The 144,179-nt window shown below is 38.1% G+C and overlaps 7 protein-coding genes, 1 long non-coding RNA gene and 3 other non-coding genes across 17 annotated transcripts; 4 read left to right on the forward strand and 7 right to left on the reverse strand.

Annotated features, from left to right (window-relative positions):
- Positions 1-11,937: 11,937 nt before the first annotated feature.
- Positions 11,938-15,254, forward strand: pole3 (polymerase (DNA directed), epsilon 3 (p17 subunit)). Its single transcript, XM_036562918.1, has 4 exons — positions 11,938-12,500; positions 12,844-12,929; positions 13,038-13,156; positions 14,116-15,254. Exons 1-4 carry the CDS (start codon positions 12,435-12,437, stop codon positions 14,292-14,294), a joined length of 450 nt encoding a protein of 149 aa, XP_036418811.1. The 5' UTR covers positions 11,938-12,434; the 3' UTR covers positions 14,295-15,254.
- Positions 15,255-17,031: 1,777 nt separating this feature from the next.
- rpl12 (ribosomal protein L12) lies at positions 17,032-21,610 on the reverse strand. The gene is made up of 7 exons (XM_036562920.1): positions 21,424-21,610; positions 19,633-19,706; positions 18,685-18,783; positions 18,215-18,296; positions 17,708-17,794; positions 17,165-17,277; positions 17,032-17,080 (listed from the first exon to the last, which is right to left on the reverse strand). The coding sequence occupies exons 1-7, from the start codon at positions 21,458-21,460 to the stop codon at positions 17,075-17,077; spliced, it is 498 nt and encodes a 165-aa protein (XP_036418813.1). The 5' UTR covers positions 21,461-21,610; the 3' UTR covers positions 17,032-17,074.
- On the reverse strand, positions 17,414-17,541 carry LOC118802471. Its single transcript, XR_005006681.1, has one exon. It is a non-coding gene; the product is annotated as a small nucleolar RNA SNORA65 (small nucleolar RNA).
- On the reverse strand, positions 19,021-19,149 carry LOC118802473. The gene has a single exon (XR_005006683.1). It is a non-coding gene; the product is annotated as a small nucleolar RNA SNORA65 (small nucleolar RNA).
- On the reverse strand, positions 19,802-19,929 carry LOC118802472. The gene has a single exon (XR_005006682.1). It is a non-coding gene; the product is annotated as a small nucleolar RNA SNORA65 (small nucleolar RNA).
- A 575-nt stretch (positions 21,611-22,185) lies between the features above and the next one.
- On the forward strand, positions 22,186-42,844 carry lrsam1 (leucine rich repeat and sterile alpha motif containing 1). Its single transcript, XM_036562919.1, has 25 exons — positions 22,186-22,310; positions 22,754-22,894; positions 23,049-23,105; positions 24,112-24,156; positions 24,506-24,583; positions 24,675-24,743; positions 24,839-24,923; positions 26,452-26,573; positions 28,309-28,399; positions 29,132-29,241; positions 30,974-31,003; positions 31,099-31,221; positions 31,610-31,749; positions 32,597-32,641; positions 32,884-32,954; positions 33,287-33,386; positions 33,477-33,564; positions 33,707-33,781; positions 34,519-34,599; positions 36,634-36,729; positions 37,479-37,577; positions 37,680-37,811; positions 38,302-38,362; positions 38,742-38,932; positions 40,203-42,844. Exons 2-25 carry the CDS (start codon positions 22,823-22,825, stop codon positions 40,323-40,325), a joined length of 2,184 nt encoding a protein of 727 aa, XP_036418812.1. The 5' UTR covers positions 22,186-22,310; positions 22,754-22,822; the 3' UTR covers positions 40,326-42,844.
- Positions 42,845-43,031: 187 nt separating this feature from the next.
- Positions 43,032-61,673, reverse strand: fkbp15a (FKBP prolyl isomerase family member 15a). The gene is made up of 26 exons (XM_036562977.1): positions 61,263-61,673; positions 58,408-58,514; positions 57,181-57,259; positions 57,011-57,080; positions 56,818-56,892; positions 56,163-56,261; positions 55,418-55,567; positions 54,903-54,971; positions 53,590-53,730; positions 53,265-53,392; positions 53,030-53,078; positions 52,485-52,604; positions 51,697-51,808; positions 51,528-51,619; positions 50,967-51,033; positions 50,338-50,444; positions 50,086-50,184; positions 49,909-50,003; positions 49,124-49,226; positions 47,791-47,962; positions 47,080-47,216; positions 46,771-46,926; positions 45,376-45,471; positions 45,203-45,268; positions 44,870-44,977; positions 43,032-43,661 (listed from the first exon to the last, which is right to left on the reverse strand). Exons 1-26 carry the CDS (start codon positions 61,307-61,309, stop codon positions 43,359-43,361), a joined length of 2,847 nt encoding a protein of 948 aa, XP_036418870.1. The 5' UTR covers positions 61,310-61,673; the 3' UTR covers positions 43,032-43,358.
- A 2,395-nt stretch (positions 61,674-64,068) lies between these two features.
- On the reverse strand, positions 64,069-83,969 carry crata (carnitine O-acetyltransferase a). Of its 7 annotated transcripts, none has more exons than XM_036562935.1 (15): positions 83,355-83,543; positions 83,051-83,104; positions 82,673-82,951; positions 81,998-82,116; positions 81,133-81,186; positions 78,113-78,281; positions 76,464-76,638; positions 72,809-72,987; positions 70,076-70,176; positions 69,823-69,942; positions 69,559-69,681; positions 69,201-69,336; positions 67,272-67,334; positions 66,691-66,828; positions 64,069-65,153 (listed from the first exon to the last, which is right to left on the reverse strand). In XM_036562935.1, the coding sequence occupies exons 2-15, from the start codon at positions 83,051-83,053 to the stop codon at positions 64,938-64,940; spliced, it is 1,875 nt and encodes a 624-aa protein (XP_036418828.1). In that variant the 5' UTR covers positions 83,054-83,104; positions 83,355-83,543; the 3' UTR covers positions 64,069-64,937. The 7 variants fall into 7 exon arrangements, with proteins under 7 accessions (XP_036418828.1, XP_036418829.1, XP_036418826.1 ...); XM_036562936.1 differs by having other exon boundaries at positions 83,051-83,110; positions 83,355-83,527; XM_036562933.1 differs by lacking the exons at positions 83,051-83,104; positions 83,355-83,543 and adding an exon at positions 83,831-83,969.
- A 590-nt stretch (positions 83,970-84,559) lies between these two features.
- ptpa (protein phosphatase 2 phosphatase activator) lies at positions 84,560-107,665 on the forward strand. Its single transcript, XM_036562988.1, has 10 exons — positions 84,560-84,608; positions 87,276-87,385; positions 90,698-90,784; positions 90,928-91,053; positions 92,475-92,592; positions 93,853-93,952; positions 94,248-94,372; positions 95,767-95,867; positions 100,560-100,667; positions 107,342-107,665. The coding sequence occupies exons 1-10, from the start codon at positions 84,584-84,586 to the stop codon at positions 107,414-107,416; spliced, it is 975 nt and encodes a 324-aa protein (XP_036418881.1). The 5' UTR covers positions 84,560-84,583; the 3' UTR covers positions 107,417-107,665.
- A 4,586-nt stretch (positions 107,666-112,251) lies between these two features.
- ier5l (immediate early response 5-like) lies at positions 112,252-114,648 on the reverse strand. The gene has a single exon (XM_036563005.1). The coding sequence runs from the start codon at positions 114,474-114,476 to the stop codon at positions 113,607-113,609; it is 870 nt and encodes a 289-aa protein (XP_036418898.1). The 5' UTR covers positions 114,477-114,648; the 3' UTR covers positions 112,252-113,606.
- A 6,812-nt stretch (positions 114,649-121,460) lies between these two features.
- Positions 121,461-129,665, forward strand: LOC118802454. Its single transcript, XR_005006673.1, has 4 exons — positions 121,461-121,554; positions 121,656-121,712; positions 123,111-123,196; positions 129,266-129,665. It is a non-coding gene; the product is annotated as an uncharacterized LOC118802454 (long non-coding RNA).
- The last annotated feature ends 14,514 nt before the right edge of the window (positions 129,666-144,179 follow it).

Raw genomic sequence — 144,179 nt, forward strand, 5'->3', positions numbered from 1 at the left:
TGGCATACGATTTTCAGGCGACAGTGTGAATCTGGTACTGGCTGACACAATAGGCAGTGCTATACAGAGTCCATTACATTTTTGCATTACTGATGTTGTAGTTTTCATACATAAATGCGAAGATGAACAGCAACGGCTAGAACTGCAAAAAAATAAGGTGGTCTGAAAAGACAAGAATGAAAAAGCTACTTAAGGAGGATGAGGACATATCCGAGCAGGTGGACAGTAAGAAATGCTGACCTTATCTTACTTAGCTAGCATTAGTTTGTAGCACATTGAATGCCATGATTATGTCACATTTAAGATAAAAGCTTTTCATCTTATCACTAGCTAGCCACCATGGTTGTCTCAGTGTAGCATATCAATAATACATAAGAGAAAGAAGAGAGCCCTCAACTTTGTAGTAGTACTAACTTATGCATGTTCTTAACTAAAAGAATACACCAGTGTTTTTCAACCCAATCTCTATCTGCCACATCTGTAGCATGCAGTCGATTAGTACGGACAATAAGTTTGACACCCTGTACTTAGTAAAAGAATAGAAAACCTTATTCATCAAAGTTGCATTAAATCTGAGCGTAAAATGAGCATGCACAAATTTTATCAACACATTTGTAATTCATCAATTTCATGTTTGGCGAATGGTCAAAATCACATATGGTAGGAAAATGCTTAAATTTGAGCACAATAGTTTAACAACCTGAAAAAATGCTTAATTTGCAGTTAGTTAACCAAAACTATTATCAGTATCACCTATAACATCAGTAATAAGAATGAACCTAAAAAAATAATAGTATATATGTAATATAGTATATAATAAACTGTAGTACTATAAATTTGTGCACATTGGAATCCAGTACAAAAGTGGATGTACGTTTTGCACATTGATTTAAACAAATGCTACAACTATTTCATATTTCATTTAGAGACACATTACACTGTGCTTTTGTTTTATACCGACAGTGCTAAAAAAATATACAAAAAAAAAACACAGTTACAGCAGAAGCCATATCATACATTACAATAATGCAGCATTTAAATATATTAGTTTCAAAAAATAATCACACTACACAATCACATCATTCTATCTTTAAAAAAAAGACGTTTTGTTTATTTCACATTTTATTCTTTCCAGTCTTTGTCATTTGAATACTATGAAGTTTGGTCACTAGGCAGCAGTGCACTCACTGCCCAAACTCAACTTCCTCCTACAAACCTTATGAAAATTAACCATGGTTTTACTATAGTAGTTCATAGTCACTATGGTTAGAGCTTAGTGAACCATGGATCTACCATGAACCACCATGGTGCTATATGGTAACTATGTTTATACTATGATTCTACCATGGTTTTACATGGTGGTTTATAGTAACTATCATTACTATATGGTTAACCATGAATCTACCATGAACTACTGTGGTTTTACTATGGTAATATCACTACTATGGTAGAGGTACCACATAACCATATCACAGTTTTCCTTCAAAAACCATGGATATCATGCCATGATAAAACCATGGTAAAACCATAGTTAATTTTCATAAGGGAAGCACAACCATTGGCTCACAAGCTGCTGAATGCTATTGTTTTATTTGCTCCCTACTGAAACATCTGCATGAATTAGGGCATAATGTAAATGTGATTCATCATACGCACTCAAATTTCTGCTTGCTTCCGTATTGTACAAAAGTTTCAGACGCAGAGTAGTTCATACGTAATTAAACGAGATCTAATTTGCACTCTTTTTTACTCAACTTTGATGAATGAGGGCCAGTGACTCAAACGTTATAGTAGAAGTCAACGGGCAGGTGCTTCAGATACATGCTACAGATATGGCAGATGGAGATTAGTTTAAAAAAATCTGGATTCATCCTTGAAACCACCTTTAGAACACCCTAAAAAGCTATAAAAAAGGTATAAAAATTTCTGCCTCCAGTGCAGGTGTTTGTTAATACTTGCAAATACAAATGAAGTATTTTGGTTGATTTTTCTGCAGGCCCTCCACCAGCAAAATGAAAATTGACACAGATTTTTTAAAATTCATTTAATTACATAAAATATTTACCCCACAGCTCATGTTAAAATATTATATTATTGGCTCTCTTTGTGTGAAATATTGTGACTCTGTGTTGAGCTGCTAGCAAACAGTGAGGAACTTCTGTATTTGACGCAGTGGTGATCATCATAGTAAGGAAAACGAAATGTATGCAAAGTCCTCATATGTTCCTATGTAAGCTAACCGACATGGCAATGTGTAATTACTTTAGTGTTTGAGCAGCAATTTCACTAACGGTACACGACTGTTTTTTTATTTGAATATCCGGTTCCACCTTAAACAGTGCAGCAGTTACATTCTGTTGCATTTAGGCCACTTGCCACTCACCCATCCATCCAGCACTGAAGCAGTAGTCTACTTTTAGTGCAGACCTTGTCAAACCTGTCTCTGAAAATGAAAACTGCTCTATCAAACGAATCACGTCTTTCGTGGAAAAATTTGGTAAAGTCCTTAATAAGAATGTAAAAATGTGTAAGTCCTCTTCATTCTTATTCGTAAACGCCGCTGCTGCTGCTGCTGCTGCTGTAATGTTTTCCCTACTATGACGATTGCACTGCATCAGAAGTGTGACTGGTTTAAACTGGTTTATGCTGGTCTGGTGCTGGTTTAGCTGGTCACCCTGCAGGGCATTCAAAACACAACATATGCTGGTTTTGCTAGTGACCAGCATATTAACGTCATACGCGACATATAGGATCTCTGATCCACGACAAGGTGGATCAGAGATCGTAATCTGTATCTGCCACATCTGTAGCATGTAGTCAATTTCCTGCAAACATTCACAGCCCATTATCCTCCCAACCTTTTGTATACATTTTCAAACCAGTGAATACTACTGCAGAAACCTTTGGCTGTCTTCAGTTAAACTCACCCATGAAGTGTAAGTACATATATGTAGTACTCTCTATAGGTGCTGTAACAGTCTTCTCCCTCTGTTTTTCATGTGCAAACCTTTCAATGCCAACTCAAACAAGCATAACCTACGTTTGCCTATATATTTAATGATTTAATGGCAATAACATGGAAAGGGTCTCCAAAGTGACACAATCATGAGTTCAGTTGACTTAAATGAATCACTCAGAGGAGTCGTAATGTGTGTTGTTGGTTTGTTTGCGAACCTCCGGGGTTGATGAGGACCGTTGCTATGGAGGTCACACGCTGACTCCACGCAAACGGCCACAGAGGAAAAGCGAGCTGAGAGAAACGACTGAACACTCAGACACAGCCGTTTCTTCTCAAATTCCGAGGGGCCAAGCAGTGCAAGGATTTCGGTCTGGTACAGTTGAAAAAACCTGAGTGCAACATAAAGTCGTATGCAAAAGTTTGGGTGCCCTTGGTTAAATGACATGTTTTGTTGATTTTCTATATGAAAATAAGTACAAATCTGATGCAGAAAACACACTTATGCACATTTTAATACACATTTACTGTTCATTTTGCTGAATTTAACATATTGAAATACATTTTTATAAAAAACATTAAATGTGGCTTGTGTAAATGTCATGGAACAGTTTATATTTTATGTTGTTTTTTTCTCAATATGTTAAATTCAGCAAATAAATAGAAATCAGGCACTAAAATTAGCAGAAAATGTCGCATTTAAAGGGGAATTCCACTGATTTTTTTAAATTGTCTGCAAAAGTAGAAGGATAAGATGTAACAAAGTCATTTAGAGTGGGTAGATGTGCAATGCTCCATTCTAGAGAAACTTCAGTCAGAGCTGTTCACATTGCGATTGTGACAGGTACCAGACATCTGAGGAGTTTAATGTCTCTAAAAGCTAGCCTACAGTGAATTATTACATGACACTGACTGATGCCCAAGACATTGGTTTACAACAGTTTAAGAAAAAGATTCTGCTTAAAATGTACAAACATAATTTCTAGAAAAGTTGGGATATGTGTAAAATGCAATAAAAACAAGAATATGTGATTTATTAATTCTCTTGAACCTGTATTTAATTGACAAAAGTACAAAGAAAAGATATCCAATATTTTCACCAATCAACTTAATTGTATTTTGTGAATATAAACAAATGTAGCATTTGATGCCTGCAACACACTCAAAAAAAGTTGAGACAGAGGCATGTTTACCACTGTGTTACACTTTTTTTAATCATTTGGGATCTGAGGATACTAATTGGTACAGTTTTGCAATTGGAATTTTTGCCCATTCTTGCTTAATACAAGACTTTAACTGCTCAACAGTCTGTGGTTGTTGTTGTCTGATTCTCCTCTTCATGACCAGTAATGATGCAGGCAGGCCAGTCAAGCACACACACTCTGTGTCTCCAAAGCCATGCTGTTGTAGCACATGCAGAATAAGGCCTAGCATTGTCTTGCTGAAATAAGCAGGGACTTTCTAGGAGAAGACATGTTGATGGCGGTTAATGTCTGTCTAAAATTCCAATATTGCCCTCTGCATCAATGGTATCTGTGACGGAGCTGCCCTCCGCCACAATATATGCAAGAACTTTCTATGTAATGGGGACATTTCATATTCAAACCGACAGACACATGCTGTTTTTAATAGCCTATATTAATTGATAGTGTTTAAGCTGGAAAGTTGAGGTTGAACTGTCAACAAGAGCAAACCTGCAGGGAGCAAAAAAAAAAAAGAAAAAAGAAACTTAATGTTGAATATAAAATGTTTTATTTAAAAATGTTAAGAGGTAATGTTGCTTGCGTTAGCAATGTAATTAAACAGTTTAATCACTGTTATATTTCCGAACAGTAATGGAGGAAGTCCAAAAAAGGTTTCATTGAGTAAATAAATTAAATAAGAAGGGAAAAAGTACTTACCTGTGAATAGATTCCAGAGAAAAAATAGCTATGTCTTCATGTCTTCATTCAGGGAGGAATACAGTAGCCTTTGTCTGGTGAGATTTTATAGTGAACCATTGTGTTTTTTGTCTTGTTCACTGATCCAGTGAAATCAAAGGTTTGAAAGTATGTCATTCAACATGATCATGTGCTGTTTCGACTGTTTCATGAAACTTGTTCCATGAAGTTGGGACACTTGCAACTTTTGCAGTCTAGTTTTAAAATGAGCTGCAGGGTGCTTTACGTTATGAAACTGCATGAAAATTTCACTATGTAATGCAAGCCCTAAGTTAAGTGGGAAATTTATATAGGGGTAACTTTCTGTGAATTTTTTTTTATGCAACTTTAGTTGCATAATGTAAAGCATCCTGCAACATCAGTTTTTAAACATTTCTTTGTTTATGCTTATGAATACATACATTTTCGTTCAAAGTCAAAAGACACTATGTGTGTAAATTTGAAGTGGATACATGCACTGGAAGTATACCAAATAACAAAAACAAAAGTGTCTGAATATGAATTTCCCCGCATTATAGAACTGTGATTTATGTGCCAGAGTGCTGGACATTCTAGCACCTTTGTCTGACTTTGGCAAGCATGCCATTGACAGAAGGAGTGGTGCTGATTTGTCGCTGAACAGTGACCAAATTACAGTATTTGTCCAAAAATTTGTAGATATCTGCTCATGAAACTTTATTAATAAATGATGAATTAATGAAGATTGCCACCCTTGGCTGCCCTAACAGCCTCTACCGCTTTGAAAAGTCTGCACACTAGATGTTGGAACGTTGCTGTGAGAATTTGATTGCATTTGATTTATTATACAATCTGTGTGTGCACAATTGAATGCATGTGTCAAAAATGGGTGCGTCTTAAAGTAGCTGAATTCACTAATTAGCACTGTCTGTATCATTTTGGACATAACTGTGTATTAGAAACCAATATACAAAGTAACTAAAACATTTTATAGTAAGGATCAAGCAGCTGGCAGGCATGCAGTTGGGTAAGTTAACCCCTTAAATGGCCAGGGCCTGCCGGTGGGCCCAATTACACACTTCTATAACCTAAGAATAGCTCAGCCAGTTTACATTAAAGTCCCTGTAGTTACTGAATAATAAGCCTTAGTATGTAATAATGCTGGGATATTAAAGGACAGAAGTCAGATTATCAGCTAGGAGCCTAGCTAGCTAGTTAAATTCTGTGCTGAAAAAAAAAAATGGTTTATGTTCATCTAGTGCTGGTCTAGCAGATCACCCACCATCGGCATGCTGGTTGGCCAGCATATCAGTGTCCAAAACACCACATATGCTGGTTTTGGTGGTGATCAGCATAACAGTTTTCATTGCTGCAGACCAGCATAGCAACATCCACAACAAAACATATGCTGGTTTTGCTGGTTACAGCCATGCTAGTCTATGCTGTTTTTTCAAGCAGCGTTAATCAGTTGAATGCTTTGTGGTGGGAAAATAGCTAGCTAACACATACTTATCAACATTTTTTTTTTTACAAAAATAGCTTTTGTTCTAATCTTTTGTTGCTGTACTTTCATTTACAATTTTATTTTATTTGTAATTGGTTACTGTAGAGTTTACCCAATATCTGTTGCTTGCACCCATATACTGAAAATATAAGCTCAATCCTTGGTGTTATGTACTGTAACTAGTTATGTACTGTAACAAGGAACTAAAGCTCTTAGGGCATGGAACTAAAGCTCTAACTTGTAATTTTCCAGCATCTAACTAGAAAAAACAGAACGCCTCCTCAACTTAGAATTCCTCCTTGGAAAATTGTAAGGTTCAGCATATGAAATCATTTCAACATGGCTGCTCAACCACTGTGAAGATTAATAATAATTACTTTGTAAAATAATAATTACTTCTCTACTTTTGAATGAGTTCATAGTAGTATTTGCTTTCTTTTAATTAAAATATAGACACAGTAGTCAGCCAAATCTATGACCTTGACCTTATTGTTCACTGTTTTGAGAAGGTATACCTCATGAACGATATCACTCATATCACTAATGCTAGCTGGCTAGCTTGTTGCCCTCATGGAAGCATCCATAATTTTTCTCCCAGTTCGTAGGTCGCACTTCGAGCTTTAACTTCCAAGTCAAACATAGCATTACTGCAGCTAGATTTTTTTTGATGAAAATAAGAGATATTATATAGTGTTACTGACTGAAGCTAGTGTTTTTAAAGAAAGTAAGAGGTTGTATATAGCGTTACCTAATACTACAAAGTCTATTAGATGACAATAACATGAAAATAACTTGAAACTTTTTCTGTGTGGAGAGTTCACCCTTTTGAAGCCAGCTGTGTGCCGCTTTTCCCACCTAAATCCTCACTTGTAACCATTATAAAAACCATATAATCATAAAACGCAGCTTCTACCATTATCATGTCTTAGATCATGTTAATATTTTAAGGGCATGCCTCAACTCCTCAGTGCAACTTATGCGGCCTTTTAATTAAACCACCCTGAAAAGAGTGGAAAAATGAATGAAACAAATTGCAATAAAAGACGGCACGCTGTTAAAACGTGTTAATTGCCCTGTGAGTTAATATATCAAACCAACCTCAACACATTTTGATGAGGGGCATTGCAACAAAGGGAAAATGGCAGATAAAAAAGTCATGGAAATTCTTTGCCGTTAGCCACAATCAACTATGACTCAATTGTATGACTAGAAGGTTATTTTAGAGTGTTGATGGAATGAGACAGCCACTCCCTTTGTGAAAATTCCAAATGTAAAATGTTAGAACTTTATGCTGAGCAAGACCACACATGTAACATGGGTTGCATAAATTATACTGGATCTGTGTGCTTGCAGAGAGATGCTTCATGAACACATTAAAAAAAATAGAAATACACTAGGGTCCAACTGTAAGCCCACTACCAAGAGCTAAAACTAATGCAAAATGTTACTTAATTATTATTATTTTATATGTTACTTAATTAATTCATTATTTATTGATTCATTGATTTTTCATGTATTCATGCATTTTTTGCAATCAAGACATGATGATAGACATCAGCACATTGTTCTTGCAGGACTACAACTGTAAATATAAATTTGCTTGTAATTAAATTGGCTTGTCTGGCTAAATAAATGAAATATGTGATGTTTCATCCTTTATCAAAAACTAATATACTCTTTTACTCACTTGTTTGAGTGAAGTGTTTGAAAAAGCCTGCACTAATCATCACTGGAAACATTTGAAAAGGGGAACAGAGAAAACAGACCGCAATCTCAGCTCTAAATGAAGCTGGAATAACGTAAAAAGCTTGTAACTGTGAAGGCCATAGCATATGATTTACGTCATTTACGTCATTTCCACACTCATTAAACCATTTAGTGACCCTTTGTGCACTGTAGATGGGGGCATTTTCATCCTAGGAGAGAGCACTCCCATTAGGATAACTTTGTATTGATTTGCAGTGACTCTTTCCTCTTAAGTGGACAAGTGGACCCAAACACGTTCCCACATGCTTTAAAATTTTAACCATCATTCTAGTCCCAAAATTACAGGACTAAATGACTACAGACCGGTAGCCCTGACCTCTGAAGTCAAGAAGGTCTTTGAATGCCTGGTCCTAGCCCATCTGAAAGCCATTACAAACCCTCTGCTGGATCCCCTGCAGTTTGTGTACAGAGCTAGCAGGTCTGTTCTCTGCGTTCATCTTGGCCTCACATTTCATGCTACAGCATCTAGACAGTCCTCGGACCTACATTACACTTCTGTTTATAGTCTTCAGCTCAGCTTTCAACACATAGTGCCAGAGCCACAGTTCAAACTATCCCAGCTGTCTGTGCCAGATCCAATCTGCCAGGGGATTATGGGTTTCCTCACAAACAGGAGACACCAGGTGCGGGTTGGGAAACACACGTCAGACCCCCGGACACACAAGGTTGTGTGCTCTCAGTCCTTCTCTTCAGACTCTACACCAATGACTGCGTCTCTAAGGAACCAGCTGTGAAGTTTGCAGATGACACTACTGTGGTGGGCCTCAAAGCCAAAAGGGATGAGGCCGCCTACAGAAAGGAAGTCAAGCAGCTGGTGTGCTGGTGCAGCAGCAACCACCTGCTGCTGAACACATGCTGCTGTACACTGTAGAGATGATGGTGGACTTCGTCACCCTCCTCCCCTACCCCCATCAACATCAATGGCTCTGTGGTTTCCACTGTGGAGTCACTTAAGTTCCTGGGCACCATCATATCCAGGGACCTGAAGTGGGAGAGGAACACAGTCTCCCTTGACAAGAAAGCACAGCAGAGCATGGTCTTCCTAAGCCAGCTGAGGAAATTTAACTTGCCACAGAACTTGATGATGCAGTTCTACACAATGATCATCAGGTCCATCCTCACATCATCCATAACCATCACAGAAATGAGCTAAATTCCAGTGCATAATCAGAACACCGGAGAGGATCATGGGATGTCGTCTATCAACGTTTCAGGACATCTACAGCAGCAGGGTGATGAAGTGCATTGGCAAAATTACAGCTTACCCCTCTCATCCTGGACATCAACACTTTCAGCCACTTCCCTGTGGTAGAAGATTTAGGTCCATCAAAACAGGCACAACCAGATATGCTAAGAGCTTTTTCCCCAGAGCTGTACCGGCTCATTACAATCGACACCTATCGAAACCAATAAACCTCCATTACTGTGTAACAACGTAACTCCTCTGAAAGATTATGTTTATTTGTACAACTGTACAGATGTTATTTTTTTTTAATTTTCATATCATCCTGTAAAATTCTGTCAATTAATTATTACAAGGCCTCCCAAGACCAACATTTTGATAGATATTCACATCTGCACGTGTACAGATGTTCACACATCTCTTTAAGCTCCTCTCACATTGGCTCTTCAGTATTTTTCTCATTCTCTGATCTATTTATTCTATTCTTATTTTATTTCTCCTTTAGTTAAACATTTATTAATTGCCTATGTGTTTGTCTGGTCTGTTCGGTATGTTACATGTTCATACATGTGTGTGCTCACCAAGACAAATTCCTTGTATGTGTAACATACGTGGTGAAATTAAGTGAAAAACCTGCCAGCAAAATGCAGCCCTACAACATTGTGTAGTTGCGATACCAAATGGCAGTGTCATTACATTTATTTTTTGTATTACTTGATTACTATTCTGTAAACAAATGCCCTTGTGCAGCATCCATACCGAGCTGCCCATGCTTGTACAACAAGGCCTCGAGTCAAAGCAGTGCAATTTTCCTCACATTCATTCTCACGAAAGCACACACACATGTCCATCTGGGAAAAGTCTTGGAAACAACCGTAGAGCCTCAGCATAGTCTTAAATAATCATTCCTTATGTTCATTTAGCCATGCGAGCATAAAATTGTTGAACCCAACTGGAATTCAGTGTTGACCTTTGAGTTAATGACTATTAAAATGCTACGTGACCATCATATACACTCAGCATGCCTTGCCAATACTAAAACAACCACAGTACAGGTTTTCGTGCAACCATGATAAAACAGTAAGGGGGAGCTGACATCACAGAAAACACATTAGACACTGCTTTCAAGGCCTTTGCCCATTTTCAACTAATGCCGTTTCACACGATCTGAGTTTGAGATAAACAGACCGATCACCAGCTCTGAACTGCAAATGGCTCAAACTGGGCAAAACTATAAAGTCCCAAAGAAAACCCTGTAGACTGTTAATGAGTTCAGCAAAAATCTCAGCATACAGTGACATTCATTTTTCATAACTGTCTCTAACTTAATTAATATAACTGTACATAACAATGTTCTATTGTGCATATCAATGCATATCAAGCTTAAATGTGTGTGTGTGTATATATATATACACACACACACACACACACACATTTAAGCTTGATATGTATATATATCAATGATATATATATATATATATATATATATATATATATATATATATATATGGAGAGCTTAATTCCAAATGTATTTTGATATATTTTAATGTAAAATGCACAGTTCAGTCAATTTACCCTTTAATGATGCATTCTTTTTGTCATAAATTTATTTATTTTTTAATTTACATTTAACATGACTGTATTTATTAAAGAAATTCAATTTGAATAATCATGTTAACAAAGGTCATTGATACACACGCACAAAACCCCCTACCTTTTATATATTTTAACATACTTCCGTATACTGATTAAAAAAAAGTTTAAAAACATAGTGCAAAAAACATGGAAACTGAACTACTGAGATAAAAATCCGGGCAAAATTAATTATCCAATTAATTCATTTAAGATACTCTTAATATTCCAGGATACTGGACATTGAATATTATTTGCTTAGCAGTAAACAAAAAATGTATTATGTTGCTTAGTAGGCAACAGAGAACATGTTTCATAACAAAACATTTGTTTTTAAACTATCCAGTCTCAGGACTGAGAACGGCATGTCTCTTGTTTTTTGCCAAGTAAGCAGCCCTATCTCAATCTCTACAGTGCCTATAAAGCCTTTGACTCTGATATAAATGATTTATGGCATTATTTTGACAAGATTTCTATTACTCCACCATTAGAGCACATAACAACAAAATCTGTGACAAATGTAATTTTTAAATAAAATACATTTTGTATTGTAGTATAATGTTAATGATGTATATAGTACATGTACAATTTCCTAAGTTAAACTAAACTTCCTAAGTTATTTCCTAAGGAACTTTTAAAAATATTGTTTTATATCACAAGTGATTTCTCACATGTTAAAAATTGGTTGTGAGCTGTTTCCCATATGTAGAGCGAATATGAAACATAATTAAAAAAAAGGAAAAATTAAAGAAATCAGAAGGGAAATGTGTTATTTAATCTTAGGTCAGCTGTGTAAATGCACTTACTGACCTTTGTGACATGGTTTCCTATTTCAAATGGAGAATATATATATATATATATATATATACAGCATGCAATTATACTATTTTACTAATGTATAAACTAATTGTTACTGTTAGAATAAATAAATAAAATAAAATACAAATAAAATAAGACTTTTAATAAATCTCGCTTGCCCTCTATTGGTTGTGTTGTGTGACGTCGCGTGTGAGAGTGCAAAGGTGGAAGGTTGAACTCTCAGGTTTGGATGTTCTAGCGGGACAGAACACGAACAAGCGAGTTTCTTTCACTTTAACGTTAGTCCACTCAGAACTACGAATATACTCTAATCTGAAGAGAACAAAATCATTATTAACACTGTACAGCTGTGGAGCTATACGATACATTAGCTATCAGACTGCAGTCGTTTTTTATTCGGTATAGTTACCGCTGCTGTGTGGCGTGTACCAATACATTCCAACCAGACAGTAAGCTAATTGGCTAACTTAGTTCGCTAACTTGGCTAATAGTTTTGGCGGACTGTTTTGATGTATCCTTTCAAAAGGACCTTAATATTTCATTGACTTTGCAGCGTTCGGAAACACTCCCCTATTTCTTCAAACACAAATTTAGGTTTAGTTTTGTACAATTAAACAAGTTAACAGAAAGCTAGCCCCACGTTAATTTAGCTAAACTGGTTAGCTCCCGTTGAGTATGGCCGAGAGACCGGAGGACCTGAACCTTCCCAACGCCGTTATCACCCGCATCATCAAAGAGGCTGTAAGTAAAATTATCAGAAAGCTGATGTGCCTTTAAATTTACGATTTATCGGGGTTTTGTGATGAAGTGGTCTTTCATTACCCTTCACATGCGCTCATTTATATGGCACAACGCCAGTGAGACGTGACACCTGTTCAATTCACCATTTTTTTTTTGCGAGGTTAAATTTCCAAATCCGTAGGCTTGGATTTATAGGAGGGCGAAAATGTAAAACAGAGCTGGCAAAGTTCAATTTTATGTAGTAACAAAGTTAGACATAGGCGGACTGTGTGGTTGGCTTTGTAACTTGTAATCAGAGCATGTAGCTATAGTAACTGTAATTTTCTCGTATTTGTTCTTTCAGTTGCCAGACGGGGTAAACGTGTCCAAAGAGGCGAGAAGGGCAATATCACAGGCTGCCAGTGTATTTGTCCTCTACGCAACATCATGGTATGTCTGAAGATCATAGTTCAATGTGTAACTCTCTTGCATAATGCAGTAGTCAACAATTCAAATACAAAAATAAATGTGTGACTTGTGATTTTATTTAATCACCAGTGCGAATAGTTTTGCCATGAAGGCCAAAAGGAAGACGCTCAATGCTGGGGACGTGATGGCAGCTATGGAAGAGATGGAATTTGAGCGTTTCTTACCACCCCTGCGGGAGGCTCTTGAAGGTAGCCACTGGGAGTCCAAACACTTTTGGCTGCTTTCACATAGGCCCAGTGTTTGTGTGTAGGCAAATAGTCTTCAGTCATGGAGGTCCCAGGTAGTGCCTACAGGGGGTGCACAGGTTTAAAATTACAGACTGTAGCCCACCTATTGATAAATTTATCACCCCCCAGCTGCCTGGTATGTCAAAAGGTTGGGGGGTGCAGGGGTACCTGATACTCTTTGGACGGTGGACGTCAGATTAATGGTCAAATGGTTGTTGCACCTTAGTTTGTGTTGCACCTGTACAAGTTTATCAGACACTGCAAGCCACTTTATTAGACACAATACCATGTCAGTATTTCTGCTGAGAGTAGTCCACCAAACAAATAATATCTGGTCAGTGGTGGTCGTGTGATGGTCCTTTCTGTTGCTGGATGGATGGGGTCTAGGAGGCCTGATAAATTGTGCAGCAACAGATGGGCTACAGTCAGTAATTGTACATCTACAAAGTAACTGATGAGACTTCAGAGTGCGCCTGTGTGGTAGGTATTTCTGATAAAATGGCCAGTGAGTATGAGTATTTCATGTGGTGTTTCTTTTATTTTGTGCACCTCTTGTAGCTGTAGTGTCCATGTCTATACTTGTGTTTGTACTACATATTTAGACAGAACTGTGCAGTGACAGGGGCCTCCAGTTGAGGAATTCTGCTTTAGACATGTGACAGTTGTGTAGTGGACACAGTGTATTGTGAACTTGCAAAGTCTGCAAAATATTCTGACAGACCACATTCCCCCTGCTGACTATTCAAATTCATGCTTTTGTAACATAATTGAGGTTCAGTTAACTAAATAATGCAATCACACAATCAGTATCATTTTAAAATCTGCAGTTTTAGCAGTATGATTATCATATTTATTGTTGCTAGGTGTATTTCACTGTTTTTTAAGCCCTAACATCTAAACTGCTCTCCTTCACTCAACAGCCTATAAGAAAGGACAGAAAGGCAAAAAAGAGGCATCAGAACAGAAAAGGAAGGACAAAGAGAAGAAAAATGGTACAGAGGAGAATGACAAGAGCAGAGAGGAAGAGGAGGACGAAGAGGAGCACATGGAAGATGATGACGGAGAGAATGAAGGCGAGGAGGATGATGTAGAAAACTGAGGGGAACAGCAGAAGTTCAGCAACGTTTCTATCCGGCCTTGTTCTTAAGGAACTCTATTTTTGATGGTAGTGTCCACTTTATGGAGAAAACAGGAGGAGGAGGAAACAAGCAGCCAGCACATGGTCTTTATAATAAAATAAGGTCATTTCATACAAATCTCAGAGAATTTAAAAAGTAACAAGGACTTGAATGCTAGCAACAGTTTGCTTTAACATGGCCCTGATCGAGTGTGTTGATAGTGATCCTGTTTATACCTTCTTTGACTGTTTCTGTTAAGTAGAGTCTGTGTTGCAGGGCTGCAGGTTCTCTGATCTGCAACTATATTTTATATATTCACTGTATGATAGCTGTAGTGTCTATGTATTTTCCAGTAAGAGTGGAAAATAGGGAATAGCTTGGTAACGCTTGCTAACATGACTAAGAAGTGACTAAGGCAATGGGTACCAATTAGCATCATGTCATTGACAATGTTAATTAGTAGCCATAACCTTTTTTTGAATATCAACAGCTTCAGTCTTTGTTGTCTTGCAACATAGACTCATAAATGCAGCTACAAGGACAGCCTAAGGTTGAGACTCTAGATGTCTTTGGTTAAGATGGATCTCCCCCCCCCCCTTTTGGTATGGTGATGTTCTTGGTTCATTGCTCTGAAGCTCTACTATTCAGAAAAAGAAAATATCATCCACTTATGGTGCTTCGTGTTCTTACAGAAAAAATGAACAGAATCACAAGATTGAAAATCTGGCAGTACCTCCTGGAACAAAAATGCATCCAACAATTCAGGGAATGCAGAAAATGCACATTATTGCAACCAAGGCAGGGCTGTTTTGATACTTTTCCCTTTGTAAAATTTTTCATCTGAAGTAGGTAGGGGCACATTGGTGGAATTGATGTCGGTTTAGGGTCTATCCAGCCCTGACATGCTTTTGTATGTTGAAATAAATTTGTACTTTTGTAGAACTTAGCCCATACTTGGCTGCATTTTATATTAAAGTTTTTTATAATGGATGTGCTTACATTGTGCATAGATTTGAATATTGCTAATTAGAGAAAATACATAATTTAAAAAAAATCAGTGGTCATAGATACCTTTCACAGGGGATATCCAACACTTGCTCAACAGACACATTAGGGATATTTTTCTTAGGAGTTTCACAGAATTGAACGTTAAGCAAAATCATCTCACTCACTTGACCTTAAGTCAGGAGTGTCCGATCAGGACCTCCCAAGATTTAGAAGGACTTGCACTATATTGCCAAAAGTATTTGCTCGTCTGCCTTCACATGTATGAACTTGAGTTACATCCCATTCTTAATCCATAGGATAAGATATGATGTTGAAGCTATAATAGCTTCAACTCTTCTGGGAAGGTTTTCCACAAGGTTTAGGAGTGTGTTTATGGGAATTTTTGACCATTCTTCCAAAAGTGACACTGATGTTGGACGAGAAGGCCTGGCTCACAGTCTCTGCTCTAATTCATCCCGGTGTTATCGGTTTGAGGTCAGGTCTCTGTGCAGGCCAGTCAAGTTCTTCCACACCAAACTCACTCTTCCATGTCTTTATGGACCTTGCTTTGTGCACTGGTGTGCAGTCATGTTGGAACAGGAAGGAGCCATCCCCCAAACTGTTCCCACAAAGTTGGGAGCATGAAATTGTCCAAATCTCTTGGTCTGCTGAAGCATTAAGAGTTCCTTTCACTGGAACTAAGGGGCCGAGCCCAACTCCTGAAAAACAACCCCACACCATCATCCCCCCTCCACCAAACTTTACACTTGGCACAATGCAGTCAGACAAGTACCGTTCTCCTGGCAACCGCCAACCCAGACTCATCCATCGGATTGCCAGACAGAGAAGCATGGTTTGTCACTCCAGAGAACATGTCTCCACTGCTCTAGAGTCCAGCGGTGGCACTTTATACCACTGCATTCGACGCTTTGCATTGCGCTTGGTGATGTAAGGCTTGGATGCAGCTGCTCGGCCATGGAAACCCATTCCATGAAGCTCTCTACGCACTGTTCTTGAGCTAATCTCAAGGCCACATGAAGTTTGGAGGTCTGCAGTGATTGACTCTGCAGAAAATTGGCGACCTCTGCGCACTATGCGCCTCAGCATCCGCTGACCCAGCTCTGTCATTTTACGTGGCCTACCACTTCGTGGCTGAGTTGCTGTCGTTCCCAATCGCTTCCACTTTGTTATAATACCACGGGCAGTTGACTGTGGAATATTTAGTAGCGAGGAAATTTCATAACTGGACTTGTTGCACAGGTGGCATCCTATCATAGTACCACACTGGAATTCACTGAGCTCCTGAGAGCGACCCATTCTTTCACAAATGTTTGTAGAAGCAGTCTGCATGCCTAGGTGCTTGGTTTTCTACATCTGTGGCCATGGAAGTGATTGGAACACCTGAAGTCAATAATTTGAATGGGTGAGTGAATACTTGTGGCAATATAGGATATCTAGCATAGACAGTTTAAGATACTCAAAACAGCTCAGAAATTAGATTGTCATTTACCACAATTCTACAAATATTTTTAAATAATTAGCTTAATCAGACTTGCTCACAAATGCACTCAGCCAAACAAGAAACCCCAACCCTTATACAGAAACATAATTGCCGGAAGTAAGAGTAGGATGAGGTGTTGAGTTTCAAATTTGAAAACTAAACTTAAAATATATATAATACTGTGCAAAATACCTGGTAATTTTTATAGAATTGATGACCAACACCACAAGTATTTATTTAACAATTTTATTGTCTTTACTCCTTGTCAACCTTTTATTCCTGCAAGAGAAAGGACAGTTTAGAAACAGAATCGCCTTTAGGAAAAGCATGATCCACAGACCAACACACTTGTCCAGTACTTACAGATGGACATTCCACTTTGCCACTATTGATGTCATCAATGACATCGTGGGGTAGGCGGCCATCAATGGTGCAGCCCACAGACTGAGCTGTGCCCAGAATCTCCTTGATGGTTCCTTAGGAGAGGGCAAACCATGTGAATTAAATTTCACTGAACTTTCAACCTGAAGACACACAACTGGCTACATATTTAAGAAATATTTAAGTTGTAAGTATTAAGGCAGTAAACATTTAAAATACAATCTGCAGACATATTGTTCCAGGCCTTTCGGCACAGAGTTACCCACCAGACTGGGCAGCCCTGCTTCCTAGAGCTGGATTTGATCTTAGCCTCCACTGGACTATACAAAGTCACTCCAACAGACTAGCACAGTGGCGGGAGGCTGGCCATTAAGGCAATATGCCAGTATTTTCCTCAAGCTGCACACTTAAGTCAACTGGCTTCTAAGAAGTTTCATTTTCACATAGTACAGATCCAAGTATGGCAGAAGATTAGACTGAAATACACTTAAGTATTCCTTTAAATTGCACAAATTCACCATGTACCTGAGAGCTCCCTGGCAATGGAACGTGGCCTCATAATACGGGCAATGTTGATGATCTCATCGAAGGGAACACTGCCAGAATGCTTAACTGCAAGAAGAAGTGTGCAACAGTTAAGTTTGCAGTCTGTATTCCTGGGCTATACAGTTAACTTGGGGGCAGAAGTCAAGTGACTTGTTCTGCTATACTATGAAAATGTAATTATGTAATTACAGTTATACACTGAATTGCATTTATTCAATTTACATTCTGTTCTGACAGGTTTTGCTGGAAGTACACACTTAAATTTAAATAGTAAAACAAACATAGTAAACGGCTTGTTCCAAGCCTTTTGGCACAGAGTTACCCATTAAACTAGGCAGCCCTGCTTCCTGGAGCTGGGTCACACCTCCACTGGATTATACCAAGTCACTCCTAAAGACTAGCATAGAGGCGGGAGGCTGCCATCCAGTGTGTTGTTTAAGACATAAATGGATAACAGGGCTTCCGAACCATAAAAAGGCAACTTACTGTTCTTGACCTTCTTCCTGTCACGGGGAGGCTCTTTCAGGGCCTTGATGATGAGAGCAGAGGCGGAGGGCACCACCTCAATCTGGAAGAAGAAAAACTGAAAAGGCCTCTGCTGGACAATTTTGCAGTGTTCATGCTGTTTCACTGACCTTCAAGCTAGATTAGTTTTACCTTTACCATAATGTAAGTGAACACATCTAACTTTAATCCAGAACTACCTTGCAATTATATGTTTTACTGTCTAACAGTAATAACTGGGGTGAGTGGCCTTGTGTAGCTGCCTGAACCTAGAGCTCCCTCAGTAATAGTAGTCCTGTTTATACCTGAACAAAATTTCATATAGACATGCCCATGCATAGACACCTTACCCTGTACAAAGTGGCCAGTCAAATATTTTACAAACTACATTATAGACTGTTCCCTGGTAAAACTAATTCAGCTCAAATTGTGCTTGAGATGGCAAGTCTTACTGCTGCTTGTCTGTTCTGGATGGTAAGCTTGACAGTGATCCTCAGGCCCTTCCAGTCACCGGTTGCCTTGGCAATGTCATCACCCACTTTCTTGGGGGACTAAAAATTGATAGCAAAGAATAAGCAAGAAGACACTGTTACAGAAAGGTTTTCCCTCTGATAGATTACACCTAATCTTGAACTAAACCGATGCTCTCCATTAAATACTTTAGTTTCACACATTAACCCCTTAAACTCTACACAAGAGTTGCAATAGTCCTTTCCTTGTGATCCAAGTTCAGTTCTCACCCTTAACACACATACAATTAATCAAGCATCTAAATACTGTAGCAAACTGTTTATTCCAGGCCTTTTGGCACAGAGTTACCCATTAGATAGGGCAGCCCTGCTTCCTAGAGCTGGGGTTTGATTTTAGCCTCCACTGGAATATGCCAAGTCACTCATACAGACTAGCATAGTGGCGGGAAGCTGCTCCTCAAGTGTTAAACCAAACAATTAACCTTCATGCCAAGACCAAAATACCCTCAACTTACAAAAATACACCAGAAAAGTAGTGCGATTAATCCCATTTAAAACATTTGTCTACACAAAAAAAAGCCAACTGAGCAAAAACCACCATAAACATGCAATACAGCTTCAACTTTCAGCAAGGACCAAAGTCAGTCATGAAGATTCCTTTTCCAGGTTAGCAACTATTATGAAAGAATCAGTAACTACTGTAAAACTAATCTGTAGATTTCATGTGTATGCATGTATGCAGCTCAAACTTGAGCAGTTAAGTCTTATGTATACTGAAAAATAGCCCCTCATGTTCTGTAATGGTTGGTACAAACTTATCCATACGACTCAGGAGTCCTGCTAAATATGGCTATATCATGTACAATAGAATCACAGAAAGCAGTTGGTCAACAAGTGATAAGAACACAGTATATGAAAAATAAAACTTACCAGACCCAGAGGTCCGATTTTGGGGGCCAGAGAGGAAGTGGCACCAACCTCCCCTCCTGTGCATCTCATGTACACTGTAAAACAGATAATGAAATACAGGTAATTAATAGCACGCACCCTGTCTGATGAACTACGCTCAACTGGGGAAAAGAAAAACACTAGTACCACAGTTTATCCCAGGCCTTTCGGCACAGAGCTACCCATTACAGAGGGCAGTCCTGCTTCCTAGAGCTGGGTTTGGTCTTAGCCTCCACTGGACTATACCAAGTCACTTGTACAGACCAGCACAGTGGCGGGAGGCTGCTCTTCAGACGTTATACTAGTCCTTCAAACCCAGACCTTCAGTCCGGCTTCTGATCCTGGATTTTGTAGTTACTGACAGGAATGACATTAGATGGCCAATCAGCTACATCAATAGTCTGATTAACTGCAAAATCAGAAACTGGATTCAAGGCCCAGATTTGAAGACCTCTACACAGACCTTTCATGCCAAACCAAAAATTCCCAATACAGCCAAACTTTACATTTGTCTATATAGAAAGGAAAAAAGCCTCTAAAAATTCAAGGGGCACGTTAATTTCTGACAAACGAGAGCAAGAACCAATATCAGTTACACAGATCCACCTGCATAACAATCGTTTAGTAAACTAGTTATATAATATTTAAATCATCTTATGCCTAATTTGTTTGGTATCAGTGCATCTGCTTAAAGCTTCTTAATTGATTCAACATAACCCTAGTTTCTACTCTTTCCATTGCAATTCCATATAATTTCCAGAAAGTAGTCTCAAAACATCCACACCACACTCCCTAAAAGCCATCAATCCACACCTTAATATAAATTTTAATCCCCATCTTCAACAACACTTGCACAAACCCTGTTATATTCTGAAGTCAATCCATGTATACTGACCCTACCTGACTAAGCCTTTCTTTTTGTGTAATGCAGCAAGTGGCAGACTGGTGCTCATACAGATTTTGCACCACTACCAGCCTAGAGTTTTTTTTCCTGCCATTCTTTATTGTTCAGAAAGGAAACACTCGTTTTAGACGGTCGCCACTTCTATGAAATGTCACCACTCGATTATGCTGATCAGTAACTTGCTCGGGTTTACAATCCGAACCACCACAAGTTTCAAACTGCTTTCTATAAAAGCCTTGTGTACAGCCCTGCTTCCTAACAGCACTATAGATCGCGTGCCTTTACTACACAGCTCGGGGTTTTCCTGTTTTAACACCTGATTTGGCTCAAGAAAGATTTGATCATTTGCTAATCACTCGAATGGAACGCAATTTTAAGTCCGCGGGGTCTCGGTGGAGACACAAGCAGCGGTATCTCGTGTCTTCACGTGCAAATATGTTTCAGACTCACTGTACTTTTCACGTGCTAGCTAACTTAAACCCACTGCACTGACCACGTGTTTAGTAGTTTCTAACATCTAATAACCCGCGGACACACCCCAAGTCCTATCAAAATAAACTAACGATTCTCCAAGGTCACTAAAACTAACTAACGTTCGTTATAAAACACACGATGCAAGTTAAAGCATAGGCTAAAATAACGTTAAACATATTTAGCCGGCTAGTCTGCTAACTCGCTCACTCGGACCGTAACCTACAGCTCATCCAAAACCTCATCTGAGGCTGTTAGTCAGTTCATAATCCATAATTAACCCGTTTCTAAGCTTTTTTAAGACTAGAAAATGAAGGAATCCATCATGAGGCCTTGAAACCGACGAGGCCTCTGCAGGCTGGGAAACCCACCGACACGTCGGCGTTTTTAAAACATACCGATTTTAATCTCGTTGGGGTCGAATTTAGGAGGCATGGTGTTGCTGTTGAAGCTGAGCTCAGTTCGGCTTGAGTTGGTGAGGGTGTCGGATGAACCCGGATTCGGGACGACCGATCACTGTTGCACCTTCACCACCTAAGTGAAAAAGGAAAGGACGACACGCTCTCGGAGCGGGATATTATAGGTTACAACATATCGCGAGACTGTAGAAGACCTCGAGGCCAACATCGCTGTAGTACGCCACAGATGGGCTAGAGTGCGCGCGTGAGCGAGTCCAAAATGAATAGGTTTGAATGGAACTAAACAACTAAAATTATTATCATTAATTAAACACGTTTATGGTCAGAAACATACCAACTTGATTATATTTCGGGAAAATACCAGGATAGATCACATCAAAACATCAATTAAACATATTGTTTTATGTAGAACGTATGTGGTTTAATGAAATATGTTTAATTAAATATGTTTTAATTAATGTTTTGATATGTTTTTTTGTTTTTTTTTTACTTTATTTTTACTTTACTTTAAATGAAAACAAGTGAGTGAACTGCAGTGAACTGAAACGGACTAATTTATGATTTAAGCCTTTAGCTCCTTTCATTTCCGTTCATTTTGAGCTCATAAGTGTGCCCCTAATATTCTGAGAGTGTGAGATCTCCTTAGTCCAGGTACTCTCTGGCAATGCACAAAATGTCGCGAGACTGTATCATCTAATACCACTACTGTTTTGTAGGCCTCAAAATCTCGCGAGACTGGTCTATCTAATACGCAACCATACGTCAGTCAAAACATTGTGGTCACTAATGTCAGGAAATGCTAGGAGGACAGGAAGGTTTCTTCTCAATAGAAATTGAAAATATCCGATTGAAGAGTTCGCAGTAAGGTACTGTATATATAGGAAAAATATTTTCAAAGGTCATATTTTCTGTTCGGTTTATTTAAAGGAGTATAGAACAAAACAGTCATCTGGCTAGTTCTATATAACTTAGCCAGCTAGCTAACCCTAACTACCTATCTCTAGGCAATCTGGTTAACTCAAAGGCAGCTGAAGTGGCTAACGTGTCATCCAACTATTTGTAATTTTAAGGCTTAGGCTGAGATTTTTTAAACTTCGGACGGGTTTTTAATTCTGCGGATAGACAGAAAGTGGCTAATCAGCATGTAATAGCTGGTTATGTTGTGTGTGTTCGTACATTGCTACAGTCCAGTTTAACTACTCAAAACAGACAGATACGATATCAATAGCAATACACAACTGACAGGTGTTGTATGCTTGTATGAAGGTTTCACTCTTATTTATCCTGTTTCCTTGGAATTCCGCTTTAGCTCCACCACAAGAAGCAAAGCTTCATACAGAAAAGGCTTTTCAGGCTAAAGAGGGTCTGTGACTTCAGAATGCCTCTGTTCTATAAGAAGAAAAAGCCAAGCGAGGATTCCAAGAAACGACTAGAGTATCAGCTGTGTCTGGTGAGTATGTGTGTGTATTTATTTTTATAGCATTTCGATCTTCTCAGCAAAATGTTAGCAAATGGTAGTTGCCCACCTCATTTTTTTATAGCTTTCCTGAATGTGAATGATGCTGCACTGAACAACATAACTTACCTTTATGTTTCTTTTGTAGTCTAAAGAGGCTGGAGCAGATGATATACTGGACATTTCAAGCTGTGAGCTTTCTGAGGTGATTGACAATCAGAGACTCTTAGTTCTGCATTGTGAGTCAGTATCTTGTATCTTACACTGCTAGGACAGCCGATCACTTTCCATTAGTCAGCTAGGCCCAACAAAAACTTGGGTTCTCATTGTCTACTGTATTTTGCTTTAATTGTTCACCATGCACTATATAATAATAACATTGAGCTGAAGCTGAAATGGGTTTTACAGCAAGACAATGATCCAAAAAAATGCAAACCAACATCTGAATGGCTAAAAAAAAAACAAATTAAATGTTTTGGAGTGGTCTTGGCAGAGTCCTAACCTGAACCAAGCAGAGATGCAGTAGCAGGACCTAAAACAAGCAGCGATGTTGTATGCAAAAGTTTTAACACCCCTGGTCAAATAACATTTTTTTGTTGATTTTGTATGTGAAAATGAGGTAACATATTCTCTACAGGGGACTAACTCAAATATGACATTTTCTGCAAATTGTATTGCATATTTTTAACATGTTAGAACATAAAATATAAAATACAAAATACAAAAAAACATTTTTCACTAAATGTCGAATTCTGCAAATAAACAGTAATGGGGCATTAAAATGTGTAGAAATGCAAACTCTGTAGAGGATGTGTTAACTTATTTACTTTAAATTAACAAAATATGTAGTTCGTCCAGGGGTGCTCAAACTTTTGCACACAACTTTGTCTGAATTAAAGCAATTCTGAAAATATGAGCGGGCTCAAATTGCTCCAGAACAATGTGAAAGGCTTATATCTTATGAATTGTTGGTTGCAGTCATTTGCTGCTAAAGGTCATGAAACAGGTTATTTATTTTAAAGGGAAATTAACTTTCCACATGCCTGATTCACATGTTTGATATCTTTATCTTTTTCGTCCAGTATTGCTTTGTGTTTAAAAACCTAATCCAGTATTAACTGCAACAAAAAATAGAGAAAAATCAAGAAGTGGGCAAATATTTTTTTCACAGCACTGTATATGTATATGATGATAATGGATATTGCCTATAGGTGCCCTCCAGTGCCTTCTCCATCTGCAAGGTGCTCCAGAAAAAGGTCAGGTTCTACTTTTCAATCTACTTAAACAGAAATGCGGTCATATGCAAAGTTTGAGTGTCCCTGGTCAAATAAATGTTTAATTGATTTTCCGCTTCATATTGGAAAAAATAATGCAAAATTAATAAAATGTGGCCTGTGCACAAAAGTTATTGCACATTTGATATTTTTCCCAATATGTTGAACTCAGCAAAAATATATAAATTGTGCAGTAAAGTGTATTCCCTGTAGAAGAGGTGTTAACTTATTTTAACTTTTTACTTATAAAACTTGTAATTTGACCACGGGTTCATAAATATTTGCCTATTCCTGTAGACGTAGATTACAGCATTTTCCACTCACACTGCAGGTGTTCATTCTCCATGGAAACGAGCTGAGGTCACTGTTACCCAAAGGTTGCAGCATCAGTGCCCTAGCAACTATAAAGGTGTGAAATTCAAGCTTGTGACAAAGATTTGAAAAAATCTTCATATCACAGTTAACCCCAATGTAAATGCCCCACTTTGTCTATTCCTAAGGTATTGGACCTGCATGAAAACAAGCTCACCTCACTACCAGATGATATTGGGCAGCTGTCTGCCCTGCAGGTAAGATTGTTCTTTTTTTTTACTGTATATCACTGCATTTGTATGGTCAAATTGTCATTGGGTTGTTTATAGTGATTGTTGATATCGTTCTCCAGGTATTGAATGCAGAAAATAACCAAATCAAGACGCTTCCAGAGTCTATAGGCGATCTTCGGAATCTGCAGACTCTTAATGTAAAAGGTGTGGCTTTAAGTTAGAGTCAGGTTTAGCTATGCCCTAAAAAACAAAGGAGCCAAAGAAAAGTTCTTTGGAGCGATGCCACAGAATAGCCACTTTTGGTTCCCTAAAAAAGCTTCCAATAAATGTTCCTTTAAAGAACTTCATAAAGAATCATTCTTTAGGGAACCGAAAGTGATCCTTCTGTGGCATTGCTCTGAAGTGCCATGTTTAGCACCTTTGTTTTATATTTTAAATTCAACCTAAAATCAAAATCAACTTTTCATTTCATGTCTCTGGTCATATTAAGCACAATTCACCATATCATATCATATCATTTAAAAAGCCAAATTCTTATTTTCACATGATATTTGATCAAAGTGTTTTGACTAATGTCTGCCCTAAAAAGTCTTCTGTGTTTTGATTATGTCACTGTGCACCAGTGGGAGAGAAAATAATTAACCAATAATATCATGTTTAACCTCCCCTTCTTCCCTACCCACCTATTATTAAGTGAAACGCTCAGGTAGCTGCCTGATACCATGTTTCACTCAAGTAATGCCACGGTACGGAAAAAAACATGCTATAATTTTTGATTCATATTGACTTTAAAAAGTAGAACCTTTGCAGATACTGCTAATGTGCATCCTTGTGACCCATTAAGGAATTCTGATTTTTCACCGATTTCTCCTCTAATTCCACCCACTAGTTAGGACTCCCCCAATCACATGATACTACCAGCCGAACGCGGTCGGAGGATAGCGCCAACCGTCAGATCTGTTACATCAGCTAACAGACGCCTGCGCTGACTAGCATCGTGTTGGGTGACAGGGGGAGAAGGGGGTGCCATCCTACCCACCCAGAGAGAGCAAGGCCAATTGTACTTTCTTGGACTCCTGGCCACAGATGGCTGTAGCATCACCAGGGATTAGACTCACGATCTTCTGATAATAGGGCCAATGCTTAGACGATTGCACCACTCGGGAGCCCCCCAGTAATGAATTCTGAATGTGTGAATTATTATTTAGTTGGGTTTTTGTCAAATTATGATTTCACAAACATTAAGACCACTTGCTGAATGTGCTGTTGGTCCTGTGTGTGCCACCAAAGCATGGACTCTGCAAGATCTCGTAAGGTGATCTGGCACCAGGACATTAGCAGAAAACCCTTTCCTGTAAGCTGCGAGGAGCAGCTGTCACAGATTGGACTTCTTGTTGCAGCTCATCCCACAGATCATTGCTTTTATTGAGATCTGGGCAGTTTGGTGGTCAGGGCAACACCTTGAACTCTTTGTCATGTTCCTCAAACAATATTTGAAGACATTTTCATGAGAGTGAAGTTTGCAAATGAGCAATCACACCAAAAAAAAGTACACTTAAACATGGCTATGAAAAACTAAATGATTAAATAATGTTTTTCTAATTTTATGTTTAAGAAAGATCAGCGTTATCATGATGTAATTTTTCACAGTACAGCATATTGTCATATTACCCATTTCTGTTGGCTAAATTAAGTCAGAAAGTAAATGATGGTGAAATTGTGTTATCTGAAGGGAACTGCCTGAGTGAGCTGCCCTTGTCTGTGGGGTGCATGAGCAGTCTACGCACGCTGGACTTGAGTGAGAACAACATCAGAGAGCTGCCCAAAGAACTGGCCAATGTCCGCACACTGGAGGTAAAACTGAAGCTATGCTCACATTATAATCCTTATTGCTCAGTTCCCATTTTTCACAGCAGATCCTTCTTAGAATTGACCTATGTCTGCTATTAGTATAAACAAAACTCTGCCCTGAAAGGACCTGGATGAACGTCTGAATCTCTAGTGTCACGTGAATAATCCAAATGTGCCAAGAACAATAACAACAATTCAGTGAATTACTAGCCAAGTTTGCTAAATGACAATCTGGCAGTGATTATTTGTTCAGAACAGTTCAGCTATTCAGTCGGACCACATATGAATGGCTGCCTTTATGATTGCTAGGTTCAAATGGCACAAACACATTTTTTTTGTCCTAGTGTGACACAGATTTTTCAGAGCTGTGTGAACACAAAAATCTGATCTTTTCAAATCAGATTTGATTGACTTTTGTATTGGGTCCTAGTTCGGTTATAGATTAATATGTGGAGGTTGTTGGATGTCCTATTCCATAACCATGATCATTTATAAGGAGTTGCCACTTCCCCATTTTGCAGTTATTACAGTCTTCACCCTTCTGGGAAGGCTTTGGAGATTTTGGAATGTGAATCCGACGCATTTTTGTGCTGATATGCTGATAGCAGTTGAGAATGTTTCCCCCGACTCTGCATGCAGTCATTACATTGTCATATCCAGTGTGATCCACATTGCAGTAGTGGCTCAATTGAAGTTAGTAGCAGTAATACTGTAGTTTAAAACCATTAATGCATGTGGCCCTTTTCACCTTCTGTACCTAATCATGAACAGCTGATGAGCCGATCAGAGCTAAGAGTATTTGTGGTGAAGGCTTTGATGCTATTTTGTTCCTTTGTTGTTGATGATGCTTGTGGACCATTCGCATGATGGTAGTGATTTGGATTTTTTCATGCTTGTCCATATAACTAAATCCTTATCTATTAAAATAAATCTCTTATCTCTTGAACTGGTATATATTGTTGTCTTGGCACTTAATTTGGTTCCCTTTGCTGGCATACTTATACACAGCGGTTAAACGAAAGTTATTGAGTTATTGATCCATACTCTGTTTGAGGGACTTTCATAATTCATGCAAAGCACAGAAATTCATTTTTAAAAAAAACTCTTTTCTGTAAACTGTTAAGTGCTGCTGTTTTGGTGTCTACTGATTGCTCTCCAGGTTTGGCATCATATGAAAGAAGTCTATACATCTTTGGGAAAGATGAATTACAGCTGTGTTTGCTGTGTTTGTTGAATAAGTGTGCTGGTTGGATCAGTGTTCTTTTGCGCGTGAACGTGATTTGTTCAGACTAATGTCAGATACATGCCACATTAAAAAGATAATGTGAACAACCAAACTGAAAATGGAATTGCACCGTTTTTACTTGCAGTCTGAAAGTAGCTTTACACACACAAATGTGAAATGTGTGGCGAAAATTGGATCTGAGAGAAAAATAGGAATTGTGCTATAAGGCCTGTAATGTAATTGTAGCCAAATTGGGTCAGATCTGAATTGAAAATATTTGATCTATGTTACATTAAGGCAAAAAGTTGTACTTCAACCTGATAATTTGACCTTAGCCTAAGACCTGTTTGAGCACAGGCATGCCTTTGGTCTATGTGCTGGATGTATTTGGTCCGGGATATTTGTAATGAAGTGTTATTGTTAAAGCTAGGCTAAGCTCAAGGTCTCTTTAGTTAAGAGACAGCCAAAACATACCAGTGAAGAATCTTTCTGTCGGTTTGTGTCTATGTGTAGAGCCTGACTCTGGATGCATGTATTATGAACTACCCACCTGCCTCAGTCTGTACAGTGGGCACAGAAGAGATCCAGCGCTACCTGTGCTCAGGTAAGGATGCCATTTTAATATCCAGACACACCTTGTAATTACTGAATCAGTTACATTAATGTGCACCCATTGCTGACACAGGCATTCAGTTGCACAGAACAGCTTGTATAATCTCCAAAAAAGCATTTCCAATAGATTGAGACACTCTAGAGGAGCTGCAAGGTCACCATGCTGAGAAGCAAGCGTCAGTAAGGGGGGTATAAAGCTCTCCAGCCTTGGGCTGTGGAGCAGTGGAACTGTGTTCTCTGGAGTGATAGGCACTATTCAGTATCGTTGCGATGAGTTGGAGTGGGGTTTGTGGTCCAGAACTAATCATATCACTACATGACTTCACCAAGGATCTTTTGCCTGAATGCAATTAAATTTTCACAGCAAAGTTTCAACATCTAGTGTAAATCCTTTTCAGTAGAGTCTTATTGCTGCAGTAAAGGGAGATAAACTCCCTATTAAAGCCCTCAATTTCAGAAGAACCATTGATGAGCAGGTGTCTACAAATTTTCAGACATATTTGTATATGAAAGTAGATAAATATTTTGTATTTCTATTTTAAATTTCAAAATGGTTATGAACAACATACATTCGATGGTATGCGTTCAGCATACAGATGACCAAACTTTTATCTGGTACTGGAGCATCTTTTGCACTGTTGTTCTGACTTTTTATTTAATTGCAAACACACTGTAGAGGTGAGAGGTGCAGTCAGTATGACTAATTAGTAATGTGGTTTTGTAGAGTTGGGTGTGGAGTACTGTCCTCCCTCTCAGTACCTGCTGCCTGTACTGGAGAACGATGGCAGCAAGCAGAATGTTGACTGTGTGGATGGCGAGGATGTAGCCTGGCAGGTAAGAGTCCAGCAAATGTTTTTTTTAGTTTCAATACATTTAATACTTTATTTAAAACCTTTGCATTCTGTTCTTCAAAAGATTTCTCAAGAATCTCTTTCCGGCACTCCCGAGTGGCGCAACCGTCTAAGCTTTGGCCCTATCATCAGGAGATCGCGAGTTCGATCCCTGGTGATGCTACAGCCATCCGTAGCCAGGAGTCCGAGAGAGCACAATTGGCCTCGCTCTCTCTGGGTGGGTAGGATGGCCCCTCCTTCTCCCCCCATCACTCAACGCGATGCTAGTCAGCGAAGGCGTCTGTTAGCTGACGTAACAGATCTGGCGGTTGGCGCTTTCCTCCGAGCGCGTTCGGCTGTCCAGTGACTTTGCGTGAGCGGCAGTTCGAAAAGAAGCGGTGGCTGGCTTCACAGGTCTCGGAGGAAGCCTGTGTTAGCCCTCACCCTCCTAGCGTTGATAGCATCGTGTGACTGGGGGAGTCCTAACTAGCGGGTGGAATTGGAAACGACTAAATTGGGGAGATAATTGGGTAAAAATCAAAATCTCTTTCCATTAAAATTTATTTTGAAAGAATTCACCACTAAAAGGTTCTTTAGGGCAGCAGTTGTCTTTTTTTTTTAATTTTTTTTTTTTTGCATAAGGCGTTTTTGCACATCCGTTTGTGGATAGTAAGTGCCACTGCGACCCTCCTTGGTACCACTTTTTTCTGGAAACACCCTCCTTGGTACCACTTTTTTCTGGAAACACAGCCAGTAACCATTTAGGAGCCTTGATTTTTGAGAGTCTATAGGCAAATCAGATTGAGTGTTCTAATTTGGATGGGCATTTTCATTTACATATCTAACACAAACAAGTAAAGAGATTTATCCAAGAGTGTGACATTATGCTCTTTATTAACATAAAATACAACCCATTTTCTGTTGGTTTTAAACACAGTGTGATGAAGGTCAGGTTATATTGCTTTGCTTTATCTCACTGTTAATCTTCCCATCTGAACATGTTAAATGAGATCTTGACATGTAAATATTTTCCTGTGTATATTTTTCTGTTTTTAAAATTTTGTTGTAGTATTGTTTGGTGTCAAGCATTGTGATACGGCATTGGGTATCTGTATTAAATCTTTATTAAAATTTTAGCAACATCTATTTTTACTGCCTTGTTTGTTACACCTGTGTATTTCTTATATTTTTAAAAATATTGGATAGACATCACTAGCATGTGAAATAAGGTTTTATGTCCAAGATCCAAGATGTTCGAACACAGTAAATTTCAAATAGACTTGCTTATATAGTTTCTGACACACTGGTGTCTATAAAAATGGACAAAAGTACATTATATAGGTAGAAAAAGTAGGAGCAGCTGTCTTGAAGCCTGAGTTTTGCCCTTACTTTTGTCAGTTTTTATCACTAACAGCATAAATAATATCAGAAACCACATAACCAATTCTGTATGAGATTGCTTAACAGTTTAACTGGTTTGAGGCGAGTATGTGATGATTTAGGCATGTGTAATTGGCAGACTATATGTTTCCATTGTTGTTTAGCCACATTAGCATTGTAGCTCAAGCACCAAACTAAAGAAGCAAAATTCACACACCAAACTTGGCTGTCTTGGCTGTTCGACTAGATTTGGGGTAAGGAGGAAAATTGGGGGAAAAATATAAGAGACAGGGAATTGCTTTGTATATGGTACGATTTTTGGCAACTGGTTTGATACTAAGTCTTTCATTTTGCAGAGCAAATTCATGGATTATGAGAAGAGAAAGGTATGTTGGATTAGTCTTAAATGATTCATTGTTAAGTGTTGGAGTGCTTTGACTCTTTAGATCTCTCTCTCTGTCTATCTTGCTGGCTGTATCAGGAGCAGAAGCAGTTGGAGAAGCTGAACTTTGAGAAAGAACTGGAAGAAAAGCAGAGAGAACAAGCGCAGCTCCTCGTCCTCAGCAACTCCCGCAAAGAGGGCATGCTGCTGTCCGTCAAACTGGTATCCACAGTAACTGCTGATCCGTACACCATTAAAAGTTTTGGATCACCTAGTTTTTCCACAATGCTTTAAATACAAATGAGCATTATCAGTTTGCAGTAATTTAATATAGTACAGATGATTCATGTTTACTGCTATTAAACTGCTTTAAATGTGCAAAAGAAAACATTATTTAGGCAAAACTTATTCTCCATACCAAGGAAGACACTTAAACATATGTTTTATCTTGACTAAACTTTTGCAGCATTTTTTTTTTACTTAATTGAAAAAAAAAACAGTAGGGTTTCAGCATGTCATGTTTGGATCCCTAATAAGACACACTTTTGATTGGTAGTTCATATAAAATTGTTAGCTATATAATCACTTTAGAGCTGTGTGTGTGTCTCAGGAGCAGGAGCGTTTGGAGAAGGACATGTGTCAGCAGCAGAAAGCCCAGGAGGCTGAGAGGCAGAGGGTGCTGGAGAAAGTCCGGCAGGCGGAGACCAGCCTAGCTACCCGCATTGCCAACCTGCTGCTGGACAACAAACGGTGAGAGAATGGTGTGGTTGGATGAGAATGAGGAATATCTTTTTAAATTTCAGTTTGATTTGCTAATTCTAAAAATGTTGAGCAACATTACAAGTGCTGTCTTGTGAAACTGAGCTGATTATAAACAACCTTAGGCTTAGTATTAGGTTTAGGTCTTGGATTAAGGTTAAGTTTAGGTTGAGGCTTAGGGGAGAGGTATTCAAATCCACACTTTGAATTGCTGATAGGTATAACGCTAGATGCCCAGTTGCTTATATAACAGTTCAGTTAACTACCAGTGATTTCAAAATCTGAAACCAGAAACTGTATTTAAAGAAATGTTAAGTTAGTTAATGTTAGTGAAAGACAAAGTGAGCATTTACAAAGCATATATACTGAATAATCAAAGTAAAGTGTTACTTATAAGAATTGCAGAATTTCAGTGATCTACTCAGTGTTCCCTTAGGGACTGAACAATATTGTTTGGGAGTCATTTCGATATTTTAGGTTCTTGTGACAAGTACTGCAAAAAAAATGTATTAAAAATTGAAAATGAATCTAATTGTTTGTAGTTCAATAATCCAGTTAGGGCTGTATGATAAGTACAAAATACCATATTGCAATTGCAATATACTGTAGCTTTCAAAATATTGAAAACACGTTAGTAAACCTATGATGTGATGTAATCAAGGATTGGCCTTCAAGATTTCTGACCAAAAGGATTGGCCAGTATGCTCACAGCACACAGTAAAACATATTGCACATTTCTGTGATATAATTACTGCATTATATTATACGGCATTGTCATGCAATATATTGTGCAGCACTAGATGTGAATCTCACAATGCATGCATACTTATGTTTTCAGCCAAGCAAAGAGTGCTGAGTTTCTGCAGGCTCTGGAAGAAGACCAGTGAGTACAGACTGCAGCCTATGCGCACACATGCACACACATATTGCATGAATAAGTAGATGTACAGGTGTTATATAATAAAGTGTTGATAGAGTGTATACTTCTTATAAATCAGTTTAAACTATTTTTAATGTTTGGCCATTTTTTAAACCTCTGATTACTCACTTAATTGACAAAATAGTCACTAGATCACTCAATTACTACTTTAAGTAATTATAAAAATAACTTTTGTCTGTCTAAAGAATTCGCATGGAACACCTTACTGCCATCACACAGGAAGAAGCAAACTCTCTGAGGAAGAGAGAAGTAGCAGGTGAGCATGGGATATGTAGTTTATTTATTATTTTATGTTATTATTTTAAAAATAATCCCAAAATTCTATTGATCTCACGGCATGAAACAATGGAAACAAAATTTTGTTCAATTAGAAAGAAAGGACAAAAATATTATCTTAAAGCGATGATTCAGCCAAATGTGGTTAATCAGCTAAAATGTTTTTGGTATTCAAGTTCATTTCTGTAGTTTTGCTGTGGAGCCACAAGGCTAATGTAGCTATAAAGCAATGGAAACTTATAGCCACTTCCAGACATAAAACACTACTATGATGTGTCTACCTCACAATAATAACTCATGCTGTGTCTGTAGTTGCCATGCAGACCATGTTGTCTGAGAGCTACTCAATGAGGTTGCTCCAGGAGGCTAGTGAGACCAGGAGGCAGAGCATGCTGTCTGAAGCCTGCAAAAGGTACAATACAAGCAAATTTCACTGTCAGATTTATACAAAAATAGCATGTTTTTAAAATGTCCAACTCTGGTTATATCTCTTTCTCTCTAGCATGGAGACCTTGGACAAGAGGTTTGAGCATGTGCTGGCCCTGCAGCAGCTAGATAAAAGCAAAGCCATTAGCCAGATCCTTCAGGAGGTAAAGAACCTTCCAGTAAAGTAATGTATTTAGAGAGGGTGCTCTAGTATTTCTTTTAATTTTCCTTTTTTACCAAATTGTTGCTTTCTTTCATAAAGGACAGTATGACCCTGTGGAACTTGATCTTTGCTTTGTCCTACAGGAGGAGATGCAGAAGGCAGCCTTTGAAGCCCTGCAGCTCCAAAAAGACAGTGTGCATGGCTACATCCGCAATCAGGTAGATACAACTGGATATAACCATAAAGCAAAAGTTTGCCAAAACTGAATAAATACAGTTTCCCCCCTTAGCCCAAATATAGTTGATCAGCCAAGACATATTTGGTGACTGAAATTTGAAATTTGCTTCTTTCATTTTGCACTGTAACTACAAGGCTATTGTAGCTGAAGAGTAATAAAAGCTTGCCACTGAAATAAATATTTCAATCTATAAAAACGGTTGAAAAAAAAAAAACTGCTACTAAAGTAGCAGACTTTGGGCAGTTAGATTTTTTGCTAAACCATTGTTTTAAGGTTTAAGACCAGATGTCATCTCACAGAGGGTTTTAAACCTGCTTTACTTGATTTTGCCTGATCATGGCCTCTTAATATACATAGGCAGAGCTGACTAGAATGGGATTCACATGGCTACAAAATAGTGAAAACACAACCTGGCTAGAATGACTACGTTATCCTAGACATTTAAACATATTCACATCCATTGGCTTACAGTGTTGAGGTAGATATAAACAAGGGCTTTAGAAATTAAATGCTCAGAGATCATTTCCATTACAAATATTCTGTTTCTTCTTTTTCTTCTTTTGATTTGGCTAGCTTTTTCAGTCCACCCCTTCTGCTTACTGCCGCCAGTCCAATGCTCATATTGCTCAGACATTACTGGTGGCTGTGTTTTCTCATTTGTTCTGTTTTTTGGCTCCATTGGGCCCATTCACCCTCCCTGTGTCTCCATGTCTCTAGATTAAGCTAATTGAGGCAGAATTAATGCAGCTGACAAAGCTGGAGGTTAAAAGGAGGAATCTGGATTCAGAGAACATGCAGGTATGTTTGGAAAGTAGGTGCTGTGGTGGCTTCATCTAAGGATGTGGGAAGGTGTTCTGAGTTGGGGTTCTGAAATTTTAAGCAGCATATGTACAGCATATACACACCCTCCTGAAAAATATATGCTTTTTTTTCTTTTTTGGATAATTTACATGAAATAGGTGAGATGCGACAATGCACATATAATTGACACATCAAACCACGATTGCACACACTGCTCACGCTGGAAAAACTGTATGCAAATGATCTGAGTGGTGACCAATTAGACTGTTGAACCGTGAACCACAGAAACTGTGTAACACCCAAGGTTAAACTGCACACTGAAAATTAAATACCTGAATGCATATGAGCGGGACATATAATGGTTGGAAAATAAGTATATTCAAGATGTGGCAAATAGTTGTTGAATTTTTTACATTTAAAAAACAATGTTAGGCTGCTTTGGGTCACAGGACTAGTCTGCAACTCTGCATACTGCATACTCTTACTTGCTTGTGTTTTAGGAACACATGCCCAAAGCAGCCAACAGTTGGTGAGGGAAACGTTTTGGCTCTCTAGAATGAAAATGCACAGCTACTACATGTTTTGAAAGTATATAAAAAAATCATAAAATGAAAATAATTTAAACTCTGGCCTAAAACAAGCAAACACAGGTCGTTACTGTGATCAGATTGTTATCTGTTAATTATTTTTAGAGGCTGCAGTTAAACAGTCCTGAAATTTGGGAGTGGCGCAGCCCTCTAAGGCACCCCAACGTCTTCCCATGTCCCTGGCTTCATCTGTAGACCAGTGTTTTTTTGTGTGTGTAGAATAGCACTTATGTTGTTCAGTAAGGGATGTAGAGGCCTATATAACTGTTTTACTTTTCAGTTGTTTTGTTTCAATGAAAATTAGGGGTGTAAATCTTAAATTCAGTTGTGATTCAGGAAATGATTCAATATTATCACAAAATCTCAAACTCCGTCATGATTTGATTTGATATAAATAAACATATTGTAACAAAACATATTGTTGTTATTATTATACTATTATAATAACATTAAATAATGTATTAAAATGGGTTATTAATATATTCAATGTATAATGTATAAATATAGGTGATATATTATTAGTTTGTTACTTATTATTGTTTAAAAATATACTGAATGCACAAATGTGAAGAGATATGTACACATTTGTGGAATATGCAGTACTGTGCCAAAGTTTTAGGCATCTTAGAAAATTATAATCTAAAAGCTGTTTATTTGGGCAGTAAGCATGTATTTGCATACATAAAAACTCAAATATTACACTTAATACAAATAACATTAATAAAGTAAATGGTGGTTTTAAGTTTGTCAGTGTGTTTGCTTAACCAATCCTCTCCTTGTGGAGTTCTCATCAATTCTTTGTTGGCTAATCAGTACTTCGTTACGTTAAATCAGGTGTGCTTGTGATGCAATTGAACCAACCCACGCAATGACTGGAGAAGTGTCCATGAGAAATCTGGAACCAAACTAGCTCACATCAACTACTTTTCAAAATTAGAAATTCTTGTGTTTTTTTATGGTATTTATGTTTATTTGCATTTATTCTAAAGATATATGATGTTTTTACTGGCAAAAACAAATGGTTTAAACCATAATGTTTAGGTGTTTAGGTGCCCAGTACTATACATAATAAAACAATACACCAAGCCCTTTTTTTAAAATCAGTATAAATTAACTTTGAATATCTGAGAATTTTATTTTGGCCAAAACTAAATGAGTGCATAAATATTACTCCAAATTATTCCACAATTGGTCCACTTGACTCACCACCTTCAGATTGATGCATCACGATGCATTCGTGCATTTTTACACCCCTAGTAAAAAATTCTAGAATTTGTAGATGAATTGCATCAGGTTCCCTGACCATTTTTGCGTCCATCAATATTTTTGTTCTTTTTGACATGTTCTTCTGCTTCTGTCACTATCCACCTGGCACCATATTTACCAAGCCAAGTTGTATTTTTTTATTCTTATTGACCTCAGTTTCTTTATTTTATTGTGACAGGAAGTGTTGGCGGAGCAGAGGACAGCTCTGACAGACATGCTGCAGCAGTTGCTGAAGCAGAAGGACCAGAGAGAGATGGAGCTTAAGCAGAACTTGGTAAGGCCACTGCTGTCCCAGGACTAGCTTACACAAATTTAAGGGGAATTCCACCGATTTTTCTAAATTTCTGCATAATTCAGTGGTTGAGATGTAAATAAAATGATTGTAAACAGATGTAACTATTGTATAACAATGTAAAACAATGTCTCAGGCATCAGACGGCATGTTTATAACCTTTTCTTATAATAACTCTGTGAGAGAGCTTTTAGAGGCATTACGCTATGCGTTTGTGAACAGATACATTGTAAACAAAAGATGTTTTAAATACTTCTTACATGTACTTAGAAAGTAGGGAAAGCTTGACTTGACTAAATAAATATTGTTAAAGAAGAGAGCATGTCATGTTTTGGTTTTGAACAATGGTGTTAAAGAAGACAATGCTTATTTTCAAAAATGGTCAAGTTTTAAACACTGATATTTAAACACTGGTACAGTCAAGTTTTCCCAATTAGTGAAACAGCTCCACTAAACATCGTGACGCATTGAAGTGCCACAGAAAAATGTTAAACACTATTTGGTTTTTCAATAGTTAATGGCTAATACTTTCTGTATAACCCACTGAACACTTTTTTACCATGACTTCTAAATTCCGGTACTTGGCAAAACTCTTACATAGCATTGTGAAGTATTTATGTACTGCTTGCTAATAGTGAGAATCCATTCTTGATCATTGCTGTGTGGTACTTTAGTCCTTGTTAAGCCAAGCTCTGTTGTTGGCTGAAGGTATGGATGTCATTTTCTTTTAGATGGAGATGGAGCTCAAGAGTGACTCCACTCAGCAGAATTACTGGATGATCCAGTATCAAAGGCTGTTGGATGCAAAGCCGCTGTCTCTACGAATGCAGGTTAGCACACTTGCAGCCCGTTCAGCAGTTCGACTCCTGCAAGTCTTGCATCTCTTAATCATAACTAAGAAGCAGAAACACTCTCCTCTTTCTTCCTCTTAGGAAGCTGGTGTGGATAAAGATCTAGTCAGTTTGTTGTGTAAACTGTCTGCCCAGCACTACCTGCCAGTCATAGCTCATCATCGAATCACAGCAGAGGCTCTACGTCACATGACCACCCAAGACCTCAGCAAGGTCTGTCCTCCTTCTCTTATGGATTTTTATTTCTGCTTGTATGTTTAATAATGTTTTATGGTAATTAGTAACCTCATCTAGTAAAAATCTTATGTTATTCTTAATCATCATCTCTCATTAATAGAAAAAATACAACACTCTCACCTTACCCTAAAATGCACAAAACCTCAGGCTTCAAAATGGCTGCTTCTACTGTTTTACTATGCAACATACTTTTGTCTTTTATTATAGTGAGCACTATGCCATGCAGGGACAGAAACCACAAAAGCAAATCTATTAGAGATCACGTAACAAACAGATACGGTTTGATGCATGTGTGTGATGATTTAGGCATGCAGATTGCATGATGCTAATTGCTGGGGTTTTTGTTAGTCATATTAGCATCAAAGCACAAGTGCAAAACTAAAGACACGTTTAGCCTGAAGTTTGTTTACTTTTTCACACAGTCTCATATATTTAATTCTACATTTTTGTCTTCTTGCTATCTTAGCTGGGGATCAGTGAAGTGGGTGTGCAAAAATCTCTCCTCCACTGGGCTAGAGAACAGCCAAGTAAGCAACACCATACTTTCTTAAGAGTGCCAAGTCTTTTATTAAATGAATTGATGTTCAGCTCTTACAAATGTTTTGGAAGTTCATATAATGTACTTTACTCTCTGGTCAGTGTACCTTACTCAGTTCATTTGATACATGGACAGTTACTCACTAGCCTACATGTTCTCTCTTTACTGCACTTTGTCCTACTATCTCTTTGAATTTGTCAGTAAATTCCCTTGTATATTATGTACCTAACATGTGTCAAAGTAAGATGGTGAACCAGTTGTTTTGTGTAATGTATGCAATGTTTGTAATGTGTCCTATAATTGTTTATAGAACAATTGTATTTTGAAGTTGTTTATATTAGAAGTCACTTAAATGTCTCACTACTCAGGTTCTTCTAAGAAACTCCAGGAGGAACCAGAAGCTGGTCCACTTTTACCCAGTGCCCCCCTGCAACAGCAGCTGACCCCACCACTGACCCCTAGCACCCCCCTAACGCCTCAAACCCCTCTTACGCCTACAGCTCCCAGCCCTGTGGATGGACCTGGGAGCTCTGAGTGTGTAGTGTGCATGGAGGCTGGGGTAAGGCTCAGAGCTGACCTCTTCACCCATTCAAAGTCTATAATAAAGTTATTATTGTCATTCAGCTACACATTTGATTCACATTACATAATGTATTATATGTGTTGCGTGGCCCTCGGCAACTGAAGAGGCCACATAAAAATTCCACAAGACAACGTAATAGTGCTCAAAGGGTTTTTGATTTATTGTGAAAAAAAAGAAAATTAAAATAAAATAAAACACATTTTTGTGATTAAAGTTCAATAAAACAATGGTAATAAACTTACTTTGACTAAACAGAAACCTTGGGTGGGAACGTGTATATATATATATATATAAAATCTTTTTTATCCTAATGCCCCCTTTTTTTAATAATCTATTTCTCATTTTTACATGAGAAAAAATACGGCAATTTCCAGTATGATGACGTTTTATATTTGCTGCATATTATGCATATTATACTAGATTAAAAGGCCAATATTTTATAGCATTGAGATAATAGGTAAAGCTAAGCTAAGGTAAAAGAGTTTTAACAAGTTAAGCACAAAATGTTGTGAAGTGCACAGGACGTTAAGAAGTTAAGCCTGTTTGCATACATTTCTTTTAGACCAATAACTAAGCATTTAACATAATGCAACCCCATTTGCAGTTAAGACCAACCTGTTTGGATTTTTGTCCCACCTATTTGGAGTTGGTCCAGCCTGCAGAAATACATGTTTGGTCAGGGTTGATTCTTGGCCAGGGTTGATTCTTGACCAGTGACTCTGACTCTTGGCTTGAAGAACAGTTTAATGGAGGCGTATGTAATACAAGAAAGAGTTTGAGTAACGTGAGTTAACAAAATGTAATAAGAGGTTGTTCAAGCTGTGTATGCTATGTAGAATCTTGAAGCCTTGTTCTATAGGAGTGGGTAATTACATGTTAAATTAATGTTACATTAATGAAATTAATGTTTAAATCTTAAATATTTATATATATTATGTATTTTACCATTTTTTTTAAAATACTGTACTGTTGTCCAGAGCTTGCACCTAATTCACTCATGTGTGTGTGTGTGTATATGTATATATATATGTATATGTGTGTGTATGTGTATATACATATATATGTATATATATGTGTGTGTATATATATATATATATATATATATATATATATATATATACACACACACATATGAGTGAATTAGGTGCAAGCTCTGGACAACAGTACAGTATTTGAATGGTAAAATGGTAAAATACATAATGAAAAGGTTTGAGACTCATGATGTACGCTCTGTCTATTTTTCTAGTGTCAAATGGTCTTCCTGCCCTGTGGACACGTGTGCTGTTGCCAGGTGTGCAGCGATGCCCTGCATTCATGCCCGCTGTGCCGCAGCACCATCTCTCAGCGCATCCGCCTTTACCACGGATAAACCCGGCAACCTTCCAAACTGCATCCTGATCCGGTCTGACCATTCACGCACTCGGGTCATTCCTACAACTCGTCCAGTTTCACTCTACCTGCATGAAGTGGTAGGCTGCGATTCGTCTGTCGTTTAAAATGCTGTACAATTCATTCACTGCTGCACTTTCACACCTCAACTGGCCAATAAAACGGGAGTATTTCTTGCAGCAAAACTAGATGCTACTAGACAGTGACCTCATTTAACCTTTATATCTTATTATGTAAAATACCAGAAACTGTAAGATTGTGCTGTGCTGTCCTGTACTTAGAGTGATATAAAAGAGAAGGGAAGTACTTAAAGATTACTTGGTTCTGGTTCCAATGTTATGTACTTGCACTATTTTAAGTATTTGTGCCTTTTTTGTGTCTTATGTCTGTTCTAACCAAATCATGACTGTTACAACACAACACTCATCTACTTAAAAAAAAAAACAAAAGAATGCTTAAAAACATGACTTTCCAATCTTGACATGCTTGGGTGACTTAAGGTCAGCAGTTTTTTTCTGTCTGTGCCTTAAAATGGTTTCCACTGCAAATTACCAATGACCTGACTACAGGAATATTCTTGCTTTTTTCTATCTAAGTAATCTCTGTCTGCCATCTGTACAACGTACAGTTGATTACCACGGACAGTAAATCGGATGTTTCCTAGAAAACTCAGTGACTCAAAAAGCTCTTACAGTAGAAAACAAGTGGCCATTATACTTGTTTTTTGGCATCTAGTATTTGTGTGCCCTTGGGAAATGTGTTCAAAATATTGTCTGTGGTAATCAAAAGTATCTTGCAGATGCAGCAGATAGATGTTCGTTTGAAAAACAGAGTAAACACCATTCCTAGATTGTATTCCAACCTAAAAGCCCATAGACCAGTAGATTTCAATTCCAGTTCTGGAGGGCTGGTTTCTAACGGGTGTCTTGGCGATTTCCCTGCTTAAGCCCATCTCTTTATTGTCAGGTTTAGTAGGTGTGCCAGAGCAGTGCCGTCACCAAACTGTGCTGGACACTGGCCTGCCAGGGCCAGAAGTGTGTACCCCTGCCATAGGCCACTGAAGTGTTTGCTGTATTCCCATTAAGTGAGTGCTTTCATACCGGTAGTTGTGTTTGTCATCAAGGTGTTGCATTTCACCTTTATGTTATATATGTAGTTTCATTTCACTCATTGCATCACCTTCCAGCCATATATACCTGTCAAGCTGTACATAAACAATCACTTGCCTTGCCTCAATGTCAAAACAGCCTTCATGTTCATAGAAATATTCACCCCAAAATATAAAACATTTTCACATATTACCCGACATCACCAAGTCAAACCTCGTCAAAGTTATTGCCAAAAAGTAAACTCAAAGACAAAATTGTGTTGATATAATGAATTTTATTCATGTAGAAATGATGTATAAATATAAATCACATAAATTCAACACATGACTTTTCAGTGGATGTTCTGTCAGTTTTTGTTCTTTCGATGAAAACCACTTCTGAGGTCCACTCCCATCATTTTTGATCCCTCTAAGACCTTTTACCTTTCTCGATTTATACAATGATTTATGTTTCTTTACATTTAGGCCAGACAGTTTGATTATAGCCAAAACCTGAAACCTTGCCACAGCATTTCAATTCAAATTGGTTGCTGTCACTAGCCACTAGCTAAAGAAGTCCTTACCAACTTCTGTCCACTTAAGTGCTCTTATACCTAAGCATGCTTTGAACTGTGACTCATATAGAAAGCAAAGAAAATGTCATTTAGAACTAAATGTATGTGAAGGATCTGAATGATCTAGCTAATAAAATATAAATAACTAAATATGTGTTTGCATGTTAAAAAAACCTGTTTAAAACCTGTTTATAGTATAAATGTCTGTCATTTCAGTCTGTTTTTTTTGTGCTCTGTTTAATAATGCGATCCAGCTACTAAACAAATCCGGTTTCCTTACGGCACTTACATCTCTGTACATTGCTCTCGTTTTTTTAACTGAATGTTAAGCGTACAACACTATATTAAAACGAGGAAAGGTTCCCTCGATCAGTTTCACTATGCTGTACAATCTTTCATGCATATTAACTTACTTATGTAGAAAATGTGCTGAAACCAAATAGTCCACAGTTTAAACTTATACATCATATTCTGGCTAAAAGTATGACTGAGTAGGTCATTGGTATTTGTTAATATTAAAGTATTGCCTCTATTCTACCCATCTCCAGTGCTTGATATAATATCTATTGTTAGGCTCTCTTTAAATGACATTAAGCTGTGTATGTTTACCTTACATGTGAAGCCCTGTCATTTTGTCTTGTGTTTTCCATCATCATACACTGCATCTCTGTATGGATTGTGGAAAGATTGTGACTTTTTGTATCTCCTGTGGTAGAAATCTACCATAGGTTTTTATGTCATTTTATTTTATGTCTGGAGTTTGTCAAATTTTAATGTTAGTACATTATTAGTGTGATATTAGGAATCTTCAAAATAAACTTGCTTGACAGCCCCCAACTGAAGTGTCCCTTTATAGCTGCAATGTTGAACAACACAATCTTAAAATTACTTTTTATTTAACACTTACTTACATGTAAATACATCTGATAATGACATATATTCATTTAGATTCTTGATATAGCTGCCTTTAAAAAATCTGTTTTAAAGTTTCTTTTGTTTAGTTTGGATATTTAAAAAGTAAAGTGATATAAATACAGTTAAAGTAATATGATAATTGATCTGTTTCATAGCAGATATATTGTTTGAAATGGTGGGATTATTTCAGCATATAGCATAATTTAGTTCAGCAGCAATCACTCTTAGTCCAGTTAATAATGCTAATACTAGAGTTGTGTTGGTTTAAAAATTAGAAAACTTGGTCAGTCATTCAACAGCAAGTGTCCATTGCCTCTACTAGTTGTGAGGGATGCTGAAGTTGAGTAAAAATGGTTCTACACTTTGTCCACCTGCTTCTTCGGAGCAGCCATCTATTGCCTTTGTATGGGTGGAGTGATGTGAGTTCTGATTGTCCTCAACCAGTGTTATTGTCCTTGTCATGCCCTTCACTCTGAGCGTCCACTGGCTGCCCATCTAGAACTGACGCTGTTGAGGAATCACTCCTCAGCTCAGATGATTCCAGGTGGGCTGTTTCATCTGCAGTCACATAGGTCTGGTCCAGGCTTACCTGAAAATGATCCTCTTCCTCATGTTTTTTTCCACTTTCTTCCATGTTCTCCTCTTTCCCTGTCTCTTCTGTAGAGAGATACTCCTCCTCTTCATCATCTGCCTCAGACTTCATCTCCTGAGGCCCTTCGAGAAGGCGCATGGTCACTTGCTAGAAAAAAGATCATTTTGTCACTGGCACTACAGTAAAGCCTCCTTATTCATTCATATATGTTCAGTATTATTCATCTGTTCATCATTACAGAGAACAAGGATCAATGTTTCTACAGCATTATAACTGCAATGAAGGCTTGGAATCTCCACTAAGTTAAACTGAATGTTGGTTTTAGAATGTTTTAAACCCAGTTTGATCAGTATGAACTCGAATTTTTGAAAGCTGCATGCCAGTGGTTGACATTCAGTTTTAGACCATAGTTTCAGAATGCTCCATTGCAGCATTTCATGGTTTGACTAACTGACATGCATCAAGCTTACAATGGGTTTGAAAAATAATGTTATAATAATGACAGAGTACAGAGGGGATGTTGATGTTGTCGCTGTTTCTGGTGTCATCAGTGTGTGGTAGCCTGTAGCCTTAAAAAGTGATTTCAGTGTGGACAGTGCCGTGCACAACATTCTAAAACCCCACTGCCTTGTTGTGAAGGATGAGTGTGATTTCTGCTTCAAAACATAGAAATCTATGTACAGATATACAGTGAATAGAGAAAATGTGGACGTGTCATGCTTAAAAATATATTAAATTAAGTTCATATATAAATAAAATGTCAAACCAAGTTGCATTTATTTTAAACAGATCCATCCAGAGACTGTACTTTTCTTTTTGGCCAAGTGAAGCGGCTGGTGCTTTGCCACTGCCCTGCACAGTTTCAGTAATCCCCTGCCCCAACTCACCTGATATAGCTCATCAGGTAATTATCAAGCTCTTCATTAGCTGGATTAGGTGAGCTGGGGGCAGAGAATCATGGCTCCCCAGGCTGGGAATTGAAAATCACTGATCCAAAGAACTTCATTAAAGTTTGCCAATGATTAAATGGTTAAATTGTCCAAAAACTTTTTAAGGCTACTGCAGGCAGGTATGGCAGGTATACTGTTGCAGTGTAGTCAGGACTTATCACTTACTTTGCAATAACTCGCAAAAATATGCAAAATATCGCATCTTTTTAGGTTGCATATGATTGCATAAGATTACAAATCGTTACAGGGTTACATATGCCTGCAACTCAGCAGGAAGTTTCATAATATGCTGCATCATTTCCATGATCAGCGTAACAGTAGTTTTGTGCTTCTCATTTTCATTATTGGTTGGATAATACTGTTGTGTGTGTTGTTCCTATTTAATGACTGGTCAGACAAACATACCTTGATAGTCTTAAGGAGAATCTTTAGAACAGAGTCACCAGTGTAAAACTCCTGCATATCGAACTGTGTCCTCAGAGAGTGGAACAGTCCATTCATCACCCGCTTCACCTGTATCAGACGTGTTATGCACACATTCATGTCCCAGTGAAATGCAGAGTACAAACAGGCTGAGTACATGAACGAACCTGCTTCAAACGTAACAAGCAGCTGTTTGAATGTTAGTCTTTTTTATTGTTTTATTGTTGTAATTAAACCAGTGTTAATATCTTTAAATATATAAATCCAGTATAATTTTGACCACTGGAGAAGAAGGAAACCAGTACTGTTCCTTACCTGAACAGCCAACTGGCCCTTCAGCTGTTGTCTCTCACTCTCTGCTTCCTTCTGTAATGTTGCACACTACAACATACAAAAAGAACAACATATATTAAGACTGAAACATATGCATAAAAATCTTCATGTAACAACAAAAACAAAACAAAACAAAAAAATGGTTAGACAGGTACCTGTTCCTGCAGCTGATTAATGACTTCTTCCAGTTTCACTCTCTGCTCATGCACTGCAGCAGCACACCTCTCCTGCCACTCCAGCTCCAGCTCAGCCTGTTAGAGCAATTAGATAAGTTGTCAAATTACATATATGTCTGGGTATGTTCACACAGGTATATGTCTATTGGCATCTGCATGCACAGTATGCATGAACATTTCTATTGTTAAAATTAGTTTTGCTTTACTAATTACTTCATAGAGAGAGAGAGAGAGAGAGAGAGAGAGAGAGAGAGAGAGAGAGACAGACTGAGAGAGAGAGAGAGAGAGAGACAGACTGAGAGAGAAGAGCTGTGTGCTGTGTTTTGTATGTGTACAGCATGAGCATGACAATTGAATTTCACATAAAACAGTATACAACACCTTCAGTTTGGTCAAATGATGTTTTAAGCTACTAAATGTTACAGAAAAGAGAACAGAATTATTGGCCAGAGTTTAAGGAGAACCTGATCTTGCCTGTTGTGTGTTGTTACCGGTGGTGATGATGCCAAATTACAAGAATTAGCTTTCGCCAAGAGCGGCAGAACAGCTATTCAGAGTAGAAAAACATGCCGGTCTTGCACACAACAAAAAATATGTATCAAATGACAATCAACATTTACACACACACACACACACACACACACTATATTGCCAAAAGAATTCGCTCGTCTGCCTTCACACGCATGTGAATTTGAATGACATCCCACACTTAATCCATAGGGTAAGATATGATGTCCATGAAGCTCTCTACGCACTGTTTTTGAGCTAATCTCAAGGCCACATGAAGTCTGGAGGTCTGCAGCAATTGACTGTGCAGAAAGTTGGCGACCTCTGCGCACTATGCACCTCAGCATCCGCCGACCCTGCTCTGTCATTTTTCGTGGCTGAGTTGCTGTCGTTCCCAATCGCTTCCACTTTGTTATAATACCACTGACAGTTGGCTGTGGGATATTTAGTAGCGAGGAAATTTCACGACTGGACTTGTTGCACAGGTGGCATCCTATCACGTTACCACGCTGGAATTCATTGAGCTCCTGAGAGCGACCCATTCTTTCACAGATGTTTGTAGAAGCAGTCTGCATGCCTAGGTGCTTGATTTTCTACATCTGTGGCCATGGAAGTGATTGGAACACCTGAATTCAATGATTTGGATGGGTGAGTGAATACTTTTGGCAATATTGTGTACACATACATACATACATAGATACACTAATATAATATATATATATATATATATACACACACACACACACACAAAATACAGCAAGAAAATCAATTACCTTTGAACCATAATGAAAATAAAAATAAATGACAAAGAACTAAAAACAAAACACTGAGAAACAGACAGAACACAGTCACCCTCATGAAGCTCACCTGTTGTCTGGTGTGTGTTTCAGTGCAGGCTCTGGCTCTCCTGAGCTGCCCTCTTCGCTGCTGGTTCTCCTCTTCGCTGCTCCTGCGCTGCTCCTCCTGCTCCATCAGAAGCCGCTCCCGCTCCAGCCGCCACTTCCTTTTCCTGTCTAACAGCATCTGGCAGCGCGCACACACAAACACATCACATAAAACATAAACACATTATCAAGATCAACCTTGAGATGAGATAAACAGTTCATTTGATAGTTTGAGGAGACACTTCATATGAAGCGTTTTAAATCGGAGCCTCCATTTCTCTCTTACACACACCTGGTCAAGGGCCTCTTTCTCTGCTCTCAGGTCGTGGATCTCCTCCTCCATCATTTTCATTGTCAATTCCATCTTTCTGCACTTCTGTTTTTCTGCTCTCCACTGCTGCTGAGACTGATCTCCCGCATTCTTCAGCTCTGTTCATACAAATGTATTACTGTGCTAGTGACGTTTTATACAAACTCCAATAAAACTGTAATATAAGACTAATAATGTACAAATAAAACCCAATAAAATCAACATAAATAACACCAATATTGTATAAATATAACCCAATAAAACTGTAAGATAAATAACACCAAACCTTGACCCCCTTTCAGGCCATGAGTGCCCAATTCCACTCCTGGAGGGACAGAATCCAGCAAATTTTGGTCAGGCTTGGGGCTGGGCCCCCCTACTTTCTATACAATGTAAATCAGCCTGCCTGATAGTGGTTGGTCAATAATTTCGGGAGATACTGAAGTCCCACAGAACAGTATTAGCAAAATTCCCACCAATAAAGCACAGATAATAAGTTGTTTGTCTTACAAAAATTTTCTTATCTGTCCGACCCTACTGTAAATGCATGTGAAATCAGTAAAAAAGGACCTCACAGTCTTGCTCAAATCAAGACAGCCTCATCAGATTAATCAGTCAGAACAGCGTCACTTTGCAGCTTAATCACTGCAATCTATTAATAACCACCATCAGAAGTGGCCACTGTTTCTCTACCTTCCACTTGAGCCTGCAGGGAGTTGATGAGAGCACAGCAGCTGCGGCCTTCCTCCAGGGCAGCATTGAGTTTGGTCTGCAGCTCTGCAGCCCTCTGCTGGTGACGTACTGCCTCATCCTGTAGCTCACACACACGAGAGGAGGAGGAACTCAGCTCTTCAGCCAGACGTACCTGTTGGGACGATGGTTAAAACTGGTCTATATGTTTTAACACTACAAATTCCATTTTATGATTCACTATTCATAACCAATTACACTCTTTTGAACATTCGGCATCAGCAGGATTTGAACTCACTATCTGACAACAGGACAAAACTTCAAACAGCTACACCACTTAGGAGCTCCTGTTAAATTTCTTAAAAGTCAGTGTTCTTTAAGTACTGGCAATATCCAGAATGCTCAGAAAGGCTTATTAGTATACCGGTCTGTCATATTGGCCACCCCTACTATACACTACACAATAAACTACACAAAGAGTAAACATCAGGCAATAAAGAATAAGGATGTCACACATTTTAGACTGAAAATATGAACTTCAAAACAATGTATTAAGATATAAAACACAGTCTCTTCTGAGGATCTTATTTACTGTCTTTCACAGAAACCAATACCAATGTAAAAAGTGTCTGGATGCTTCATATTTCTATTTTTGTATTGTTTAAAGTTCAGCTGCACAGTTTTATAAGATCACCGTTTTACACAAGGACCAGAGTTGGAGTAACACAGTACAAAGCACCAAGTTATAGGAATGTGGTTACTTTTTCTCCTCTCTTTATCCTTTAGAATTAAACAGGCTGTGTTTTTTGCTACTGTCCCTTTAAGACTGATATACAATAAATGAGCTCTGTTCTGATGGGCTATCCTGGACTGCCCTTATTCAAACGCATTCAGAGTTTAAACATTCCTTATAACTTCTATATAAGTGGACAGGGCTTTACTGTAGTAAACTTACATATTACTTAAAAAAAGCAAGAGAAATTCAGTTCAGGGGCCTCAAAAGTAATGCCATTACAGAAAGAAGTAAGTAGTAATTTGTAACTTTTGCAAACTTTTGTTTTAAAATAAAATTAGTATTTTTTGGAGCCAAACCAATCTGTGCATGTAGTTACAGCTCCGTAGAAACAAGAATCTTGACCTCAGAATCAAAAATCACATCAAATTTGAAATGGTGTGGCATTACACCCCTAACAAACAATAAACACAGAGACAGAGTCTTGTTTATACAATTAAACTTCTTATGTGCCCTTCATTATTTCTGAGGTTTACATACAAGCGATGTTTAACAAATAACTTGACTGTCAGTGAAGTCCACTGGCACAAGAATTGATCGTACTTTTTCTTGTTCAGCTTGTAGTAGCCTGGCATGGTTGTGCTGGTTGCTGTTCTGCATAGCATTGTTCCTCTGTTCCATCAGAATGTTGCTTTGCTCCATGTACCTAACGTTCACATACACACACACACACACACACACACACACACACACACACACACAAAGGGACAGTTGAGAAATGCTGACATCAAGGACAAAGCAAATACATTTCAAGCCTGTATACAACTCATGCACCAGAAATTTCCATAATTCTCTACTGACCATTTGAAAGTACAAGACACGCATGAAGGATAAAAAGTGCTTTCCTGATGCAAAAACTGTACAAAAGTATAGACACTTGCTCGTCCACTTCTGACATCAAGAGTATTAATAGGGAGTTTGTGCTCTCTTTGCTGCAGTAACAGCCTCTGCTCTTCTGGGAAGGCTTCCTTCCAGATGTTGGAACGTTACTTCTGAGATCGGACACCATTCAGCTACAAGAGCATTAGTGACGTCAGGCACTGATGTTGGCTGATTAGGTCTGAAACCCAAATGGTGCACCAATTCACCCTGACTGTTTTCAGTGGAACTTATTTTAAAGATGATCAATGATGCTTCAAATGTCCCATTATACTACCAATGCTGTTCTATTGAGATTATACAGCTGTATGCACGCAACTGAAAACTTATGGCAGTGATGGATGTGCCTTAAACAGACTAATCCAGTAACTAGGGTGTCTGCATACTTATGGATATATAGTGTATGAAAGAGACTCCAAAAGTAGAGAGAACTATTTTGGAGAACATGCCTTTGCCTCTGTTCATTGAGCTCTCCTATTTTACGGTTCTGCTCTTCCACTTTAGATCCCTTCTCAAAGACCTCCTTCTTCAGAGAGGTATTTTCCTGCAGATCAGAAACACAGAGCATTTTTAACAATTATCTCAGTTCCATACCCATTTTGAGTGTTTAATGAGGCAAATCACACCTGAACGATTCTCTGTATGCTTTGCAAGATCATGGCTGTTTCCAGTGATATGGAAGATAGACCAAAAGAACAGAATCCTTGCTTCTGTAAGTCATCCACCTGGAAGAGAAAGATCATACTTTGCTATATCTGACGGTATTTTCTTCTTATATTTCTACCAGATTTTTTGTCCGTCTTTTATAGCATCCTATTCCTGGAATACCTCTTTAGGTGAACACTTGGCTGCCTAAATGTGTGCTGAACATGCTATACCTTGGAGGCCAACTGGTCCACTCTGTCGGCCACCCTTCCAACAGCTAATCGGATTTCAGTGTTATGTTGTCGTGCCTCGGTCATCAAGAAGGAGCTGAGGTCAGCAGCTTAAAAAAATATATTGGTCATTAAAGGGGATGTGTGCACAAATAATCCTTAAGGCACAAGCAAAGGCACCCACATTGTAGGAGTAAAAACTTGTAGGAGTAAAAATCTCTGACCTCACAATGAATTAATTTGAGTACAATTCTTTAGAAAATCATCCGTGCATTATGAAACTTCAAACTCCACTACAATGAAATTTGATTGGATTCCTTTGGCACAATTGTAAATTATTTTTAAAAATTCAAATCATGAGACTGGAGGAACTACTTGCACTGTAGTGGAACACAAACAATAAAAACAATACACTTCAGTTTTTTGAAAACAGTGAATTTTTAAATTTAGAAAATAAAGATTTTTAAGTAAAAGAGCACTTTTTTTTAAATATTATTATAATCAATTCTAAGCCTTGCAGTTAAATTACGACCTTTCCACTGATTCTTCACTGTGTGCCAATACATTTTTACACTCTTAAAGAAATATATAGCGCTGGATAAAGGCTCTGGGGTGGTGCTTATGATGCTCACCCTGGTATAGCATGTGTTGGGGAGGAAAGACTGATGCAAAAGACTGCAGCTGAGATGTAGCATAAGGCTGTTGAACAAAGACAGAGGGGAAAATGGTTAGAAGACCAAAGCAAAAAAACAGAACTTCATAATCCTCAAGGCTCCTACTCCAGCTACTAATATATATTATATACTATATATTAGCCAGCCCTCATCAGCACTTTAACTGTTTGAACCACTTTTGGCCAACATATTTGATGAACATGAATCCGAGTGTTGCAAAACATACTGCAAATATTAGAAAACAGCTATTTTTTGTATTTAATTAAAAGAAAGCATTGATAAACAAATCACTACTACACTTTTAGCAAATAAAATTTTTGTACCTGAAAAGCAAATCAAACATTATTTGGACAAAAATTAACAAAGATGGTCCCAAACTTTTGACAGGCAGTGTAGATGTCTATAAATAATATGTATGATATTTATTAATTTGTATGGACGATATTCTGATTTGGTGCAGAACTTTTTTTTTTTGGCAATGAGACATAAATAGAATGAATATGGTAGATGAAGCCTCACCTGGAAAGCTTGACCTGAGCTGATATCCACCTGCTGGGGAATGCATGCAGCATTTGCCTCAGGGTGCTGGACAGCCATGGGTTTTGAGGAGACTACACAAGAATCAATTATAAGAAATACAACTTTGGGGAAAAGGCAAAGGTGAATAGTGACAAATGATGGCACTCACTTTCAGCAGCACAGGATGGAGGTTTGGAAGTGATCTGAACAGGCTGTGGAGAGGATGAAGGGTTGATGATTGGAGGGGACGAGTCACGAGCTGTCTCAGACTGACTGATGTTCTATTGAAAGAGACAGAAAGCAGATATACATCAAATACATCAGATATACATGTGTTGTAACTGTGCTTTTAATCAAACAGTACGTCCAGAAGTATGCAGACACCTGCTCATTCAAAATGTCTTCCAAAATCAGAAGTATTAATAGAGATGCTGAAGTAACAGTCACTACTCTCCTGAAAAGGCTTTGCAATAGATGTTTGAACACTGCTGTGAGGATTTGATTTCATTCAGCCCTGAGAGAATTAGTGAGGTAAGGTACTGATGTTAGATTGTTAGTTCTAGTAACATACTGTGCCATTCCAAATCAGCAAAATGTGCCTCTCAAGCTGCTACTGTGCAAAAACATGATGAGCAATGCATTTTTTTGTGAGGATTTTGTTTTTATAGACATGCATTTTTCAGACAGTCTGTCTATACAGTGACAACAGAATATCTCCTTCCGTGTGTGCATTGACATGGATAAACTTGAATTTCTCAATGTGGGTTCAAGTCCAAAGCCTCCCTGTTCCCTGTTTTTAGCTATGTGACAAACTTTCGCCCATTTTTATAGAGAAAATGGCTAATCAAGTACATATGGGGTAAGGGTAACCTCTGCAAATATGCCAAACTATTACTTTAAGGGAAATTATGAATATATGTACAGCTCATTCCCTAGATTTCCCACAAGGCACCTTACCTCTGTCTCAGAGTCACAGGGGTCCTGCTGAGCTGGGATGGCCCCTTTGAGGAAAGGCAACATAGGCTGGCCCATCTTAGCCATGCGTGAGATCAGCTTGGCTTTGGCTGCATCGGAGTGCTATGGTTTACAATCAAACAAAAGACAATGGCTGTAAAATGAGGGCACTGAAGCCAGTAAACAAAATATTATCCATTAATTAAAATAGCAAATATATTATTTTGAGGTTTGTATAAAAGTAAGCATGCCAATAAATTAGTTAACCAATTTGTTTTACAGAAATGTCCATGAATTTTGTGGACATGGCTTTGCTTTCTATGTAATTCTGAGTGAATAAGACTGAAAGAATATATTTTTAGTGGGTGAAGATCATCAATAAGTAAAAAAAAGGAAAAAAATAAATAAATAAATAAAAAAAAACAACACCACAGAGGCCTTGGACTCTAGAAAGTGGCAATGGTAAAGGTGCAAACAGTAGTTTGTTGCACTCTTACATCTTGTTTGGTGTGATAATGCTTGCCACTCTAAAAAGTCTCATCACTCACCTTTGGAGGCTCATTTAGAGGTCCAGACTTTACCCACGGTCCTTGATCTCTAAAGATTAAGCAGTCACTAAATCATACACACTCATATGTCAATGATCCAGACAATTAGGTTAAATTAGAACTCTATTCATGTTTGCAAAAACTGTAGCACTCATATTAAAGCACTGCAATACAGTCAGTCCAAACAAATTCAGTTAAAAACAACACTGGATATTTAAGGATATCCTGGACAAACCCTTGGTCAGAGGACACACAGATGGCAGACTGGTCAGTACTTGTGTTGTCGAGAGAAGGGACTGGACAGCCACTGGCAGAGTCTGCTGATCCACCACTGAGGCAGTCTCCATCTTTGGAAAAACTAGCCTAACCATTTGGTGGTGTCAAAAAATAAACACTTAGTCTTACATCAACTATCTACCACAGCAAAAGTTGTTAACTGTCAACAGTTAACGTAGGCTACTGAGATTCCAATAGCAGGTTGCATTTGTAAGAAGTACCAATGTTTAAAAGCTAATTTCTCTTTCAGAGGATTATAACGCAGAGTAAATGGGACAGGTTACCTGACAAATCTCCACATCAAACACTAGTGTGCCTGTGAGTGGTACACTGTCTGGAATGCCTTTTGACCCACTTATATTGGCAGGGACAATGAGGAGACGCCGTCCTCCTTTCTTTATCCCCATCATCCCCTCTTCCCAGCCCTAAAATACAGAGAGAGAAAGAGAGAGAGAAAAAGAGAGATTCTTTTTCTGTTAATGATTTCACTAAAGTTGGAGGGTATTGAAAAACTGCCACGTCCATCACATAGTAGGAGTACTCAGAGTTCTTCAGTCTACACTAATATTCAAAAGACTGGAATAACTTTTGAAATTGGAGAGAATGAAGAAAAAAAATCACATTTTATGTAAAGCTAAATGCGTGAGTTTAGTATGTACACGTAAACCTACACAAAATTAGGATAATAAAGTAGAATGTTTTTTTTTTAAACAAACTGATTATTAAAGGATCATAGAAAGATTTACCAATAACTGTCATTGTAACTGTTACCCTAATTGTCAGGCCATAGGCAGTCGGGTGCGTACATGTAAACATACATACATTAACAAAAATTTTCAATAAACTTAAATGAACTTAAATACAAATGAAGGGGAAGGGGCAGGAAAAGGGAACGTAAGAGAATCAGGGGACTGGTGCCTACAATATATTTAAATTCAATTACACCATACTCTTCCTGCATTGTTAACATTGCTGGGCTTCATCTGTTAAAGAATTCCTGCCTTTGTAGTCTCAAATTATGTGTTATTTCTTACATATTATGTAAAAACCACAGGCACTGTATCCAGGTTTCATCCGTTGGTACAGTAGTTTTTATCTAGGTTAACGGTTATACCCTTAATTGCTTCTGTAAATAAAATTGGAGAAGATCTACTATCAAATCTCTGGGGAACAAATCCTAACAATGACACTAAAGGCTCTTTAGGCATTGGAATATCAAAGACAGAGTTTAGGGCATTGTAGACATCCTCAAAACACTTCCTAAATTATTGAAATGACCAAAAAGCATGGAAAAATTTTATTCAGTTCCCCCACAACTCCTACAGCAACTACTAGATGAAGATGAGCCAATCCTACTATTTATGTGCGGTGTTAGCAATGAGCTAAAACTAACAATGAGCTTCCATTTGAATTCCCTCTAATTATTGGAACAAGTAATTAAATAAATATATATTATGCACTCAGATTTGTGACCTGTAGAGGATGTGTTAACTTATTTTCTCCTAGAAAATCCACAAAACATGTCATGAGACCAGGAGCGTTCAAACTTTTGCATACAACTGTTTAACAATGAACAGCATTCAGATAAATAACTCACCTTCGGTGCCTTTCCAGACCCTAGCCTCACTCGCTGGAGCTTGTTTTTGCCTATGTTGGAATCAAACATCTGCAAGAGAGAAACACATTGTCTACTGTTACCAACCTTTGGTGGTACAAAACACACAACAGAAATTAAATTATAAACTTAATTACAAACTGCAGGATGTTATTTAGGTGAAGAGCGCATGACCTGTGTTACTAATGGACAGCAGTGCAGGACCACAAGGGGAAAAAAAAACAAAAATTCACAGAATTTTGCCTTTTGTATCTTTAACCTCCAAAAGTCCAGGACAAAGAAAATCTCCCTGGCATTACGGATGCAATCTTTACTCACATAATCTCATTTTAAAAGCCACAAAACTGTCAAGAAAACATTTGAACAATTTTTTGTTTCATTCAAGCCATGAACTGGGGCTCTGGAGATGATAAAAACAAGTAAAACAGTTAACTGTGAAAACTAATAGTGATGTGCACAATCTACATACGAACACACAGCAGAGACAGTAGTTGCACCTGTCCTATAGTGTGATTCTGAAACAGCCAGCCAGTGAAGACCACCTCCACAGTGTCTCCCACATCTACAGCCTGACCCTCGCCCTGCAGCAGGTCCTGGACCATCAGAGTGTCCACACAAGCCTGGCTGTTCCATCTGGCCAAACACACCTGAGAGAGAAAGACAGGGCACTGGAGAGATCTTTTTTCTTTTTTGAAGATTCTGACTGACATCAAATCAAGACATCTAGACTGGAAAAAATGGAAAAGATTTTTGGTACAGCATTTAGCATGATGTCACATTGCATGCTGCTTAAAATTTTTAGCAACCTCAACTTAAAACAGCTTCCTCTGTGTTGCAGCCTCCTAAGATATCAACGCACAAAAGTCAACATTGCGATAGTCAATAACAAGTAATATATTGTATAGCCCTATAGTCAGGTAAAAACATATAATGCCCTTCAGAAGCTTTGAAACTGCAGCCTGGATGGTATTTACTCTATTTCTATTTGCAGTAAAACTCTACATACTCTATGCAGTATTTCCAATAGAACAAGTCTACTTTGACAAAAAATGGGAACTAAATATTTGGATAATGGCCATGCTGCAATCGGCTTAGAACAAAAAAAATTAAGATTAGGATGTTTCTGCAGCAAATCTACTGTGAGAAATGTCAAAAACATACATGTACTCATAGCCCCATGGCTCCAACTTTACATTAACCTATCTTTGAACAACACATAATTGGTTTTAGGCTCTGAATTACCTCTTTAGAGAAGTCTAATACAGCCTTTTCTGTGTCAAACTTCAGAGACCAGTTCTGATGCTGATCATCATAGAATGTTGTGTAGTTACCAGGCTGAACCTGAGGAGGACAATGAACAATGAAGAATGTTACTGAAGAGAGGATAGGTATTAAAATAAAAAAAGAGACGAGAAGAGAAGAGACAAGACAAGACGAGTTCAGAATAAAGAAAGAAAACAAAACAGAATATAAAAGAAGACAAGACATACAAACAAAACATAAGAGAAGAGATGAGGGGAAAAAGAAGAAAAAAGGAAGAGAAAAGAACAAAAGCAAAGGCTAAGAAGACAAAAGAGAACACAAGAGAGGAGAAGAAAAGAACATCAGAGGAGAAGAATAAAGGAGAAGAATAAAAAGAATACAGGAAAAAGGCAAAAGAGAAAAGAATTGAAAAACAGAAAAGAAAGAGAAGAGAAAATAAAATAGACATCAGAAAAGAGAAGAAACGAACAGAAAAAGAAAAAAAGTAAGAGAAAAAAGGGCACGAGAAGCAAACAGGAAGAAGATAGGATGAAAAGAGAAGAAAGGAAAGAGACAAGAAAAGAGGAAAAGAACATATGAGAGGAGAACAAAAATGAAAAAAGAATAGAAAAAACGGGGGAGAGGAGAAGTTTACTGTGAGGACAAATCCAGGGTATATTCGTGCTGTGGTGATGTGCTTCTGCTGACTGCCATACAGCAGGAGAGTATACTGCAAAGTACAAATACAAAGAAAACTGTCCATCACTGTTGCGAACACACTCCAAACATTATTTTATTTATTTTTTATCCTGCTTGATTATTTATTTTGTTGACTGTTATCATCTCACCTCCTTGATCACATGGTTTCCCAGGATGGCAGCCCCCAACTTGCCCTGCTTCATGTATTGTCCATTTACACTGTAAACTCAACTTGGTTAGAGATTCCTCAGCAATTATAATCAAACAAAAGAAAAATGAAAGTTTCTCAAATCTTTTTTTAAGAGTCATATTTACTCACAAGCGGAACGTGTGGACTCCAGTAGCAAATAGGACGGCTAGAGCTGTTGGGGGAGGGGCTGGTTTCTGAGGAAGCGGACCTAAAACAGCCCACAACACTTAACTGAAATCAGCAGTATGTTATAATTATCATGTTAAATTATGTCAATATGCTTTTTTGAGTATATTATAGACATTGTCAGTAATTCTAGAACAATGAATAATTATAGAACAATTATAAAGAGCCTGTAAACAACAACACAACAACAGTGTGTAGTAACTACATAAACTGCACAGTAATAAGTAGCTGACTGGATGTCAGGCCATTATGCCACTATCTTATTTTGCAAGCTTATTTTCACCAGACGTTTTTGTGACCTTTTTTTCAGACGTTGATGTGTTATGCTGAGGAGCTGAAAGTAGAACTTTTTGGATGAGTCCTTTCAACTCCTCAGTCCACAGAACATTATTCCAAAAGCTTGGGGGTCATTACGATGGTTTTTTGCAAATAAGAAATGAGCCTTTATGTTCATCCTCGTTGGCAGTACTGGTAACTGTGGTTCACTGGAGTCCTAGGGCCTTAGAAATGACACATTTCAATACTCTCTCTCGTGTCTGCCAGAATTTCTTTTGATTGCAGCATAGTGTTCTACTTGTTAAGACGTTTGAGTCTACTTCATATGGTATATAAGTGATGTTTACATTCAACAGGCCTGGCAGTAATCCTACCTGTGTGTCTAGTTTAATTGATCCCACTTATCAACTAAACTTCAGCAATTATTTTTATATGACTACTTTCCTTTGATAAATAAAATGATCATTTAAAAAACTTTATTTTGTGTTTACTCAGACTGTCTGTCTTGTATAAAGTTTTGTTTAAAAAAACAAACAAATATACATATCTATAACAATCCAAAATAAATAGCAATTATCTGCTCATATCTTTACAATTCCAACATTATTGAGCATCACTAAAATAATTATTTTGTAGTTTTTAAATTAGAACCCTTCAAACATAAAACACTGAACATGCTGATGTATACTGTTCATTGGGAAAATGTAGTGTGAAGTTATATTTATGTCTACATCACTCAATTTTACTTTCAAGCAGTGTATATGCATTCATGTTCAACCACTACTGCAAGAGATTTTTGCAAAAACAAACACACACATACATACATACATACATACACATACATAAATAATTTGACTATGGAAAAAAACTGCAGAAATGTGTCATCAGGTGTACCAGTGGTGGAGGAGATTTTTTTGGGTTGCTTGGGGGCGGTGAACTGAAAGGACTCGTTTCCCTGACTCTCAGCCTGATCCAGGTCAAAGAGAGAGGCCAGCTTTGCCCTGTGAGAACACACATGCATGCATGCATACATAGTGATATTTATGTAATTTAGATACCTTGGAACCAGAAATGTAGCACTATTTCCATCTAAATTCTAGCCCATAAAAGAGGATGTTAAAACAATAATTTGGCCAAAAAAAACCCCGCATATTTTCACAATTTCCTCTTACCCAGTGTTGATCAGCTAATGTTTGGTGTACAAGCCATTCATTTTTTTGGTGTCAGGAAAAAATAAGTAGCAAATCTATATTTAACAGAAAATTATGCAGAAGCCTAAATGTTACATATTTTATTAAGTATTCAGTGTGTCCACCCTTTGCCTTTATTGCAACTTCTATTCTTTTTGAGAGACTTACAGTTTGTCAAAAAAATCTTCAGTGATATTTTCCATACTTCAGTTTTAGAAGTTTTTTTTTCTTTGTACAATCCCAGTCATCCCAAACACATTTAGTTATGAGCTCTGGGGATGGCAGTCCACCGTGCTGAGAATACCAGAAGACCCATTTATTACTCATTTGTATAAATTTTTTTGGTTCTATACTATTTTTCCTATAACAGCTTCTTAAAAGCTACACATCCTTTCAGAGCTTTAGTATTGAGCTGTCTTCTCACAGTGGAAGGATTGGCAGAAACACTTGTGTTTTTTTTAGATCTGAAGCAAGAGTGGAGCTTGATTTGCATACTTCAAAGATGAAAGCTTTAAGTACCGTTTATCTGATAGTGACAGTTTTGGTAGTCTGTCAGGTCTTGAATGGTTGTTAAAAGTCTCAATATCTTTTAGTCATTATTTGAACTCCAGTTTTGGAAACTCCTGTTTTTTCCACTTATTTTCCTTTGACTTTCCCCTTCCAAGTATACTATCGTACATCTAATTTCCTCATGATCTTAAAGTTAATGTCTGTTTTAACCAAAAAAATAATAAAATGTCTGTGACTTTTGCAGAGTACTGTAAGAGGCTAATGTAGCTAGAAACTGAAGCTTATGCCTCACCAATCACCATCACACACTCGCTTAAAGTAATATCATATAAATATGCTTATGTGGTTTCTGATGCTGCAATCCAAGAAATGGACAAAAGTATGCGACAAAGGTGTTACAGCAGCCATCTACAAACTCCAATTCTGGAAAAGTTACGACATTTTGTAAAATGCAATAAAAACAAGAATCTGTGATTTGTCAATTCTCTTGAACCTTTACTTAAGTGACAAAAGTACAAAGAAATAAATTTTAATGTTTTTGTTGGCCAACTTGATTGTATATTGTGAATATAAATACAATTTGAATTTGATGCCTGCAACACACACACAAAGAAAGTTGAGACAGGGTCAAAATAAGTGTTTATACAATATTCAAGTTACATTGTTTTGAAACATTCCACAATAAGCTGGTCTATTGGTAACAGGTGAGGAATTTGGGTATACAAGAAGCGTCCACCAAAGGCTCGGTCTCTGCAAGCAAAGATGGGATGTGGCTCACCACTTTGTGCCAAACTTTGCGAGAGTATTGTCAAACAGCTCAAAAAGAAAATTTCTCAACACAAGATTGTAAGGAATTTAGATCTTGTACCATCTACCATACATAATACTGTGAAAAGATTCAGGGAATCCAGAGAAATCCATGCCCACCGCATGGGGGACTTGCATATGTGTGAAGGTAGCATTGACACACAGGCGTATATAGAGAGACATATGCTGCCATCAAGACTATGTCTTCACCGAGAAGTCCATGGTTATTTCAGCAAGACAATGTCAATCCTATATGTACAAAATACGTTGGTCAGTGTAAACACTGGAAATCTTTTCTTTGTACATTTGTCAGTTAAATACATTTTCAAGAGAATTAAAAAAAAAAACAAACAAAAAAAAAGTTTTTATGGCAAATTACAAAATGTCCCAACTTTTCCAAAAATGGGGTTTGTAGAAGTCTGAATTTTGACTGTACCTTAGTCCAGTATGAGACAGAAGTGGGTCCATTTTTCTATTGAGTGTATTACTCTAGTTTGAGGTGTGTGATTTAGGCATGCAGTTCGCACTATGCAAACTGGTGGCCATAAGCCTTCATTACTTGTTAGCTACATTAGTCCTGTACCTTCAAACACATCTTTGATTAATCAAGCGCATGTGAGGCAAAGTGTAAATGGAGAAAATCCGATTTTTTGACAAACTATTCGTTTAAAACGCAACAATACAAGTCACCAGTCAGTGACCTATCGCAGCACATGCTGTGGGTTTGGAGGGTGAGATCATTATTATGAACAACACTATCACATAGGCTGTTTGTTTTCAGTGTAATACTGCACTCGACAGACAACATTCAAAGTCCAAGGGATAATATCTTTAACACAAACAAACCAAGGTACTAATTTCATGTATTAGTTTCATGCATTAACACAAAACACAGTGAATAATCACACATGACCTCAATGGAAAACAACTGGGATAACACAAGTATGTCTTGCAAGTCAATAACTAAAACATGCAGCAACAAGCCAAAAAACCTTACACTCAAACCAGATTAGAGCAGAGAAAACATGAACCACTCATGATCACCACAGCATCACTTCATAACTTCATCACTTCCAGCTTTCTTTTAACAACTAAAACATTCTAGTGTCCGCTATCCTTATTAATGTAAATGGCCTGTTCACACTTTTCTCCAAACACTTCTAATAAATGTGTTCCTAATCAGTATATCTAACAGAAGGGGATATCTTCCATCTCTTATAGCTCAGAAGTGAGTATACTGACCCCTGCACCTCTCTCCACAGATAGTCAGTGTCCCACACAGCTGACATGGCTGCCAGCTTTCAGTCGCTACCCAACAGGCCAAACAGCCTGAAGCAGAAAAAAAAGAAAAGAAAAACTTCTCCTCCGATTTAAGACTCTGTGCCTTTCCTTCTTGCTGTGTACTGCACTGTGTGACAAGCAAAAGAGTGGACCAGCCCCTCTCTCAATTCCCAGTAATAACTAGCATGTGAGGGAAGTTATACAGACTGAGGAACAGCTCCTGAATTTAATATAAGTGCCTATTTGGTCTGTGTGTTTCTCTCTTGCTCTCTCTCTCTCTCTTCCACTGCTACTAGGGCCGCACCTACAGACAGATTACTACTACTACATTATATTGCTACATACTGTGATGTGCCTTTAAATATAGTAAAACACTGGCAAACTCTTACAATATAACATGATTAAAGATTAGTCTGCATTATTGTAGTCAAAATTGTTTTTTGTTGCTGAATCATGTGAAAACAAATCTTAAACTAATTTAGTTGATCAAGACGTTGATAGCTCACTGCCAAAAAAACAGCTTATTTGCATATTGCAGCCTTCTGCAATGTCAGTTTTGCAAAGCCTAAAATCATGATAAAGATTTACTAAGTAAATATTGTGCAGCCCCAGCCAGAATGCTACTAACCACACTTGTCAAATCATTACAAAAAACACAAACACCTTACAACCCCCCCCCCACCCCCCACCGCCAAACTGTAGCATGAACTTTGGCTTGCATATATTGAGCACCCTGTTGGTCTTGAGTGCAGCGTAAACTACACAAATTTGCCTTGATCAACAATGATGTTTGTTCTTTATGAGTAGATTCTTTTTTTTTACTGGGCTTGATTGTCTCAGATAGTACTATCAAGTGTGACAGTAATACTACAATACCAACTACTGACAAATCTAAATATGGGATATAGAAAAAAAAAAGGGGGTTGTGTGCAGCTGAGTAAGAAACAGTGCTGTAAGAAATCCAAAATGAAAAAAATGAAATTTGAAAATAGAATCTAGTGATCCTTACATATCCTTTTATTCAGGTCAGACCACTTGCAATTTCCAGTATTTAGTGCATTTGACTTTAAAGGGGCATTCTAGCCTAAAATTAGCACTTAAATGTTATAGGTTGTGTTATGTAGTGTTCTGTAGAACAGCACTGTATCCCTCAGCTTCATCGGTTTGACAGAATACACATTTTTTATGCTTTTCATGTTTCCATCACATTAATGTTCTCCCACTACAATGCCCAGCATGCATGTCACAAATCTATTTAGAATCTCCCCCACACAGAAAACGAAACGCACAGCTGTAGAGGCTAACAAATTTAGATGTGATATTCAACTTCTTAGTAATAAGGTTAGCTATATAACGTCCCTCTGCATTAGCCAGCTAGAAAAAACTGCCCTCATGTTTCTGCCGCAAAGTACTTGTATTCTTTCAAAAATTCGTCCCACCTCCAACATACTTCATCATCAGAAGGTGGGTGTTTTAGTCTTTAACTGGAAAAAAATCTTACTTTTGGAACTATGTGGCACCACTGTAGGAGGTGAGCAGCCATGTTTACAACGTGTAGCAATGGTTACATTTTTTCATTTTGGCCTGGGTACCCCTCAAACTGCCCTTTAAGACCATAGAGAATTAACCTAGCTAAGCTACGTATACGAATATGAACAAATGACATTCGCATTAAATTCACACGCTTGAGGGGATGAAGTTACGCTCAACAGGTCTGGTTTGAAAATGTTTGAAAATTAAAACTAGAGACGATTCAAATGTTTGCCAGGTCAAACCATGTCAGTTTTCCAATGACGAGACGCAGCCGTCAAACATTAAACTAGCTGAAACTAGCAAGCCTAGCTAGCTGTAGAACTGTAGAAAGAATTATATCACATGCACCCTACGTGACATGTCTTAAATACTTCTATTTACCGTCAGGAGTCTTACCCGCTTTTAGGCGCCAGAAATTCCCCATCGTGGTAGTCTGGGAAAATGTCTTTAACTTCTTTCATTCTCAGACTGAAGTGACCGCTCACACTTAAGCAGCTCTCAGGCAGCAGACGTGATCGTCCCTCGCGTGGGACAGCATCAACGCAGGTATGCAGACACGCGCCGGCTGAATCCCAAACGGCTCCCTATTGGACGTAGACACTATTATTTACGGCCTTTGTAGCGCACTAGGTAAGGAGTGGGGGCATATTTGAGACTGCGATTGAAAAGGATTCCAACAATCACGTGACAACACGACTTGAGCCGTGACGGGCAGTCTGCTCTCTTTAACAGAGCGCTTGTAAGTTTATTCGAGGGGTAGGAGAGTTCACAGTTGCAAATTTGATTGTAAAGAACACTGAGCGTTTTGAACACTGGGCCTCTTTTTCTGCTTTCATGGCGTTCAATTTAGATTTACACTTAAATCAGGGGGAATTTTTTATTTTTTCTGCAAAATTCATTCGCCAAGATTCACAGCTAGAATTGTTCACAGCGGTGGTAATAAGAACCAGATATCTGAAGCATGCTTAAGACTTGAGATAAGGGTTTGGCTTAAATATTTTTATTTTTTTGATAAATGCTTTCTCTGCTGAGCGTTGTGAGGCACAATAGTTTAGAAAGAAAAGTTTTCAAGACAAGTTTAGGTTCAACTGGTTGTTTTGGACAGTAAATAAAATTGTATTTGCGTTGTAGACTTCATGACCCCTGGTTCCCATCACCACTGCTGTTGCTGAGTTGGTAAGTTTCTTTACAGTTCAACTTTAAATCTCTCTTTTAGAACACACAGGAGTATGACTTTTCATGATTTGAACAAATTGTAATTTATTTATTAACATAAGTGACTCAATAGTATTCTGTTCTACTAGAAATTATTTCCAGATGAGACGATTCATCAATTGCACAATTTTACAGTCAAAACAATAAAATACGAAATACAATGCAGCATTACATATGTTGCAACCTGAACATGCAACACATGTTACGGTATAATAAGGATATTAAATACAGTTTTATAAGACTTCCCTGTATAGTAAATCAGCTGTGTGCAAAGAACTCAAATGAATGATGAGTATTTCTCTCTGTATTTACATAATTATATTATTTAAAATAAAGAGTAAACAATCATGGCACATACAGACACATGCACAGAAGTAGCATAATGGCACCAGGTCCTAGACAGCTTTCTACTTCACTTATTCTAGAGTAGTATACTCCATTATTGAACTCTATACCTTGCAATCAAGAAAGAAAGAATGGAAATCACTCTATGGCCATAAATTTAACTAAATTGATGATTACATGTATAAGTGCAAAAAAAAAAAACTTTTTTGACAAAGCACAAAAACTGAAATCTAACAGAAATCAAAAGAAACTGTTTTGAATCACAATTTTGACAAATTGACTTTTCTGGTAAAAACAACAAACAGCTCAAGAAGCCAGTGAAGAGATGTTTCTTAAAAAAAAAAAAAAGTAAACTGTCACCAGTTTCGAGAAAAATCTTGTAAATTTGGTGAGAACACCAAAGAATGGCACTTTGCGAAGTGATTTACAGTCAAAACCCGTGTGATGCCAGGTTGAAAGATTTGTTGACAAGTGCTTCATCAACTGTTAGTGCTTCAGCGAGTGCTGGCCACAGGGTCAGTCTAATGGACTTAGCTATGGTCTTCACAGCTTGGCTTTGGGTGTCTGGTCCAGAAGGGTCTTCATGTCCACCAGAGCGTCCTCCAGAGCCTGGGCCATTCGGGCAGCGTTGGTGTCCGCACAGCTGTTGAAAGCGGACACAGCAAAGTTGATGTGCTCCTCCATGGGGTTGTAGCACACACCGTATCCATCAGGTACCACTGGGCCAAAACACATCACACAATCTGTCTTTGCTGGAACCTGAAGAGGGACAGAGAGAAAAAAGGGATGTTCTTTTAAAGACATTATACTGTAACAGTGCTATAATGGTAGGAACAAGTAAAGAACATGCTTATTTAATAGATGTCTCTTTTTAAATTAGAAGACTGGTATAAGAGCTGAAAAAGACATATTTTAAAGGCTCTGTATTGGCTATTTGTACACTCAATCCACAATGACTCAAAGGGGTTTTGAATTCATGAATTTTGAATTTCTTTTTTATCGTGCCACACTTATACAGACTAGAAAGAAGAAAAAATAGCCAGATCTAAACTTTATACCAGCAGCATCACTGCTTGATAAAAGTATAACCCATACCTAGGTATGGAATGATTTCCCTCAATTTCATCACTACATTAAGCCCGATCTAATTCCGGTCCTTTGTTAAGGATATGTTATGTGCTTTGTTTACGCTAGTGTTTTAGTGGCAGGACTGAGCCATATGGTAAAAAGTGGCTTAAGATTTTTCAGCCTTGTGAAAAAAAATAGATAATATTCATGCATCCTCTCAGAAATGGCTTAAAAGAGTGATTTTTGTAAAATCAAAGAACTATAACTTCAACTAAACAGCCTTGATTAAACGCACGTGTGTGTAAACAAATTGCTGCGAGATAGATTCAAAATGTTTACTGCAATAAGACAGAAATACTGAAATACAGTAGAAAAAATGTAAAAATAATCAAGGTTTCAAGAAATCTGTTCCTTGTAGTGCAAAGAATTCAACATCTTTCATGAAAACTGCAAAAAAAGAAAATGCGCAAAAGTTTTTTTTCCATTTTTGCGGCCCAGCAGGTTGCTTCCATCAGACTTAGATAAAAATGCGTTATGTAATGACATCATTTGTTGCTGCACAAGTTTTGGTTCTGCCTCAACTCTGGCTTTCTATGTCCCATGTTTTGAGTGCGTTAAAGCATTAAAACATTTTTCATTAGAAATCTTTTAGATGGAAATGTAGCTGTTGTAGCATTCATTTTTGCAATTTTTATGATAGAACACGTTATCAACAATTTTTGTGTGTAATTGAGAACATTTAGCCTAAAAGCACAGAGCATGTGAACTGCCTGTAGATGAGTTCACCAATCAGAAGCAGCAAAACACCCGTGTTCTATGTATGTGACATCACAACCATCACAACTAGTGTAATGCACTCAACATTCCAGCTTCATGCCAGTAAAAGAATATGTTCTGGTCTTCTTGGCCAAAAAACAGGCCTGCAAATTAATAAAAAAAAAAAATTTCTATGCATTTAAATCGCAATTGCAATATTGGTCAGAAAAATCACAATTAGATATTCTCCCCAAATTGTTCAGCCTTGGACAGCCTAGAATATGTTAACTAAACTGGTTTGGTACTTAAATGTATTGAAGGCTGCATTTTGTTGCTGTATTATTTACAAAAATACAAATATCAGAGTCGGTATTGTAAGACCCTGAATATTAAAATAATCGGATTGGGGTCAGGGCAAAAATACTTCAGGACATCCTTTTTATTAAGAGCAGGAATGACTGGTTGCTTATACCTGGCTAGTTGAAAGGTTATAGTGGTTGGCTACAGCATATGATGTGTCCATGAAGATATCTGGCAATGCTGACAAGTCTTCAATGGCCTGCAGCTTCAAGCCAAGCAAATGCCTGTCAATGGCCTGCCCACGGATTGCCTGCAAAAAGACACAGACAAACCTAAAGTGATAGTACTGAGGTTGTGCAGTTATAAACAGATCTATTCTTTCAGTTAATCATGGAAATATCTGATTAGTGCGATGCTCCTACAGAGGGTCCTATAAGTGTCACAAAATCATAGATGTTTTTAGACAGAATAAACTCTGGGCCTGCTAATGACTGTTCAATAGCCAAGGTAAGTGTATTTATACAGCACTTTTCAAACACTGCAATCATTCAGAGTGCTTTACAAATTATGAAATATAAGGATATTTCAAATTATCATTTAAAAAGTAACAAAGTAAAGGAGAATAAAAATTAAAACGATTAAAATAACACAATAAATATTCATGCTCTATCGCACCAATGATCATTTTTCTTGGGCAGCTGCACTCAGCATCACATTAAAAAAATCATCCTAATAGAGGAAAGTGCCACTTACCATATCTGTGTAAGCTCTGTGTGCCTTCACTGCCTTTTCCAGAAGTGCCACCTTCTCTGAGTTCTGGTTATCAAAATAGTAACACAGAGTCTCAAAATCCACATAAGCAAGTCTACTTAACATTTCAATGTTGTTTGAGGCAGTTAAGTTAGGCTATCTGGACTATTTAGGGTAATGTGGGGAAACTGCATGGATCGTTTATCCAATACGAATCCAACAGTCAAATTATGCACAAATTATATTCCTGAACCTCCTCTGGTAAAATTAATTCAGCTTGAATAGGACTTTGGTCATTTCCCTAAAATCCATAAAAATTAATGAATGCAGGTAACATTATCCTGGCATTCGGCAAACCCAGACTTCTCCATCAGACTGCCAGACAGAGAAGCGTGATTTGCCACTCCAAAGAATACATTTCCACTGCTCAAGAGTCCAGTGGCGGCGTGCTTTACACCACTCCATTTGATGTTTGGCATTGTACTTGGTGACATAAGGCTTACATGCAGATGCTCGTGCTGAAGCTCCTGGCGCAGAGTTTTTATGCAGATGTTAATGACAGAGGAGGTTTGAACTCGGAGTCAGCAGAGCGTTGGCGACTTTTCTGCAATATGTGCCTCAGCACTCGGCGACCCAGCTCTCTAACTTTACGCGGTCTGCCACTTTATGGCTGAGCTGCTGTGAAACACCTGAATTCAATGATTAAGTGTGTCCCAATACTTTTGCCCAGAGCATATAAGAAAATGGCATGATTTTTATCAATCCTGCCTAGCACCAATTTAACTTATAGACAGCTCAGCTGTTCTGATAGGAAAAAAGACCTATATCATTTAAATAGTAAAACATCTCAAGCTCTCATGACTCACAAGTCAGAATGCAGTTTAAAAATTGAAACATGTTCTTCAGTCAACTGCTATCCTCATCCTGTTTTCAAATCCTAGTCCTTGAGTATCCCAACACTGCACATTTCAGTGTCTCCCTATTCTAACATAAACTTTTTAACCCCTTGAAGCTATTGTTAACTGATGAGTTAAGTTAGGTGTGTGGGAAAAAGGGAATGGTGCTAAAATGTGCAGTGTAGGGATACAGTAGCCACGTTCACATGCAGTCTGATAATCCATTAATAATAAAACTAACAGCTAAATCGGAATAGAATATGTCCATGTATGTCCATACGTCAGTCTTAATAGACTAGTCCAATTGTGACCATTCGAAATACAATTTCTATTCGAATGAATGAGGTGGGTCATCCTGTAAATAATCCATTAAAAGATGAATAATAGCCATGTAAAGGCCTGTATCTGATTACATTCCCAATTGGAAAGTTTAAGTATGTTCTGCGCATGTGTGTTCACATCATAGCAAAAGTTTATAAAATTCATGATGGGGGGTAGCCAGAAACTGGTCTGCAGAGGTTCAAAGTTTATGCTTTCACTTTAAAGGACGGCAGTGGGAACGGCGCCCAGCTTATGTGTCTCAGAACATGATGTCTTCCTCTCGCCCCTTCTTTACTAAGTACATGTGAAGTACATTTTCCTGAGGCTGCCATAATTTTAAAGCAATTAAAAACACAAGTGTGCCAACTGAAAACTCATGTAACACACTGCTGCTCCTCTCACTCTGACTGGACTTATGTGATGCTCATTGTCATGGTAACGTCTACAATAAGTGGTACTCAATGCATGCTTGTAATTTTGGATCAGATTACTTGTAAACTGTGTGCATGTAAACTGAGATTTTCCATCAGACTGTTCAGGATAGCATGCACTATTAATCTATAATTGGAATGTACTCAATCTGATTGGCAAAAATCTTTGCAAGTAAACACAGCCAGTGTCTCCATCAGTCTCAACTGAGGACATATTCAATGTCTGGTTGTGTTCTTATTTTAAACTACTCCCAAAAGTGAAAAACTGATATAACTGAGTGAACCTGTTTAATAGGGTCATCCATGGCTTTGACGAAATTGGCGGAATCGCTAGTTGCTGAGCGGATAGTGTCGGTTCGGCCCAGTTTGAACATGCGCAGAGAGGCACTCTCATAAGTGGCACAGCAACGCTTGTATGTCCTGAGGGTCAAGAGCGATGAAAGAGGTCAAAAGACATAATCTGTGGCAAATTATACATTTAAATCTTTCTAAATCTGTCAATTTAAAGAAAATGTAACTCTAAAAATCCTCTAAAATTTTGAAAGAATGGTTCTTTGTACACAATTAAGGGTCAATTTTCTTAATATCTTTCCATGTCTGCTAATGAAAGAGTTTGTTTTAAGCAGTGCTGATAGGGCTTACCTGTAATATGCAAGCTGCAGACCAACCTGAATAAAGGCATCAGGGCTCATCTTATAAGACTTTGGAACATTTTTGCCAAAGTGGGGGAACACAATGGCTTTCATGTCCAAGTCGTGAACCATTCTGTAAAATGCACAAGAGTGCTGATTAACAAAACATGCATATCTAAAGCTGAACAAAGTTAAATGGAATAAAACGTTTCTGGAATTTGTGGCAATAAATGTCAAAATAAACAATAAAGAATGAAAGCTGTTTTCTTCTCACATGTTCATATTCTGTTTGGCCTCCTCAATGTCCCTCTTAATCTCTGGAGTAATGTTGAAGCGCAGTTTTTGAGGCATGGGCAGTGGAACCATGGGGGTACGCACCATCTCTGACTTCTTCCTAATCAACAAAACCAAGTTCAACACTTAGCAGCTATCACTATTGCTAAAAATCTCACATTCAAACCTGACACACCATCACCAAAAACATTTTTACCTAAAATACCCGGTAAAAAAAAATATATACTTCTTACGTGTATTCCACCACATGATCAATCAGTGCCACAATTGGTGGACCTTCTGCAGGGGCATGTTCATAAATCACACCACATGTTCCATCTTCACCAATGATAAACTAGAGAGAGAAGATGAAGGAACACAAACAGAATTTAGATTGAGGTGTACTGAAGTCTACTAAAAGTGACCTTTCACCTACGTCCTTTTGTGAACATTTTAACAGCTAATACTAGGTAAAACTAACACAGCTGCATTCTTGCTAAGTTATTAGCACTGTTAACAGAACTGGATCTACACTAAATGACTTTTAAAATCTTAACAGATTTGAACTGAATTTTTGTTCGATTTGTCGTGACGACCCACACACCAGCAAAAAGATAGTAGAACTATGGATCTTTCAGAGAGGAAAATTGCCACTCACTAATGTCTTCCAGGTTTGTCATAGGCTAGAGGGAGCTCCTGAGCGAGTCCAAAATAAATGGGTTAATATGTAGCATTTGATCAAATCATAGTTTGTGAATGCTTGAACATTTTATGTAGAAAAATGCATTTATTTCCTCAGCACAGAACAGCATAAAACGCTTTAACACCACTGTTACATTTTTTAGCACTTTTGAACTTTGAAGTTACAAGTTTATAACAGTGCCTCATGTACATTAATGACATCAGTGAGATGAAATTTTATACATGAGGAAATTGGTCACTGGTTAAAATATGAATGGGAATGCTTGTAATGCTAAACATGACGTCTGTTCACAGAGAAAATCCTGTCGACGACATTATGGCACGAGCAGGGAAAGCCCCACCTGCTTGTGGAGATCTACGCAAGCCAGAACAACCTGAAAGTTTTTTGTAACACAGATTTTACAGTTTTTGTTGGATTTGGCAGCATTACAAAGATGGCCAGAACAGACAAACGCCACACTCAGCTAATGAGCTTGTTAACCAATAAGCATTCAGCACTAATGAATATATATATATATATATATATATATATATATATATATATATATATATATATATATATATATATATATATATATATATACTACACTACTGTTTGCTGCTGAACTGGTCCTGGAATGTCCTTGAGTGGCCATCTCAGTGGCTTTATGTTCTCAAAATCGCTTGAACACATAGTAATAAACCTAAATAAAATAAAATATACATACATACATACATACATACACACACACACACACACACACACACACACACACACACACACACCACTGGGAACCTCAATTCAATTCAATAAGTAGGTTCATCTTTAACGTTTGTGGGCCTTCATTACCTGGATCAGATGTGTTAAATTAGGGATGATGCTTAACTCTGCAGGGTGGTAGAGAATTGGGAACCCCTGCCCTATAGCCTCTTTCTCTCTGACGGAGTCAGGGAAACTCAAGCTGCATCCCATTTCAGGGACTGCGTCCTTCGGAGGCTGCATCTGAAGGCCGATAGCGTCATAGCGGCGCGATTAGACTGTCCCATTTCAAAGCCTCCTTCATATGCTGCCGAGAAATGTGTCCTTCTTTTCAATAACTTAATTCGGCTATTCAGAACCATTACTCAGCGGTTGCTTTAATGCTGTGGGGTGAAATAGCTGCTGAGGCTTGCATTTGCTCCACAAGGCTGAAGTAGGCTTCCTTAGGTGGAATGGAAAATGGAAATTTTCCCCTCGTTCTTTCTTTGCGTTTTCCCCTCGCTCTGGTAAGTGACACATTTAATGTCTTCACAAATGAGTTAGCATATTTGAGGTTGTTGCTTCCCAACAGAGGTATTAGCATGGGTAGCTGATCCAAGTGTATCCTATTGTACTCAGCTGAGAAACATTTGCCATTTCATGCATCTTGGCTATCAACCATCCAAGAAAGGCTAACCAAACCAGTTTTTTCTAGTTCCTCTCTGGAGCTTTTTTTTTAGTTCGTGGTTATCACTTTTAGGAATATCATGGTTTGAGGTGGGCGATACAGCAAAAATATTATATCACGATACTTAAAGACATTTTCATGATACAGAATATGCATTACAATATCAGAATAGCATACTGTAACATAATTTATCACAATAACAATAAAATGGCAACGAAGGATCCAACGGGTAGATCCTTCGGCAGCCAACTTATCCCAAGGTTCATTGTGTGCCGGCGAAGATTAACGAACATGGCGACATCAGCAGAGGAGCAAACGGTGGCTGAGGAGTTCACTTTTAAATTAATGTACTTGGTTTAAACTGATTAGAATAGCTAACAATACAAATGTTTAAAAAAAGCCAATAAATGTGGTCTGAAGCAAAACTTATGCTAATGTTTTGTTTTGTTTTAGGGAGCAAGGAGCAGACGGAAGGAAGCATCTCTAGCTCTAATAAATGAAAAAATAATCATTTCGGTTCAGCCTTCGCGGTCAGAAAGAAAAAAGGTAACAACGAGCAAAAGCTAACATAGCAAGCATAGATATTAAACTAGCTCATAAGTCAGTCTGGGCACAGTGGGGTCTACAACACCACCTGCATAAGTAGAGACCATTTCATGATTTTTTAAAAAACTTTTTAATATAATGCTGAATTTTAGTATCACACAAATAATTTTGGTATGAGACTTTATGATATTGCTATGTTGCTATAACTTCCCGGAATGTAGTTTGCATTATTACTAAACACTTCATCAACAGCTTTAGAACAATATAACAGTAAGTAAGTATGATTAAAGTTACTTGATAAGGATTTTAATTGTACATTTTTGTTTACACAACCTGAAGTGTCTTGTCAAACCAGCGGTTTCCGCTGTTCCACCGACTGCCCCCTCCATGTAGCATCTGCACAGCTGCTCGAGTACGGTACATTTCATCTGAGACTCGAGGCATAGGAGCGTCCAGACACACAGTGAAGATACTCTTCTGAATTGCCCGTACTGACTCCTTATTTGTTTTATCTGGAAGATGAGAACATAAAGGTTTTTGGAAAAGCACAGACCCACGTTACTTTATAATAGGTAAAACAGCACCTTAAATTACATAACGATGTGCAAATTTCATGCGATACATCCAGTCATTTTTGCATCACAATACATTTTTGATACAGAATTAGAAAAGAAATGCTAACATTACTTGTTTTTTTTTTTGGTAATTTCTTTTTTTGTAATTCCCCACTGTTGTCTGTAACATATAACTGTTAAAAGAACTATTAGCTTTTGTTAGAAGACATTTGTCAAAGCATATAAACAAAAGTGTGATATCTATAAATAAACAAAAAATGCAAACTAAAAGGCACACTCCGAAATAAACTGAGCAGATCATTACTTAATCACATATGAAATTTACTTTAGTGGTAATGCGTTCATCACCATGTTATCATGTTAAGCGGACAATAACTTCCTCCACAGCTGGTAGCTTTATTAGAAACCTTCCACAATTATCAGCTTCTGTCAGCTGTCCATCTGATCCTACCGAATTAGATATTATGACCAAGCTCTTAGAGGATAATTTTCGATCTACTCTAGATAATGTGGCCCCATTAAAAAGTAAAATAGTAAGGCAGAAAAAACTTGCCCCTTGGTATAATGATCATACTCGGGCTTTAAAACAGACTGCCAGACAACTAGAGCGAAAATGGCGCCTGACTAAGCTAGAAGTGTTCCAGTCCGCCTGGAAGGAGAGCCTTATAGACTATAGAAGAGCACTTGCTACAGCACGCTCAGCCTACCTCTCCTCTCTCATAGAAAACAATAAAAATAATCCTAGATTACTTTTCAGCACAATCTCTAAAATAACAGAGAACAAAACAGTTAGTGAACCCCAGATACCATTAGCCTATAGCAGCAATGATTTTATGAACTTCTTTAGTGATAAAATTGAAAAAAATCAGGCAGAAAATTCAGATTGCACAGTTAAATTCTACAAACCTGCTTCCCGATAATGCCAGCCTCAATCTTGAGAATATTATGATCCCATTTGACACAATAGACCATGCTATCTTATTAGATAGACTAAAAATCCTTGTAGTGGTAACAGGAATAGCTCTTTCCTGGTTCAGGTCCTACCTCACTGATCGCTATCAGTTTGTTAATTTAAACGGTGAATCATCTGCCCTCGCAAAAGTAAAGTATGGTGTCCCACAAGGCTCTGTTTTAGGACCTGTATTATTGACACTATATATGCTACCACTGGGCACCATTATCAGTAAACACGGCATAAATTTCCACTGTTATGCCGCCGACACTCAGTTATATTTAGCAAGTGAACTGGATGATAAAATTAAACTTGGCAAGATTGAGGACTGTATAAAAGACATAAAAGACTGGATGTCGAGTAATTTTCTCCTTCTTAACTCGGATAAAACAGAGGTTCTACTTCTTGGTCCAAAAGCAGCTAGAAACAAACTGTCTAATTTTACACTTAAACTTGACAATTTCTCAGTTGCATCAAGCTTACCCGTAAAAAATCTTGGTGTCATGATAGACCCTGATCTGTCCTTCGACGCACATATAACTAATATTACTAGAACAGCCTTCCTGAATCTCCGCAATATTGCTAAATTAAGAAATGCATTATCTCTACAGAATGCAGAAAAGTTAATTCATGCATTTATTACTTCAAGGCTAGATTACTGTAATGCACTGCTGGCTGGATGTCTGAGCAAAAGCCTTAACAAGCTTCAGCTAGTCCAGAATGCTGCAGCCAGAGTTCTTACTAGAACCAGAAAATTTGACCATATCAGCCCAGTTCTATCAAACCTACACTGGTTACCAGTTAAATTTCGCATTGATTATAAAATTCTCTTACTGACTTATAAAGCTGTAAACGGACTCGCCCCTCAGTACCTGAGTGAACTTCTCTCCCGTTATGAACCATCACGCCTACTTAGATCACAAGGTGCTGGCTTACTATTTGTACCTAGAAATAATAAAGTTACGTTAGGGGGGAGAGCCTTCTCATACAAAGCCCCCGAGCTTTGGAATAGTCTTCCTGTTAATGTTCGGGACTCAGACACAGCCTCAGTCTTTAAGTCTAGGCTAAAACCTTACTTGTATAGTCAAGCCTTTGGTAATTAGTTTTCCCTGTCAGTTATATACCTGCCAGAGTCTCTGCTGCTCTGCTAACATTGTAATCTGTGACCTCACATCCTGACCCCACTGATGCTGCTGCATAAACTAAACTAATCAAATTAATCATTTGCTCCACCTGTTTTCCCCGTTTTTGTACTAACAATGTTTACTATCCGGTGTCGACCAGAGGAGGATGGGTTCCCCTTCTGAGTCAGGTTTCTTCCTGTTTCTCTTAGGGAGTTTTTCCTTGCAACTGTCGCCACGGGCTTGCTCATGGGGGTTTGGACCCGGATTTCTTTCTGTAATGCTGATTTTTTTTTGTAAAGCTGCTTTGTGACAACACCTGTTGTAAAAAGCGCTATATAAACAAACATTTAATGTCTTCACAAATGAGTTAGCATATTTGAGGTTGTTGCTTCCCAACAGAGGTATTAGCATGAGTAGCTGATCCAAGTGTATCCTACTGTATCCTATTGTACTCAGCTGAGAAACATTTGCCATTTCATGTATCTTGGCTATCAACCATCCAAGAAAGGCTAACCAAACCAGTTTTTTCTAGTTCCTCTCTGGAGCTTTTTTTTTAGTTCGTGGTTATCACTTTTAGGAATATCATGGTTTGAGGTGGGCGATACAGCAAAAATATTATATCACGATTCTTAAAGACATTTTCATGATACGGAATATGCATTACAATATCAGAAAAGCATACTGTAACATAATTTATCACAATAACAATAAAATGTCATCAAATTGTCCACCCAATCAAGAATACTGTCTTAATAAGAACTATCGAAACCATCTGCGTTATCACATACCACACAAAAAATTAATATTAAGATGTGTATTGTGACACCCTTAATAACTAAAGGTGAAAAAATGTTGGCAGTTCAATGGTGTCGATTGAGAATGTTTAAGTCATTTATAATAATTTAAAATATATTCAATAGAGTACATGCTAGTTTTTTGAACAAAACATATTTTTTTGGTATATTTAAACTTAAAATCCATTAAAAAAAGCTTTTATTTTTAAAGTATTTTATTGTCAGTATTGCACTCGAGTGACATTTGTGTATTCAATCTGTTTTGAAAAGTTAAGTTGTAAAAAAAAATCAAATCAAAAAAAGTATGAGATTTCACAATGCACTGATTCATTTCCTAAACTGAAATCTAAATGAACTGAAGTGAGGTCAGAGATTTACACTGTTAATGACCAAACATTACAAACACTTCCTTGGCCATATACAGTATGACAGTAATATATACTTTACCAAAACAGTTCAAAATACCTTTTTCTTTTTTGCAACCTGAATCCTCCTGATGCAGAAGTAAACCCACTTGTGCATACATTTTTATCAATTTTATACCTTTTATCAGGTTGGCGTAGGCCTTGCCCCAGCTGTTGCGGTGGTTGGAGGTGAGGATGCCGATTGGCTCCTTGTTGGTCTGTAGGGAGGAGTTCCAGATTTTTTCCAGCTGAATGTAGAGCTGATCCACGGTCAGTGGAGTGCCATCACTGTTGTATACATCCAGAACAAAGAACTACAGCAGCATATGAGAGAGAGAGAGGTTTATGTCAAAAATTACACTCTTACTCATGACCCTGCATCTTGAATAATGCATGCATAAATTCTGACTATATGACTTTGGGAAAATGCTTAGATGGAGAGCTGCAGTAGAGAGTTGTCATTCACAAGAAAGACATCACTACTAGGGCTGAGGATCATTCAAATGTTTTTGATATTGACACCAATACCAGAAATGAATTGCACGAAGTGGGTATAATAACTGACTGCAATAGACTGCAGACTAACCAAGAAATGCTAGCATTAACAACACGCATGGGGAATGTAATTCAGAAAGTCTATCACTAGTCTAGATTTTGAAACAAACATGCTTATTAGTTCACCAAGGCTAATCAGGCAGACTACTTTATGTTCTTGAATTACAGCGAATTTTTCAAAAATCTGTAGTAATTTTTAAGTAATTTGTTGTGTACCATCATAATCGCTGCTGCACCCTATTTGACAAAATATTCTGACAGCAGACCTTTGAAACGTACATGCCCCTAATAACATAGTCTTTTTCTGAAATTTAAATATCCTCAGTATTATTTTTCAATTAAGTAAGTATCTGCAAAGCTTTTTTTTTTTTTAAACATTAATTTTGTGTATATTTTCCAACACTTTTCATGTTACTATGAAGAGTAGGTTTTGCCTTAATCATTTCCAAATCATTACCTCCAAACTGTTCTTAAAAGTACATCTGGAATTTTCTGGCCCAAAAGTAGCTTAAACACTTATATGATGCCGCTATCACAACAAGGGGATAAAATGTTGTATGGCAGTGGTCACCAACCCAGGTCCTGGAAATCTACGAATCTGTGGAGTCTGGTTCCAACACCAATCTGCCACACCTGCTCCGGCTAATAAACTTCTTTAGAAGTCCCTGATTGGCTGGATCAGACGCATTAGTGTTAGGTAGTGTTAGGGACTGCAGATCGAACACAGGTTGTAACTAAACTCTGCAGGGAAGTAGATCTCCAGTAGGAAGGTTGCTGAGCACTGTTGCATGGCATTTTGCTACTTTCAAGTGCAAATCAGGAGGCAGTTTTCTACAAGAATGAACTTCTTCCCCTGACTCATGTTCATGTTGTTCATGTCAGATGCAAAAAAGAAAACAATGGCAGTTGTGAACTGGATGTTGTATGTTATTAGCTAGAAACACAACTGTTGTTGTGTTTGTTATGGGAAAACAAACATAGTAATATGATAATAATAACAGAAATAGACAAAATTAAATAAAATAATAGAAACGCACATGATAGAAATAAAATGTGGGTTAACTGTCCATTTCAAGAACTTGAACACTTTTACACTCTTACAGGGTTAAATTATCCAGCAACTATAAAATAAAAACTGCACAATACACCTTAGAGGAGCTGCAATGCTCAAACATTTGGAAAATTCATCAGTGATAACTGGTGTAACTCAAGCATGAGCCTACCACTGCTAACCTGGTAATTGTGCACCACGGTGATGTGAGAAGGAGGCCTCTTCTTGTTCAGCGCATAGTTCACCACCGAATCGCTCTTGATTCCTGGTATACGGCAAGAAGACAGCACCTGGTAGTACTGGTTCATACACAGCATCTTTCCACCCAGATACTCTACTGGCAAAGTTTCACTGCAACACAGAACACAATGCTCTCTGAATAAGCTGTAGTGTGTAGACTACAAACCCAACAGCAGATCTACTAATGTTCTGCACTGCCATAAACCTAATTTTGGCCTTAAATGTTTTACTTTGATTTACAAAGGCTGATAAATAATGACTTGATAATTATATTTATTTATTTATTATATATTTATTTATTTTATTTAAAACTTGTCAAAGGCTTGTCTTATTTTAGCACTAACATGGCTACCATTGTTGGGGTTCAGAAATGTCCCAAAATGGAAACCCATTTCTGCCAGGCTTATGGTAGCAGTATGTCAAATTTTGTATGAAAAATCAAACTTTTAAGTCAAGACATGCCTGAAACAGAAAAACTACCAAAACTCTAGAAAAACTCTCCTTCCTGGAGGAAACATGCTTCCGCACACAAAAAAACCAAAACAAAACAAAAAAAAAAACGGGGGTTTATATTGTGCTGGTCATATGTTAATGAGGGAGTTGGGCCTTTGTTCATCTGAGCGGAAGTTCTTTGTAGATAACCAGCTAAACTGGCCTCCCCCACAAGCACAAACTGTCTGTAAGTAGAGCCTCTTTAAAAAAAAAACAAACTCTGCTTCAGGTCTTCCTAAATGGCTAAATATGTTTGCATGCCTAATTCTTAAGTACACTTATATTAACTACTCAATTTAAGACTAATTAGCTAATACACCCTAATCTTAATGTCCCCTTTCAAAACCGGATCAATTGGTGCCTTCAGTGTTGCTAAAAGGAAGGTCATGTAACACAATGGTAAACATGCTCCTGCTATAACTTTTTTTAAAACGTGTTGCTGGCATCAAATTTGAAATAATGTATATGTACCAAAAACAAAAAAAAAAAACAACAAAACCTGTTTTCAATTTAATTCATGTCAAACAGAATTAACTAATCACTGCATTTTACATACTGTCCCAAATTTTTGGGGGAATTTAGGTTTGTATGTTTATTGGTATTACTGGTATTTATTGGTAATAGAGATGAAACGGTTACCGGTTTCACGGTAAACCGCGGTAAAATTAATGATGGTTAGTAGTACCGTTTGAACTTTAAAGTATCGTTAAAACCGCGGTCGATTACCGCGGTGTGAAAACTCTGAGATTCAGAGATATTTCAGCCTTCTAAGAAGACCAAGTCTGACGTTTGGTCATATTTTGGGTTTTATAAGGATGCAGAAGGAAAGTTAATTGAAGATGACCACCCTGTCTGCAGAACATGCCGAAAGAAAATAGTGGCGAAAGGGGGCAACACATCAAACTTTACGAGTCATTTCGCGACCACCACCCGCTACTTTTTAGAGAATGCAAGGTTAACTTTAACGTATTAGTCTGTGGGGACTTCGAAATGTCACGGTTTGTGTGGTTTAACCTATGCTTATGGTTCGTTAATCATATAAAATGAAGCTTTTAGCGTCAAAAAAAGAAAAACAATCGGTGAATCAACTGTGAATCGAAACTAAAGCTTTTAACACATTTCTGTGGAGCAGAGTCTCCAAAATGAGCTCTGAGTTAACAGTCACATGAGCTCTGGAACGAGACGCTGCAGAGGTTCAATCTGCACAGCTCCCCTTTCTCGTCTCGCTTGCAGTGTTTACTGTCTGAGAATAACACCGTCTCAAATCACTCAGTGTCCCCTACGTAGAGCGCTACTGTTCAAACAAACACGATCATCATTAACAAGCAGTTGAGTTTTAAATAGGGACTTTGTAGCCTGTTGTTAATGTTGATTATAGATGACTTAGTCGAACGTTTCACGCACTCTTTGGGTGAAGGATTTGCTATTTCATGATCCACGAAGTGCACTACATAGGGAAGATAGTGTGCTTTGAGACGGGCCCTCGCGCGAGTAAACGCTGCGTGCTGCTTTTAGGAAAAGTTTCAGAGATCAAACTTCAGGAGTGTTTCTGCCGCAGCTCAGATGCGCGTTAATTTTAAGTTATGTTTTAGTTTTTAATGCTTTTAGAGAAGCAGCTCCACAGGTGAAGACACACTGTGTGAGTTCTACACTGTCTGCAGCTCACAGCACGGTCACGCAATTCCTCTGTGATTTTGGCTGTTTTTCCTAGTGCACTGTACTGATTAGGGGTTCAGCGCCACAACGGCACAATAATGCTGCAGTTGCAGTTCGGATGGAAATCCCCCGAGTGCAACACTTCTTAGAAGCAGTAATTTTCCATTAAGACCCACCTCAGAGTTGGTCGAGATTTAATTCTCTATGCAGGGAAATCCCTAGTTATTGTAATTAATAATAATAATAATAAGAAAAAGAAGAAGAAGAAAAAAAAAGAATAATAACAGTAATAATAATAATAATAATAATAATAATAATAACTGTAATAATAATACATTTGCTATTCTTTTGTTTACAGAGTATTACAAGTATTGTAAGTAATACAAAAGTAATACTAAAAATGTATTGACCTTATTAAAATAAAATTTGGTGAAACGAGTTTCAGTTTGTGTATCAGTATTTATTTTTTTATTTATTTTACTTTTCAAAACATTTGAACAATATCGCGATAATACCGATAATTGTGATAATTTTGGTCATGATAATCGTGATATGAAATTTTAATATCGTTTCATCTCTAATTGGTAATAATGACAATATTGACAAGTTGTATTATTGCGTGCAAATTTTCTCACATTCTGATCAGACACGAGTTTGGACATACAAATATAGCAGTGATGGACTTGATGGAATAACAAAACATATGTAATATAGATGAATTAAGGTCAAGGGCTACAAAGACCAATCATGCAGGTTATTGTGTGCTTTGACAACAGTTTTTAAGATGAAATCAAGGCTACAATGTATCACTCACTTGTCAATCATACTCTTGAAATCCAAAACTCCAGCAATCAGTTTAGCAGCATATCTGTGAGGATCAGAGAAAACTGTATATTAACACTAGGAAGGCCAACATTTCATCACTGTCCAAAAAAAAACCTCTCTCTTTTTTTTTGTTTTTTTAGTTTTTCTTGTTCTTTTATTGAAATTGCTTGGAATAAAACCTTATTGTTATTACTTTGGCTTACATTGAAAATAAAGAACGTTTTTGCCCTTTCCTCTAAATTTGCCATTTTTCATATACTTTCTGTTCTTTGGACAGCGATGATTTCCTAATAGACTTTGGTCTACCATGCAGATCAAAAACAAACAAAACGTCATCACAAGATTGTGTACATGGAACTTGCATAGTCATCTGATAACTTTTTACTCCATGTGCTCCATCTATCACAGACTAATGCAGCAGACTCCATCATCCTGATCTGAAGCCAGTCAATAATTAATCAAAAGTGAGGATTTATGAAAGAAACCTGGCACTAGTTTAGGATTTTCTGCAGATAAAAGCAGTGTGTGCTCTCTGAATAGCTCAGCCCAGATCGGGTTAGTGTGTACAAAGGTCAGCACCACAGCCATATTTATTATTAGACATGGAAGCACTGACTAATCCTGAACCTGATCTTTTCCCGCAAAACATCATGTTTAAAGTCATTTTACATAGTTGTTTCTCAACTAATACTGTAATTAGCATAATTTATTTGAATGTATACCATTTTTCCCTGCTTTAAAATTCACAATAATTCAGGTAAACACTGTACAGAAGCATATCACTTGCAGCTTAAGTTCCCAACACCTAATCAAATAATCTTCAGTATTTTAATTATTTTAGTCAATGTTCTGACCTTATTTGACCTTGCCGGTCACTGAATTCCAAACGAGGGAGGACAACTCCAGGACTGGAATGGATGACCACAGGCAGCCGGTAGTCCAGATAGGCTGTCTGTAACCACCAGTCAGAGAGCTACATATAAAGAAAAAGGGGAAGATGAAAAGAAAGTAATGTAGTGGAAACTACAGTAATTCACTGTTGATTTGAGTTACTGTTTAATGCATACATCATGCTTGAGACAGTCATGTGGACAAAGCTACTCTGAATTTAATTTAACTGCCTTCTGTAACTACCAAAAAAACAAAGACTATGTACTCCTCTAGGTGTGTCCCCATCATTAAGTTGTGCAAACAGCAAGAAACAGCTAGTGAAATAGGCCAAAGAGTAAATGACATATTGTGAAACTTTATATAGAAAACTATTATAGGAACAGTATTTGCAATTGAAGTTTGCTCATCACTGTGCAACTACAGTGACATTCTGTTGCATATGATACAATGCACTGTGGGCATTCCGTGTCCTCTAATGTAGATCGTTTTACCCTATCTACTGCGATGCATTGTTAAATTGCATCCACTTTGTTTTGCGCTGCCAAGCAGCAGACTGGTGATACAGTGATATAGAGCTAATCGTGGCAATTTCATTGCACCACTTTTGGAATGTTATAACTGTCCATACAGAATCCTACCCAGTTTTCTGTCTTGCGTGCCCGGTGCTCCAGGCCCTTCTGCAGCCTCTCTCCAACCCCTCCTTGTGCCTGGAACACCATCACCAGCTCCTGTGTGTGCTTCAGCATCTCCGAGTCCACTATTGGCTCCAGAGCAGCCAAATAACGGTCGCATGTCTGTTTTAGGGGCGGCACAGGGAGTTTAGGGAGACTCTCCTGATGGGCCAGGTAGCGCCCTGGAATTCTCGTTAAAGCCACCGGTTTCACGAGGCTGGAGGGCTTCACCATGCCAGTCTTTCCCTAAATGAAAGTGGTGCCCAAAAAAATAGATTAACATCCTGTAATACCTGTCTGACTGAAACAAAGTAAAAACTGACAGTGTAGTGCAGGTAATTTTACCATCTCCACTCCAGAACTCAAGTTACAGTCCACCTGTACTGAACAGTTTCTTCACTGATCCTCAAAAAAGACCTGGTCATTAGCTAATGGTATGACTCAAGATAAAATACTTTACTGAATACTTTAAATTACAGCACTAAAAAAAACGCAGGGCAGCATCTAAATATAAGGTACCCTAACGAGTATATTTCAGTTACTGTACATTGGTGTTTCAATACGCTTTTGGGGAAAAAAAAAACAAAGTGTTTTAAAATACCAATGTACAGTCACTAAAATACCACATATATAGTTCTGATAATCTCACCTCAAAACAATAGCGTACGCTGGGAGGTAAATCGATGGCCGCACGACGTGTTACTTATTTGTCAACAGACTTAGCTGGCTACACTTCATAACGTCATTGCTAATATGTACTGAGGCGATAACGGCAAAGTTCAGCTAGAGACACACGTAACTTACTATAGCCACTTGAGCTAACGTTACCTTATATCAGACACTCGACTGTTCAGTCACTGAGCTGATCTAAGTTACTGTGCAATGCACACTGAGGTTATACAGTTCCAAAGGTTTGTTTGTTAGATATGTTTACTCTGTCGCTGTCACACTTCAGCTAGCTAAGCTGCTATGCTACACTCTCAAATGACAGAGAAACGTTACTTTACCCTCTCTTGCAGAAAAATGATGCTTCTTTTTTTAGCTAACAAGCTGCCGTTATTTACCTCCTCCAAACTGCGGCGGTTTAGTGCAAACGTTGACCTTCTGGATATTGTCTGTACTCACCATAGTCCTGGCCAGAAAACCTAATACAGTCATAGTGGAAGTTATTTGGCTGAAACGCCCCTAAACACACAAGAACAGAAGAGGCCTCCGAGCTCAAACGAACGACGCGCAGTTTCAGCTGTGCTGCTGCTGCTGCTGCAGCACCACCATACGACCACTAGGGGGCTTAGCACTTAGCACAGCATGCCACCATAGAAATCTGATGTCAGTATGTACGAATATATGTATGTATGAATGAATGAATGAATGAATGAATAAACAAACAAACAATCAAAGCAAGTAAGTAATTAAGCAAATAAATGAATGGTTGGAAATTCATAATATACATAATTGTCCATTGGTAAGATATTTATATTTATCATATTTATTAGCGACTAATAGGACTCATTTTGGAAATACACACATATATAATAACAAATAATCACTGAACACAGACAGAACAGCCCTTCGTAGAATGTTTTAAATACTGTCCACAGGCGGCAGAATTACAATATTTATTTTAAAACACTCAACTACACAGCACAACCTAAAAATAAATGCTTAATTAAACGGCTAAATATTATTTTTCAAATAGATGGATTAAACATTGATTTAAAAAATAATTTGCATTTTAAAACAATTATTAATTTGTGAAACCACTGCATATATTAAATATTATTTTAAATTCACTTTAAATTCATTTTAAAACGCTGTGTTTACTTTTCTGGAGGTGAAAGGTCGTGGTATCCAGTTTTGCTTCAGCCCTCAACAAACATGGCGGAGAGCGAGCAGCAGTCAGGTAAATTATGTAGGAAATAGCATCTGCCACCCGGCACGGTTTATTCTAAAATGGGTTCATGTGGGGCAAATACTGATTAAAAAGTGCGAACAACGGTTCTTTTATGAAAAGCGAAGGACATGCGGGTTTGGAGACGGGTAGTTTTACTGCGCCTTATTCACTGCAGACGAGTGCTCACTAGCTTAGCTGTTAGCTAGCTGATATAGCTAAAGCTAGCTGGCGTTTTATTAACAAACAGCCTTAAATCAGAGCTTTACTGAGCTGAACTATTTAATGATTCTTGCAAGCCGCTGTGTTGTATGAGAACTCAGAGTTGTAGCTAGTTTTACAGATGTAGCAGAGCTCGATTCTGTTTTGCTGTGTAGGTTACCATTGTGTTGAATCAAGCTTATATTACATGAAAATTATAAGACTTTTTATGCATTTCATTGACCATAGTGGTGTGGTGGATGTAGTGACAGTTATGTCTCTGTTCATTCATAACTGAGTGTTGCCTGAGAGCAGCAGGGCTGCTTTGGTCCAGCTCTTGTGGGTCCTTTGCTCCATTTTTGCTGCCACTGAACATGTCTTTAATAACTATGAGTAAACTCAGAGTAAGCTGTGAATAGTGATGATTGACTCTGAATAACGTCGCTGGACAGTGTTGCTCTTTAAGTGATTTGAGCTGATAAGTGTTTGAAATATATTGAAAAAATACACTGCCATTCTTTCTTACATTGGAAGGCAAAGTCTTATTCCACACAATATGGAAAAAAATCTTTTGTATGTTGACAAATTAAAGTTAGTGTTATTGCATTGTGTAGTATTGTGAGATGTTTTGTGCCCATTTAAAATTTTATGTTTGCATAAGATTAAAGCTGGCTGTCACGTATATGTTTCAGCACACCATGCATTTTAGACCTCTTGATTTTTAACCAATTTTTTTTATCTCTACCCTACTAATCTGCTACATCTACCCATTAGCATTATGAGTGCACAATATTGGTATATCAGTATAATATATGTCTAAAACATTGGATTTTTAGAAAATATCTGGGGTTGGGTGTTTTTTTCCTGTTTTTGACAGGTGCAGTAACAAAACCCTATTTGGTAAACATAAACTGCAAATGTCCATGCTAGGAAAAAAGAGCATAGACCAACATACCTGGTCACTATGTTGATAGTATCCTAGCGTCTGAAGTGTGTAATGGCTCTAATGGCTCTAAAAGCCATTACACAATATGTTTATGAATGTGCTCCCTGGTGCATGAGACATTGTTTATTATAGTATTGAAATAAGGGTTTTGCTCTAAAACATGTATTATAAATCCATTCATGGTGGGGAGGTACATACAGGCCATTGTAAGGTGAAGTAGTAAGTAAAAGAAAAATAGATTTTTTCAAATTTACCAATATTTTGCCATTATTAACATATTAAAATCTCACATTAATGTTTAAACATGTTTATTTAGTAAATAAAATGATTATATTTGTGTTTTAGACATGCATATGCCTGTCACTACCTTTATAGAGAAATCCAAGTTGGTAACTTTCACTACAGTGCACCATGTCATATCAAACCAAACTCTGAATCATTTTGTTTACATCTCAACAGTTGAATTATGCAGCAATTCTGTAAAATCAGTGGAATTCCTCTTCTGTTTTCTGTTTCTGCAATATTGATTTGATTTTGGTTGGTGAAAGGGCTAGAGCAAGCAAGTGAGCATGAGTGAAAGTTTCCATTGGTATTTTCCTTCATGCATGACTGACAGATTGACCTAACAAAGAGCTAGAGGACTTTAATCCTAGAGTTTTTCCTTTCTTTCTGTGATTACAGTACAAATGCTGATTATATTCTTATGCATGGATTTTGGCTTTAGATAGTCAGTCTGCCGATTAACATCTGTGGCATAGGTTATCTCATCAGTATAGAGTACAAGTCTTGCATACCATAAGAGAGGAGCTCAGGCTGTAAACTGTGACGTAATTGCTAGAAAAAAAGTCTAATGAAAGTAGAATTTAGGTCACTAGAAGTCCATTCTTCTGTTATGTAACTTTTGGCCCTGTTTCTGGGTCATCTGTGATAAGTTTGGTATTTAACCTTGAAAAAGCTTAGTTTGAAGATAGCTGTCAGCTGCTGTGGCTGTAATTTTGCATAAATGCTTCATTACTATATAGCAACGGTTCTCTATTCCGTTCCCAGGGCTTAGATAGAGCAAAAAATGCAGCGTCCTGGGGCCCAAGGATAAATCAAAGAATCTACGCTGTGTAGTGCTTTTGTTTGCTGTACAATGTATTTGACTGCAATGCATGTAATTTGCTGTTTTGAAGTAACAGTTCAACAGGGGGATCCTAGCTAGCATGTAGGAATTGGCCACATTTGGCTAAATTGGGAGGTACAAATGCATTAAAAGTAAATATATCTAAATAAATTTAAATAAATGTATAGTTTAATTGTCCTTTCTGTAAATGTGGCTTTCTTCTGGTTAATATTTACAGTACTGTGTTTTCAGGTTTCATTTGGTGTAATTTTATGAGAAATAAAAAAATAATACAAACAAAACAAACTGTCAGGTTTGTAAGACATTTCTAATATAGAGTGCATGTACTCAGAAAGCAAGTTATTATCTTTGTAAATGTAAAAGAGAGAGAGCTTTATCTTTTAAATTTGATTTGCCATTTGCACAGGTGCCTCTCCTGAAGATGATAGACCTCCCATACCTGTCAGTTTCAACTTCATGGTGCCAAAGAAGGAGATCAGCATGGTTCCTGATATGGGCAAATGGAAGAGATCTCAGGTTTTTTTGTTTCCAGGGCTGCATTATTTGTAACCCATTATTTACACCTTCCTTTTGTGTCCTTCCTTTCAATATATATCGACTCAAGGGAATTATTTGGTGAAAAGTCACATTTGAACATTTTTCCACTCCAGATGTAAAATCAGTCAAAACAAGATATGTTTGGTGTCTGAATTGTACTAATACAAGCGCATCAGGTATTGTGATGCCATGCAGATGTAATCTTAAATTTTGTGGCTGCTCACAGCTTTCAGATGCATGGTGATGTTGTTATTTTTTATAGTTCACAGTAAGACAAACAGTGCTGCAAAAAAGTATTTGCCCCTCACCCTATTTCTTCTATTTTTACTGATTTTTCACATTTAGATGTTTCAGATTGTCCAGCTAATTGTAATATAAGATAAAGACAACACAAGTAAACATAAAATGCAGCTTTTAAATGATCATTCCATTTATTGAATATACAGATTTATTCAAACCCTTTATCACCCATGTGAAAAGTAATTGCCTCTAAACCTAAAAACTGATTGTTCCACCCATGGCAGTAACAGCTGCAATCAAACATTTGCATTAACTTGCGATGAGTCTTTTACATCACCGTGGAGGAATTTTGGCCCACTGTTCTTCTCAGCATTTTTTAAATTCAGCTACTGAATTTAAAGCATGAACTGCCTGTCTTGCCACAGTATCTCAAAGGGAAGACTAGACTTTGACTTTGCAGAACTTTCCATCAATTTCCATTAATTATGACAAGTCATCCGGGTCCTGTAGAAGCAAAGCAGCCCCGGATCATCACACTACCACCACCATGTTTGACTGTTGGTGTGTTGTTCTTATGATGGAATGTGGTATTATCTTTATGCCAAATGTACTGGGGCTCATGTCTTCCAAAAAGTTTCACCTTTGACTCATCAGTCCACAGAATATTATCCTCAAAGTCCTGGGGGTCAGCTAGATGTTTTAGGAAAATGCAAGACGAGCCTTTGTGTTCTTTTTGGTCTGCAGTGGTTTGTGTCTTGCAATTCTCCCATGGACACCGTTTTTGCCCAGTGTCTTTCTCATTGTGGAATTGTGTACATAGACCTTAACTGAGACAAGTGAGGCCTGCAGTTTTGTAGATGTTTGTCTGGGTTCTTTTGTGACCTCGTGGATGAGTTGTCTCGTAGGCTGGCAACTCCTGTGAAGGTTCATCACTGTTCCAAGTTTTCTCCATTTGTGGATAGTGGCTCTGACTGCTGTTCACTGGAGTCTCAGAGCCAATGGCCTTGTAAATCTTTTCAGACTGGTAGATTTCAGTGATTTTGTTTCGCATCTGTATATGAATCTCTTTACAGCGTGTCATCATGTGCTGCTTTTTGAGACCTTCTAGCCTGCTTCACATTGCCAGAGAGGTTCTACTTAAGTGATGTTTGGATACAACAGGTCTGGCAGTAATTGTGCCTGGGTGTGGCTAGTGAAATTGAACACAATGGTCGATTTAATTTGGTTAACTGGTTGATTTAGTAGCTAAGAGGTAGTTACTTTTTCACATAGGGCCAAGTAGGGCTGTACAGCATTTTTCCTTCAATAACAGCATTTTTTGTTTACTTGGGTTTTCTTTGTCTAGTGTTAAAAGTAGTTTGATGATCTGAAACATTCAAGTGTGGCAAATATGCAAAAATAGAAGAAATTGGGAAGCGGGCGAATACTTTTTCATAGCACTGTATCATGTCTTAAACATCGACAAGTCTGTGCAACCTCAGTGAAGGCCCACATGTGGTTTGAACAAGTTGAGAGAAGTATGTAGAAGTGGGGATGCAGTTACATTTGGAATATTTGGACACAAAATACACTATATTGCCAAAAGTATTCACTCATCTGCCTTCACACACTTGAGTGACATCCCATTCTTAATCCAAAGGGTTTAATATGATGTCGGCCCAGCCTTTGCATCTATAACAGCTTCAACTCTTCTGGGAAGGCTTTCCACAAGGTTTAGGAGTGTGTTTATGGGAATTTTTGACCATTCTTCCAGAAGCACATTTGTGAGGTCAGACAGTGATGTTGGACGAGAAGGCCTGGCTCACAGTCTCTGCTCTAATTCATCCCAAAGGTGTTCTATCGGGTTGAGGTCAGGGATCTGTGCAGGCCAGTCAAGTTCTTCCACACCAAACTCGCTCATCCGTGTCTTTATGGACCTTGCTTTGTGCACTGGTGTGCAGTCATGTTGGAACAGGAAGGGGCCATCCCCAAACTGTTCCCACAAAGTTGGGAGCATGAAATTGTCCAAAATCTCTTGGTATGCTGAAGCATTAAGAGTTCCTTTCACTGGAACTAAGGAGCCGAGCCCAACTCCTGAAAAACAACCCCACACCATAATCCCCCCTCCACCAAACTTTACACTTGGCACAATGCAGTCAGACAAGTACCGTTCTCCTGACAACCACCAAACCCAGACTTGTCCATCGGATTGCCAGACGGAGAAGCGTGATTCATCACTCCATACATCACTGCATTCAACGCTTTGCATTGCGCTTGGTGATGTAAGGCTTGGATACAGCTGCTCGGCCATGGAAACCCATCCCATGAAGCTCTCTACGCACTGTTCCTGAGCTAATCTGAAGGCCACATGAAGTTTGGAGGTCTGTAACGATTGACTCTGCAGAAAGTTGGCGACCTCTGCGCACTATGCACCTCAGCATCCGCTGACCCAGCTCTGTCATTTTACGTGGCCTACCACTTCGTGGCTGAGTTGCTGTCGTTCCCAATCGCTTCCACTTTGTTATAATACCACGGGCAGTTGACTGTGAAATATTTAGTAGCGAGGAAATTTCACAACTGGACTTGTTGCACAGGTGGCATCCTATCACGGTACCACGCTGGAATTCACTGAGCTCCTGAGAGCGACCCATTCTTTCACAAATGTTTGTAGGAGCAGTCTGCATGCCTAGGTGCTTGGTTTTATACACCTGTGGCCATGGAAGTGATTGGAACACCTGAATTCAATGATTTTTATGGGTGAGTGAATAGTTTTGGCAACATAGTGTATATCTTGACTAATTGACTGCATCTGGGGAAAGTTAAAAATTTGTGAATTTTATGTATCACTGAACCATCCCTTAAATCCAAGGTGTTGTGTTGGCATTTTGAAACTTGCTTTCCAGAAACCTTCTTTCCACAACTTGTCAGACGACTCATAGCAAAATGGTTCCATTTGAGTTATTACATAACTGTAAGATGTTCTTCCTCTGGACACACTCATTACGACCTTTGGTTGAGTCACTCTGAAATCAAGTTTCTGAGATTTTATCTGGGTTTCTCCAACATTTGTAGGCGTATGCAGACTACATGGGATTCATTCTGACTCTGAATGAAGGGGTGAAAGGAAAGAAGCTCACATGTGAATACCCAGTTTCAGAGGTAAGAGCAAAATCAGTATCCATTCTTCTGTCCTGTTACAGGCAGAACTGTGCAGGCCCATGCCTAAAGCCAAGTTGGTCTTTTTTCTTCATTTAGAAATATGTTGTTTTTCTTTTTTTTTTTTTCCTCTTTGTCCCTATTAGACAGTGGAAAAGCTGCTCTCACTGTTGGGGACTTTAGATCGCTGGATAGATGAAACACCACCTGTAGACCAGCCCTCACGCTTTGGCAATAAAGCTTACCGTACTTGGTATGCCAAACTAGACCAGGTACAGACTGTGTGTGTGTGTTTGACTTACATACATATTAGAGATCTACTGATGACACCATTGTGTACTTGATGTGAAGTCACTTAGCCGCCACATGGGTACTCGCTCTCCGCACTGATAAACGAACAGTTATCTACAGACATGTAAACGTCTATTAGATGTCTATGGGCATGTAAGGCAAAAATTCTCTCAAAAGATTCAGTTATAATGAAAATGCTGAGGTGTACCATGTATTCCTGCAGCAGTACCCATTTATAGGCTTGTAGCAAGACATTTGAGGGTGGGCGATATCGCCAAAATATTTCACAATACTTGAAAACATTTTCTGAATACACAATTTCCAGTCAAAATGGTCAGTAAGTACAAGAGATATTTATGAGGAGAACAGTTATAAGACAAGGGAAAATAAGTGAAAAAAACAGGAGTTTCAAAAACTGACGTGATTCAGATAATTTAAAAAAACAGAAAAATGGGAAGCCTTACCACTGGGCACGACCTAGCAAGACCTGGTAGACCACCAAAGCGGTCAGTAAAAACAGCTTTCAAAGGTTTCATTCAATCAAGCTATGCTCCGCTTCAGATCTGATAAAACCACAGCTGTTTCTGTCCATCCTTCCACTGTCAGAAGACAACTCAATGCAGTGGGTCTGAAAGAATATGTAGCTGTTACAGAGGAAAAAGAAATAGACAAAAAAGCAGAACAAAATCAAACCATTTTTACAAATCAAACCAAGAAGCTGGTTTAGCTACTTCAGAACCCAGACCACAACATCACGGAATGTGTTTGGGGTTACTTGGATTGTAAGAAGCAGAAAATGCAGCCAAATTGTAAGAATGAAATTTGGAGTTATGGAAAAATATCCCAGCAGATTTCTTTGAAAAACTTAATGCACGTCTCCCAAAAAGAAAGCTGTAATAAAGGCAAAGGCTGCACAGACTAGATATTGAAAGTTTTGATATTATTTTTAGCTTTTGAGCCTCTCTCTCTCTCTCTCTCTCTACATATATATATTTCTGCTTTTTTGCTGGCACTGAGAAAAGAATAACATACTGACTGGTCAATTTGGCTGGAAATTAAATAAATGGAGGGGGGGCACTGATTATGTTCTCTGCAGAAAAAGTGCCTTTGATTCTGTCCCACATAAAGACTTTTAAAAATGTGCAAATATCAAAAGTGTATGGGGCACATTTTGGGGGAGTATTTGAATGGGGGTTTCAGTAATATATCCCCGCTTAACAATTTAGGTCTCTAATATGTATATCTATGGTTTAATGCTTTTTTGCATAGTGATGCGATTTAGTCTTCCATATCAGTGTAGTGTACTTCCTTATGGACTGATTCTTCTGCAGTGTTAATGGGGTTATGTTGACTTTGAGAACTCTCAGCTATTGTGTAATATGAAGAAACTGTGTGTGTCTAGGAGGCTGAGACTCTAGTCTCCGCAGTTCTTCCATCTGATCTCAGTGCTGCTGCTCCAGAGATCGCTGTATATCTGAAGGAGGCTGTAGGCAACTCCACCAGGATTGACTATGGCACAGGTGCGCATGTATGTGTGTGAAAAAATAAACTACTGAAATGTCTTGTTTTGTATTTATATATTTTCATTTGACATATGTCATGATTTCATATGGTTTAAAATAATACTCAACTTTCAATTATGTATTTTTACACCCTTATTTAGAAAATATTTATCATAGGAGAAAATCGCACTTGTCTTTCATCAAATTTATTTCTTTTGTTACTGTTTAACTTTATACTCTGTCTTTAAAGTACTTTAGAATGCACAAATACTTACAAGTGCTCTATAAATAAAGTCATTGTCATTTTATTATTATTATTATTATTATTATTGCTGTTGTTGTATATTCTTAGGCAGTCTGATTAGCTTTGAATGTTTTTGCAAGAGCCATTATCAAGGTCCTTTTAGGTCATATGTCACATGCACTGGAACAAAACTTATTTCATTTCAAATCAGCTAACATCCATAATATCCATGACTATTAAAGGGGAATTTCGTTAGTTTTTCTAAATTTCTGCTTGATTCAATCACTGCAATGTAAAGAAAACCGTTCAGAGTGGTTTAACTGAAATGATACGTTGTAGAGAAACTTGCCAACTCTGCTTTCTTTACAGTGGTGGTTTGAGGAACCAGAGGTCATGCTATATTATTATTATTATTATTATTATTATTATTATTATAATTATTACTACTACATGTCACCAGTAAAAATCCACAGTTTTATAATGGGAAGTAGTGGTAAATCTAAAAAAAATACATTTTTCTGGGTACTTAGCCCTTACAATGCAGTGCATGTACCTCCCTACCATAAAGTGTTAAGAAATCTACATCAATGTCTCAGGAATCAGGCAGTGTATTCATAAACACATGTTGTAATAACTTTCTTTTATGGAGGTTTTAGCCTTTTACCACTACTTTGAAAAGATCTGACTCTGTAAGTGGAGAAACTCACATCACCACTCTGAATGATGGACTGTTTCTATCTTAATGATTTAATGAAAAAGTTCTGAAACTTTTGATAAATCAGTGGAATTCCCCTTTAACTGAACTGTAATGGGAACATATTTCTGTAGCTCCACTGGAGGGCACTGTTGAAGCAAAAATGCCATGAAGCCTTTCTATGGTCCAGTAAACAACTGCAAGTCCCAATGAATATTTGTTCACCTTTTTTCATTGTCTTCTGTCTGTGGTGTTAATAGAGTGTGTGAAATGTATAGTCTGTCATTATTGCATTGTCCATAGTTTTTGTTTTAAAGGTTATATTTGTGTGGGTCTGCAGGTCACGAAGCTGCCTTTGCAGCATTCCTCTGCTGTCTTTGCAAAGTGGGAGCTCTCCGAGTGGAAGACCAATTGGCCATCATTTTTAAAGTATTTGACAGGTTAGCTATGGTACAAAAATATAGACTGTATTTTTTTTTTTCCTTTATGATCTACTTTTTCATTAGTAGTCAAAGCTCCTCTTTATATGTTCCTAATATGCATATGTATTTACGTAAGTGTGCTTAGGAATACACTTAAGTACATGACCATTTTGTTCTTCTGCTTTTGTTTCGTAAAAAGCAATTAGAAGCATATTAACTGCATAGACATGGAGTATTGGGGTTGGTAGTGTGAAAAATGCTGCATGTAATGCACATTTGCATGTAAATGAGCTTTGGGCTCTAACGTGTGCAGGTATCTGCGAGTGATGCGGAAGCTGCAGAAGACGTACAGGATGGAGCCGGCAGGCAGCCAGGGCGTGTGGGGGCTTGACGACTTCCAATTTCTGCCCTTCATTTGGGGCAGCTCCCAGCTCATAGGTAATTCTTCTCAACTCGCTGCAGTTTTATTTCCAGCTTTGTTGTTTACTGCCCTTAATCCCTCCTTGTGGTAAAGAGTGATAGATAGAGAGTAAAATTACAAAAGCATATTTGTTTTGATGAACTGAGTCAATTAGAGAGCCTGAAGTAACTTTCATAACTAAGTTGTGTTCCGTTTAATTCTTCTTACAGCTAGGGCTGTCATGATCATAAAATTTTAGCTGATGATTAATTGTCATTTAAATAATGATTTAATTATCTTTTTTTACTTTATGCAACTATTTAAATACAAAATTAGCTCCTTGGCCATCTTGCTTTTTAGCTGTTTTAACTTAGTAGCTAATACAACTAAGTATATGATATATTCACACACTGAAATAAATGTCTAGTTAGACAAAATCAGGTGTAGAGTCAAGCAAAGCTACAAATTTTCTTGAGTTAAAATATAAACAAACATTACTTGTCCTGCCCTCTAAATATGTTAAGCACCAAGTTAGACGTTAGAACATGTATTGTTTTCATGAGCCCCATCACGTGTCTTAATGCATTTACTGCTTTCTTTCATTTACATTTACTTGCCCATTTAATATTTTGCTTGTTGCAGCATAATGCAGTGGTGAAATCTATTGGCTATGGAAAATGATTTCAGTCAGCCTAAATAATTGTGATCATATCAAATAATTGCAATTAGCTGATTGTGTAATAATCGATCAGTCTATCAACTATTATTTGACTAATCGACTAATCTAACTATGCCTTGTCTCAGTGCTGCCATAATTTAAAGTTTCTTCTTTTATGGTTTCTTCTTTTATCAACAAAACAACAGAATATATGCTTCTTCCTCTATGCTTACCATTGTGCACTGTCAGTCTGTCAGATTGACGATGTTATTATATGAAGATTATGGAGTGCTTTTGTTGTTTGTTGTTGACTTTTTTTTCCCCCTTAAGCGACATCATTGACCCCACTAATTAAGTCTGCAGGTAGAGCTGAACAATTTGGGGAAAAATGTCTATTGTAAATTTTCTGACCAGTATTGCAACTGTGAATAAGATGTGATTTAGAAATGTTTTCTATAAATTAAGCTCCATGCATTTTTTTTTCACCAAGAGCACCAGTCTATTCATTTTCCGAAATTGTGGCTTGTCACTGAGTGTGCCAGAATGCCAGCTCACAAGTTTTTTTAGGTTAAATTTATCCGCTTAAAAAATGTTGACAGTGTTGAATATTGACTGTTGGGGAGATAGGTAGACACCTGCTGGTGGCAATAAGGAATTGCATTGAGTGTTTTTTTTTTTTTCTCTTTTTTTCCATAGTGTGTCCTCTGAGAGTGTTATTTTTTTCCATGGTGTGTCCTCTGAGTGTGTATTCTTTCTCTCCCTCTCTCTGTTTAGACCACCCAACCCTAGAGCCCAGGCACTTTGTGGAGGAGAAGGTGGTGAACGAATACCACCAGGACTACATGTTCTTGGAGTGCATCAAGTTCATCAATGAGGTGTGTGTGTGTGCATAAATGAGTGTGCGTCTCCCTCTCTCTCAGGTGACGTCTCCTTTTAGCAGGGCCTGTTCTAAATAAGACACTGAGACAACTGAGAAAGCAAAAATAAAAAGGAGGTTATGGAATTATGACACTGAATGTGAGGAGAAGTTTTTCCAGAATGGAAGAAGAAGGCCCAGTTTGTCACTCAGAAGTCTTTCACTACGCTGTAGCAATATTTCCAGGCTTTTTCCATGTCTCAGGATAACTGTAGTCGACAATTGAGGAGGATTCATTGTTTTCTGTAATTAACAGGCTTTTTGTATTTTCTCAGGCTGGCCCGAGTAACGTGAATACTTGAGTATTCGTTTGTTACATTAGTATTTATTTTTAGGATGGTTTAGCTGGATTCATGCCAGGCATCCGCATCAACTCACTTTAGAGTGCAACAAACTGCATTGCTTTCCGTGTGGTCACTGAAGCTAAAAGAACAAAGAAGCCTAATAAATCACATGTGGGAGCTAAGCCTGAGTGATAGGGCAGTGTAATCAGATATTGTTCATGATTAGCAAGTAACCTGATGACAATACTTACAGGGCGATAGTTGCTTTGTTGGGAAACTGACAGAGAACTAAGGAGGACTCATTTACAATTTAATAGCTTGTTAAATATATTAGGAAATTGGAATCCATGTTCCTTTAAGAATTTTGCTAGCTTTACATACCCCACAGATCTTCCCTGTCATTTTACTTTACGTTAAGTTTAACTTGAGTGCATAGAACCAAAAATAAATGCAGATGAGCTTTGGAACTACAGCTTGCTTTAGTGTGACTCATTGCAGTAAAACAACCAAGCTAAAATGACTGGTTATTACATTAGAGCAAGCGTGTCAAACTGGGGACTTTCCGGGCCAAAGTGCTGCCGAGATTAGCATTTACCTTCATCTAACGCTCTGAATTCAGTTCAGGAAGGCCTTGCTAATTAGCTGATGAGCTGAATCAGGTGTGTTTAATATGACAGTGATTATTAGCAGAAATGCAGTATAACATACAAAACCATGTTTTCATTCGTGTATAATCACATTTTAACTATGAATCGTTGTGTTTTTGTTTGCTTAGAATGAGCCTGTCATATCTACCTAAGGAGTGGGTTCTCCTCCAAGAGAGGAGGGTGTTGCGCTGCCATTTTTCTACAGTAGCGCAGAACGTAGAAAGAAGAAGAATCAGTGGTTGCTGCAAGTGCTGGCTAATCATTTTGTGTTGTGAGAAGTTTGAGAATGCAAATTTTGACAAATGGAAGATCATACTTATTATTTAGCACAAGAGAAAGCAAGGGAGGGTGGGTCCTCATCATCAAAGAACCAAAAACATGAAGACGGAAAACAACATTGGGACAGGCGTCAGCAGAAAACCTGACAGCCAGAGCTGGTTCTATTACCACTAGGAAAGGGTGGGTTATTCAGCTGATTGCAATCTGCAACCTCAGTTGTAGATGCTGTTAAATTTTACACACTGCGCCTTTAAAAGCCGTTAGGCTACGGTAGATTAAAATCACCACTGTCTCTGCTGCACATTTCCCAGAGTGTGATTTACTGTCCTGAGAACAAATGGCAGTATTTTCCGTACATCTGAAGTGTACTGGTGGTTTATTAAGTTTATTTTTGAAAACTGTGAAAATATAGTAAAACATAATTTTCCAAAGGCATCGATGAATTCCGGAGTGACTCTGCTATAACGATGGAAAACACCTCATTTTTAATGTGAAGCATGTGGGCACGTCTTTGAAAATTGCTTGCAGTGTGAAGGTTCTCCAGCAGGGAGTGCTATTAGTGCGCAAGTCGCCATGAGTCTACACCAGAAGGATTCACTTGAATGAACGTTTGCAATAATGTTTATTAAGACGACAAGTGAAGTAATTTTCAAAAAGATGTTGGGTTATATTATTTCATATAGTCTCTGTCTCAGGGGCTCCGCCCTTAGAGGTACAAGGAACATCAGACGTGTATTGTACTAAGATGGCTAACTTTTGGCTATCTGTACGTCTGTGTGTTTACACTTCTGCAGTAGCAAGCAGAAGCATAATCTGTACACTGTAACTACAGTGAGCCTTTCATAGAACAATATCTTCTACAATTATTTTCCATCGCTTTCTTTGGTGCAACACAACATTTTCTGGTGACTGCTTTATCACACGGGTGTGTTTTTGTTGTACCACCATTTTGTTGAAGTCTGACTGTACATATATATTTTCAGGAATTTTTAAATTTGAGGTCAAGTTGTGTTGATTTGACTGGTTTAGCTCTGAAAAATATAAATTTTATTTCTAAAGAAATCAGCATGTCCTTATGCAAAATAGCGATTTAAAAAAATGGTAAAACTGAGCTACAAACAATACAAAAAAACTCAGGGGCCTCATATAAATGCTTGTATTGCATCATATAGCATCTACACACAAGCACAACTAAAGCATTTGCAGAATGTGCACATAGTCTGATACTAAACATTAACTATAACTGAGTTAATCTATATGTTTTTGGTTCTTGCTTTCCATGAAAGAGTACAAATGTAGGACCCTCCGATTTTTTGTTTGTTTTTAAATTTTTCCTTTTTTTAACTGTATTGAAATTGAGTGATGACACCTACCAGACTCTCTGGGAATAGCCAGAAGCTTAGCTTGCAAGACTGTAGTTCAGTCTGTAGTTCAGTAATGTGTGTATGTGTGTGTGTGCGTGTGTGTGTGCGCGCTCATTTGTGTTAGTGTGGGAGTGTGTGTGTGTGAGAAGAGAGGAGAGGATGCTGCAGCTGTGGCTACAGAGTGACTCAACTTCCCAGAATGCAGAAAGGAGCGTGAAGGGTGTGTTTGGGGGGGTGGGGGTGGGTTCTAGTGTAGGAATAGTGAGGTCCAGAATTAACACAAAATTGCTATACACTGCAACATTATCTCTCTCTATCTCTCTCACTCAGTCTCTCATCTCCCTCTTTATATTTATCTTTTTTTTTTAGCTCTCTCTCTCTCTTGTGCACTCTCTCTGCGCTCCTTTTCTCTCTCTCTCTCTTCTATACTGTTGAACGTGTCTGGGCTTGTCATGCTCTTGCTCTGTTGTACCTTAAAAGACAAAAAGAGAAAAGTTTGCATGTGTCCTACACTTAATATTATCATTTATCATTACTGTCATATTGTTCAGTTATTTAAAAATAATTATATTTTAAAACACCAATTACCCTTTACATTGTATGAACATTTCATTTTCCTCCCCCACCTCTTTCTCCTTTACTCTCACACTCCACTTTTTCTCCATCTGTCTTCTGTCTCTTCTCCTTTTATCTTTCCTTTTCTCTGTCCTTTTCTCTATTTCTCTGGCTTTCCCCTTCTCCCTGTTTTTCCTGCTTGCACCCCTCTCTTTCCCCTCTTACCCCCTCTTGTCTTTTTCTTATTCTTTCCCCTCTCTGTCCCCTTCTCTCTCTCTCTCTGTTTCTCTCCTTCTCCCCCTCTCTCTAACCTCCCCTATCCCTCTTTCTCCTTTCTCTCTCGCACCCTATCTCTCTCCTTCTATCTCTTTATTTCTTTGTCCTCTCTCCTTGTGTCTTGTTCTCCTCTCCCTTTGTTTCTTTCTCCTTCTCTCTCTCTCCCTCTATCTCTTTTTCTCCTGACCGATATCTATCTATCTCTCTCTCTGTCTCTCTCTCTCTCTCTCTCTCTCTCTCTCTCTCTCTCTCTCTCTCTCTCTCTCTCTCTCTCACGGAGGGAGTTTATGTGTGGAGCACTCTACTCACATGAGTCATTTCCTTCCACACATGCTGTTGTGAATCACTCGCCCCCCCTGCTCTCTTGCTTTTACTCTGTGGAGGGCTGCTGGGCCCCACTGGAAAGTCCAGCCTGAGGAGGGCAGTCTGGGAAAGTTGTGTGTGTCTGTGTATGTGTGGAGTAAAGCTACACAGCACTCCATTCATGAGCTTGTCTTTCCTTAGAGCAGCCCCCCTCTCCGACTTTCTCCCCTACTGGCCCTTTGAATGGACCCTAAATTACAGTTACTACTAATATTACTACTAACATTACTATTAGCCGTAAGGCACTCTTTGTAATGCTTACCTTACAACTCTAATTACCACTTACTACAGCAATTACAGCCATCACAGTCACACAACACATACCACTATCTTCTGACTACTATACTTACAGGATCTTCCATTAGTTTTTACTAATGCTCTTTCTCTAGTCAAGGCTTCTGAAAGTGGATTTACCTACATTAGGAAAGTAATGTGCCATTGCAGTTTAATCAAAACTTTGTAACATTTTTGATATGACATTTTGTTATGTCGGTGCTGATGTAGTCTATGTTTATATTAAGCACAGTAACTGCTTTTGTGTTTCAGCATCAGTATTATGATAGGATGTCTTTTTTTAGGCAGCACTACACACCCCAAATCCACAGCTTTTTTTCCTCCTAGCATGTTTATTCTTTGCTGTGTTCTCTAACTTCAAAAAAGAAAACAGTAAAAATGAAAATACCTACAGATATCATGATTTTCTCTTATCGATCACAGATATGAAAAATAAGCACATACGTCCATATCAGCTATGAGTATGGTAAATACAAACTGAATGTGATGTTTTAGCTCCTAACGTAGTAGACTATAAATTGTTTCTTTGTTCTATTCAAGTATAGTATTTTCTCATCATGTTCTCTTTTTTTTCCACACTTTTCTTCAGATGAAAACGGGTCCCTTTGCTGAGCACTCTAACCAGCTGTGGAACATTAGCGCTGTCCCTTCCTGGTCCAAAGTCAACCAAGGCCTTATACGAATGTACAAGGCTGAAGTAAGTATGAAGTCAAGATAAATACACACATATTAGGGCTGTCAAGCAATCAACATAATTAATCGTGTTTATGTGCATTATTTTTGTAGTTAATTGTGATATTCAAATTTGTTTTATTTGCTCAGACTTTACCATAAAAAAATCCCAGTTTCCTATTTTCATCACCAACTTCCAGTCAGAGTATGTTCCCACCAAGGAGGGTATATATCATATTCATCACATATAGAGTCAATGGTTGCAACTCTCGCCTCATACCACTATGTTGGTTGGTACTCCCTGGAAACGAAACGTAGCTTTCCACTTTGTTGCTTTTGTTAGTTTGCTTATTGCTAATTTATCCTTAGCTCCTCTATATGTACTGTCTAGTATTATCTACTGAATACATCCTAATATTACTGATATTACTGGTACTGCCGGCTTCAGCTATGTTTTGATTACTTAAGACACAGCAACCTTCAGTGATGAACAAAATCACCATAGTAGTGGTATTTCCAGCTTCTCTAGAGGTTTTATCAAGAGAGCCTTCAATGGAATGCTATTTAAAAGCAGTGTTTGAATGAGAGCACTACAGTCATGGAGTTATATCAACCGTGCCTGAGCAGCTGGGCTTCAGACAGGAACTAAGGATTGTTTGAAGGGTCAAACGGGGTAAACATGTTAACGGTGTAAATAATTTGGCACGTTAACAAATGCATTGCGTTATCTTTGCTGCCACGTATATAATAGTGGGCAATACACTGTTTTTTCCCAATATACTGGTTGAATTTTTTCTTAAGGTATGGGTTTTGTCATAGTCTTTATACCAGTATGACAAAAATAGGCACTAATAACGTGACATACTGAATGGCTAAATTGGAATTGTTTCAGCATTCCCTCAGCTTAACTTCTTTCAGTTTGCTATTGAGGGAGCAGATGTTAAAGACATTTATGGAAGAATTGACAGATCTCTTGAGGTCGCTTTAGCCCACTTGCCATGCTTCTGCCTCCTTTCGGACCACCTGCAGCTCCAGGACCCTCAGTCACCTGTGTGATACCATGGTCTCGGGGCCTGGTCTCATCTACTAATGACAGCGTGGATGACTTGTAATATTTACCACATTCAAGCAGCGTTTGATGGTCATAGATTTGGGACACACAGACAATTTTTTATTATTTAACAATATTGGGACACGCTTTTAAAAAAAAATAGATCACTGAACAATATTTGCTGGGTCCAGAGAAGCCACTGCATGGTCATACATTAGTGCCATAGATTTATCTATACATTGTTAGTTCTGTTATTATTTTGTGTTGAAAGATATTTGAAATTAACTTTACATGTTAAATATGGCTCTTATTAAAACTGAAGAGACATCTGGCAGAATAATAAGCCACTGCCAGAAATGTTTATTTAGATTTTTTTTTGACCATACTGCCCACTACTTTCTTTTTATATATAAAAATATCTTTTTAATTTTGCTGCCACATAAAATTATTTTTGTAATAACACATTTATCAAATGATTTTTATTCTTATTGCATTTTATTCATTATAGTTTTCATTTAATTAAAATAATTTTAGACTATTCACTTTCATAGAACAAGAAGGGCAGCTGGCATTTTCAAACAGTGTAAAAAACACTTATAAACAAATGACAAATGGCATTATAAGGTGTTGATCTGACAGCAAAAATATGTAGTTTGCTTACTAGCAGTAAGACTCAGGCATGTTCCTCTTTCTTGGAGAAATCACAGCACAGTTTCGGGGAAGTTGTATTAATGGAGAAACGGTAGGATTAGGGTTGTATGACTCACTGCACTTCCTTAGGGCTGTTTTATTATAAATGTTGGGAGGTGTGGAGGAAAAACCTTTAGCTGAGTTAAAACCAGGCACTCTGTAAAGTTTTAGTGCTTTTAGTGCTCGGCAAGAAAGGGTTAAGTAAGTGATTTGGTGTGTGTGCGTTTGTGTGTGTGTGTGTGTGTGTAAAGCCCCACCCCCTCCTTCAGAGCCACATCCTGTGTTGTTGAGAGAGAAGGCCTTTTGGTCCCTCCCCTCCCTCAGCAGAGAGCTGGCTGAGGGGCCAGTCTGTCTACAAACCTCCCCACCCCCACACAGCCAGTACACACACACCCTTGCATTCCCTGTTTAGCTGCTTTAGCTCTGCAGTCTTCAGTGTGTCTTCAGGCTGACTATTACTTAAGCTGAATTTAAGGCTCTGAAAATGTATGTTGTGGTTTATGTTGCAGAAATGTGAAAGATATGAATAATGAATGAATAAAACTAGGGGTGCGTGATGAATCGTCCATCTGCTAAATTATTTACCGATAAGTGGGAACATTGGATTATTATTGTTGGTCCCATATTGGAAATACAGCCAATAATTCCTCTCTATAATGGTGCGGCCTAGTTTTTGTTCACGCAGAAGCATGTGGTCGTTACTACATGGGTTTATTTAGCTACGGCCATATGCAAAAGTTTGAATACTACTGGTCTAATAACATGTTCTTGATATTCTGAGTGAAAATAAGTTAACACATACTCTGCAGAGAATGAATTTTAATATAGCATTTTTACATAAATTTTAGTGCACAGTTTTTGGTTATTTGCATATTTAAAAATATGTAAGTTTTACATATTGGAGAAAAAAACTTTTTTTTTTCAATATGTTAAATTCAGCAAATAAATAGTAATTATGTATTAAAATGTTCTCTGTAGGGGATGTGTACAAAATTTCACTAAGAAAATCAATAAAATGTGTAATTTTGACCAGGGACGTCCAGACTTTTGCATACAACTGTCTGTCATTGCTGTGTAAATTTATTCATTGATCAACTTTGACCGATAATCCAAGCCAATATTCAGCATTTTCCTGATTATCGGAATTGGCATATGAACTAGCTTCCTTGCCAATAAAAGTGCCTTTTGTTATTTTTGCGAATATCTGACATGACCATGATATAAAAATAATAATAATTGTAGTCCAGTTCGCCGCCCACATCATTACTGGATTGCTTGAAATGTGGAAGACTCATTGAATACAACCAACCGGCACTTCTGCAGTTTGTTTCTATGTCCCGCCCCATTCAGAGTCAATCCAATCAAACACGCTTTTCGGGTTTTGTGAGAGATGTGGAAGGGAAAGACGAAGCACCTGCTTTGCTCTCACAGCAAGAGGAAAGGTAAAAATGTAACAGTTGAACAGCATGGTTGGCAAAATGCTAAATGCACTCGGTCGTATAAAAATCTAGCCTAACAAACGTGACTCTCGCATGTAGCTCGAGCCCTGCCCGAAACATCATGTGTTAGGTGAGAGTTAGGTTTCTGTGTATGGGAGTAGACACTATGTTCTGTAGTAGTTGCAACACATTCAGAATGTGTGCGCCTACAGCGGAGCTTCATTGGGTGGCCAACTGTGCAGGCAAGTCTTCAGAAAGCAGTGAATTATTTGTAAAATCATAACGTATTGTTTTACGTTTAATAAATAAGTTATACATAAATTCTCGTCATCTTAATTTTTATTTTCACTATTTTTAAGTACAGACATGTGCAGCTTGCTAACGTTACTTCCACTACTGTGCTTGGACTAACATGTACAACTACTACTTGTTATCTCATTAAATACATTTTGGTTGAACAACAAAATGAAATAAACACATTGTAAGAAAACATTTTTCTTACAAACCTTACTAAATATTAAATGTCATTGAGGGCCATTTAAGTTCTTTATTTTATCTGGTTATCATCTCAAAGGTAACTTGTATAACTAAATGTTTGAAGTAACCATTTTGCAGCCTATACTGCCTAAAACTCAAAGCACTTTATTTCTATCTATTTTTAATGTTCATTTAATATAGGTTTTTTTTTTTCCCACACCAGAAACATCAAATTCACAGTAAATGAATATCGGCCCCAAATAGTGGTTATCGGTGTCCTTTGATAAACCGATAATTGGTATTGGTATTGGCCCTAAAAAACATATTGGTTGAGCCCATTTAACACTGCAATTCAGATTTGAGTTAGAATATGTACAGCATTGTGCAAAAGCCATAGGCCATCTGAGTAAATGATACGTAAAGCCATTTATATGGGCTGTAACTTTAAAATAAACACATTGATTTTTATGTCTATGAGTGTGTTGGCATTTCTGGCCCTCCCGTCAAGGAAGCACAGCATTTAAAGTTGCATCCAGTACCTAGTTCAGATGATCAGTCCTTCATTAAATAAAATCAGGTGTGCTGCTCTTGGAATTTAACAGATCCATGCAGTGGCAGGAGTGCACAAAGAAGTCTGGAAACAAACCTGTGCCTTCATAACTGTTATTTTAACCAAGATATCAGTAACTTTTTTGAAATTCTGGTTACTTTTTAGAGCAATATATTATATAGTGCCTTTACTGGCAAAAATACACTAATTGCCATGCTAAATAGTTTTTAAATAATTATAAAATTAATTTTCATGGCTGCCTAAGACTTTTGCACAATACAGTATAGTGTACCAACATAATAATGAACCTCAGTGGGCTAACACATTTATTGCTAATTTGTATGAAGTACAGTGCAAAAGTCAGGGACTACATTATTATTTATTTAATTTCTAGTCAAAACAGCCATTAAGTACAAGTTATTTGTTTTCAATCTCAGGAAAAAATGCAGGAAACAGATATTTGACAGAAAATCAACAACTTAGTATAATATCAAATTGTTCAGTGTTTTTGTTTGTCCACTCTTTGTCTTTATTACAGTTTCCATTCTTTTCAGGAGACTTGCTTTCAGTTTTTCAAAGAAATCTGAATGGAAATTTTTTCCATGCTTCTTGTAAACATCTCTAAAGTTCAGTCTTAGAAGTTGGCTGTGTTTTGTGCTTCTCATGATCCAAGTAGCACCAAACACATTCAGTGATGTTGAGGTCTGGGCTCTCAGGTATCTGGTACATTGTTCTGAGAACAGCAGCAGCTTCTTTGCTTGACGAGTATGTTTTGTGTATTAAATTATGTTTGTACTTATCAGCATTCACAATGCCTTCAATCTAAAACAAACCTCCAACTCCAGATGTTTTGCATCCCTAAACTCGTACTGATCCTCTACCTTCACTGATGATTGAAGACATAGTTTGAAGAGTCTTTCATTGCTGCAGTAGCATACATACTGCCTTCTGTTACTTCCAAAGATCACAAATTTAGACTCATCGTCTGATAAATACTGATATATTAAATATTATATTCAATGTTATGCAGTTTTCTGTGAAATGTATGTAGCCTGTTTTTTCAGACACTTTGACTGGAAATAAACAAAATAGTGGTCTCAGACTTCTGCACAGTACAGTACATTGCTGATGTACACAGGATATAACTTGTTTCGGAACACGCAAATACACCTTTTATCCCGTAAAGGTTCTAGTAGTCCAGATATTTCCCCATTTGCTGTACAAAACCCCTTCAGCCCATTAATATTAGTCCAAATTTGTGCTGTTAACTTTCTATGGTCTCTGATAATATTTACAGTTTCAAGAAAAGAGATAACGTGTAACTCTCTAACTAAGGAGCAAACATTAATTCCTCACTAACAGGAAACACATTCCATGCGCTTTATTCACTGGTTGCAGTTAAGGCCACGTGAACAGGATGTGCGGGAGTGGGGCATGGCTTTAAATGTACTGAATGGGTAGCTGTGTGATGCTGTGTCATTTCCCCCCAGCGGATACGTTGTCAATGTTGGCAAAGTGGTCTTTAATTTTAAACTTAAAAACTTAATTCAAACTTGAAAATGCTGGTTAAGCCAGTGTAGCCCAATTTCATTATCTCTACAATTATTACTGTTATGATGGATAATGGGGTCTTTCAAGATCTGACATATTAAAGAAAATCACTGTTTTTCTCACAGTGAACAGATTGTTTAACGCTTAAAAGTTGAGACTTAGTACTGTTATTTTGCTATACTATTTATATGTAATTAAGTAATACATAATTAATTACGACTAGGGATCCACTGTTATGGGAATTGTGGGCCGATAACCAATATTTTTCATGTACGTTTCTGCCGATATTGATGTTGATACATAAACATTTATAAAATGTAGATACTGGGACTAAATCCACCTTGATTACCATTACAGAGGAATGTAACACCTGTTTGTATAAGGTTACAAATACAGTAAAATTACACACAGAGATGTTTTAGCACAGCAGCCAAGCATCACCTTAATGTTTTGCTTTTCCAGAGTACAGTAAATACAGCATAAAATATTGGTTTTAAATCGAAATGTCTTCCCAATGACAATATTTTCTAGGCAAATCACTGTCGATACTGATACGATTCCAATATCATCACGCCCCCCTAGTAATTGCATAGTTAAATATTGAATTACATTTACATTGTATATACAATCTGTATTGACACTTCCTTTTTTGTTTTACTTTTTTTCCACAAAACAAAACTGTAAGCTCAACATAACCTTCAAATTCAAATCATAATAAAATATATCTTATATTCTTCTTATAAACACAAGTGTGGTGTAGGAATTGAAAGTTCAGAAGTTGAATTTTTTGGTTGTTTCAATGAGCTATGAGAAAAAATAATTTGTGAATTTACAACATTCCTTCCTGATTGCCACTAGTAAGTGTGACTTCTGTAGTATAAGAACATGAAGTAATGTCTTGTTTTTTCTCTCTCTTTCTCTCTGCCTTTCCAATTCTGCAGTGTCTAGAAAAGTTCCCCGTCATCCAGCACTTCAAGTTCGGCAGTCTGCTTTCCATCCAGCCTGTGAAACCGTGAATGGCAGCAGGAAGACCCAATCAAAGAGCACAACCAAAACTCAAGCCCCTGAGCAAACCACCAAATCCCCCTAGCCACAATCATCAAGCCCCAATATTTACCCATTGCTCAAAATTAATAGATGTGCCTACAATCCAAATCCTACTTCTAACACCAAGTCACCGTGGCTGCCACCCTCTTAAATGATGGAATTTGTTTTGCTGAAATTCTAAATTTCCCTGCAATATTGGAAACTGAGTCAATCCCCCCCCCCCAAAAAAAATCATATTGTTGTGTTCTAGGCCTAAGTACAGTCCATGGCGCAATAAGACTCGTGCAGATTCCTGATCTCCAGCGTTCTTATTTATTTATGTAAATGTACATATGAAGAGTAGAGCTGGCCTGAATGGATAAGTAAAGGCTTGGTTTTGGTCTTGATGTGGAAGAAAGCAGGCACTTTGTCAATTTTCCCCATTTAGAGTGTATAATGATCTTTGACAAATGGATGAATTGTGTGGGTGTGCATGCACATCTGTCTCAAAAGGACAGTTTTGTGATTTGTGTGGCTTTGTTGACTTGTACACCACTTGCTGAAGCCTGTATTTGCTGTGAATGTATGTTATGCTTAAGTGTCATTTTGTCACTGTATGGCATTAATAACCTGCCTTTAGTTTTACATGTTTGTAATGTTTAATTCTTGCAAAGGTTGAATTATTACAGCTGATTGCTTTGGCTGTACCTTTGATCTAGAACCCCCGAAAGAGGGAAAAAAAAAAGGTGCGATAAATGAAAACCCATCTTGTTGCCATAGTCTTCCATTGAAAACCTCAAAGCGATGTAAAAACTTGGGTTCACATACAGCAACTATTGCACTAAAGGAGGATGAATCCAGAGGATTGCGTCCAGATTTCATATGGAAATAAATGGTTTTAAGGTAATCCAACATTTCAGTGCAGAAGGACCTTTCATCGAATTTCATATTTCATATTAAGCCTTGAACAAACAACGTATACCCACCCCATCATTCATAACGAGTTTAAACGATTCAGTGTCCACTTTATTAGAACCCCCTACTTTGTATTTCTACTCACTGACATTATATCTTCTCTATACAGTTAAATGCAACAGTTTGGTCAAATAACGTGGCAATTTTCTAAGCGAAAGTAAGTTAACACATCCCCCGCAGTGAACACACTTCTGCACATTTTAATGCACAATCACTGTTCATTTGCTGAATTAATATTCTTTTTCATGAATTGTGACCTGTGCAAAGTTATGGCACTTTTGATATTTTGGTGTTATTTTTTTGCCATGTTAAATTCATTGTAATTGTGCAATAAGTTTGCAGAAAAAAAGTCATATTTAAGTTAGTGTTAGGACCAGGAATGTTCAAACTTTGCTTGTACAACTGTAGGTGCACAATTAGAGACTGTTGCAAATCTGTTTTCATGAACAATTTGTCAAGACCACTGTTGGACCAGGTATTACTTGTATGGATTCATTCAAAGTGACACTGAAATGGTAGTATGTGTGGTGCTGGTACGAGATCAGGCACAGCAGTGTTGCTGGGGTTATTTATTTATTTATAATCAGCATTACCACTAGGTTGAGGGTGACTCTGTGGTCTGAAACTGACCACTGATTAAGGGCAAAGGATGATTCATGCATATTGTGGATGACTCAAGGCAAAACTATACACCTGCAAGGCAGAGGTTTCTGCTGGACACTGTATAACATTATAATGCGATCATGTTTACTAACTTAAGAACTAACAGCTATAGCTGTATTTCCTATAATGATAGTTATGTAACATTAAGTAAATCTCCACATCTCCATCTTGTAGCTAATCTAGGTTTGTAATAACAGTACTGTGTAGTTAGACATGTATAGAAAAGAAATTTACGCTTGTTTTCTTGCGTAACCCATTGTCTAGTTCTGACGCAATACCCTTGTTACCGTTTACTTTCACTGAAAAATTTGAGGAAAAAAACACTTCTGACTGGAGGCTTCATTGTTGTCTTTTTTCATTCTTGTAAAAAGCTGGGCTCCTGAACTCTAGGGCATAAAGTTAAAAGTCAGCTTTTTTTCAATTTTCAAACCACAAGGTACGTAACTCTTTAAAGGGGAATTCCACAGATTTTTCAAAAAAACGTTTTGATGTGAAATGCACTGTTCTAGACAAGCTAGACAACTGACAACAGTGGTGATAGGAACCAGATGTCTGAAGCATTTGAAGGGGAATTCCACTGATTTTTTCAAAATTTCTTCATAATTCAGTGGTTGAGCTGTAAACAAAATCCTTCCGAGTGGTTTGATGTGAAATGCTGCATTCTAGAGAAGGTTACTGACTCTACAGTGGTGGTCTTGGGAACCAAGGGTCATAATGTCTATATAACATAAATATAGCCGTTATATTTACTATCCAAACCCATCAGTGAATTACGTGTCTTTTGAGTTTTTGTTTTTTATATGTCAATATTGATAAAATAATTGTATATGTAAAACACGTATGTTTTCTTTGGGGACATGCATGTACCTTTCCACCATTAATGTATTTTAAAAATGGTTTAGGCCAAAATCTAATCTTAAATATATTGTAAAACTGTATACCAGGCAGTATATTTATGATCATTTCATGTAAAAACTTTTTGAGGGACGTTTTAAAGGTGTTAAATTCTTCAGACGTCTGGTTCCTGTCACCACCACTATGAACAATTATAACTCTGCAAGTTTCTCTAGAATGGAGAATTTCATACCAAACCACTCAGCAACTGAATTATGAAAAAATAGGTAATATTCCCTTTTATTTTGTCATTTACCTTTATTATTCGAAGTGATGGAGTACTTTCCTATGTCTTGGCTACAGTTTTTTTGTCTTTACTTGATTTGGTGGAGTGGAATTTTTTGTTGCTTTATCATGAAGAGGCCGATCATGAACCATGTTTTATTTTTATGGCCTTTTCAGCATCTGCCCAGTCACTCTTGATGCTGGTCTATGCGTTCCCACTACAGTGGGTTTCAGCTCAGCTTTTGCTGACTAATTTGGATAAAGGCAAACGATTTAATTCAGCCATTTCACCCCCCTTCCCCTCCCCCTGCTCTGTTGTATTCAAACGCAGTGCTCCACACTCACGCCTCTGATAAGATAAGACTGGTGTGTCTCTCTGTGGTTTTAAGAAGACTCAGATGTTTAAAGTTAAATTCCACTTCAGAACATGTGAGTTTGAAGGTGTAAATGAAATCACCTGATTGACACCTGGCTTTAGCCCGGTTTTAAGCGCCGGAGGGCTGTTGAGGGTGGCGGGTGGTTAATTACAAAAGGTTTTATTCACACTCACTTTAAAATATTAGGATTTTCGTCCTGTTTAGGTTTAAAAAGTAGAAAGATTTTGGTCCCTGTGCTAAAAAAAAAAAAACAAGCGGTTTCCCATAAGGAACAGATTCGTTTTTGAAACAGTTCAATCTATGGCCACAGGGGGGAGCTCGCCACACATGGCTGAACGTAAGCCACTTGTGTACGACGAATACAATTTTCCAGAAGAATAATAAAACTATTCCCAACAAAATCACGAAACGCCTTTAAATTAAAGTCAGCTGCTTGTGTGAATGTTTACTGCGCGACGCTGTACGTTTATAATAGTGCGAGCAAACGTCGATATGTAGCGTTTCTCTTAAACGCAATTACGTCATTATAATCGCCTTTTCCCGAAACAGTAACCTGTTTATAACTTAACCTTGCCAGATTCTACGACACTCAAAAACACATTCGTCCCGTCCTCCGCAAAAACACACACACACTCGATACGACGTTGCTTATGTACGATTTAAAGCCTAAAGCTCCTGATATCTGTTTAATGGCGCCCAATTTACCTGCATTTTTTGGTTTAAGTTATTTTTTAACAGCCTGGCCGGAGTAGGTGCAGCCCCCGTGCTCGACGCTGCTGCAGCAGCTCAAATTGAGAGGAGTCGAGAGGTTTCAGCTGGAGATGGAGGAGGAGGAGGATGGGGAGGGGTGGGGGTGGTTATGGGGGAGCAAACGGATCCGAGGTCAGCCCGAGGTGCCGCTCCATAGGCGCTCTAATACCTCCATTCATCGATTTTGAAGAACACCACCATGTGGCACACAGCAGAGATAACACAGCCTGCGAGTTTTTTTGCAAAAGTGCCTGGCTAAAAAAAAAAAACAGAAGGTCTCACAGCAGCGCCCAGTACAGCACTGGTTAGAAAGTACAGCATGCAGCACTGTCCATCTCACAATTTCTGTGTTTCAGCTGTAGTGAATTCTAGTGTGTTTGCTTCGTATCTTGTGGCTTCAAAATGCCTCTTCTCTACTTGCTTGTGAGGTCTGTTGAAAAAGTTTTGACAGGCTGCTAAACATTTAAGGCTCAAAATCAACAGGACCCCAGAAGGCTGATACTGATGAAGGGGTGGGTAATGTTCAGAAGTGTGCAAAACTAGTGAAAATATTAGTCTGATTGGAGTAGGCCACACATCCTTCACAGTGAGGTAGAGCCCATGTGGCCTTCTTACAACCTTATTCAGTGTTTTTATGTTATTCATGCTATTAATTTTTTCGGGTGTACACAACCATAGACCAATGTGGCAAATGTTAACTATGTATGAAAGCATTGCAGCAGCAGTTGCAGTAGTCCTATGAAGCCACTATGAAGTACTATTTTGTCTCTGGATGTAAAGTTTACTTTCATGTAGTGGTGTGTTAGCTGCCAGATGTATAATAAAACAGTGTTGTGCTGAGAATGTGCAGTGAGGTGGCCCAAAACTCTTCAAGCTTGCCATGTATCCACTGCTTTAGCAGAGAAGTGAGGACAAGAAGTAAGAACACAAGTCACCAGAAGTGAAATTCATTTTTTATTAAGGTTATAAATTTTAAACAAATACTTTCTAAAACAGTTTTACCCGGTGATATACAATTTAATATGCACAAAAATACAAGAATACCAACAAAATATGGAGAGTACGTCTGAAAACGTCTTTAATTCAGTACACATAGTGCTTATATAATGTGAGGACTTATGGCTAACTTATGAGATTGCCTTTTTAGAACAAAAGGTCTAACATTGTAAAAAATAAAATCAAACCCACAAAACCAAGCAAATGCTGGCATCATGAATTACTGTGAAGGCTTAATCAACTTTTAAAAGAGTAAAAGGGAGGGAAATGCTAACGCTCTGGAGACCAAACAGTCAACAACAAAACAAAATCATAAACCCAAACACCTGGCTGATTAAATTCCGTCGTGCATTCTGGGAGTTGTAGTGTTAAATCATGGCCCCCAACGTTCAATGTGATGATGTGACTGGCATAGGTGGACTACAGACACACTGGAGAGGAAACTGGTGCTTTAAGTCAGTGCAGTCAACAAAACGCACCAGGCCACTTCAAAATACAGAGAAGACAACAAGCCAGACAAAAAGAGAGGGAGTTCAAATATTGCACCTTCATTAGCCTACACGATTGCCTTACATGATGTTAAAGATGTAGTCAGAAATATGCCAGTCCTCTGGAGCTTCACATGGTGTTTCCGTGAGCAGCAAGTTCGAATAAGTCGTGCTGTGTGTAGTCTTTTCAGAGGCTTAAAAACGCAGGATGGTAAATGTAGCCTTATAAAAGTATTACATACCACTCTAACGTATTATTTTACCGACAGAGAACGTGCAATGTTAGGCTGATTTTGCTTGGATTATTTCAAACATTACATGGGTAATGTGATTTTACGTTATTTTACAAGAGATCTTTGTGAAAGTTCCTTGTGAGTGAAACTGAAAAGAACAGAAAAACCAGAAAAAAACAATCCACTAGCAAACACATTCAGACTTCCCCATGTTTCGTGGTGATAGCTAGCTAGCAGTTCGCGTTTTCTGGGGGGCTTTAAGGCAACGAAATTCAACTTCGTCAAGATTATTTCAGTAAAGTTAACTGTTTGAAAAATCATGTCAACATTGTCTGCTTTAAAAGGACACGTCCCAAGTGGTAGCTAACTTAGGCTACAAACCACTCTTCGGCTCCCTCCCTCCCCCTACCATTGAAACGAAACTAAACCGTAACTTAAAAACAAACAAAAACACGTTTAAATAACATCTCGCTGCAAAAATAAAGTCGATCTGTGTCTTAGACTTTTGTACAATTTCATAAAGCGTTTGTCTTTGAGTCCGGGGCTGTGTTTTTGTCTCTCTCTTCACCACACGCGGGGTCAAAAAGCTACGATGGCTCTCGTCCAGGCGCCTAAACTAGCCAGCGCTTGCTTGCTGCAAAACTGGCCGTTAAACGCCTGCTCCAAGTCCGCCTGCCTGCTCACGAGTCCCGAGAAACCCGACCCGAATATGGAGATCAGGTTGGAGATGTTGGCCGTGTCCAAGCAGTCCGAGCAGCAGTCCTCGAGCTTGGCTCGCTTGCACGGCGCAGGCTCCGCCGAAGTGTCCTCCAGCTCGGGCGCGTAGTAGCAGCAGCTGTAGTCCGACACTTTGCGCTTTTTAGCCGGGCTGCTGCACGGCTGCAGCGGCGTGCAACAGTCCTGGTGCAAGCAGCCGTTCTCCACCGTGGTGACTACGTGTGTGTCCAGGTCCAGCACGGTCGTCTTGTTGCAGTGCGCCGGCGAGAAGTCGCACGGCGACGGGGACGGCGGCAGCGGGTACGGTTCCGCGCAGCAGCTCCGGTAGAAAAGGGGCTCGGACGGCTTGCACGCCTCCTCGGGCGTGGTGGGGGAAGAGCACGGCTGCGCTCCGCACAAGCTCGGCGGCTCGCTCGCCATGCCGCCTGCGCAGCACTGCTGCTCAGAGGCTCCCACTTCCTCGCACTCGTCAGAGGCGGCCACCACGTCGAGCGGGTCGAGCTCCTGGATCTCGTTGCACACGGTCATCACCTCCTCGTACTGCTGCATCCGGTAGATCTCGGCGTACTTCTCGTTCATGTAGACCTGCCGCGCGTTCCTCAGCACGTACGACACCAGCAGATTCTTGTGCAGCTTGATGCCGCCGCGCTGCGTCCGTGAGTTGTGGATCTTCCGCAGCGAGATGGAGATGAGACTCTGCGCGTCCACCGCGCACTCCGCCGCGCTGATCATGGTCTCGGGGGCTGGCTGCTTCTTCTTTTGCCCTCCGACGGCTCCTTACTCCCGAGGAAAAGCGCTCAGCTCAGTCGAAATCGCGGTGTTTCGGCTGGGGGCGAAGGTTTGAGTACTGTGCTCCGTGGAGAAACATTGAACCGCGCTCGTCGCTTCCAGTGCGAGCGAAAGGCGCCAGCGAGCATTTAGCTTCAAACCCGTCGCCATAGTATTTATACGGCAACGCCGTCCCCCGCCCACTTCGTCGTCGCCCAATCAGCGGGTGAAAGCGCCCGTGAGTGGCAGGCAAGTCCCGTCCACCCGCACTGAATCCGTCCAATCAGAGCGAGGCGGTTCTTCTGTGCTATTCAAATTCCAAACTGACTTTAGCAAACTGGAATGTTCTCATGAGGCGCTGAGACTGTTGAGGACCCGGTTGTCTCTTCGTGCACACATGTTGGGTAGGGTACAGTTCAATGCAGTTTGACGAATGTCTGCACACAAATTTTGATTAAATGCGACTAAATGTAAAGGGAGAGGCAAGAAACGACACAAAAGTACTATATTATTGTGTTCAGTGCACTACTTACGTTTGCCTCCCTCGCTTTCTTTAGGCTTCTTTGCTGTTGAGTACTTTTCGTACGGTAGTGTTTTAAGTAAATGTTGTTGTAAGTTTTCTCCAAAAGGTATTTCACAGTATGTAGCCTCAAACGTACTGACATTTTCATATCTTTTGATGTTATGTACCAAAAGTACGCATTTTAACTGTTGGCATGGACTACATGGACATGCAGACACATAACGCTACATATGTAAATTGTGAGAGAGACTGTTCTGTAGCACAGACACTTAGAGTGAAAGTAATCATTGTTACTTCCGGCTCTTATTTTACATCATTATTAATTGCATATTAAAGGCATATTAACTCAGATATAACTTAGATATAAGCATTGGAAAGTAGTATACTCAGTATAGAAACTCCCTTATTTTATTAACTTTGAATTAGAAATGACGTGATAGCACTTTTTCTTTTCCGATGCCAATATTAAAACCTTGAGTATCGGCTAATGGCGACATCAGTCCGATATTCCTTATTTAAACGAATACAGCCACACCAATTTAGCATTATATTCAGCATTATTACCCAGCGGTTACATTTTTCATATACTGACATAGTAATAATATGATATTGCAGATATCAATATAAAAGATAGGGTTGCTATTTTCATTTTAAGCATCATTCAAAATACAAAGAAAGTCACTGAAGTCCACAGGAGTTATATTTTGCATACATTCTTAGATAATAAGAAATCAGTCAGAATGTAATGTAGAAGATAAATAATTTCGTAAATGTTTGCTACTTCCCCGGTAACTGTGCTGCAAAAAGGTGTTTTGTTTTTCCCCACGTTATGTCAGTTTTACCTTAGTTTTACAAACCTAATAGACTAAAAAAGCTTATAAACAGTAACTACTGCACTACATCACTGTAGGAGTTTTTCTCACATTGCTTTGCTGCTCTCCGTAACTAATGAAACCGCTCTAGCATTAGTGGGTGAATCATGCAGATCCAGCAGATCATGTGAAGCTTTCTCTCTCTCTCTCTCTCTCTCTCAGATCTCCAGTGTGCAACCACAGGCAAAGTGCTGGAGCTACCAGCTCTGCATCTTAACAATGCCTAGGATCAGGAGCACCCATCTCTTAGCTATGCATTGCGAGGGAAGAAATCAATACGCATGTGAGGGGAACCGTCTCAGACCAAGCTAGAATGGTGATAAGGCAGTGGAACGGTGATTCGTTAGGAGTATTTGTCCAAAAAGAACAGAGCGAGAAAAAAGATGTGGAGTGTTTTTCATTTTGTGGTGTTAAAGGCAGGATGTGTACTTTTTGCATGGGTTACAGTTCACATTTTAGGACAAAACAGTGTTGCATGATGATAAGAATGACTCGCAGTCACAACAAAAAACACATTAGTAACCAGAAATGCATACAGGTAGCTTGTCGTAATGTAATATTTGAGGATGGTTCCTCACTTATGTCATGCTGCAAATGCAGTGCTAAGACAGTTTGCAGTAACTATTGGAGAACAGCTCTGTTGGAAGTGCTGACCTGCTGTTCTTATTAACTTCTTAAACTGCAGGCATATTCTTCAGTAATAAGTAATATTATATTACTCATTACTGAATTGCTGTATTATAGTAATAAAGTGTATTAACCAGTAACTGCTAAATTTAGTCAGGAACTATGAGTAGTGGGCGGTACTGATAAAATTCAGTATCATAATATTTTCCAAATATGCCACAGTGTCAGTGTAAACATATTTATGTTTTTATTGATAAAGTTAAGAACCCCATGCTTTGTCAGTATGTGTACTCTACATTAAAGGAATGTCTTACAAACCTTACATAGTTAGTTTGGATTGGACTATTTTGTTCTGTTTTCTTATCATAAAAATATACTAAAGGAAACCTTACATAGTGTTGTAAATGTTAATCAGACAACAGAAAACCAATTCCCAGAAATAAATGTACTATTTATTTATTTATTTATTTATTTTACAGATTTTATGTTAACTGTCGATCCAAAATGGTCTGAAGCTCCGAGTATTGACATACACTACAAGTGTTTGTTATCTGTTAATAGTGCTAGAACAGAAAAGAAGTATCATTTTGCGATAACAATACCTGTATACCAGGAGAGACAATGTATCGCCCAGCACAAATAACTGCTGTGAAACTTGTATATAAGATATGACTTTACCAACTTTAAAGGGTAAACTGGGATTCCTAGGCTTTACACTTGGGGTGCATATTGGTATGTATTTGTGCTCTTTAGGCTGCTGTGCTGAAATACCTGTATTTTATTTATTTGAGTTTATTTGTAAACTTCTAGAAATAAATGTCTTTGTAGAAATAAATTTGTCTGTAACACTAATTCAGGTGGATATGGTCTTGATTCAGGTATCAGGATTGATAGATATGTACATGAAAAATATCAGCTTTCAGCATTAGCCTACAGTTCCCATATTGGTTCATCCCTGCTTCACACGAGGAACCAAAACATGACTGAGCCAGAAAGTTTTTGGTTTGGTTTGGTACCAGGAGTGCTGTCCTAGTAGAAACTTGGTTCAAGTTTCTGTTGTTTGGCCATTGCCATTGTGCCTTTGATCAAGGCACTGAACCCTCAGCTGCTCCAGGGGTGTCACATATGCCACCTTCATCCCGTTCCTCAACTCTACCCCAACTCCCATGAATAATGATGATTCCAAAAATGATCAGTGTTGCAATCATTTGAAAAGCTATTGATCAACAATAGCGGTGAAGAGATTACATTAAATGTTGCATGAATACAAAGCATCGTTTACAGTAATGTGTCTGTAACGGTTGGTAATGGTTGTGGGTGGGGCTATTTACACTTTCAAGCCATGCAAGTGTGAACGCAGCCTTTGAGAGTTAAGGGGTGCTCTTTCAGTCTTTCTGCTGCTAGGCCACCACTCCCTCACAGTTTCTGCAGCAAGCACAGGGTTCAGAGACATCAGCAGAATAGTGTTCCCGATGCACTATTCTAGGTATGTTCAACCACAGATAAAACAGTGCCAATTTATGTCCAAAGTTTCCCCCTCCAAAGGCAATGGTTAGATATGGCGCCATGACAACTCAAAGAACCATTTGAATGGTTAAATGTAAATAGCTCTTTACATGGTTAAATGTTCTTCTTTGTGATGGAGAATGTGTTGTATATGACCTTTTTTAAATGGTTCTATATAGCACTAGAAATGATTCATCTATTGTCATGGAGTTCATTGAACATGTTTTGGTACCACATAAAACTCCTTTGAGTATACAGACAGTATTTTCTGCACTTCAGGCTCTTGGCTGAAGAAGGTTTCAGTAGTCATTTGTGTGCTAGTGTTGCCACTTAGCTAGCATTAGTGCTCCTCTTTGTGGAGTGTGTGGAATTCACAAATGTTCGGGATGAGGTTTCACTGGGTGTCCTAAACTAACACTTAAAAACCATATGACCATATCATTATATTGTGTTGATTTGAGTCTGAATTTTTGAATATTGCAAATCAGCTTGTCTCTAACATTATACGGTCTATGTTGAAGAACCATGACATGTCTGAACAGTAGTTCACCAGAGGTGAGTGAAGACCCTGCACCTGTTTTAGTTAGTTTATTATCTGTTCAGTCCAAAGAAGGAACCATAAAAACACTACTGCATCTAGCTAAAGGCTACTGCCCACCAGCGGAGAAGGTCGGCACTGCACTGCCAAAGCAGCTATGGCACATAAGATGGGCTCACAGAAAAGCATCAATAAAAAAAGAAACTTAAGCTTATTTTACACTCTACTCACTTAGATATAATGTAATAAAACCTTCGATGCAATTTAGTAAAGGTTTGGTATCAGTTGGCTAACACTGTTTTCAGTCTGAAAGGTATGAGGTGAAAAATGATATGACTAGGCTAGAAACATTAGCAGAGGTGACAAGGGACATTTGTATGTTAAGCTTAAGGACTGTAGATTGACATGTTTCTCTGTGTAAATTTCAAGCCACGTTACCTGCTATGGATTTGTGTTCTAGGTCTGAGTTTAATATAGTACAGCAATTGTACTATGCTGAGTGGTGATAGTGTCTCTGGTGGTGGCTGCCTGATGCGACCAGTGTGCAGTAGTAGAGTATTCTTTATTGGTATTCTTTAGTGGTTTTTAATACAGTTTAGTGTTGATATTGACTATTATTTTTTGCTTTCTTAAATCAGTTATATGGGTGTGGATTTATTTCTGACATAAAAAAAGAAAGATAATTTGTACAGGGTTCAGTTTAACTAAGTTGCAGTAGAACTGTGGGATGCAATGTACCAAAATATCACTTTTGATACCACCACACAGTAAATGAAAACAGTATTATCCTTACAGTGGGGTCTAGTAGCAGCCTATAGAAACAAACCAATGTTCTGCTGCTAGCTTTGTAATAAAGAATTACTGTTCTAAGCCTATGTTTTCAGTCTTCCCATCTGACCTCCATTATAGTCACCTCTTTTTGATTTCAGCTCGCAGTGCTGGAAGAAGACAAGAAGAGTAAGCTGCTCGGAGTAAGTTTTGACGGGTCCAGTCATAGCTTCATTGCACTGCACTTGCAGTATTGGAACTGTAATGCTTTTGTAACAGTTTTGTGTCTGTGGATGCTCAAATCCTAATCCCCATGTTTTCCAGCCCAATGGGACTCCACTATCCTTACCTTCCTTCCAAACTCCATTTTGTAATCACAGCAACCACCAATGCTGATGGGCATTTGGGAAAGTTGTGAACATTGTTTTTAAAAATGAATGAAGTCAGATTGGCTCTGTTGTGCAGGATAAGTTCATTGACAACCCATGTTTTGACATCTCTCCTACACTGCACATTTTTACATAATTTCCACATGAATAAACTGAATTACATCAACACTATTTTGTCTTTCAGTTTACTTACATTTGGCAACAGTTATGTTAACGTAATAGATTTTATTAATGTGCAAATGATAAACACACTTGAATGAAGTAAATTCAGTGCTGCTTTTTTCAGTATAAGTACTACTGATACAGGACTGATAGTCATGAAAACTAATGAAAATCCTGTGATGTTTCAGATCAAACCATTTTAACTTGTGTTAGGGGAAAATTATAATATAAAAGCCTGACCTTTGAAAATATTTGAATATTTGCACAAATAAACATGTATTGCCTATGAACAAGTTTGGTTAAGGCACTGAACCCCTTTCTATGAGATGTGTCTTGTCGGTATTATGCAGTTATGCTAAGTCAACTACTAAACAAGCCTAATGTTTGCCACACTATATAATCTATGACATCCATACAAGCGTTGCAGATAAGAGAGATGTGCCTTCAATTTAAGTTTGAATCAGGAGGGTACTGCATGTAATGCTTAGTGTTTCAAAGCTTCAAGCCCATCCTGTCTTCCGATGTACAGTATGTAATGTTTTGGTATTTTACTTGTACATCATATATTGTTGGTTCTCTGCGGGGTACATGGCTGAACACCAGAAGACTCATGGCCTGAACCTTCCCACTTCATATGCAGTAATATCATAACAGTTAACAACATTCATTTTAGCATTTGGTTAAAAAGTCTTGTGGTATAAGTGATATTAACAAATAAATAACTTCACTCATAATACACTAGTTATATGCTCTATTTATGTAATAGTATTTGGTGGTAACAACTTAAATCTAAAAGGTAACCATTCCTATGACTGCTTTTAAAAAGCCTTCATATTCTCTTATTCAGCTATCAGAAAATTACTAACTGGGACCACCATGTTTTAATGCATATCACACTATATCTTGTCCCTAAAAATCAATCTGCCAGCTCCTAAAATGAGTGATCTCACCACTAATAAAATAAAACATAAATAGGAACCATTTCATTGTGAATTTAAATTAACAGTGATACATGTTCTTTTCATGGACAGTAAACCACATTGGCTGACACTAATTTTATTTTTTCTCTCATTAACATCTCACCCGTTGTTCATATTTTTTAGTGATACTCACCAGTCAATATAATATTTACATTTCTGGATATGATATATTGCTTTAAAAAAAAGCCTTAAAATAAAAATAAGTAAAAATGAAAATATTCACTTAACTTCATTTAGGCAAAATGTTGACCCTGCTCGTCATGTAATACTTTTCTATTTGAATATTCTGTGTCCTTGTTTTTTGTCACATTGAAGCCCCAAACTAGTCCCTTGTCGCTCAACGCTGCTCCAAATTAAAAGTCGCAAAGACTACATTCCCCGCTCTGCGAGGATGTGCAGCGGGGATATTTCTCATCAAAGGAGAATTGTGGGATTTGAAGTGTGTTGCGCGTTGCCCAGGACACTCTTAAGGCATTCCGGTGGCAGGAGGGCCAGTGGGTGAAATATGAGGGCGGAGCTTCCTCTGCTTGGCAGATAGATGCCTTGTGAACTTAAAGGCAAAGTAATCAACTTGAACATAAATCGCAACACTCAACTTCACAGTCGTACGCCACCGTACGTCCTGGACCGTAGTAGCCCTCCTTTCATGATACAGACATGGCGTTCTTTACAAGGCAGTCAGTATAAAAGTGCATCTTCGACATTTCCCCGAGAGCTGCGCATAAATCTGTGAAGCGAGTGCATTAATCCGTTGTTTGCTTTTTTCGTTTGTGGTCAGGTAAGCTCGAGTAGCCTAAACTTGAGGTCTGAGTCTGATGCGATGGTGCTCTGCACGGTAAGCTGCACTTTTGTACGGATGCTTTTCAGTATTAGGTCAGATCATTTAAAATGTGATTAACAAATTACACGTCCGTGTTGCTTTTAGATTATTGGTAGACTTGTTTTGTTTTGACCATGTTTTAAAGACCGACAGGAGAAGAATGCACCGTCATTAGCAAATCGATAATAATCATTTAAAATAATAGTAATACTAATGTGTAAAATCAGATTTGCCACTGAAATGCAAAACATGCCATCAACGCGAAACTGTGGGCTAAAGTGAATAAGGACGGCTGTGCTAGGCTGCTCTTTGCAACAGTCATTGTGCCAAGGCTAAAAATATGTAACAGCCTGTGCCCTTCTCCGAGCGACCCTTTGTTTTTCTGTTGTGCAGTAGAGTAGGGTGATAAAAGACGTTTCTCAGATGTTTCTCAGGGAATGTAGGGCTTGTCAGTGCTGAGACCGTTTTTCGATTAATACAAAAATGATAGGAAAAGATTATGAGGCGTTTTTCGTATGAATCACGTTTTCCACACCGGTTCAAAACTGTAGGCTAATTTATTTCCCCTTTAAGAACTCGGGCGGTGCGGGGGGGAGGGGGCGGGGTCGAGCGCCCCAGCTGCTGAATTTCGGCCAATTAAAAGCCTTCGACCTCTTTCACGATTCGCCCTTCTGAGAGTGGGGCGGGGCTCCGCGCTCCAGCGGTTTCCACGGCAACCGCTCGGCTTGACCTCCACACTCCCCCTCGGGCGAGACTGGTTTCCATAACAACGACTGTAGCCTATCTGTTCCCGTAAAGCTGCTTCCTACAAAAACTGTCCAAAAATGTGGAGAGTTTGAAAAGTTTGAACATTAGGGTCCATTAAATGATCGCACTCTCTTAAACCGTGTTTGTGCGCATGCTGGGGAACAAAAAGGTGGGGGCAATGTATAAACAGGCGGACAAATACAGATTAGGGTACTGTGAATAATTTAGTTCTTCACAAGTAGATGCTCGTTATTATGTTTAGTCACCGATTAGACAAACTGACATTAAGATGTGATGTTTGTAGGGCTCATATGCTGTTCTTTTAGGATCTCTCTTCCATCGTACACGCACAGACGCTCCCTCTCTCCCCCACACACAAAAGCACAGGCGCTGCGGCCCTTGCACGCACGCTCTCTCTCTGTCTCTCTCTCAGCCTCACCCAGGAGAACACGCACTCACTATATCTCTTTCTCATACACACCTAATCACTCTCTCTTTCTCTAATAACCTACCTTAATATTCTCTCTCTCACAAACACACACACACACAAACGTTCTTTTTCTCCTTTTGTAACACTCTAACACACACATGCTCTGTTTCTCTCTCTCTCTCTCTCTCTCTCTCTCTCTCTCTCTCTCTCTCTTTCTTTCTCTATCTATCTATCAGCTCCCCTTTTCATGTAGGTTTGGAGCTGAACTGGAATTTCGACTTCCTGTGACCTGTCGAGACTCATCTGCCTGCCCGGACTGAGGGTGTGTTCGGTGGGGGTGGGGAGGAGGGGGGGGGCGCACGTAAAGAGGGGGCATAATTGGGAGAGATGCGGAGAGTGGAAGAAAGAGGGAGCTGTATCTCTCTCGGACACACACGGCACACTGCGGAATCTTTTATTTAAGGCCTTCACAGTTGATCTCTTCAACACTCTTAGATATAACATTGTCTAAACTGTATGTTTTACATTCTTCAGGCGCAATTACGGTTAATATCGTAAAGGTACGATTAGCACCTCTTAGTACACGGTGGACATGCTCATAAAATCAATTTATAACATGACAATAACAACTAAACATCAGCCCTGAAAAAAATTACACTGACTTGAGTCACAAAGCAGAAAACTGGACAAGACTGGTTTGGTAGACGCTGTTTGGGGTTAGTTTATAGGTCAAATGCACTAGCTTACCCGCATATTTATGAATGAACAGAATACAACCTGCCAACTTATTTATTTCCCTTTGTGGTCAAGGACGAGGGACGTTCAATCTCTCTTTCTCCCACAAAACAAGGAATTTACATGTTTATGCCCTTGTACACTGTAATATCTTTAACCCTATTCCACAGCGGTAGTACATAAGGTGGTGAAACATCCTAGCTAAACTAGCTAAAGCTAGAAGAGGCCCTACAGCTCGTTATCTCAAACCGAATCCACAGTCTCCGTTAACCAAAAAGAAAATACAACGTTTTGTTAAAAAATAACCAAAAACGATGACCAGTCAGATGTCCCACAATGTCAAAAAGCTCACATTTTCTATCTTGCTGGGGGCATTTGGTCCCTACAAAGAGGCAGAAACCAGGCCACACGAACGCAAGCGCGCGCGCACAAATACCGCCCACGCGGGCCCGCGCGCTCAGAAGGCTCGAGGAGGCAGCGCTTCGCTAGCAGCAGCTAACAGACCGCGCCAAGGAGAGAAAGCCCATCTCCCCAAAAACACATTTACGTGAGGTAAAAACACAACAACACGTCGTTTCATCAGCTTCCGCACATTTCAACGGTTTGTAATGCCTAGGCGGTCTTAAGGGGGATTCATATTTTCATAATTTTAGGGGTCTTTTGCGTCATGACAGTGATGAGTGTAACGACGCTGCTCTTCCCCTCGTCTGTTTTCTCCTGTTTTCGCTCTCCTGCAGAGGGCCCATTTCCCTCTGATGTCCATTGCCAAACAGCGTCAGCGTTAGACTGTCCATGATGGCACATTTCAAATCAACAAGGGAACAGAAAAAATCAGTTTCTAAAAGAATATTTTCAAATGGCTTCTTAGTCATTTTGTGCCTGACATTTGCAAATTGAATAGCTCGCATGTAGGCTGTATATAATAATATAAATATATGCAGTACCACACTTTTTCTGTATTACTGTGCAGTTTTAAAACAAGATGATTTTGACTTAAAGCGCTCATATCCTACAATTTTGTTGTCCGCTTGTCCACTTGTGTTGCTTAAGTACCTTTGCAGTTATCATTCATTTTTACACAACCATTTTGCAACCTCTTTTTATTACTTAGAATTAAACAGGCTGTTTTCGTTACTGTATCTTTAAGACTGATACATGTAAATGACCTCTGTTTTGATTTGTTACTCTGTATTGCCTCTCAATCAAAAAACATTCAAGGTTGAAACACACCTCATATCTTTAGTGGGAATGGCCAGAACTTAACTGCTGTAGCCTGAATAGGAGCATGTATACAAAAGTGTTGGTTTTTGTGACATCACAAAAAACAATTAATTTAAAACAGGTTGTTTGTGGACTGTGTGGAAAAGGGCTTAAACTGTCCTTTTTTAACTTCAGCAGTGTTCACATTAGAGGTCTGCTAACTGACCTCTCGAGTTGGGCATGTTTTCTAATGATTTTTCATGTAGTAGATTTCACATACTCTCACACATTTCTCACTTTCTTTATCAGAAGACGGTGAGTGGTTTTGTCTGCCAGGTACGATTGGCATTTCCACAAAAATACACTAACAATAAATACCGTTTACAGTGTATTACAGTTGTGCAAAATATCACTTTATCCCAGGATCAGGTTTGTGTTTCAAATTTACTTTCTGCTTCGGGCTTCAATTTCACACCTGTACAGACCTCCAGTTTACATACTAAATCAAACTCTTACTTCAAAATGGAGGAAAGTTATCCATGATATGGGCTCTTTAAGCTTGATTTAGACAGACTTCTTCAGCCTGTGCGGTGCCTGTAATTATTTATCAATGCCACTATTCCTTCGTTAAGAACGAGAGCATATTCCCCATAAGTCTACCCATCTGAGGACACACGTTTGTGTCAAGTGATTGTTAGAGCTCTAATTCTGAGGTGCTAGCCTATTTGTAGCTGAGGGTTAGCTGCTGCTGTAGGGAGTGTCCCTGCACTGAGGAAACAGCTCAGGAAGTGGTGAGTGAGCTGGCTGTGTGTGTGTGTGTGTGTGTGTGTATGCTTGCCGTCCTGCCTTAATGCACTCCCTCTACTGGTGTCCACTCTGTCACCCTCGCACTGAGACTTAGAGCTGTACAAATCCACCAGCAGAGGAGACAGGAGGAAGGAGGAATACAGGAGTAGCCCTTCATGTACTTAATATTGAAAGAAAAACCAGTACAGTATTATGTTGATTGGCTGCACTTTCCCAAGTCAGTCACTCTCTTTCTTATTTATGTAAAATATGCAGTCTTGTACTTCTTTTTTTGTCCCATGAAGGACACGTATGCAGTTTTCTCCAATTTCATGTTGTGGTTTGAAAGTGAGAGGGTTGAAATGACATTATTGCATCCAGAGCAAAAGAGGCATTTCCTGTTGTAAGCTAACAGAATTAACTAGACATGTTGGCTAAAAACAAAAGAGCATTTTTGTTTCAGATGTAGTCAACTGTTTTTGAAAAAAGTTAAAAGTTTCTTTTTTTTTCCTTTCATTTTTTAAAACAATGCTCATGTTTTCAGGTTTGGTTTTAAACATTAACACTTTTGCGATAGAGAAAGAGAGAAATCTGAGTTTGTAGAATCAGGTCACAGAATTCCTGAAGCATGTTCGGGAAATCTGGAACACCCGGAATTCCAGAGGAGGGGCCTGCGCGAGAGAGCGCTCCATAAACAAATACTGCAGCAAACGCTAATAGAACCCACATGCTTGCGCTCACGCAGAGGGGTGGATGCTGGGAAGGAGCGGGTACTTTCCAAGTCCTTTCCTGGAGAAACTCTGCTCTGGCTACTCAAACGCTTCAGCTTGCAGTAGAGTTTGCGTTCTGTAGCAGTGCAGCTACTTATACTTTAAACTCATTCATACTCCCACACACTGGTTAAATATGCAAGGTACTGCTGCTTTAACATCCACATACGATTGTTTGGCTCTGTTCTTTGTCAGAATATGATTGGTGAACCAAATAAGGCAGAATTTGTCCAAGTCAGGTTGAACTGGATCTGGTGAGATTCTGTTCTGTTGCTTTGCAGTGGAGCAGTGAATGGCCATTAACATGTCACCCCGAAAAAGGCTGCTAAAGTAATAAGTGCAGGCTGACTCTCAGTTTTTCTCCAGTGGATGTGTTCTCAGCAGCCTTTCTTACAGCCGTGCTTGTGATGCTGTAGGACGGTTTGTTGAGAGTAGGAATCTAGGGCAGAGGGTGTGCCCTCCACTGTAGTCAGATGTTTAATCTAGTCTAGTTTGTCCAATCCAGTCTAGTTGGTATGAGCATTTGTATGTTGTGGTACACGTTTTTAACCATTTATCACATGGAATGCCCTTCCTAGCAGCTTTTGTGCACACACATCTTTATTTGTTGGAGTCGTTTGGAACAGATTCTTCTGTTACACAAACAGTACAGACCACACAAAGGACAAAATGAACTTGCACATTGCGTTCTTGTGCCAAAAACAAGGTATAAGGTAACATAATTAAGCCTTTGTTTATGGCAATGTTTCATCAACAGCTTCTTTTTCACAAAAAGAATAAAACCCAATGTGTCAGTTGAAGGAACTTTTTTTTTCATGTGAACTTTTCTTGCATTTCTTGTGTCAAATTTTGAGAAGTTATCGTAATTTTTCAGTTCATGTTGAATTTGTGTGCATGAGAATAGAAGCCAATCACTGAGAACTGGCAGCAGTTAAAATAACTCAAAATAAGGCAAATATATCCCAGGCTTTGAAACTGAGCTCCTAGCCAAAGGATGTAACTCGTCATGCTGGGTTAACCCCTCTAACCTGAGAGTGTAGGTTAAAGTAACCCAGCATGCGTAGTGTAATGTTTACCCAGCACCTGGGTACAAAATGACCCAAATCAAACAGTCCAGAAGTTTTATAATGCAAATCTTCACTTCAAAATGTGTTAATTCAGCTTGAGTCATGTATTTTGAGGTCATTGTCATACTAATGTAGAATGTTAATCATTAGAATGAACGCAAATAAACATAAATACAGTAAAAAGTAAAAAGAAAAAAGTTAATATCTTATGAGCTAGTTTGAAAAACTAAGTTTGGTCCAAGATTTCTCCCTTACAAGCACACCTGATTTAACTTAATGAAGCATTGATTAGCCAAACCAGGTACTGGATGAAAATTATAAATAACACTTGGCTGCTGGAGAGGTTTGGAACTGGTTAAACAAGCACAGACATATGTAAAATCAATAGTTATTGTTTTAATGTTATTTCTATTTATTATAATAATAGCAATTTCTGACCATATTCGTGCTTGCTGCCCAGATGAACAGTGTTTTGAATCTAATTTCCTCAGGTGCCTAAAAGTTCTTTCCACAGTATTGTAGAAATACAAAATAAAGCTACATAATGGTTCTTGGCTTGGACATACAGTTAGGAAAAAGCTTTAATTAGTATAGAAACTTTATATTATATGAAAACTCTTTACATTTCAAAAAGGTTCCTGAACCACATAAATGTCATTTACAAAAATAGATGGGAACCATCTATTGAAACAATCCTTAGGAAACCAAAATGAATGAGAAAGATTAGGAATGTAGTTATAGATTAGCTTTCTGTGTGTGTGTGTGTGTGTGTGTGTGTGTGTGTGTGTGTGTGTGTGTGTGTGTGTGTATGTTTATGAGAGAGATTGAGAATGTAGTTATAGATTAGCTTTTGGTGTATGTGTGTGTGTTCTATGTGAGTGCTCCTCAATTCAGTACTGAGGGTGTGGGTGCGCTGTTTGAACTCAGTGGTTAAGCTGTTAGCCTCTGATGAATGCAGGGGGAGCTCAGTCTCCTCTTTGAAGTCTGACACGGCAGTGGTGGTAGGGGGGTTATCCCTCCCACCAGGAGGGGCCTGGGCAAAAAAAAGAGAGAGAAACTTTCCTGCCTTGTTTTTGTGAGGAACACTAGAGGTCCAGCTTGCGTCTCAGATGCTCAGAAATGTCTGTTATAATTCCTACTTTAATTACTCATTCAAAGTAATGCTACAGCTTCTCAGTATGGGCATCTTAATGGCATGAGCAAGTCTTCAACCCCTTTAACTCTAAGTATTTGTATGTGGGCCCACACTTCAATTCCTCATAACCACTTTTACTGCGTTATTAATTTCACATTATATTGATTTGGTATGTGTGTGACAGGCTACACTATTTAGATACAACAGGTATAGTTTTTTTTTTTTAATAGATCTGACACTAGCATAGTGGCAAATTTGTTGTTGTTCCATCTGCCTAGGATTGATAACTACAACAATGTAGCCAACTCAGGAGCATTTTAAACAGGAAACTGAACAATATATCACTACTCTAAGCAAAGTGTGCTTCAATTTCACATTAGATTAAATGGGATTCTTGCCAACATGCGGTAAAACTTGTCTGACCTCGCAGAAGTAGCTACAAAAGAATGCATTTGAAGCCTGAATAGGTCAATTCATAGTAGTTACTAAATCATAAACCTTAAGATTAATGACTGAGTAATAAGCCTAAGGTTTAAGAGGTCAACGATTAATAAGATAAAAAGTACAATTTTGCTAAAAATGCATGATTTGAGTTTCTTGTGTTTATGCTTATCTTTGTGTCTGTCAAAGAAGGCTGAATGGGGGAAGTCCCTTAACACTCAGACCTCCCGAACTGTCTCTCTCTCTTTCTCTCTCAGTCTTTCTTGTACGCACACACACACTCAGAGACATGCTGAGTCGTGTTAAGGAGCCACCTCAAAGTAGAGTGGAGGCCCAGGTGTGCAGCAGTGGTTGGGGGTGGGACGGGTACAGGCAGGCCTGTGCCGGATCCCCTGGCAGGCGGAGGTGCTCCCTGTGCTGGCTTGTTTCTCCCTCTTCCCTCTTCTACTATGTCTGCAAGCATAAACACAGGTCATAGATGTGGCTCCCTTGAAAGATACTGTCTTCTTGCTTTCTTTCTTTCTTTCTTTCTTTCATGTATGGTTTAAAAAAAGTTACAAAAGTCACAAAACTATATAAAGTCACAAAACTATATACAAAGGCCACAATAAACAGCCCTGTTAACCCCTTAAAGTGCAGGCCCAGTTAATAACCCCTCAAACCTCAGTTATTGATCTTAAGACTTATTCACTAAGCTAAGTACTGTGTATTATTCAGTATCTACTATGAATGTTTTGTGTATGTTATGTAGTAAAGAGAGTGAGTGAATTAAAATACCTTTAGGTTTAAGGGCTTAATCTTAAGACTTATTATTCCTTAGACTAACTACTATCAATTATTTAGCAGCTACTATGATACTTATATGTACGTTAGTTATAAGAGTGAGGAAATGAGGAGTGCACCATATGTACCTCTTTTTGCTATGATTGAATTAAAAAAATGTCAAAACTGTTGTAAAACTTTGTCTCCCTTATCAGGCAACTTATTTATGTCAATTTGATATAATAACTTTGTGTGAAACAGCTTTTAGAGACATTCTTCAGATGTCTATTTCCTGTGACCATCATTGTGAACAATTCTTACTCTGTACGCTTCTCTAGAATGGAGTATTTCACATCAAACCCCTCTGAATGACTCTGGGGTAAAAACTGCACAAAGCTGACCACAAAAATTGTTTTGAAAGAGACAGATCAACGTCTTTGCTAAACTAATGCAGTGTTTGAGAGCGACTCTGTGGGTCGTTATCATCAGTGAAGTCAGTATAGTCATTCCAAAGTTAGAATGAAACATTACTACAATAGTCATTGTTGCTTATGAACCATTCGAAATATTTCAGTTATACTATAGATGTAAGTACCTAGATGAGTAATATAACAAAAATAATAACACATTGTCATTTTTTTTTGCATTTTAAGCAAATTAGCTAACATTTGTTTGTGCCAGTGTAGCAGTGTAATAGGTTTGTGCATGCGCATGTGTGTATTTGAAGTGTGGTGGGGGTGGGGGAATGACACCACATGGTTCTTTCAGTGGAAGTGTAGTCTGCCATGGCATGTTTTCGAACTCAGCTTTCGAATATAAGCTATGCAGCATTGTTGAATGTCTTCACAACATTCTTCGAACTTCTTAAAAGAAAAAAATGCTAAAAAGATATGTTTAAATGGGAAAGGAATAATATAGTAAAAATAAAAAAATCTAATTTACTCATTTTTGCTCTCACATGTTGTTGATCAGCTAGGGCATATTTATTCTTAAACTTTGTACTGAAGATATGATGCTAATGTAGTAAACAAAGTAAACAAAATGTATACCCCACCAATAAGCACTGTACAAACTCCATGCTCAAATTATCACACATTTGTCTTATCACACACTTGCCTCTTTGATGAACACTATATTGTGTTTCCATGTCTGAATTTATAGTTTCAATGAAAGTCAAGGTTTCTATATCAGTATCGGTTTCACAAAAGAAAAAGCAGGATTGTGCCAGCTCTAATAATGCCAGTGGGAAATTCACGGACATCATATCTGTTTTCATAGGAATGTTTGATTACAGACAAGAATGGTATGGAAGTAATGCAGTGTTTCCCAACCCTGCTCCTGGTGGCCTGCTGTCCTGCACAATTTAGTGTTTTCTCTGCTACCAAGGGTTAATTCAGCTAATCAGCTCATTAACCCTCTAAGGACCATGCAAAAAAGTGACTATTTCTGCCCGGTTCATGTTTTTCATTTAATGTTTTCTTTTCTGTTAATAATTGAATTCCTCAGTGCTGTTATCTTTATTTGATGTGTAACACACCAGATCTAACAAAGCTGAAAATCTGAAAATTTGTAGATTGTTATGTAGTTTGTCTCACAAACTACATTTTTGAACAGGCAAACACAAGAACAGGAATGGAAGTCACACTTCCAGCATGTTTTTTCGTTACTCTGATACTTTCATTACTTAACCTCTTAAAATCCCAGGCTTATTACATACTAAGACTTATTATTCAGTAACTACGGGGACTTCAGTGCAAACTCGCTGAGCTATTCTTAGGTTATAGAAGTTTGTAATAAACTTTCGGCCTCCCGATGGGCCCTGGCCTAGCCATTTAACAGCCCCTTTCTGAGTCGAAGTTGGTGTGTTAGTGCAAGGAAAGCACTAAACTGTGCAGGGCAGTGGGCCTGGTTTGGGAAACATGGAAGTAGAGGATGTGTGTGAGAGTGTATTCATATTCATGAGTTTTTTAATGTTAGCTGCTTGTGTACTTGTATAACCTTTCATAGCTCATATTTGAACAGCTTTGGTTGAAAATGAATGTAAGAGCACTCACACAAAAAGAGGTCTTCCTCACACAGTTACTAGTAATTGAAAAAAAAACAGTACCATAATGTGTGACTAGTAACTGCTTCCAGTTGGTTGCTTTTGTGGTTTTGAGTGTGCAAACAGGTTTTTAGCTGTGATGAATATTTCATAAATCCTAAAATGTTGTTTCTGCACCAAAACAAACCAGCCTGAGAAAAGACGCTCTTCATTGAGGCATTTGTTGAATATGCATAGTATATACACCACTATAACACATAGATGAGCTTTATCCTGGGGCATGTTTTGTGGACTTTGCAATGTACCCATAATGTACATGTGAATAACCCTTGAATATTATTGCCTCTTGATACTAGATGGTGAACTGTACAGTCGAGGTCAACCAGTGACTGTATTATGTTCCTTATTTATTTATGAATTCCAGTCTCTCGCTCTCTCTTTCTCTTTCTCTTTCTCTCTTTCTTCCTCTCTCTCTCTTTCTGTCTCTCTGTTTATTTTATGCATTACTGCACTCATCAGCAAATAAAATGTTTTTACCATGCTTTAGAGTGACAGATGATTTTACCTATGTAAGCATGTGTATGTGTGTTTTGTATGTGTCAGATGTTTATTCACATGGGAGAAGATGTGATTTTGGTGCCTCCAGTGGCAGATTTATGTTGCTGTCTTTAACTGACCATCACACACACATACACACACACTCACACACACACACACACACACACACACACACACACACACACACACACACACAGCGCTGCCTGGAAGGTGCAATTGGGTTTTTACTTCCAACTGTAAAAACAACAGAGCTGTAACTTGCAAATGGGATCATTTTGTTTATGCTATGTTTTTATACTCATTCAATTATCATTGTTTTCACATTTAGGAGGCATTCATTTAAATGCAAAGTGCGTCATATGTTGTCCTTAAAAAGAAGCATGATGTGCTTGACATTAGGTCAACATAAATACCAAGGAAGCATTTTATGTGAACAAAATCTTTGCTAGTACTTTTTACTTAATTTGAAAAGTAACAGTGAAAACATAAACATGAAAAAGTGAGGCGATTCATAAAAATGTTGAAATTGTCTTATATAATAACAAATAGAAAATGTAAGTAATATTTCTATAGTAAAATGCACTTTTTACTTAATTTGGAAGGTAAATCAAACATTACTCAGGAAATTTCAAAAAATATCAACGTGTCCAAAAACATTTGATGGGAAATGTACATAAGATAATGTGCAGAACACTGAAATATTGAATGACACAGAGTCCTACTAATATTTTAGAGTTTGCACCAATTGAGGCCTCTGTGTAAGTCTCATGGGTAGAGAGCAAGGAAACTCTTTTGGGTTATTTCATCTACCTTTCGTAATCCTACAGCAGTACTGGGAGCTTTTTACCTTGACAGTTTGGGAGCAGGAGGGTGGGGATGGCAGCCTAACACATTTAGGCTTTGTCTAAATCATATTTAAAATATTTGAGCAAGATTGAGCAACGTGCAAATGAAAATGGAAATGTTGTTTGTGAATAATTCAGCCAAAAAAGGACAGAGTGGAAATGTTAGAACCTACCCCATAGGCAGGATTAAATGTAGCATTTGCCCAGAAAATGGTAAATGTATGCAAACACAAGAAATTTAATATATCTGTATGATTATCAGCACAATTAAAATTGTTTATAAAAACTGATCTATTTTATTTACATGAAATTCATAGTATATCTATAGTATATATCTGATATAAAATGTTTTAAGAAATTGTTTGGAATTTATGCAAGTTATCTCATTGTTCACTTTAGGAGGCTTAGTTGTAACAGTGAAGTTGTATTTTAGCCTATTTTACATTGTACTTGAAGCTAGCTCTTGAAGGAGAGTTGGTTATATACCTTAAAACGTTGCTGTGTTACAGACTCCATGATGCTGTTGAAAGTAATATAGGTGAATTCTGTACTATACAAACAACTCAAAACAAACAAAAAGTATCTTTCATGATGAATCTCAAGACATCTCTGTCAGAGAGCAGATAACTGACAAAATTCACAGAAAGTGAAAATGTGCTGCATTTTATCCCATGCTAAATTGTGCCCTGCTCTCCTTACCATAGCTAACCTCTAAATAGAACATTAGCGAAGAAAATGTGTTTCTTATGTTTCAATATTTGAAACATAAGACTAATAAACCGAAGTAACAAATTGGGGTGCCACATTGTTGGCTATAATTATTGCCCATAAATCCAATATCAGACCAATAATAATAATTACATTTTCCAGTTTTTCTGTGAATAATTTGTCAACCACCAATATATTGTACCATTATAACAAGTCTTGGCATTTATAATCATTGTTATAAATCTGTTACAAGGTTATCTTCTTCGACAATAAACATGTAAGAAGTTGATAGAGGAGGCGGCATGTAAATGCTCCTGCAGTGTGTATGTGTAAATGTGTGTGGCAGATCCTTAAGAGGGGGCAGGTTTCATTAATCCATTTTATAGCCCTGAGATGAGGGGGGATGCGGCACCAAACCTGATTTACTGCCTGTGTGCTTGAGTAAGTGATAAAATATGTTTACCGTCCCTACTGCATGTAAATCTCTCCACCTACACACACACACACACACACACGCACACACACACACATACATACACACACATGCACACACATATTTAGAAATGTTAGCATACATCTACTCTAAAAAGAGCAGGAAATGAAGAAAATACCTGGTGAAGTTCAAATAACCAACACCACCTGTTCAGTTCATTTTGCACATAACATCCATGCTTTGAAGCATACATGGCATAGCTCAGTGTGTGTAAAGTCATACAGGAGTTCTACTCCAATTATAGCTACGATTTACAATCTGCATAATTCTGTGTTGGTCCTTTTCTGCAGATTATTGGGCAGTTGTTGTCCACTGTTGCAACAGGGGCCAATCTCATAGAAGAACAACTTTTGGTTCCTTAAAAAAACCTTTCAGTAAATAATCTTTAAAAAAAAACCTGATTGAAACCAATAAATTGAAAGATTTTAAAGGAACTAAATGTGGTTCCTCTGGCATCCTTCAAAGTAACCTTTTGGCACCTCTATTAAAATAAAAATATAGTATACCTTTAAATACTGTACAATATTTCAGCCACTGTAAAAAATCTACAAGAATCAGATGGAACCTGTGAGATATTCAGTCTTTTTGTAATCTGTGAGGATTTATGTAGTGCATCCAAGGCTTAAGAGGCTGACTCCATAGTGAGCCATCATCTATGGCTCAGAGTGAAGCATCTAGCCTGTACTAGTTCTGATTCCTTGGCCTGGAGGGACATGACTTCCATCCAAAGAAGTGTCCTGGAAGAGTCTGGGGAGTCCAATTGTTGCCTTTATCCAATAGCGGTTCCCTTATCTTCCCTCTCGCTCTTCTTCTCTCCCTCTAGGTCTGCTTTAAGAATCTCACAGTGACACGGCTATTTCACTCCTGCATTCATTAATAAATATGGTAACTATGTCAGTCGTGACATTACTGCTAACAAAGAGACAAAGACAGAAAAGTCAACAAAAGGAAGTGAAGCAGTTTACTGCATGTGGAGAGAGTTACTCTGGGTCAGTGAGTGGTCAGTATCCTTTCACTTTAGCTTCTTTCTCTGAAGCCATGCAAACGTAGCCTTCTCACTTAGTCACAGATGTCATTTTGAAATTATACTGTACTTTTGCCTATACATCTACATTTTCTTGTGAATTATGTTCTCAACACTGAAAATGTAGCAAAAATTATTTTAAGTGCATCTTAAGTGCATCTGGACCTTGTGTATTGTTGCCTCTTCACCAGTCTGATTTCAGGACATATAAAAACATTGTAAACAAGTTTACCCTTTACCATTACAATACGATGAAGATTTTGCTACCGTAATTATTGCCATTATCTGTGTTGACTCAAAAAATGAAACCATGGGTTTGAGAACTATTTATTGGACATAAGACAGAAAATTATATACATGTCAGCATCTTCAGTGACAGGCGTGGGAGGACTGTTTTTCACATTCTTGCACAAACACATTTTTAAACCTTCAGCACAGAAATGAAATTACAAAACCTGTGTTTTTTACATGGTTACAAGATACCTGAGATGAACAGAGTATGATTTACAGCACAGATAAGCATTGCAAAAAAGTGTGCCCCTATCCCTAAAATAAAGGATATAATATCAATAATGGAAGCTGAATTAATACTGGTTGGCATATTATCCATATTACTGTCATATTTGCCTTTGATTACTTGCATTGAAAGAATGCTAAATTTGTCAAATATGAAGCACTGTGATTAGGAGAGCTCTTTTCACATTGTGTTGGCTAACATTAACTAATGCATTTGTTTACATTAAAAACATGAAACGCTCTATTAATATTGTTAGCTATTATTACATAAGCAAACATTGTATTAATTTGTATTTTTCACTTCTTTGATAATACACTGCATAGATAAATTAAGATTCAGTGAGTTAAATAAGAGCTTAATAGGCTGCGATAACACTTTAGCAGTAGCAGGTAGGAACAAGTTACATCTACTCAGATACATGTACTCAAGTAAAATTTTGGATTTGTACTTTTCTGACAATTTTCTAATGATAATACTATTTACTCAGTTTAATTTTAGTCAATAACATTTAGTGACTTATTCTTTTTTGTTTAATTTCATTCTATTGTGTTGGTTCAGCTTCTTGATCACTTTACTGTTGATCCCACCGCTTGCTCTCTCTAAGTGAAAGCTGATCAGCAAGTAGATTATTTAAGCTTTTTGAAATTTGTTAACTGTGCTTGTTATGAAGATTTATTGCACTGTTGTTTGTAGCCCAGCTACAGGATCCTACTATTAGTGATTAACTCCATTTACGAGACTGCGATAGCTAGTGATATACCTTAATTGCAGGGATAAAATGATACATGAGCTTAGCATTGCATTACACATGTTAAGGCTCACAATGTTTCCCCGCAATTGTACTTTACAGACGTCACACACAGTAAAGCACAGAAGAAATTTTTCCACTGTGTCCGAAATACGACTGTGCTGACTCATAATGGGAGCTCAGATGACCTCAGTTTCAGAAGCACAGCCCAGCAGTTAGCTTGTTAGCTATAGTTACAGGCCACAGATATAACGTTAGTGCTGCTGAGTATTTAGATATTGGATATGGTATGTCTACTCATCATAAAATGATGAGTTCTCCACAATTAGCTGCAAAATGTAATTAGATCTCTTAAATAGACAACTTGCTCTCCATTTAGCACTTTTCACTCACCATTCAGACAAATGGCAATTGGTCACTCACCACTGCCACTGGAGCCGGATTGTTTACATTGCCTGGGAGACACCACTGTCAATCATTTTGTGTTCTGACACAGCCACACAATTATGAGCAGTGAGCAAGTTGGAAATATCTACTATTCATTTGTATTAATTTACAACCTCATTTCCAAAAAAGTTGGGAGGCTGTGAAAAATGTAAATGAAAACAAAATGTAATGATGTGCAAATCATTTAAATCCTGTATTTTATTGAAAATGCTTCAAAGACAACATATCAATATATATATTGAAACTGAGAAATTGTGTTGTTTTTTGAAAAATATATGCCCATTTTGAATTTGATGCCAGTAACACATTCCAAAAAAGTTGGGATGGGGGCAACAAAAGACTGGTAAAGTTTTGTAATGCTTAAAAAACACCTGGTGGTTAATTGGCCACAGGTCAGTAACATGACTGGGTTTAAAATAAGCATCCCAGAGAAGCTGAGTGTTTCAGAAGTAAAGATGAGGAGGGGTTCACCACTCTTTGAAAGACTGCATGATCAAATAGTGCAGTAATTCAAGAATAATGTTTCTCAACATAAAATAGCAAAGACATACATAATAACATTAAAATATTCAGAGAATCTGGAGAGATCTCTGTATGCAAGGCACAAGGCCCAAAACCAGTATTTGCTGGCGGTGATCTTTGGGCCTTCGGATGGCACTGCAATAAAAACAGACATGATACTGTAGTGGAAATCACTGCATGGGCTCAGAAAAACTTCTGAAAAACACTGTTTATGAAAACAGTTCGGTGCTGCATCCACAAATGCTAATTAAAACTCTTAAACGCAAAGGAGAAACTACATAAACAGGATCCAGAAATGCTGCCACCTTCTCTGGGCCCGAGCTCATTTAAAATGGACTGAGGGGGAGTGGAATAGTGTCCTGTGGTCAAGATGGGGACAAATCAACATTTGAAATTCTTTTTGGAAATCATGGACACTGTGTCCTCTGGGCCAAAGACCACTCAGCTTGTTATCAGGGCACAGTTCAAATGCCAGTATTCATGATGGTATGGGTGAGCATTAGTGCACATGACATGGGTGACTGGCACATCTGTGAAGGCATCATTAATGCTGAATGATATATACATGTTTTGGCAACATATGCTGCCATCGAGATGACATCTTTTTCAGCAAAGGCCTTGCTTATTTCAACAAGACGATGCCAAACCAAATTCTGCATGTATTACAACAGCATGGCTCCATATTAAAAGAGTCCAGGCGCTAAACTGGCCTGCCTGCAGTCCAGAACTGTCACCACTGAAAACATTTGGTGCATTATAAAATGAAAAATGACAAAGGAGACCCTGAACTGTTGAGCAGCAAACATTTCACTTTCAAAACTACAGCAGTTGGTCTCCTCAGTTCCCCAATGCTTACAGAGTGTTGGTAAAAGAAGAGGTGATGAAACACAGTGGTAAACATGCCCCCATCCCAACTTTTTTGGAATGTGTCAAATTCAAAATGGGCATATGTTTTTCAAAAAATAATAAAATTTCTCAGTTTCAACGTTTGGTTTGTTTTTGTACTATTTTCATTGAAATATAGGGCTCAAATGATTTGCACATCATTGAATTTTGTTTTTATTTACATTTTGCAGAGCGTCCCAACTTTTTTGGAAATTCAGTTGTATTGAAACTGTGGTGTCCACCAGAGGCTGCGCTGTTGTAGGGACCTTGGGGGGGGTGTGGCTATGCAAAGTGGCTCTCGGAGCACTCCACACTTCTGGGTAAAAAGAATGCTCATTGTTGCTGTTGTTGTTAAAGTTATTGCTGTCATTGGAGTAAGTAGTGTTATTGTGTTGCGTAATTGTGACTGAGGAAGGTGAGTTTACAGTGTGTTAGAAGTGTCTATCCTCCTAGTATGTTGTGACCTCCCTTGTCACCCCCTTCCCTGTGTCTCATGTTGGGGGAGCCTCCTAGTCTTTTTAAAGATTTGCTGTTGAAGTGCCTGTTCAATAAAGAGCATTTGCATGTACATGCAATGATTATTTTCTGCTCCTATGCTACAATTTATTTCTTGAATGTAACACTGTTAAACTTAATATTAGCTAACAATATTATTGAAGTATTTCATGTGTTTAATGTTAACAAATGCATTATTTATTGTTAGTCAACACTTAATTTGAAATGAACATTAACTAATGCAGTTGTTACTTGTTTACTTGATATTAGCTAACAAGTGCAAATGTCACCTGCATGCCACTGGCCCACTGCCCACTACTATTTAATCATAGCTATTTCTTCATCTGCTTTTTCCCTTTTTCTGTATTTTAATATTGTACACTAATGTTAAAACCTTATTCTCTGTACATATTGCCCTTTTGTTATTGTTTGCTATTTGGTGTCAACCAGAGGCAGTTGGGGTCCCCTTTTTGAGTCTTGGTTCCTCTCAAGTCTTCTTCCTCTTGCTCTTAGGGAGTTTTTCCTTGCCACTGTCACCTTGCTCATGGGGGCTTGGACCCAGATTTTTCTGTAAAGCTGCTTTGTGACAATGCCTGTTGTAGAAAGCGCTATATAAATAAACTTTGACTTGACTTGACAAGTATTAATGTAGTACCTAATGTGATGTTCATGTTAACAAATGCGTTAATGTTAGTCAAGATTTATTGTCAAGTGTTACCAAAATAATCATTAAAGTATTAAAAATAATAATGAAAATAATGATTCCATGCATTTGGTGTACTGCTACTCAGTAAAAAAAGCCAGATGCAGCATGTTTTGATTGAAATGTTTTGTTCTGTTTTCTTAAAATTACCCTAAGGGGAACTTTACACAGTATAATGCTAACCTTACTAAAACTACTGTTAGTTTAGTTTTTTGCATACTTTCAACTGTTCTGAAGCATCCAGCAAATGACATACACTGGAGTTAAATACAAAGTGGTATAGACATCATTCAGTGACAATGTTAATAAACTACATTTTTTTAGTGTTCAATTGTTGCCATATTTTTGGGTATTATTAAAAGAACACTTGTCATTGCAGTGAATGCTCTAGGATAGAATTTGGGTGGTTGAAGCTGGTCTCAAACTTCCACTTGGGGGCTACTCCTACACGGACCTGGAAACAATCCATTTTACCAGTTCTGGCTGCAGTGTATATATTTATATATGGATATGTGTGTAAATATGTGTATATTTATCTATTTTTTTCTCCTCCCTTGTTTATTTGTGTTATTTTCTTGCTGTTTGGCTGAAGGGAGAACAGTCCAGCCGTGCACAAATCAGTGTGGAGCCACGGTGAGCGAGGGAGCAGCAAATAGGATGGGAGCTGCTAAACCGATAAGACTGCTGTTGCAGAGCGAGAACGCTCAGTGTCTTGCTTCTGTTTGTTCTCGTTCTCTCTCTCTCTCTCCTCTTCTCTCTCTCTCTCTCTCTCTCTCTCTCTCTCTCTCTCTCTCTCTCTCTCTCTCTCTCTCTCTTCTCTCTCTCTCTCTCTTTCTGTTTTTCCGCCCTCTTCAGTTGGTTGCTGCAGGCTCTTACATAAGCCAGTTTAGAGAACTGAACATTGCCAGAGCCCCAGTTCTAGCCTCAGCACAGATGCTGTGGAGTTGTGGAAAACGTGTTAAATATTTCATTCTTTCTTCCTCCTCCTCGCACCATCTACTTGTGACGAATCATGATTGTAATATGGCATTGCTTTTTCCTTGTTTTTTAATGGCTTAGTCATGGGTAGCATATCTCAAACTCTGTAAAAAACAGTGCCAAAAAGTCAGTTGGAACAATACCATAGAAGAACCACATTTGGTTCCCTAAAGAATTGCTCATCCAGCTGGAAAAATAATGGTTTTAATGAAGGCATCCATGAACTCTTCTACACCATTTCTCAGACCTCAGACCTTAAAACTAAGGGTACTAAATAAGGGTCTTTGGAACAATGCCATAGAAGACCCACATTTGGTTCCTTGAAGAACCTTGCAATGGATTGTTTCTTAAAGAAACATGTTTGTAAGTGATATGTACATGTGTGAAGAACATTTTTGTTCTACATAGTACCAAAAAAAGTTTCTATAATTTGTAACAATATCAAATTTTTTTTTGTGTGTTATGCAGAAAATGTTTTTCTGTCATCAAGAAGATCCATTAACCCTTTAAGTCTAACGCAGAAACATGGCTATTTCTGCCATTCAGTCTGCTTCCCCCATTAATAACGCAGCTTTCCAATGTTGCTTTCATTCGTTCGTATGTAAAAAAGTGTGATCCAACAAAGCCTAAAACAATTATTTTTTTTTTATTTGTCTCACAAATAACATTTTTGAACTAAAAAATGCATGAATAGGAATATACCACACATATCATCACTTCAGTCACATTTTGTTGGCATTCTAATTAAACAAAACAACAATAAGCACTTCGCCGTGAATAAATCACCATACATACACCAATAAAGGAAGCTTTGTGCATCTTTTACACACAGATAGAAAACACAGCAGCCCAGAGAAAGTGCCAATTCTACATGCTCATAAGTTTCACTTTGGCCAGCGTGGACATGCCAGTTTTGGGAAACACAGAAGGAGTGGATGCGTGTGAGGGTGCATTCATAGTCACGGTGTTTTAATGTTAGCTGCTTGTGTACTTGTATTTATGAACCATTTATGCAGTTCTACACATAACCATTACATTTTACAACCCTTGAATAACCTCCACATACTGCAAATGTTCTATACTAATTAATGGGCTTTCCTAGAAATGTACATCCAAGAGAAGATCCATTAAGGATTTTTAAGAGTGTGTATTTAGACCACTGTTTTGTTGTTGACATTGTTTGGGCATCTTCCAAATACTTGGAATGACATTTCTTCTGGTTGGGCCTTGGTTGGTCAGGCTGAGGCCCTAAGTTGAGTACACAGCATTGTACCTTCCGTCCTTCATTAGGAATGTGATAGAGCCTGTCTGCTTGCATATGTCTCGGTGTATGTAGTACTGGAATGCACAGATGGGCCCTGAATGTTACGCAACACTGGAGGAGGGGACTGTGCAGAGTGGGTGAGTGGATAGAGTGGAAGAGAACAGAGCAGGGTAGTGCTAGGCAAAATATCGTCTATACCAGTATACCAGTACCACACAACAATAATAAATTTTTAGTGATACAATGTATGTCATTTGCTGGGTGCATCAGTGCAGATTTTGAAAGTATAATATATTGGGTTCATTATAGGATTGTCATAGACACCATGTTAATTTAATTTTATTTTCTCATGTTGAGTCCTTTTTTTTATTTTCAAACTTTCCATACTAGTCCAGGCTGAATCGTAAGCATATACAGTCTTTAAAAAAGGGTGTAACAAAAGGTTATTTGAGCAGTGCCATAGAGGGATGACTTTTGGTGCTCTTCACATTATGCAGAGGTTCTTTAAACTTTAAAATTTTTCTTCAAATTCACACATCCTATTATCAAAATAGTTATTGAAAAAAAGTATTTCTTCTGTAGCACTGTGCAAACAACCCTTTTTGTTACCTTTATTTTTAAGAGTGTGTCTATAACATAAAGCACTGCTTTCCAAATTGAAAAAAAATCTTTCAGTCAAATTTGACCAAAGAAGACAAATAAGATTAATAGCGATTAAGTACATAAAATAAATAATTGTGATCCTTGACAGCTTTACTTCATTAACTTTATTATTGCAAGCTTAAATATAATCCTATACCATAATATTTAAAAAGTATTGCAATATGGCATTTTATTTTATTTTGTTCAATATGATATTTTTATTTTATGGCAGTACTGTCTAGAGCAAAAGGGTGTAAATTACTGACCTTAGTATCTAAAATAGAACCTTTCTAGTAGTGTGAAGTGTTCTAAAAGGTCTCAACAAGGAGCACATTATACTACAATCAGAAGAAATTCCAGAAGAGATGAGAAAGAAAGTAATTGAAATATATCATTACAGAAAGGGTTACAAAGCCATATTTTATGCTCTGGGACTCCAGCGAACCTCAGTATGAGCAATTATCTCCAAACGGAGCAAATCTGGAACAGTGATGAAACTTCCCAGAAGTGGCCAGTCTACCAAAATTCCTCCAAGAGCACAGTGTCGACTCATCCAAAAAAATCATAAAAGAACACAGATGAACATCCAAGGATCTCTAGGCCTTGCTCGTTCCAGATAAGGTCAGTGGATTCCACCATTAGAAAGAGACTGGGCAAAAATGGTATCTATGGGAGAGTCAAAAGGTGAAAACTACTGCTAATCAAGAGGAAAATAGAGGCTTGTCTCAGATTTCCCCAAAACATCTTGATGGTACCCAAAACCTTTGGAATGATGTTTGGTGCACTAAGATGTCAGAAGTGGAACATTTTGGAAGACACGCGTCCAGTTTCATGTGGCGTAAAGCTAAAACAACATTTCCCAATAAGAACATCATACCAACAGTCAAAACATGGTGGTGGTAGTGTGAGAGTGTGCCTTGCAGAAAATCCTTCAGGAGAATGCCCGGTCATCAGTCTGTGATCTGAAGCTCAAGTGCAATGGGTTATTGGGTTAAGACTGATTTCCAGTTATAGAAAGAGTTTGATTGCAGTTATTGCTGTTAATCGTGGCACAGTCAGATGTTACGTTTAGGGGGCAGTTACTTTTTCACATTCAATTAATGAAATGATCATTTAAAAACTGTTTTGTGTGTCTTCATATTCTCCCTGTCCTATATTACATGTTATAATTTACAAGGATCTGAAACCATTTAATATGACAGAAGTGCAAAAATAGAGAAAATCAGGAGGGGGCAAGTACTTTCATGGCATTGTATTTACACAGAAGTTGAATATAGACAGTTGTTCTTATTCTACTAAATTATAATTCCAATATTCTATTTCTTTATGTTTTTCTGAACAGGTTGCATATTTTTAACAAAGCAGAATATTAAACTGGGTAATTTAAGACCAAAGTTGTGCCTTGGCCATTTGGAAGGTTCTAGCTACCTGAAAAATTCTGTTATTTTTCTTCAAATGAGCTCTTAGAGAGAAGTGTGCTCATAAAAGGGAGAATTCCAGTGCCTCTGAGGATCTGGCAGTGGTATGGAGGGTTTT

Source organism: Colossoma macropomum, unplaced genomic scaffold, assembly GCF_904425465.1.
Source record: "Colossoma macropomum unplaced genomic scaffold, Colossoma_macropomum, whole genome shotgun sequence".
Classification (NCBI taxonomy): domain Eukaryota; kingdom Metazoa; phylum Chordata; class Actinopteri; order Characiformes; family Serrasalmidae; genus Colossoma; species Colossoma macropomum.

Excerpts from the sequence above, each read along its gene's own strand:
- pole3 (XM_036562918.1), top strand. The coding sequence starts at position 12,435 with ATGGCCGAGAGACCGGAGGACCTGAACCTTCCCAACGCCGTTATCACC. Across the intron at positions 12,930-13,037 it reads GTCCTCTACGCAACATCATG|TGCGAATAGTTTTGCCATGA; the intron begins GTATGTCTGAAG and ends TTTAATCACCAG. Across the intron at positions 13,157-14,115 it reads CCTGCGGGAGGCTCTTGAAG|CCTATAAGAAAGGACAGAAA; the intron begins GTAGCCACTGGG and ends TTCACTCAACAG.
- rpl12 (XM_036562920.1), bottom strand. The coding sequence starts at position 21,460 with ATGCCTCCTAAATTCGACCCCAACGAGATTAAAATCG. Across the intron at positions 19,707-21,423 it reads CCCCAACGAGATTAAAATCG|TGTACATGAGATGCACAGGA; the intron begins GTATGTTTTAAA and ends TCTGTTTTACAG. Across the intron at positions 17,278-17,707 it reads CATTGCCAGGGAGCTCTCAG|GAACCATCAAGGAGATTCTG; the intron begins GTACATGGTGAA and ends CCCTCTCCTAAG.
- lrsam1 (XM_036562919.1), top strand. The coding sequence starts at position 22,823 with ATGCCTCTGTTCTATAAGAAGAAAAAGCCAAGCGAGGATTCCAAGAAA. Across the intron at positions 28,400-29,131 it reads CCAGCGCTACCTGTGCTCAG|AGTTGGGTGTGGAGTACTGT; the intron begins GTAAGGATGCCA and ends GTGGTTTTGTAG. Across the intron at positions 32,955-33,286 it reads GAGGAAGAGAGAAGTAGCAG|TTGCCATGCAGACCATGTTG; the intron begins GTGAGCATGGGA and ends CTGTGTCTGTAG.
- fkbp15a (XM_036562977.1), bottom strand. The coding sequence starts at position 61,309 with ATGTCAGCTGTGTGGGACACTGACTATCTGTGGAGAGAGGTGCAGGG. Across the intron at positions 54,972-55,417 it reads AGAATCACACTATAGGACAG|ATGTTTGATTCCAACATAGG; the intron begins GTGCAACTACTG and ends TCTCTCTTGCAG. Across the intron at positions 52,605-53,029 it reads CTCTAAATGAGCCTCCAAAG|CACTCCGATGCAGCCAAAGC; the intron begins GTGAGTGATGAG and ends TGTAAACCATAG.
- crata (XM_036562933.1), bottom strand. The coding sequence starts at position 83,863 with ATGACTGTATTAGGTTTTCTGGCCAGGACTATG. Across the intron at positions 81,187-81,997 it reads GACCGGCAAGGTCAAATAAG|ATATGCTGCTAAACTGATTG; the intron begins GTCAGAACATTG and ends TGATCCTCACAG. Across the intron at positions 69,682-69,822 it reads GCCAAACAGAATATGAACAT|AATGGTTCACGACTTGGACA; the intron begins GTGAGAAGAAAA and ends TGCATTTTACAG.
- ptpa (XM_036562988.1), top strand. The coding sequence starts at position 84,584 with ATGGCGGAGAGCGAGCAGCAGTCAG. Across the intron at positions 87,386-90,697 it reads GCAAATGGAAGAGATCTCAG|GCGTATGCAGACTACATGGG; the intron begins GTTTTTTTGTTT and ends CAACATTTGTAG. Across the intron at positions 94,373-95,766 it reads GGGCAGCTCCCAGCTCATAG|ACCACCCAACCCTAGAGCCC; the intron begins GTAATTCTTCTC and ends CTCTCTGTTTAG.
- ier5l (XM_036563005.1), bottom strand. The coding sequence starts at position 114,476 with ATGATCAGCGCGGCGGAGTGCGCGGTGGACGCGCAGAGTCTCATCTCC.